The 108,470-nt window shown below is 36.3% G+C and overlaps 2 protein-coding genes across 2 annotated transcripts in view; one reads left to right on the forward strand and one right to left on the reverse strand.

Moving 5' to 3' along the window:
* Positions 1-6,371: 6,371 nt before the first annotated feature.
* On the forward strand, positions 6,372-65,879 carry SMC5 (structural maintenance of chromosomes 5; the record flags this gene model as incomplete). The annotated part of the gene is made up of 25 exons (XM_084238764.1): positions 6,372-6,580; positions 11,847-11,988; positions 19,438-19,490; positions 24,638-24,800; positions 26,550-26,684; positions 29,160-29,300; positions 30,906-31,067; positions 32,156-32,227; positions 36,454-36,709; positions 39,023-39,177; positions 42,477-42,590; positions 47,143-47,237; positions 48,659-48,791; positions 49,559-49,732; positions 49,833-50,002; positions 52,891-53,014; positions 53,358-53,480; positions 58,172-58,297; positions 60,891-60,935; positions 61,369-61,464; positions 61,921-62,025; positions 62,219-62,338; positions 63,908-64,087; positions 64,167-64,262; positions 65,736-65,879. 25 exons carry the CDS (start codon positions 6,372-6,374, stop codon positions 65,877-65,879), a joined length of 3,333 nt encoding a protein of 1,110 aa, XP_084094890.1.
* Positions 65,880-103,290: 37,411 nt separating this feature from the next.
* KLF9 (KLF transcription factor 9) overlaps positions 103,291-108,470 on the reverse strand; it is a gene marked incomplete at both ends in the record, with an annotated part of 22,035 nt that continues 16,855 nt past the window's right edge. The window contains one exon of the mRNA XM_084236386.1: positions 103,291-103,520. Coding sequence (XP_084092512.1) covers positions 103,291-103,520 — 230 coding nt within the window. The remainder of the gene's footprint in view (positions 103,521-108,470) is intronic.

Genomic DNA, 108,470 nt, shown 5'->3' on the forward strand with positions numbered 1-108,470 from the left:
TCCATGATTTCTTAGTCATCTTTACAAAGTACAGTCATGAACCACTTAAGGACAGCTTATATAAAGTTCCTATCAGAGCTTAGTTGTCTAGTAGGATATACCATCTAGGTTTGTGTAATTACATTATGACATTGGCACAACGATACAATCTCTTAACATTTCTCAGGATGTATCTCCAGCATTAAGTGATGCATGGCTGTCAAGTCCCCTTCTAAGCAATGAGTATTTTTCATTATTTCCTGTCATTTGTTTAAAAATTATTCTTCTTTTAATTTGCAAGACAAGATCATGTGCATTACCCTATTTTCTATGTTTGTAACTTACAGAGAGCAGGCTCCATTTGGTGAAGAGGAACAAGTGGGGACCTGGTAAGGGAGCATCTTCCAGGAATCAGGAATCAGGTTGTACTGCAATAGCTTTCCTCCCCACCCCTACACTTGACCCCTCCAACAGGGGTTGTTTAAAAATTTTAATCAGATCATGTCCCTTTCCTGCTTACAATCACCCAATGGCTTTGTAACAGGGTTTTACTCAAAAGATTGGGCAGTACATTGGACCATGTGGCTAAATCAAAGATGGCGACTGAGGCCACTTGGCGTGCTCTTGTAAAATTCAGAGGTTCTTGTTGCTAGGACTTTGGGACTTTTTCTGGTAATCTCTACTGTCTCATTAGCATTTCTAAAGGCAATAATGGTTCTTCAGTGGTATGTTGCTTTGTCTTTGGCTACTTCCTGCTCTTTGCCTGATGCATTTTGCCAGCCAATTGTGGAGCAGTGGTGTTTAAATTAGCAAATGTATGCCTGGGTGTTAAGTGCAAAGTACTCTTAAGCAGTAACTGGTAATTGCTGGTAGCATTCATGGATTCTTGGAGATAACTTAAATTTTTGCAAAGTCTGGATCAGAAAAATTAACAATATTTTGTCTGAGTCTGAAAGGATTTGCTGCTGTGAATTTTGTCTACACAATTTGTTTTGGGCATGTTTGCCATTTTGAATCCTGGATTTGTTCAATTGCTGGTGTAAGACAAAATTCTAAGTTTCTGCTTCCTACTGAGGAAGGTCTGTTATGAAAAGCACTCTTTAGGGTGCATCATGTAACTATACCAGGTTTTCATACCTGTGTTGTTGTTGTCCCTCCCTAGTGTGGGGGAGGTGTAATTTGTGCTTAGATATTTAATCTGCTCTTTCAGCTTCTGTCCCAGAGTGGCTAACAGAAGTAAGGAAATGACTCCTTTTAATTAAAAGTTAATTACTGATAATTTGATTTTGCTTTTTCAGGTTCTATTCCAGGAAACCCAAGGATTGCCTGCTTGGTGGCTAACAAGAGATGACTCCTTTTGCTTAAAAGTTTACTTTTGCTCTTTCAGCTGCTGTAAGAGAATACCCCAGGATTGACTTCTAACAAAAAGTCTTCAACACTGAAAACCCTAAGGTGATAAACAAGGTCATGTAACTCTTGTGGTTAATAAAACTTTTCCTTCCTATTTCCAAAGTCTTAGGTTTATAGGATGACAACTGAAAATTTTTCTGCCAGCAACACTCCACATTTTTTTTTTTTGGACTTTGACATTTTTTTTTCTGAGCCTATGGAGTAAAACTGCAGTTACATAACATATTCTACGTGGCATAACTAAAAAAAAACTGTCTTTGTCTATATGTTGTAGTCTGTATGTCCTTGTGTCTGTCTTGGCCTAGAGAGGTTGAAAAATTGGTATACATGGTGCCCATAGACGTTGGGGAGGAGAAAAAAAAAAGTCTCCAGTTATAAAAAAAACTAAAAGTTATGGTTTAATTGTCAACATTGTACTACTAAACTAAGCCAGTGCCTTCATAGAGATTAAATATTGTTGTTTCTATTACTTTTCTGATATTTATGGCAAAACTTCCCAAAAATCTAAATTCAAGTACAAATTTGGTAGCCTGTCATTTAACTGATGCAAGGAAATTTTGTGGAACCTCAGTAGAGCTCCTGAGACACTCCACAAAGTTTCTCCCTTTCCTCCTGGGAAAGGCATTAAATAAATTTGTTCTATTTGACTTTTACCTAATAAAGTAAAACTGGAAGGGAAGCATTGTCACTTGGGAAAATGGTAAAACTTTGGTATGTACAAAATGTTAACAGTAGTTTTCTAAAATGTGTATAAAAAAAAAAACCTCTCAGTATCTGGTATGTATGTAAATTGTCAATGGTGATTGTCACCTTGTAATATTGTATAATTCAATTGTTTCACATCTACAAAAATTGTTTCTAAAAATATAGGGAAAAAAGGTCTCAACAAATTCCTATTGATGGAACTGTTGAGAGTAAAAAACTTTCCTACAAAGAACTAAATAGACCTAAAAATACACCTAACATTTACTAAGGTTTCTTTGACATAATACTAAAAATTTTTTTATGCATTCTGTCCTGAATCCGTGTAGTTTTTGTTTTGTTTTGTTTTGTTTTGAGTAACCAGGATCTGCAAAAAGGTTGCAATTTTTTTTCCAGCAAAGCTAACTTGTCACATTTTCTCTCCCCTTAATACCAACACAGCATACAAATAGTGGTAGTAATTTTGCTACTTATCTTAAAGTCTGTTTTTACATAACTTACATAGGGATTTTGTCTGTTTTAACAAAAAAATTAAACGTAAGTTTAATTGTGTGGCTTTGTGTGGAGTTCTTCCAAAAAGTTGAAAAAAAACTAAACCAAAAAAAAAAAAAACACCTGTTTGCCTTGTTTGTAGGGTTCCAGAGACCTCCAAAGAAGGTGAGGAAACTTGCCTCCATTGGCAGGACTGAACAACCTGGCCAACGAAAATGCCCTGGTACCCTCAAGAAGAGAAAAGCCCAGGTGGAGTCTAATAAGACCAACTTTATACCTAAAGCCTACATCGACTGAATGCCACTGGTTCGCTCTGATCCTGTGTGGAGTATTTCAACAAAGCCGACTAAAAATTACTATTAGTTATTTTCTGCCCTGTAATTTTATGCAAAAATAAAAAAATGGTTTAAAAATAAATTTAATTTACAAATTTTTACTATGCTGTTAAAGTTTGAAATCAAGGTTAAAAAAATTCGTTTTTACATAAATTAAACCATTTTAACATATTTTCCCTGTAATTTTAATATATTTGCTATCTTGTTTTAGCCAATGCTCCAATTTTTTTTCTTTTGGCTTAAATAATGGACTATTTTTAAGTAATAAAACTCATACTGGACATTCATGGACAATGCTGCTGACTAATTGTTGCTTCTCTTACACACATTGTAACCCTAAAAAAAGACTGTCTCCTAAAATTACACCATAAAATCTGTGCCACCATAGATATGGTGGAATAAAAATTAAAAGGGGGGATTGTAACAGGGTGGTCCCCAGGAAAGGGGGAGGTTCCCTGCCCCACCCAAGGGAGGGTGGAGCTGAGCAGGAAGAAGAGAAGCTGAAGAAGAGACTGAGGAAGGAAGGAGCAGGATGGAGCCAGAAGGAGACCTGGAGGAGGCGCATGGAGCCTAGAGACACGTAAAGAAACTGCGCTTGTCTTTTGGTCGTGGACTGGGTGACACAGATGTGGGTAAGACCCGTGGGGAGGTGACAATGGCAGCTTTTATCTTGATGTTGATTTTGCTCTTTTCCTTCCGGGCTTGTCCAGTTGTTTGTGACCCTTTTCTGTGGGTCCCCACTGGAAGATGCTTTAGACTCATGGCAGGCTTTGGGGCCTTGTTCTGGGCCAATCCCATTTGGATGGACTTTTACCCACGAGGGGACGGGTAACTCTGGATGCTTCATTTAGAAACTAGACTCTTTGCCTTACCTGTATTGTTTCCTAGTTTTATTAAAGTTCCTTCCCATCAAAGTCTCCTATGTTTTGTGTTGATGCGGCGGATGGCAAAACCCATTTAGAATAGGCAGGTTTGCGGGGTTTGGGCTGCCCCTCTCCCTGTCCTATAACAGCTTCCCATTGCTTTTAAAATTCAGCTCTGCTGCCCTGGTGTGAAAATAAAGGAAAATCTCATTCAAAATGGAGTGGGAGGGTCAAAAGGGGGAGCTCACAGACCCAGCAGGAAGAAGGGAGGGTTTTCCCTTCCCTAGCAACTAAGCACTAACCAATGTTTGCAGCCAATGGGAAACTGCCACAACTTTGAGCTCTTGCTCTCCAATAAGCTTTTGTTCAAAATAACCCTCCCCAATTTCATCCGAATCCTAATAAAAGCTGACCTTTCCTTGTCTGTTGGAGTCTCCTATAGCTTGCTAGTCCTTCTAATTCCGGAAAAACCAATTTTGTTGCTAAAATAACTGCCTGTTTTATTTTTGAGGTGGACAATCATTCCACTGCAGCCACACTAGCCTTCTCATTGTTCCTCAGAGATGTCACTTGTTCCCACCACACAGCATTTGTCCTTGTGTCCGCAATTCTTTTTTCATTTATGCACCTGACTTCTTGTCCTCCAGGGTTTACCTCAATCCCTGCCTCAGCCAGGCCTTCTTACTCCTCCCCCCATCACATTCATTGTTTTATTTTCTTTATAACATCTATCACAGCCTGAAGTGATCCTGATCATTTGTTGATTCATTTGTTCTTTTGCATCTCCTACACTAGAATTTTAATTCCGAGACATGCAAACTTGACTGGCTCCTTTATTGTCCTAGTCCCAACCTCTTGCAGACTAGACAGTATTAGTTGGGTGAATGAAGATCTCCACGCACTTTATCTTTAATGCAGGGTTAACTAGATGAATGTGGGCAGATTGACTCAGATGCCAGCACATCCGAGCTCAGGGATTTCTAGATGCCTCGGTAGGAGGAAGTCTTTATAAAGAATTGGGGAACTAGGGCATGGTGAGTCAATGAGGACAGTCTACACCCCGTAATCTTCCCACAAGTTGGTGAGCTTGTTATAGGGCAACCCCAATATAAAATGGGTTGCCTGACTGGTGGGTCGTCCTCACCCACGCGCTTAAAAGGACTTATTAATATTTAACTGCAGGCACACACAAAAGGTTAATAAAAGGTTTATTTACAAGGGAAAGGGGAATCATTTCCCCCTAACTGTTAGGGGGAAAAGGATGTCCTAAAGCTATTTCCATACAGGCTTTGTGGACTCCACCCCCACCCCAGGCCAAAGCCAAAGACACTGGGAGCTCCAAATCCCATCCCCACCAAAGGGAAGGTAGCTGGGAACTGAGGGTGGGGTTAAGCAGCCAGGTTGATATAAAAGGCAGACACGTGGGCTTTGGGGGAATCCCCCAATTTGTCTCTCCACCAGCTCGCAGCGTCTGGCCAGCTCTGAGAGTGACTTTGGGTTTCCAGGTCGTCGGATCGGGTAGGACGCATTAAAGACTTTATTTCCCTATTTTCTCCGTGAGTTGTACATTTTCCTTATTTCCTTTTCCCTTGTAAATAAACCTTTTATTAAACTTTTGTGTGTGCCTGTAGTGGAGTATTCGTAAGTCCCTTTTAAGCGCGCGGGTGAGGATCCACAGCCAGGAACCCGTTCAATATCGGGGCTGCTCTATAACATAACAAGCTCAGGAGAGAGACCCAGCGTTGCTTTAAGAAACAAGCAAATGGTGCAAGGGATTAAGCACCACACTGTGAAGCGTTATCCACAGCCTCTGCAGCATGCATTAGATCCCCAGTGGCCAGGGAGTAACCCACATGCGCAGCAGACCTCTCCTGCTTCGCCCGCTGCTCCCCTCAGCAGTGTCTTCGGTCAGTCTGCCTGCTCTTCCCCATTCTGTCTCTGGTGGATCCTCTCACCCACCCACCCCCATCTCTGGCCTGTACCCCAGCTCTTGCATGCATGAAAAAATATTAAAAAAAAAAAAAAAAAAAGGAAGAAAGAAACAAGCGAAGAGCCAATGGCAACTTTTGTTCTATTTCTGACACCGGGACCTGAAAGCCAGCGACCGGCGCGTCCCGGTGCAATCGGGCGTGAAGCCCGGCGACGCCCACAGGCCTCCCGGCCGCCCGCCCCGCCGGCCCAGTGCCCCAGGCGCCACCACAACTGCCTCCACCTGCTAGAGATCCGCTAACTCGCGCGCCAAAATGGCTTTCAAATACTAAATACAACTGACATCTTTTTACGGTGCGAAAAACCAAAACACAACTGAAAAAAAACGCAGAAACGGCCGGAGAAACAGGCCCCGTCGCCAGGCCCGGCGCTCTCGGCCCTCAGGCCGCCTAGGCCGCGGGCGACGCGTCGCGGACGGTGGGAGCGAGGGAGGGGCGGGGCCGGGCCGGCCGCTGACGTCGCCAGGCGGGCACTGCGCAGGCGCCGGGCGGGTCGCGGGTGGTGTCGCGTGTGCGGCAGTTCGCGCGGGAGCCGGGCGCCGGGGCGCCGGGCGGCGAGTCGGTGGGCACGGAAGCCGTTGCGGGCCGGAGAGGAGGCCAGGATGGCGGCTCCGAGCAGGAAGACGACGGCCCCAACCCCCCTGGCTTCCAAGAGAGCCCTCCCTAGAGACCCGTCGTCAGAGGTTCCGAGCAAGAGGAAGAGTTCGGCCCCTCCGGCCCCGCCGGCCCCGGCGGCCCCGCTGGCGCCGCTGCAGTCGGCCGGGCCTTTCGTGGAAGGCTCCATCGTCCGCATCGCCATGGAGAACTTCCTGTGAGTGGCCCCGAGGCGGCCGCGCCCCCGCGGGCCTGGACGCGGGCTGTGTGCGTGGGGGGTGGGCGGCCGGGTGTGTTCCCAGCTTGGGGTTCTGACCGTGAGTTCGTCCCGGCGTTCCCGTGAGGATTTCCACTCTTAGGCCGTGGAGGTGGACGTGTGTGTGAGTGTGAGGTGGGCTTGTTCCTTCCGTCCAGGTTACCCGGAGGGGTCGTGTGGCTGGCTTTCGGCCCCGAGCCTCTGCGCACTGGGAGTGGGGGTATAGAGGGAGGACAGGGTGTGTAATTAACAAAACTGTGGGCCCCGGGGACTCTGGAGCAACAGTTTAGTTAGAGTAGCACTGATGCTATGGCAGGTCCGTCAGGCAGTTGCCAGGTGGACAAAGATGGTGGAGGTTCGAGTGTACAGGAAAATTAAGGTCAGCTGTCAGTTTGGGGCTTCCCAGCAGACACTAGGCCTCTCCAAATCCAACTTTCTCCCCCGGTTTCTTTTTTCTTTCTTCGGACAACTGATAATCACCGTAATTATTTCCGAATTTAGTAAATGTGTGTTACCACAAATATTGCGTACCTGTCTAGCACCGTAATCATGGAATCAAAGTCTTTTTAAAGCTGACAGGTAGTGGCTGAGTGGCAACAATTGCAGGGACAATAGGAACATGTTTTAAAGCACTTATCATGTGCCAGGTACAGAAAGAGCTCTGTTTACATAGTGCTCTCATTCTTTCCTCATAATAATTCTTTGCATTTTCTCCATCGATGAGATAAACTCAGGCTTATGCAACTTGTAAATTAGCTGAATTGCTTTTTGAATCCAGATCAGGTAAAAGAAATATAATCAGATGAAATAGGGAGCATAGTAATGTATTTATCCAGATACCATGGGGCACAAAGGATGGGATGATGTGGTTAATTTCATCCAAAACTGTGAAAAAGGATTTTGTATAGGAGGTTATGAAACTCTTAAAAGAGGTGGATAGCAGTGTAGACAGAAAGAACTGCCTGAAACAGTTTACTGTATTTACGGAGAGTCAGTATTTCTTGAACATGTGTGTGAATATGTGAATAGGTTATATTGAAGAGGTAGATATTATCGAGCCTCTGTTTACTATGCTAAGGAATTCAGACTTCATCCAAGTTTGAACAACCTTGCGTTTTAAGTAGGGAATGACATGTAATTTATATTATGCTGGAAGCTGTGTGAAGAATGTCTTAGAAAGGGTGCAAGATTGGGAGGCAAGAAGATGTTTACCTTATGAAGGCAAGAGATGATCAGGTTTCAGCGGAGTAGCAATGGGGAGGTTGGAGCTAAAAGCAAAGAGATTTGACATGTTCTAGCTACAGATTAGTTGTCAAGAGTGAGAGTCAGGGAGTGCAGCACTTTTCTCTTCTTTGTCTTGACTGTTTGGTCAGATATGGTGCTATTCAGAAAAAGGAGCAATTTGGTCAGAATAATATTAAGTGCCTTTGGATCCTGTTACTTGAAGTTTCTTGTGGAGCATTTAAAAGAAATATTTAACAGGTAATATTTATAAGGGTCTGGAGCTTATAAGAAAATGTGAACAGGTGAGAGATTTGGAGATGGTTGTGTATCAGTGACTGTTTAAGGTTGAGAAACAGTTGAAATTGCCCAGAAAGAATTATAAATAGGAGGAATAAAAGCCCACAGTCCTGGAGGAACAATTAAAGATGCCAACAAGTAAGGGGCATCAGAAGAGAAACACACAGACTGAGGAGGTACTATTCAGGAAGGTAAGGAGAACCCTTGGGAGAGATTACCAAAGCCAAGGAAAAAACATTTCAAAAATATCACCTGCTATATTGAAGTTAAGTAACAGCACTGAATAGATAATAATTTAGCATTTAGCATTTAGGAAATCTTTGACCCTTTGGTGAAACAGTGGAAGCAGAAGACTTTGCAAGTCACATAAGAAAGCAAAGCATAGAAGTGAAGAGGAAAGGAAAAGATAGCCGGAAAGTGCAGAGCTAGGTGAGGTCCTATTTATTTTTATTTTTTTTTTTTTAAAGATTTATTTATTTATTTATTTATTTATTTATTTATTATTTATTTATACAAGTACTGGGTATAGTCAGAAGCGCGGGAGGGTGAGAGAATTCACCAGAGCCAGAGCGGGGAGCAGAGCAGGCAGAAGGACCGAAGTACACTGCTGAGGGGAGCAGCGGGCGGCAGGAGAGGTCTGCGCGCCATGTGGGACCCTCCTCTGGTGGCCAGGGAGCAGCCGGGGATCGAACCAGCGCTGTAGAGGCCGCGGGCAGCTTCTCAACCCAGCGCTCAACCGCTGCGCCACCGGGGAGGCCCCCTATTTATTTTTATAATGACAAGAGTTTGAGGTGTGGGAATGAAATAGGAAGGATAGGCTTAGGGGATCAAAATCACCTTGAAGAAACTAGTCAGGGGAACAATCAAATGGGATTGGGAACAGAGGGAGAGATTTCTGTGCAGAATGATATAATGCAAAGACTTGGAGAAAGAAGGAAGTGCAAGATAATCAAAAAAACTTCATTATAAGTAGAAGTTAGAGGCCTGATTAAAGAATAGGGGAAGAAGGTAGAATTTTTTTTAAAAAAAGATGCTAGAGCTAAATTATGAAGGGTTTTGGTTCTTTTTTTTTTTTTAAGATTTATTTATTTTTATACAAGAATTGGGGTACAGGCCAGAGATCCAGGGGGTGAGAGGACCCACCAGAGACAGAGCGGGGAACAGAACAGGCAGACAGACCGAAGTACACTGCTGAGGGGAGCAGTGGGCGAAACAGGAGAGGTCTGTCCTGCCATGTGGGTTTCTCCCTGGCCGGCCGGGAATCGAACTTGTGCTGCAGTGGCAGCGTATTTCTTCATAGGTTGTGTCTTAATCTCTGCGCTACCAGGGAGGCCCCTCAGTTCTTTTTTTTTTAGCAGGTGACAGGTTTGCATATCTTACCAACATGATTTGGTGATGATTTGCATGATCGGGGTAAGTGGAAAAGGTGAAAATGGTAGAATCAAAGAGGATGCTGAACTAATGTCTACGTTTTTAATTTAGTCAATGGGATAAATGATAACATTCACTAAGAAAAGTAATTTTGAGAAACACAGTGGGCTTACTGTTGAATATTTTAAATTTGAGGAGACCGTCATGGGATAACCAAATAGTTACTGAGCTGATCATTGCATGTCTGAGTTAACTTTGAGCATGTACATGCTGCCAAGGCTATACGTAGTACCTAAATATAGACTAGGAGGGAGAGGGTTCTCTGGTAATTTCTCTTTCGGGGGCGCTTAGAGAAAATGGAATTTCCAATAAACAAATTGTAGGGTTTTTTAATGCAGCAGTTCTGTATTTGGCAGCTCTTCTTGTTAGTAATATCTGTGTGTGTTTGTTTATAGGCCAGAAGTTTTCATACTTTTCCCTGTTTTTTATTGTTTTTCTTAAAATATCAGTTGCTTCACTATTTTGGAGAAATGCATACAGCAGGAAATTCAAGTATAAATTAATAGGGCCTTTCATGTATTGAGATTAAGAGGTTCCAGATCAGGAAATTTTTTGGATGTCTGAAGTTCCCAGACTGATTTCATTTTAACCACTATAAAGGGTTCCTTTCAGACTCAGCTGCTAACAGAACAAAGCACCTGAAAGGATAAAGTAGATAGGTGCTGTGTAGAAATGTGGGCTTGGAAAACTGCTAGAAAATACTTCTCCTTTATTACCTATATTTATTTTTATTGATACCTGGCATTTCAAAATTATCAATTTCTTTAAGAATTAAAGGTGAGGTCTGCTTGGTTCAGTTGTTTATATATTTAACAGGTTAGTGGCAGGCTAAGCATTTATCCTTGGGGAATTGGCAGCTAACTGGAATAGGACCTTCTAGGAATAGGACCTTCTTTTTTTTTTTGTTTTAAATTTTGAATTTTATTTATTTATTTTTAAATAATAAATTTTATTTTTATATTCCCCCATACAATTGCAAACCCCCCATTCTGACCCCAATCCCTCCCCTCCCGGCCCCCACGCCCCAAAAAGTGTCTCTGGTTCATAGTTTTTTGTTGATTTTGATTTTCACTTTCTTATAGTTATTCATTTTCCTGGTCCCTTATTTAAGTTTTCTAGATTCCTGCTATGAGTGAGACCATCCAGTATTTTTCTTTTTCTTTCTGGCTTATTTCGCTGAGCATGATTCCTTCCAGCGCCATCCATGTTGCTGCAAATTGCATGTGTTTATCTTTTTTGAATGCTGAGTAATATTCCATGGTATATATGTACCACATCTTCTTGATCCAGTCATCTATTTTTGGGCATTTGGGCTGTTTCCAAAGCTTAGCTATTGTAAATAGTGCTGCTTTAAACATAGGGGTGCAGGTGTTCTTTGGAATTGATATTTCTGTGTCCTTTGGGTAAATACCTAGGAGTGGAATTGCTGGATCATATGGAAGCTCTATGTTTAGTAGAATAGGACCTTCTTAATGCTTTCAATTCTGGCTATTCAAAGACAAGTTAGAAGACTACCTGAGTCAGATTTTGCTTCATATTTTGCCTTAACTATCCCTTTGGGACAGTCTATTAGTATATTGATAACTAATAGCCTAAGAAGAATTAGATATTACTGTTGCAGGTAGTTAAGTATTCTGGACAGTTAGATTGCTGGTATGAATGTAACAAAAGTACTTGATAGTAATTAATGAATTCTTGTTTTTTCCTACAGAAATAAAATTTATTTAAACATAGACTAACAATAGACCCTGTTGTATATTTTTTCTTAATAATAAAATGAAACTATTGGGTTATATGTGTGTGTACATACAGGTCAGATTTCTAATTAGAATTAAAATAATTTGGATTGTTTCAGCTATTAAAATATGAGACTTTGCTACTAAGAATTTTAATTAGAAATATAAATGTAAAATTGACAATTTTAAGATGAGTCATGGCTTACAGAAAATTTTTTTAATTATTTGTACAGTAGCATTTCTATGTATTGTAATTATTAAGAAAAGAATAAGTAATATGAAACTGCTTAATTCAACGGACTTACATTTGAAAGGGTTATATAAAATCTTATTTTCCCACTGATGTTCTTAGTTAAGATGCATTATCACTTTTTCATTTCTTCCACTGATTACTTCCTCTTGTTTATTAACAACCTATAAATAATATTGCATTTGTAATTTTAAGGAATTTGAGGAAACCTTTAGAAAATGATCATGTAAAGCAGAAAAAATATTCTTTACTTATCTCTGCTTTCTAATTTCTCCCCTTTACAATTCAGAACATACGATATCTGTGAAGTATCTCCTGGACCTCACTTGAATATGATTATTGGAGCTAATGGAACAGGGAAGTCCAGCATTGTGTGTGCCATTTGCCTTGGCTTAGCAGGGAAACCTGCTTTCATGGGACGGGCAGATAAGGTGAGTTAACATAAGTATTGATAGTTTAAAAAAAAGAAATAATCAGAGCTGTGATTTGCTTTTTCCAACATCTATTAGTATATCTCAGTTCTCAGGTATAGCAAATGTTTAGTGCCTGAATATAAAGAATGAACTTGGCAGGTAGAAAAGCTGGGAGAGTCCATTTCGAGAAGTATTTTGACTATAGGGAATTCCTCAGTATGTAACACTTGAAATCTTAGAAATAGTACAAATAGTACAAATGTATTGGTGGGTTTCTGGAAAGGTGAAGTAAATTTACCAAAAGCAAAAACAAAATTGTGTGGATCTAAATAAGGACTTAAGCAAGCTCTGAATTTGCTTCCCCAGTGGCATTTGCTTACATCACACTTGAAACCTGATTTGGAATTTGTTGCACATAATTTGAGGGGTTAGTGACACTCTAAGGTAGGGAAGGCCTAGAAGATAAAATTAGAAACCAAGTATTGTGTATAGTAGAAAAAAACACCACCATAAATTGGGGCGATAGGGTTAATTATCTCATTATTAACTCTGAATACAGAGGAAACAAAAAGAAAATTGTACTTAAGAATTCTTAACCGCAGCCTTAAGACATGTTGGGATCAGAGTTCCTATTATCTGTGTGGCCTAAGTAGCATAAATTTTAATTTTATTAGTGCAAAGTGGACCCAGTTAGTAATATCACCACCTAGCAGTAGCAAATGTAGATCCTCTGATCCTCTAAAAAAGGTCTTCAGTCCAGTTCTCAAAAGAATTCTAACACTTAAATTCCAAAAAAATTATGAATCTATAACTAAAAGTCACAAAACATAAGAGGAAATGAATCACAAGAAGTAAAAGCTAACAAAATGGTAGGCTGTACAATAAAACCAAGAAGGCTTGACGATACAGAATACAAACTAGAAATATTTAATTTGTTTAAAACAATGGAAAGATGCAACTATAACAAAGGAAAAGGTAACAAAGATCAGGTAAATTTGAAAAAAATCAAGTAGAACTTAAATATTATTTGAAGAGAAAAACTTCGTGAACAAGAAAACAACAGCAGACTATTTGCAAAGAATTTTTGAGCTAAAATACTTGAAGATTTTTCATAAAATGCATTGCAGAGATAGGAAAAATATAATACTGGGGTTGAGACATGATAGGTAAAGGAAGATAATACGGTATAGGTCTAATTATCTCCAGGGGAGATAATAGAAAAGGAAGAGATCATTTTCAAAAAAAGGCTGGCTACAAATTTTTCAAAAACATAAAAAACTAGAATCTTGAAATTGACAAGGCTTCATTAAGAAAAATGGAAAGAAGGCATAGACACATTTTAGTAAGTTACAGAAATACAGTGGTACTATAGTCTTAGAATGGGGGCAAGAGGGAACATAAAAATAAAGCCTGAGATCCTCATTAAAAGGACTTTGAAAGCATATGATTTAGGAAAAAGGAAAGTGACCTCAGAAGGAAAATCTGAGATGTAAGAAGAAATGAGGGAGGGAAAAAAAAGAGATAATGTTGAGGGAAATTATATAACGTGGAGGGAAATTATATTCAGGCTATATAAAATAAGTTTAAGTCAAATAAGATAGAACAGTTGTACTGCTGGACAACAGAGAGGACTTGTTCAGTTCAAAAAAAGTCTTTGGATTTGTATTGCTGGGAGGAAATTATAATTAACTTTTAGTTTATTAAGTTAAATATGCATGTTAAAATTTCTAGGGTAAATCACTAAAAATGTCAAAGTATATAACCTTCAAGGAGAAAGATTAAAAAAAAAATGAATGAGGTAGATAGGAAGAGGAAAAACAACCACTGTCCCAAAAAACCTATAAGAAGACTTGAGATGGATGAGGAGAAAAGAAACGAATATAGGCAATTAGATCATGGTAAAAAATGCATGCAATAATTATAAATGGTCTAAATTCTTATTAAATGAGAAAGTGTTAGAGTAAATGAAAAGTTCATTTCTGTTGTTATTCACAGTAAGTATATCTACATTAAAAAGCTAAAGAAAAGTTTTAAGTGAAAGGGGGAAAATGAATTAATTATAAAAAAGGAAAGGCTTAGCTGAATACCAGGCAAAATAGACTTTGAATTAAAAAGTACATTTAGAAATAGTTATTTTCATTAAGTATTGATGAACAAGTCAGGTGAACAAAAAGATAATTCAGTATTCAGCTTGAATTCACATACTCTAGCTCCAAAATATATAATAAACTCAGCAGATCTTTTATAGGGCTTTAACAGATCCATAATCATATTGAGAGGTCTCAATAATAGATAGATCAATTAGATAAAAAATTAGTAAGAATACAGAGGACTTGAAGAGCAGGTAAGCTTAAGCTAATGGGCAGGTTATGAACACGGAACTCAACATTTGTATAGCATACATTCATTTTCAGCACAAATGGATCATTTCTGAAAAACCATATATTGAGGCATAATGCAAGTATCAAAAAAAGGCAGTTGGTACACAGACTATATTCTGACTACAACACTGTTAAGATTGAATAACAATACCAAAAGATTACTAAAATTTTCCCATTTGTTTGAAATGAAAACTATACTTCTGTGTTATAACATAGGTTGAAGAAAAAAGAACAATACATGTTTTAAATTAAGAACAAATTAATAAAATAATAAACAATGATAAAAACAAAACAAAAATTGCCCTTCAAAAAGACTGATGGATTCAGTAACATCTAAGAAGATAAAGGGGTGGAAAATATAAAAGGAATGAAAAAAGCAATAGTTAAGATGTGTTATATTGTGATTACAGACAACCCCAGAACATAACTGGTTTAAATATACAAAAGATCAATCCTTGTTCTTGCTACTTCGTGTAGGCCCTTTGGTACCTAGGCTAATGGAGTCTTCATTTCAATACATGCGTGCCATAATTGCCTCTTCAGGGGGAAGGGGACTGACTCTTAAAATTTCCTTCAAAAACTAGAAACCTGTTTTTATACACACATTTCACTGGACACAGCAAGTCACAAGCCCACAATTTGCATTAGAGATAATGAGCAAGTGCTTTAAGGAGAATCAGTATATTCATGAACTGATCTAATGACTATATCAGGACATTATCAAAATGCAGCGGAGATTTAAAAAATAAGAGAATGTTGTGAACAACTTTATGCCAGCGAAGTTTAAATTTTTAAAAAGTTGTGACAGATTTTTATAACTATGTAAAATCAAAATTTAAATAGAGGGGTCTTCCCGGTGGCGCAGCGTTTGAGCACTGGGTTGCGAAGCTGCCCGCAGCCTCTGCAGCGCCAGTTTGATCCCGCAGCCGGGCAAGGGTCCCACATGGTGCGCAGACCTCTCCTGCCACCCTCTGCTCCCCTCAGCAGTGTATTTCTTTGACATTCTGCCTGTTCTGCTCTCCCCTCTGGCTCTGGTGAATTCTCTCACCCTCCCACGCTTCTGACTGTACCCAGTGCTTGTATAAATAAATAAAAATAAATCTTTAAAAAAAAATTTAAATAGAAAAAAATCAGCTGTTAATTTTCTAAGTACATCAGATGAAGACAATTATGGATTAGTTGTAACAGCAATAATTTCCTAATTGAAAGATTTATTTATTGTATTTATATGTGCATACAAGAATTGGAATGTAGGCCAGAGGTGCGGGGGTTGAGAGGATTCACCAGAGACAGAGTGGGAAGCAGAACAGACAGATCTGAAATACACTGCTAAGGGGAGAGTGGGCAAGACAGGAAAGGTCTGCAGCACCATATGTAGGTTAGCTCCCTGGCCAGGAATCGAACTCAGAACTTCCTGGCTATGGCACTGAGACTTAACAGCTAGGCCACCAACGAGGCCCTAATTTCCTAATTTATACAGAGAGATGACTCTAGGTATCAGAATCAGTCAGGAATAGAATGAGATTACAAGCTAGTCTCACTCATGAGTATAGATGCAAAAATTTCAAGAGAAAAGGAACATTAGCATGCTGAATCTAATAACAAAAAATACATACTATAGCACAATGAAATAAAATTTATGCAAGAGATTGAGTATTAGAAAAAAAATTAACATTACATTTTAAAGAAGAAAATCATCTCAATAAATAGAGAAAAAGCTTTCTGTTAAATTCCACAGTGATTTATCTTTGAAAATTCTTTGCAATTTAGGAATAAAAGATTCTTTTCTTTGCAGTTGAGGTATAATTAGAAGGGAACTTTCTTAATTTCATAAAAGTTAGCTGAAAATATATAGCAAGTTCAGGAATAAATCGAAGTTACTCACTATCACTACTCTTCACCATTGTACTGCCAAGTTCTAAGTAGAACAGTAATGTAAGAAAAGATAGTTGCTGGAAAGAGAGAAAGCTGTCATTTACAGATTATGTGAGTGAGTGTGTAAAATTCACAAAAGCGTCATCAAATAAGTCTTATGCACTAATATGTAAATTTATCAGGATTGTTATACATAAGATTACATAACAAAAATCAATAGCATTTCTAAACACAGACAACAAAAAATGCAGTTAAAAATAGATACATTTACAGCAGCAACAAAAGTCCAGATTATAGCAAAAAATAAAAAAAAAGAAGTGTGGAAATTATAAAATTTTATTTAAAAACATTGACGTTTGTGGGCTTCCCTGGTGGCGCAGGTGGTTGAGCGCAGTGCTGTAAAGATGTCCACAGCTGCTGGAGTGGCGGGTTTGATCCCAGCCAGCTGGCAAGAATCCCACATGGTGAAGCAGCCCTCTCTGGTCTCGCCCGCAGCTCCCCTCAGCAGTGTATTTCGTCAGTCTGCCTGTTATGTTCCCCACTCTGTCTCCGGTGAATCCTCTCACCCTCCTGCGCATCTGGCCTGTACCCCGATTCTTGTATAAAAATAAACAAATCTTAAAAAAATTGAAGTTTGAATAAGTGGATAGTTATAGTATATTAAACGGCCAGAAGACCTAATATTAAAAGTATTATTCACATGGATATATAGAGCTATATATATATATGTATATATATCTATATATATACACATGGGTATATATACATGAATGTATATACATGGATATATAGATCTATATATAGATATATATAGATCTCTATATATCCATTGAATATTCCAATCAAAATCCCAATACTATCTGTAATGAATTATAAGCTGGTTCTAAAATTAGATGGAAGAAGGGCCAGAATAACTAAGCTGTTCATGAAGTGGAAGAAAATGGTGTAAAACTTGCCCTACCAGATATCAAGACTTAATACGAAATTACAGTAAATTATGACATTATAGCATTGACTTAGGAATATACAATAGACCTTGTGATTTGACAGAGTAAGAGCCCAGATCAAAGTTGTGATTCATGGTAGCAGTCACTTGCTTTATAACAGAACTAACTGTAAATCAGTGGAGAACGGATGGATAAATATACTGAGACAGTTAGTTACCTGTATAGGAAGAACATGAAATTGATCCCTATCCTCACTTTAATACAAACCCATTTGGATTGAAGATCTAAATGATTGACCAGAAGGCTAAAGAAGATACTGGTAATAGAAAAGAATATCTTTGTGACTTCATGTTAAAAGAGAAATTTCTTAAAAGTATAGACCAAAAAGGAAAATATTGGTAAGTTCAACTATAATATAATTAAGAAACTTGTTCATCAAAAGATACCATATAAAGAAAAAAAGCTGTAATTGAGAGAAGTTACATATAATAAAAGATTGGTATCCAGGCTATGTGATTAGCAGAACAGTAACAACTCAAAAGAAAAATGAATAGAAGATATCCTCTCATCTCACAAGAGACAACCCAGAGCAGCATGTAAACATGCGCAACCTCATTGTCAGAGAAATGTAAATTAACCCTGGCAAAGTATATCCATTAGACAAAAATTCTGGCAGTACCGTGTGCTTACAAGGACATGAAGCAATGAGGAGCTCTCATGTATTCTTGGTGGGATTATAGATTTGTACAACCTCCTTGGAAAATGATAGGGCATTACTGTAGGTTTACCCAGTCAAAATTCTCCCACCTGCATTAATAAGTTCTTACACATTTATGCTAGATGAAATTATGGAAATATTTTAGTACTAGTTTAAGTTCTAATATGTCAACTTTTATTTTTTTTTTTAATATATACAAGAACCAGGGTACAGGCCACAGGTGCAGGAGGGTGAGAGGATTAACCAGAGACTGAGTGGGCAACACAACAGGCAGACTGACGAAATACACTGCTGAGGGGAGCGACGGGTGAGACAGTAGAGGTCTGCTCACCATGTGGGCATCTCCGCAGCTGGCGGGGATCAAACCAGCACTGCAGAGGCTGCGGACAGTCACAGCACTGTGCTTATCCGCCTGCGCCACCAGGGAGGCCCACTAATATGTCAACTTTTAAATGACAGTGAAAATAAACCTTAGTTTATTGGTTAAATTTCAAAAACAATTTTAAGAAAAAAATGCTATCTTAGAAGATTATATGTAATGAATTCATTTGCAGAATGGTCAAGAACAAAATGTTGACTGTGTATATATAATATATACAAACTTTTATAGTATATATGCACTATATATATATATGGTATACATACACACTTAAACATATGCATATATAGAGAGAGAGAAACTAAAACAAAAATGCTCAGGAAATGAACTTTAAGAGAATGTTTGTTGAGGAATGAGATAGTTGAGATGAGTTACACAGGACTGTTGCTAAATGATAATTTTCAATTATTTAAATAGACAATAGATAGTTGGTTTTTTTCTTCTAATTCCTTAAGCAATATTTTTAGTTTTTATTAATCTGTTTGGTATAAAAACATGTTTTAAAAAAACAAGTTTTAAAAAGAAGGTCTGAAAGTTGAGTTGTTAGCCTATTGTAAAATACTTTAAAACTTGAAATGATTGTTTTTCTAAAATGATTGCAGATATTACAGTATTACCAAGATGATAAAGCAAGTTTCTTAACGAGGCTAAAATTTGTTCATCAAAAGATACCATATAAAGAAAAAAAGCTGTAATTGAGAGAAGTTACATATAATAAAAGATTGGTATCCAGGCTATGTGATTAGCAGAACAGTAACAACTCAAAAGAAAAATGAATAGAAGATATCCTCTCATCTCACAAGAGACAACCCAGAGCAGCATGTAAACATGCGCAACCTCATTGTCAGAGAAATGACACAAACCCTGGAGCCAAATTATCTGGGTTTAGATCTTTACTCTGCCACTTACAGGCTCTGTCATGAGCTTTGTAAGAGGTTAACTGTCTGACACATAGAAAGTTCAATAAATAGTAACTAATACTGTTATTGGTGGGTAGAAACAACAGAAGAGACCAAATCTGGGAAGGGTGCCTTTAGAAAGTGATGAGAATGGACTTATAAGTAGTTTTTGAAAGACTCTAGATCTCACAAATAATTATGACTTTGCTAAAACTGATTATTTACTGGGGCATGTCATCACATAGCTCACTGTCTTTTTATGTCTTAGGTTGGCTTTTTTGTGAAGAGAGGGTGTTCCAAAGGCATGGTTGAAATTGAATTGTAAGTGTCAAAGTGCTGAAATCTCATTTTCCTATGTAATTTTTTAGTTTGTGTTCATGTTTTCTGATGACTTTAGGAAAGAAAAGCATTGTAATATCATGGCATAAATTCTAAAATTTTTTACCCAGACAGGTAAGTTTTTTGATTTTGTTTGTCTGTTTCTAAAATATTTATTTATTCATGCATACAAGAACTGGCACGGTATAGGCCAGAGGTGTGTGGGGGGGGGGAGGGGGGGAGACGATTCATTAGAGACAGAATGGGGAGCAGAACAGGCAGATCTACTGAAATACACTGCTGAGGGGAGCAGCAGGTGAGATAGGGAGAGGTCTTTGCACCATGTGGGTTAGCCCCTCACCGGGGATCTCAGGATCGAACTACTTCTGCAGTGGCTGGCAATAGCTTGATAGCACTGTGTCTTTAACCCCTGTGCTACCAGGGAGGCCCCAATTTTGTTTGTTTTAAGTGTCTTTTAAAACCTCAATTATATGGAAAAATTCTTAAGGAAATGATAAGTTTATGGGAAATAGTGAATGGAGATATACCACTTAAAGACTTTTTAAGTAATTACAGTATTTTTCACAAATTTAAGATGTCTTTTTCCCCCGATTTTGAAAGTACTACTTACTTGTTTTTAAAAATGTAAACAATATAAAAATGAATAGCAATGTAAAAAAATTTAAAAAAGAAATAACTGACAAAAAAAAACCAGTATAGATGTAATGTAAAGTTCAAAATGAAGGCCTTTTTGTCATAATTCTACATCTATAAATTCTACATCTACAAATAACCACTGTTGATAATTTAGTCAATTTCATGTATGACAAATACTTGAAATTTAAGTCAGCGTTTTCCATTTTCTCCCTCATTGGAATTGATAATGCATTATAATATCCCTTTCCCTCAAATCCATATATTCTCAGTTTATTGTTCTTGCTGCCTTTTCTCATCAGTCACAATGTGAAACCTATTGTTTACTTTCAGCCTTTTGTGCATGGATATGTATATTAACTGCATAGTTTTTTAGAGTGTTACATAAGTATGGAGAACTGCAGATGTTAATAAGCATTTTTAACTTTTTTACTCTCAGTCTCCAAGACCTAGTTGTTGTACTCTTAGTTATCCAAAGAGTTAAACTTCTCAAACTTCTCAGTATGTGGTAGCAACTAAGAAGCTATAATAATCTTACCAGTTGCCATTAACCAGAGTTCTGTTACCAGTTTTGGCACAGGGGAGGTTTCTCTTTCCTAAATTCAACATGGTTATTACATTGTGGTCACTTATTCTATAAGGGTCCTCATGACTTTGAGAGTACCAAACACAAAACATGAGAAACTAACCAAATCACCGTTAGTTGTTGCTATTGTTAATGCTGTTAAGTGCATTAATTGGCCATGTACTCATTGAGTGGAATCTTGGGCATGTTTATGCAATCTTCTCTTAAATGTTGGGTATATAGTATTCTGCCCTTGGGGAATTTAATGTTAAGGACAGATAAATTGGTAAAACATATCATGTTAGATGGTAGAAAGTGACACAAAGAAAAATAAAGCAGGAAGGGAAAGATAGGGAGTGCCACTGTGCAGCTGACAGTGTTAAATAGAATGATCAGGAAAGTTCTTACTGGGAGAATAGTATTTGAGCATTACCTGATGGAGGTGAGGGATTGAACTTGGATATATATATCGGGGAATAACATTTCAGATAGAGCTATCTACAAATGCTAAGACACAGTGTGACTGGATTGTATTGGACAGGAAAGAGTAAAAGATAATGGGGAATCAGACCATTGTAAGGACTTCACATTTATTTTTCATAAGATGTGAAGCCTCCCAATTTTGAGCAGAGAAGCAGCATGGTCTAACATAAATTTTAACAAGATCATTTAGGTTGCTATGTGGAAAATAGACTAAGAAAACAAAGAAAAACAAGGCTGTCAGTTAAGTGATTAATGCATTAACCACGAAAGAAGTGAAGATAGCTTAAAATTTGCTCACAAATTTAATATAGGGTGTGGGGGAGAGAGGCATCAAGGAGGACTGCGGGGTATCAGCATACTTAATGAGACCATTTCTCTATTAATTAGAGAAAATTGCTATAGGAATTTAGGTGTAAGATCAAAAGATCATTTTGGAATAGATCATATTTCATTGACTTATAAATACATGATTTATAAATTTCATGACTTACAGAATACAGCTTCCAACTAAACTGTGACAGCTTGAAATGTGGATCCAATTTCAGAAATGTTGATATAAAGACAAATACACTAACAAAACAATTACAAATGCTTTTCAGAATAGCAATAACAAAAACAAATGCTTTTCAGAATCAATAAAACAGTAGCTTTAGATGCCTAGTAGACATTCAGGTAGAATTCTTGAATGGAGAGTTAGATATAAAGCTCTGTTGTAAGGGAGAGATATGGACAAAAGATTGAGGAGAGTTATCAATCAGTATTGGGATGGGTGAAATCACTAAGGGAGAAGATAGAGATGAAGGAAAGAAGTCTGAGAACTAAACCCTGTCACAATGAAAGATTTAGAGATGCACATAAGAAAAACTAGGAAAGGGAGCAGAAGAATTTGGAAATGTATCTCAAGTATGTAGTATCTGGAAAGCAAAACTTTGAATGGTTTGAGGAAAAGGGGTTATATGTCTGATGCTGCTGATAGGTCAAGTAAAATTAGGACAAAATTCTCATTGGTCATTGTAGATCTTAACAAGTTTTGGGGAAAGAGGTGGTACTTTGTTTATTCTTAGTGGCTGTTGAGGAAAGACCTGTCTGAGACTATCTCTGAGCTGAGAACTGTTTGATTAATAAAGGACCCAGTCATTAAAAGAACTGGGAATAAAGTGTCCCAAGGCAGAGGAAATAGTTTGTGCCAGAGATCTAAATAGGAGTAAGTATGTTTCTCAGGAACAGAAGAATGCCAGCGTGACTGGAGTGAAATGAGTTATTTGTTGTAGGGCTTTGGAAATACCACTTACTTGTTTGGGGTGTTCCTTTCTGTTCCTGATTTGGAATGCTCAGTTATGAATAGCAAGTAGTATTTTATAACATAAAGCTGATAGTATGTTATCAGCATCTATCAAATTGACCATATTTTAATTAATAAATTCAGGTAATTTCCTAATGTGCACTCAATTTTGCATTCTTAAGAATAACTGTAGTATAGTCATAACGTCTTTGATGCATTGGTAGATTTGATCTTATATCAGCATTTTGTTTGTGAAAGGATATTTGTTGAATGTATAAATTTATTGGTAAAATCATTTGGGCCTAGGTTTTTGTTTTTTAATTTTTTAACTGTTGATTAGGTTTATTTGATGGTATTGGATTATTTAATTTTTCTATTCATGAATCATTGTAATTTTTACTTCTAAAACAATTTTCCATTTATTTTAATTGGCTAGTATGTCTTATTATGTAAGCTTACCACACATGAATCATTGTGTTATATCATCTAAATTTAAGTGTCTTCAGTAGTTGTATTGCCCTTTCATTTATGTTCTTTGCGTTTCTTGATTTTAAATTGATTTGTCAGTATTAGTCTTTTTTAATAAATTAACATTTGCATTTTTTTTACTACTAATTCTTTAAACTTGATTTTTTAACAATTTTCCTGATTTCTTACACTAATTTTTGTCTTGTGTTTTCCCTAATATAAATAGTTGTGGTAAAAAAATTCCCTGTTAGTCTTGATTTGACTCCATCTCTCAGATTTTGGTATGTAGTATTTTCCTGTTTTTCGATTTTTGAGTCTTCATCTTCTTTAAAGTCCTTAATTAAGTGGCTTCAAATTCTATTGTATTGATTTTCTTATTATATTTTAGTTTTGATTTCCATTTTCATAGTAGTGTGGTGTATGTGTGGGGGGGTGTATATATATAAAATCTTTATGTTACCAATTCTTTAAAATTTGTTGAGGCTTATTTTTATAGTGAGCATTTATAATTGTTCCTTATTTGGTTGAAATAACCTTATTTGGTTGAATTGTTTTAGACAATGTTCTCTATCCATTAGTTTAAGCTTATTAGTTACAGTGCTAAATATATCCTATATTTTTTGCTAATTTCAAACTGTCCCTAGTGCTGGTGCTAGTGATGAGTTTTTCTAGTGTACCCTGACACTGAGGATATAGCACTTCGGGTAAGCTCTATTTTGTCTGCAATCCTTCTCCCCAGAGACCATAAAAATGAATGTGCAGTGTTACCTGGTTGGACAAAATGCCCTCAAGGTAAAAGCCAATTTCAGTATTCCACCTCTGGGTTCTAATTTGTACTGGGATTTTGACCAGAATTCTTTTTTTTTTCATGCTAACTCATAAGTGCACAAGATATTATATATTTTTTCTATTACTTTTAGTCATTTCAGCAAGATGATCAATAAGGATATGTTGTTAGTCATTCTGCTATAAGTGAAAGTTTAGAACTACTATTTTTTAAGTCCTGTTAAAGTATTCTGATGCCTATACACACACATTCATCATTGTCATTTAATCTTTGGATACCAATAATTTATCTTTCTACCACATGCTGCTGATTCCCAATGAAGAAGATGGATGAATAGATGGTAATTGTGTAATAGTACTTCTAAAAGCAAAAAATACATAAATACCCTTTTTTCAGATTCTCTTTTGGTAAATGTTACTATCTAGACGTGATACAGTCCCCCTGGATTTTAGAGTAGAGTACATATGAGGAAACCATGGGCAGATTAGATTTGATTTCTGGAAATGCTTGTTCATGCATTTTCCAAATATAAGGAGTTCCAATGTTTAAGTGTTATATACTTTACTACCAACCCATTTTGAATTATAGTAAACGCATGTGGGTTGGAGAATAGCATAATGATTATAACCCAAACATGCAAATCTTCTGGCAATGCTTGGGAATTGGGAGTAGCATTTGTTTTAGTTTTATTGTTGCAATTTAAATAATTTTGAATGTTAAATAAGTAGTGGTTTCCATGTGATCAATTATGTACTACCACTACTGTCAAGATTTCTTTTGAGGGGTCAAAATGTCAGAAGGAATAAAAAATATGTTGCTGGCAACCCTTGGTACAAGAAAATTTTGGAAATTTATTTCTAAAATAATGTATCAATATTGAATGTAAAGATTTTAAAATTATTTTTCACTAGGTTCCGAACTTCTGGAAATCTTGTAATCACCCGTGAGATTGATGTGGCAAAAAATCAGTCTTTTTGGTTCATCAACAAAAAATCTACAACTCAGAAAATAGTAGAAGAGCAAGTTGCAGCCTTAAATATTCAAGTGGGCAATCTTTGCCAGTTTCTACCTCAGGTATGAGAGAGTTAAATGTAAAGATGGGAAATTTTGTATATAATGTTTTCTTTTTATACTTTGTAAGAATGTAATTGTTAGTGTTTAAACTGAGGATAGCACTCTTAATACTTAATAGTCTCTTAATAAGTATAATCTTATTTATAGTAATTTGAAAGTTTTCAGTCAATAAAAAGGCTTAAGTTATAAACTGAAGAAAATCAAGTATTGTTAAGTAGAGTAAGATAGCTATGTGTTTCCATTTCTAGGTTCTTAAAATTTTGTTAATGAACAACTCTTAAATAGAGTATTTGTACAAAATATTAGATATTTGAAAACTCTTAATTCTATAGGCATGTTTCCTAAAACTTTATTATATTTTAAGTCTGTTAGCAATAAAATAAAACATCCTGATAATGCATGTTAAAGGCTAGTGTTAAATACTTTTTAAATTTATTTTGAATGCTGTCTAGTGACTGGGTTAAGTTCAGTTTTTTTCTTCAGAAACGATGGTGATTTGGCAGCATAACTCCAGATTTTTAAAAATTTACAATTTAAAAGCTTCTTGCATTTATCAGCTGATGTTATACCATCTTCAGAAGTAGATATTTAAAACTGTCTCTTTTTCTTTTTCTTTAAATTTCTAACATTCCAACTGCTATGTGGTGATGATCATACAAACTAAGGGACTATTTTTTCCTTTTATTACCAAACAATTTGTGTATGTAAACATTTCAACCTGGAAATACTAGCATAGAAAGTATTTTAAAGGTTCTCAAGAAGCTAACAGTTTTATACCTTAATTTATATTTTAAAGAATAATCTATAAAAGGATATGGTTTATATTAAGATTTATATCTCAAAATGAAGTTTTTTTCCTTTTAAATTAGTTTCCTCTTGAAATGCAAATGGCCAACAGGCATATGAAAAAATGTTCAACATCACTTGTAATCAGGGAAATGCAAATCAAAACTACAGTGAGATACCATCTTACACCAATGAGAATGGCACATATTAAAAAAACTAGCAACAACAAATGTTGGCGAGATTGTGGAGAAAAAGGAACTCTCCTGCACTGTTGGTGGGAGTGCAAACTGGTCCAACCACTATGGAGAGCTGTGTGGAGATTTCTGGACCCACTAAACATAGAGCTTCCATATGATCCAGCAATTCCACTCCTAGGTATTTACCCAAAGGACACAGAAACATCAATTCCAAAGAGCACCTGCACCCCTATGTTTATAGCATCACTATTTACAATAGCTAAGCTTTGGAAACAACCCAAATGCCCAAAAATAGATGACTGGATCAAGAAGATGTGGTACATATACACCATGGAATATTACTCAGCCTTCAAAAAAGATAAACACATGCAATTTGCAGCAACATGGATGGAGCTGGAAGGGATCATGCTCAGCAAAATAAGCCAGAAAGAAAAAGAAAAATACTGGATGGTCTCACTCATAGCAGGAATCTAGAAAACTTAAATAAGGGACCAGGAAAAAGAACAACTATAAGAAAGAAAATATCAAAATCAACAAACAACTATGAACCAGAGACAGTCTATAGGGGTTAAGGGACGGAGAGGGGAGGCATTGGGATCAAAATAAGGGGGTTGTAATTGTAAGGGCAATATAAAAATAAAATTTAAATAACAAAAAAATACAAATAAATAAATTAGTTTCCTCTTGACAAATTAATAGTTGAGTGACATTTGTATTGAAGATACCAAGTGATAATAGTTGCTGATATTTAAGTTTTATGCTTTAGGATAAAGTTGGAGAATTTGCTAAACTCAGTAAAATTGAACTCCTTGAGGCTACTGAGAAGTCGATTGGTCCTCCAGAAATGCACATGTATCACTGTGAACTCAAAAACTTCAGGGAGAAAGAAAAACAACTAGAGGTAATTAAAAAGACAGCCCATTTTTATTGTCCCATTGCTTTCTATGTGTCATATTGTGAGAGAATGAAGAGTTGTTGTGGTTCATTGAGTGGATTACTATATTTGTGATTTTTTTTCTAAGTAGGATTACTAATAATTAAAATAAGTGACAAAGGCCTTTTATGTCTACCATTTTCAGTTTTCAGAGTTTGTTAACTGTAATCTTGTTGCTTATATGTACCTGTACTTACATCCGATCTTTGGTGCCCAGCCTCCTGGACAGAAATAAAACTGAATTGTTGGATCTGTTTTGGAAGTTCTCCTGAACTGGTGAGCAGGAGTCCTGGTAGCTGTATCTATATAGGAGGGCTTTTAACATCCACTGCATACAGTAGCTTGGCAAAGTGCTATCAGATTTCAATATGAAAAAAGGACTTAGCTACTGAAAATAATGCCAAGAATGGTTAATTGCTTTATCTTTGAACATTGAATAAGATAAATTTCCACCTGCTGTTCTCTATGATATTATTGGATCAGTGTGCTGTAAAAAATAATTAGGATGCAATCACTCAATACTCATAGTTTAATATGTCTATAACAGTTACCCTCAGTAATGTCACACACAACGTTACATTCTACAAATGTCATTCTGCAGTGTTAGATATCAGTTTTTAGTAGAGCACATATGGAAAATAAAATTGGTAAGTTTCTTTCACTGTGATATAGAAATGTTAAATCTTTATAGAAAGAGACCTTTTTTTGTTTTTTGCTTTTTTTAAGATTGATTTATTTATACAAGAACCGGGGTACAGGTCAGATGTACGGGAGGTGGAGAAGATCCACCAAAGACAGAGTGGGGAACATAACAGGCAGACCGACTGAAATAAACTGCTGAGGGGAGTATCGGGCGAAGCAGGAGAGGTCTGCTTGCCATGTGGGTATCTCCATGGCCGTCTGGGATCGAACCAGCACTGCAGAGACTGCGGACAGCTTCACAGCGCTGCGCTCAACCGCCTGCGCCGCCAGGGAAGCCCGAGACCTTTTTTTGAACTAGCTTTTTTTATTAAGAGTAAAGGTTCAATTTGTGGTGTTAAGGATTGCATTCATATTTAATGTAATGCTTGCTTTCTCCCTGGCCATGCCATTTTGAGCATTAATCAGAGTGCCTCTACTCTAAGCAAACTGGTTTACTACAGGTGTCTATACTATTTAAAATTAGCTTATACAGTTAGTGAGGAGGAAGATAAATGAGATGTAGCTTAAGGGTATTATTGGGGAAATGCCCATATTTAACACAGAACGCAAAAGAATTTAAAATAACCGATGGGCAAAAAACCTATGAAACCTCTCTGGTCAAGTATGTTTTAATCATTAACAAAAAAACAAGTAACAAAAAGTGAGATAATCTAAATTTTGACACAACTTTTTATCCAATACATGTTATTAGTTGAATTTATAAGGAGTCAATATTAGTATTATATTTTTTGAGGAAGTTAGTGTTATTTCATTCAGTAGTTATTAAATATCTACCATGCGCCAGTCACTGTAAGGCTTTGGGTAATATTGCAGATACCATGTACCTTTTAATATTGCACTTCTGGTAAATTGGTTCTCATGTTTCTTCAATATTGTGAACTTTGGAGGAGCACAATATATTTAGTTCCAGTGTTGAATTTTAGTTTTTGCTCAATAAGTACGTAGTATATACATTTGTATAAGTGTGAAGTTGTGCCCCTGAAACAAAGTGTCCTTTTATAATATGCCAGTTGAAAAGGTTTTATTTAATGAATCATTTTCCAGTTCCCAGCAACTAAAATAAATACAGAAAAAAAATTTAATGTGTAATCTTGTAAATAAATGCGTCTCTTAAAATGTAACTGTATACTTGATAATTTGTATTTTATTTTAATGTACTATTATTTTTATCATTATACTCATTCAGAGTGAAGGGCAGGACCAGCATTTTATAATTATTTTACCCTGCTTCATATACTCCATCAATTAGTTTACCCTTCCCCCATCATTCTAATCCTTCCCTCTGAAACATCTCCCAGCCTCTGAAAGAAAACAAGCATATGTTCTACTCAGTTCTGAGTACTGTTAATTTGCAGTATAAAGGCCAAATTTTATCTCATTTTAAAGTCCTTAAATCATGGATGTTAATAATAGAGTAATAGTAACACTACTTTTCATTTGTTAGGACTATGACTTTTGTTGAGTTTTTACCTATCCTAAGTGAATTGCCTCTATCCTTAAGGTGAATGAGGAAGGTTTCTTTCTTATTAGGCAAGAGGAATCAGGCTCAGAGATGTATCAAGTCTTCATTGTAGTCACATTACTAACAGATTGTAGAACCTAGACTAGAAGTCAGGTGTGAGTAGTTCTTAAGAATGTAGAATTCTTTATTGTGAAATTTTGCTAGTGTTGCACATTTTTTATTAAGAGATTTGACATGTCTTTTTCTGTTAAACTCATTGTTAAATAATTATTTTATAGACCTCATGCAAAGAGAAAACTGAATATCTAGAGAAAATGATTCAGAGGAATGAAAGATATAAACAAGATGTGGAGAGGTTCTATGAACGTAAGCGGCATTTAGATTTGATTGAGATGCTTGAAGCAAAAAGGCCATGGGTGGTAAGTCTTAATTATTAGAGGCAAAAATAGTAATTCTTTAACAGAAAAGTTATAAAGAAAGCCTTAATTAATCTGCATTGAAATTAGGTGCTTTTTTTTTTTCACTTTTGCTTTACATATCATACATAATAAAACTTACTTCCCTTGTGTTAATATGTACGCATGTGCTGAATTAATACCATGTAGCAAACAATTGATTCTGTGCTGTTAATTCTTCCAGATTTGAGTCCTCAATAGATAGTTTTGTTTTATAAAATGTTAATGATTAATCATATGTTTCCATGTAAAAATTAAATCTTTGCTTTTCCTTGGGTCACTGAGAATTCAATTGGAGTGCATACCATAATATCACTATCAACTACAAATATAAATCAAGGATACTAATTGTAATTTTCTACTCAAATGCTTCATCATAATAAGTTTGCTGAGGCTACTGTATTCAGTAGTGTACTGTACCCAGCATTGTAAGGCATTACTTTATAATGTGTAGAACAAAATAAAATTTTGTAGTGTTTGTTGTAATATTAGAATGAAAATAATTGTTATTAGATTGGAAAAAAACGTGACTGTCTTTGTGGCCTTCTTATCCACCCAACCTCACTCTACCCTATCCCAATATTTTCATTATTCTTAAACATTTTTTCTTTCTTCAGCTCATTTTGATTACATTTTCTAGGACCCATTACTCTGGAACCTACTTTTGAAAAGTCTTCTGATTTCTTTTGAAAAGTCTTCTGATTTCTTTTCTAAAATTTTTGATCTGTCTCTCTTTCTTTTTTGCATAGAAGAACTGGGGTGTAGGCCAGAGGTGTGGGGGTTGAGAGGATTCACCGGAGACAAAGTAGGGAGCAGAACAGACAGATTTACTAAAATGCACTGCTGAGGGGAACAGCAGGCCAGACAGGAGAGGTCTGCTGTGCCATGTGAGTTAGCTCCCTGGCCACGGATGGAAATCAGGCCTTAGGGGTTTAGGGCTGAGACAACCTCTACATCACCAGGGAGGCCCCCAATCTTTTTTATTTTCTTTTTTTTCCTTTTTTTTTTCTTTTTTTGGTATTCTTTCTTTTCTCATCCTGTTCACACTTACTATATAGAGCTCTGCCTATTTTTTAGCAACTAATTTATTCCTGTGACATGACAAGCATATTTACTTGCATGCTTTACTTTGTTTCCCTTTTATCCATTATTCTTGTGTTTACTCATCTTTCCATAACTGATTTTCCTTTGCTTTTTAATATACTTATATCCCTTCTTTATTGAGACACTAGAGAAAAACTTTATTTTAGTAGCTATTCATAAATTTTAGGAACAGGAAAGGGGTTGAATTTGGAGAATCCAGTGTAGTGATAGAGCTCAGTGAGTATCAGTACTCTCAGTAAATAAATGTTTGTATTTACTGTTTCTGAACTAGTGTTTCATAGGCAAAATTTATATTTTGCCAAAGGAATATCAAAACAGCCTTTTAAAAATTTGATTCCCCCCGAGCCTCGATTTTCATTGTGTGTGTGTATATGTGTGTGTGTGTGTGTGTATATTTTATATATATATATATATATGTTAGTTTTACCTAGCATTGTATGAACTTCAATTTTTCTTAATTGCAAGGAGTATGAAAATGTTCGCCAGGAATATGAAGAAGTAAAACTAGCTCGTGACCAAGTGAAGGAAGAGGTCAGAAAACTTAAAGAAGGGCAGATTCCTATGACACGTCGAATTGAAGAAATTGAAAGGCAGCGTCACAATTTGGAAGCTCGAATCAAAGAGAAGGTACATTTCTGGCTCAATTTTGGATTTCCTGTATTTTTTTTTTTTTTTAAGAAAATGCAAAAATATGTAGCGGGTTTTAAAATATGCTTTGTAGATTTGCTTGTAGTTTTGGTTCCTTAAGTTCTTTAGGAATTCTACCACCATTGGGCTTGTTCAGGTTCTAAAGGTCACTGTTAGAAGGTTGCTACTTTATAGAAATTCCAGGATATAAAAAGAAATAAAAAGTGTGCTTGTTTTAATTTCAGGAGGATTCATAGTGGTATTCTCAAAACACTGAAATCCTTTGTGAATTTACTGTATCTGCTTTGTAATTATATACCCTTTTGGGAGGGATGATACATAAAACCTGATTTTTTTAGAATAAATAGTGTAGTGGCATATAGAATATTCCCAATATTTTTTTTTAAGATTTATTTTTTTTATTTATACAATAGCTGGGGTACAGGCCAGAGGTGTGAGAGGGTGAGAGGACTCACCAGAGACAGAGTGGGGAGCAGAACAGGCAGATGGACCGAAAGCACTGCTGAGGAGAGCATCGGGCGAGATAGGAGAGGTCTGCCGGGCCATGTGGGAATCTCCCTGGTCAGCTGGGAATCAAACCCATGCTGCAGAGGCTGTGAACCGCTTCATAGCACTGCACTCAACGCGCTGCGCCACCAGGGAGGCCCATTCCCAGTATTTTAAAAATGTAACTTCATGCCTCTTAACCTCTAGGGAGATTTTGGGGTCAGCGAATATTTTGGGACTAGTTTAAACAGGACCCTACTATCTATAGAATTGTTTTTTTAGGATCAGATGAAATAGCATAAGAAAATAAATGCAAAGAGATAAATATATGTATGTATACATATTGTTATGTCTATTTTGATATCAATTAGAATAGCCTTTTTGTAGATTTGCAGTCACTGTTGGTATTTTGAGAGGTAATTAGGAATTTGGTTTGAAAGAAATCATGGAAAATAATTGTGGGTAAGTATACTTGCGTAACTACTTAATATTTGGGTGGGCATGGCCACATAATTGACTAGCTTAGATTTTTAATTGTCCCTTGAATTTTTAACTTGTTCCCTTTTGGTTTGATCTTACAGGCAACAGATATTAAGGAGACATCTCAAAAATGCAAACAAAAGCAAGATGTTATAGAAAGAAAAGACAAACATGTAAGATTTCATATTGATATTTTCTATTATACTAATTTGCCCTAACTTTTGCAATTAGGTTGGGTATGATCCATATTCTTGTTTGGGAATTGTCTGAGTTCCTGTTAGTTCTCTATTTCTGAATATATGAGGGAGAAAGATTTGGAAAGATAGAAGTTGCACAGAGGATAATCAAGAAAAATTGCTTAAAACTACTGATAAAGCATTATGATTCCCTGGCCAGGGATCGAATTCCTACTGTTGTGGCTGGCAATAGCTTGACAACCTTAAGACTTTAAACCCTGTGCCCCCAGGGAGGTCCCAGCATTATGAAATTTGTAGCTGAGTGGCTATAGTTTTTTAAAGGGAAATGGTAGAATTGGATTTAGTTACAATAATCAAATTTTAAGGGCTTTATTCTGTAGTTTTTATATTAAAAGTAGGGCATTTAAAAGCTGACTACAGATCCTTTTGGTATAAGGTAAGGATTGACGGCAAAATTATTTTAGGATAATTAGTCAAGAAAGTGGCCTCTTTAACTTACAGAGACCCACATGTATCTGGGGTTCTATTTTCCAGGATTTTCAGAATCTTAATTTGAATTACCTGTCTTTGGGGTAGATGGTAGTTGAAGCATTACATTTATCTCCCAGTTACCAACCTTTTCCCTTTTTTTTTTTTTAAGATTTATTAATTTATGCATACAAGAACTGGGGTACATGCCAGAGGTGCAGAGAGTGAACTTTTTTGGTTTTCATTTGATTACAGATTACATGTACTTTTTTTGTTAATGTACTTCTGATGTTTCAGTTTAAGACTATTATTTTCATTTTGAGGTATTGTTAACTTGTTTTAATTTCTACAGCTGTGGAATTTTTAAACTTTCTAAATATGGAGTTCTAATTATATTACTTTATGGAATACAAATGGCTTTTATGACTATTTTAGAACTTGAGATAGTTTTTGGATTAATATTTGGTTTTATAAAAGATTTACAAACTTTCAAAAAGAGTATGTATTCAATCTTTAGGTGTGGAGATACATAAATAACAGAATAAACCTGCTATATTTACTTATTTTTTAAACATATATAATTACTAGTATCTTACATATAAATATTTGTATTTATACTACTATTTATATCACAAATATTTTACTTTTTTTTCAAATTCCCTAATTTATCCATTTTTAGAGTGTTAGCACCTTCTGCTATGAGTTAGATTTGTCTATTTTGTCTTGTATTTATATTGGGTTTTGCATCCTAAATGTTGAATACTTATTGTTTTGTTCTTTCTGCACAATGTTTTATCTGTTATAAATAATATATACTGGGTTTTGTTTTGAAAATTATTTCATTTTGATGTGACAGTTTTCACATTGGTAGAGTTTAATCAGTTCACATTTACCATTACCTTAAGGAGGTAGGAATTTTTATGGATTTTTTTTCTTGCCAAATATCTTCTGTAGACTTGGGGGAAAAATTTATTAAATTATTATACAATTTTTTAAATTTTTTTTAATTTAACATTTATTTTATTAAGTTATTTGAATCTATTTTATTAAGTTATTTATGAAATTATTAAAAATTAATTTTAAATTTATTAAATTACTTTGGGGTGATTTACAACACTGTATGTGTTTTAGGAGTATATGTGTTTCATCCCATATGTTAACCACACTCTACCCATTACATAGCACTCATAATACTCCACTGTAGTCCATTGGTCCCCCTCCCTTTGTTCCTTACCTCCACCCTCTCTTTCTGGCAGCTTCCCTTCTGCAATCACATTACAAGGGTTTGCTTTATTTTGGTTTGGTTTGTACCTTTGCTTTGTTTCTTTATATTTCACATGTGAATGAAATCATTCAGTATTTGTCTTTCTTTTTCTGACTTATTTTATTAGCATAATCCCATCCATTTCCATCATTGTGTCATAATTGGCAAGATTTCATCTTTTTTTAAGGGCCACGTAATATCCCTTTGTGTATATATACCACATCTTATTTATCCTCTTATCCATTGTGAGGCATTTAGCTTGTTTTTATAGCTTGGCTATTGTAAATGATGTTGCACTGAAGTGAGTATAACCCTTTAAATTCATGTTTAAGAAACTTTTTTTTTCAGAATTTTTTTTATGTATATAAGAAACTTCTATACTGTTTTCCTTAGAAGCTCAATTTTTCTGCATTCCCAGCAACAGTGTATGAGGGTTTGAGGGTTTCTTTGTAGGTTTTTTTTTTTTAAATGCCCATTGAACATTGTTAATTTTCAATCGTAGATATGTATCTTAATTTTTTAAAATATGTCTTCTCACTGTGCATGGCTAAAGGAGAGGAAATTTTGACATGGGTTCATTTCATTATCTTGACTTGTGTTAAAGGTAAAGTTTTAGAAAGGAAAAATTGATAAAAACTCAAACTTCCAACAATAGGGAATAGGATAAAATGTAGTATACCCATTTAACAGGATATTCTAGGGGTTTTAAAAATGTATTTTATAAGGACATAGAGATAGTAAGAAATTACTCTCAATGCATATTTAATAATACAATCTAATAAAACATAACTTTTATGATAGGTAAGTAAGCAATAAAATGTAAATGTTTAAGGACTAATAAGACTGGCTATTTTTCGTTAAAAGTTTCTATGGTTTCTATATTTTCTATAATGAGTTTTTTTTAATGATAGTGAGGGGAAGGGAGTAAATGTCAGTTGTAAGAACGCTAATAAGCAAATTATGTTAACCTTTGTTAACTTTACTAATACAAAATTCTTTTTTTATGAAAAATAAATTGGCTATATAAGTGTGTATTTGTTTATGTGTAAGTGTGCATTAAAGAAATTTTTAGTTCTGTTTTAAGTAGACTACATATAGATGTATGGTTTTGATAAAAATTCCACCGGTGGGGCCTCCTTGGTCGCTCAAGGGTTAAGATGCAGTTTATGAAGCAATCCGCAGCCACTGCAGCAGGAGTCGATACCAAGATATTGTATGCATAAATAAATAAATCTTTAAATAAAATTTTTTTTTTTTTTTTTTGGGGCCTCCCTGGTGGCGCAGCGGTTGAGCGCTGGGTTGCGAAGCTGCCCGCGGCCTCTGCGGCGCCGGTTCGATCCCCAGCTGCTCCCCGGCCACAGGAGGAGGGTCCCACATGGCGCGCAGACCTCTCCTGCCGCCCGCTGCTCCCCTCAGCAGTGTGCTTCGCTCCTTCTGCCTGCTCTGCTCCCCGCTCTGGCTCTGGTGGATTCTCTCACCCTCCCGCGCTTCTGACTGTACCCAGTGCTTGTATAAACAAACAAACAAATAAATAAATAAAACATGCCTCTATAAAAAAAAAAAAGTGTTAAAAAAAAATTAAAAAAAAAAAATAAAATAAAAAATAAAATTTTTTTTTTTTGAATTCCACTGGCAACTTAAGTGATCTTGGTTGTTTTTCAATAATTTATCGTGAGTATAAGTCAACAAATCTAAACATAGATTGAAGATTATATTAATTTGAGGTTTTAGTAGCAAATAGTTTATTAAAATAGTTTTGGTTTTCAATTAATAGAGTTATAATCTTCATTTCTACTATTTACTGATAGTATCATTTATGATGTGACTTTTAATTTGGTCTTACAGGTACAGTATGTTTCCTAAATGTATTTAGAAATCTGTGGTTTGGCTTTATAAATATTTTGTTTATTCAGCAAATATTTAATGGGTGTTAACTATATGCTAAAACACTACCTTAGGTACTTGGGATGTTATTACAGAACAAATAAGGCTATAGACAGTCTGGTAGGAGTATTGATCTATAGATCTAATTCTGTCAGGATACCTTTTTTTTTTAATTTATTTTTATTTATTTATGCATACAAGAACTGGAGTGTAGGCCAGAGGTGTAAGGGGTGAGAGGATTCACCAGAGACAGAGCGGGGAGTAGGACAGGCAAATCTACTGAAATACACTGCTGAGAGGAGCAGCAGGTAAGACAGGAGAGGTCTGCTGCACCATGTGGGTCAGCTCCCTGGCCATTGATCTAACTCCTGTCAAACTCACATCACGGTGGCTGGTGATAGCTTGATAGCACAGAGACTTTAACCCCTGCGCCACCAGGGAGGCCCCTGACAAGATATCTTTTAGTGGGGAAAACATTCTGATTTTTAGATTGTTTGCATTTTAATGATAAATTACTAAAAAAAAAGCTTTATAAAGCAAGAGGAAAAAAACAGTTTTAAGTACTAACCTACTTTTGTTTAATTAGATTGAGGAACTTCAGCAGGCATTAACAGTAAAACAAAATGAAGAACATGACCGACAGAAGAGAATAAGTAATACCCGCAAAATGATAGAAGATTTGCAGAATGAACTGAAGACCACAGAAAACTGTGAAAATCTTCAACCCCAGATTGATGCCATTACAAATGATCTGAGACGAGTTCAAGATGAAAAGGCATTATGCGAAGGCGAGATTATTGACAAGCGAAGAGAGAGGGAAACTCTAGAGAAGGAGAAAAAGAGTAAGTTTTACTAATGAAACTTTGAGTGAAAAGATTTTTTATAAAGTGGAAGCATATCTGTCCTTGTGGAAGCTGACTTCAATTGCCTTGGTTACCTTTATAAAACCTTATCATGTGTCGTGGTTTGCTATTGGCTGACTTCTTATGTCAGATTATAGCAGTTGATTTTATTCTCTAAAAATGCTTTACAAAGTCACTGTTGTTTCTCAAATCAAATTTAAACTTCTGGCCTTTATAACCTTCTAGCTTTGCTTCTTGAAACTTTTCCATTTACATCTTTTTGCTAGTATATCCCCTGTGAATATAGGTCTCTGACATTATTCAGACAGAAGAATATAGTCTGTTAGCTTACTATACTCTTATAGTCTGTTAGCTTACTATACATGACAAAGAGTAGTTTTTAAAAAAGAGCCCATTTTCATTTTTTCGAAATACTTGATGTATTTTGTGAAAGAAAAAAAAAAAAACCTACCACAGAACAGTGGCCAACCCCTTTCAATATCCAAACCCATGCTGAAGAGTAACCATATTAAATTATTCTAGCAGTTTTTTCACTAATCTTTTTTTTTTTAATTTTTTTTTTTAAGATTTATGCATACACGAGCTGGGGTGCAGGCCAGAGGTGTGGGGGAAGAGAGGATTCATCAGAGACGGAGTGGGGAGCAGAACTGGTAGATTGACTGAAGTATACTGCTGAGGGGAGCAGTGGGTAAAACAGGAGGGGTCTGCTGTGCCATGTGGGTCACCTCACTGGCCGGGGATTGAATTCGTGCTGCAGTGGCTGCAAGTTGCTTCATAGTGCTGACGCTAAACTCGGGAAGCCCCCTTTTCAACTAATCTTATATATCTTTGTCATATTCTTACTTCATTGTGACTTGATTAGTTTTAGGCATTATCTTGTGATATTTTGTTAGTTTAGACCTAGATTACAGCTCGTATATCTCCCCTCCCTATTGTAGTTCCTTAAATGCATTATTTTAATCATTAACATTTATTAATATTTATCAAAATTATTATACTAATTTTGCAATCATTTAATAATTTTCAGTATTGCTTGAATGCACATTTTGTAAGCTAAAAATGCTAGTATTCCCATCCTTCCTTTTTACTTTCCTCCCTTGCCACTTTCTAGATATTCTAATCTATACTTTGTTTTGTTTTTATGGTTTTTTTAAGGCTGAAAACATTGAGAAGCATAATTAAGTTTTATGTACTCTGTTTACAGGTTAATTCTAAACTAAAAGTACAGGTTAATTCTAAACTAAAAATGTTTGTTATTACAGCAGTGATAGTTGTTCACAGATGAGTCAAGCAGTGCCTTTTGATCTACTTTCCTATCATTGATAGTTTTTTTAAAGGTTTTAGTTTGATTTAAAAAAAAAATACAGGGCTTTCCTGGTGGCACATGGGATTAAGCACAACACTGTGAAGCTATCCTCAGCCTCTGCAGCATGAGTTTGATCCCCGGCCAGCCAGGGAGCTATACCCACATGGCGCAGCAGACCTCGCCTGACTCGCCCGCTGCTCCCCTTAGCACTGTATTTCAGTCAATCTTCCTGTTCTGTTCCCCACTCTGTCTCCACTGATTTACCTCACCATCACTACCCTCGCACCTCTGGCCTGTACCCCAGTTCTTGTATGCATAAATAAATAAATCTTTTTTAAAAAATACATCATATGCTTCAGCATTTTCTTAAATTGAAAGAAAACCTGCCAGACCTTCTCTTGAGTTCTGAAACTTTCCATCTTCCTTATTCCATCTAAACTTGTTAATCTCAAAGTTTCCTGCATAACTGTCGTCTGGGAGTTGTCTCACACTTTTTCTGTATTTTCCCTAATTTCATGTGCTCCTTTTTCTTGCATTACTCTTTTATTTTGTTAGATTATATCTATAGATAACCTCCTGTGTAGAGACATTCGAGAATTAATTTCATTTTCTTTGCACCCTTGAAAAATCCCTTATTTCATTACCCCTTTTCTTGATTTTGTTGTACATACACTTTTTGGCTAAAAATATTGTTTCCCAGAATCTTGAAAGCCTCTTGTAATTGTCTTCTGATAGGAAATCTAGTATTTTCTTATACTTTTGTATGTAATCTACTTATTTTCAGTAGCTTAAAGGTCATCTTTTATATCGGATGTTTGGATATTTGAGAAAATTTTCCTGTGGTGGATCTTTTTTACTATGCTGGATATATGCTGGGTGGTGTTTATAATTTTCAGATGTAAGATATTCTTTCATAATACTAATAAATTATTTCACAAATTAAAGTTTTGGGAAAACAATGCTTTGTTGTTATTTTCCAATTTTAGGTGTGGGTGATCATATTGTACGTTTTGACAATCTTATGAATCAAAAGGAAGATAAGTTGAGACAGAGATACCGTGACACATATGATGCTGTTTTGTGGCTAAGAAATAACAGAGACAAATTTAAGCAAAGAGTCTGTGAGCCCATAATGCTCACGGTAAGAATTTTGTTCATCTTGATGTAGTGTCTGCTAGGTTTATTATTGTATCAATTGTAGTTTTTTGTTTTAAAAATTCATTTTCCTTTTTAAACATTGGTTTTCTGGCATCTGGTATACTGATGAATTCATACATGAACATAAACCTGTGCACTTCTAGAAAGAAGTATGAACTGGCAGGTTATTGATCAAGATCCATTTGTAAAATTAGCTCGGCAATCTGGTTCCTTAGTTTCATAGTAGGCAGTAGATTAAATACTGTTCAAGTAGAAAACTACCATGAATAATATGTTGATATAGGACACCTAATAAAGATAAACAAGAAAATCATCTGCTGCAATAGAGCATTCTGAGATTCTGGGATTGAAACCAGCATTTAACTGATGTCATAAACGTTTGATAGCTCTTCATTGTGATTACGGATCATGAAGAATAGGTTAAGCTGTATTAGGTAAGTTATCTAATAAAGTGTGTGTAGCCATGGAACATTTCCATCTAAAATATTTAAATTTATAAGTTTGGCCATAGAAAGGTATTATAAAGTGAAAAACCACATTCTTTGGTAATCATATAGTAAATATACATACATAATAATAAACTTGCAACTTACCTAAAAATGACTTAAAAATTATTTTTTCTGGATGATTATTACTTTAGAAAAGTATTCCCTATAAATCTTGCAGCATTCTTGAAAGGTTCTATTTTCTGTTACTTGTGTTTATATTATACTTTACTAAAAACATTTTATGTAGTTTTGTCTTTTATATCTTACATTATATTAGCAAAATGAGTATGCATAATATTCAAGTCTCTTCTTGCTCAGGTATGTATTAGGTTATTTTTGCCAGCTCAAGAAGGGTATATCTATTTTGAATGTAGACATTATTGTTTGATTAATCTGGTAACAATTAAAAGAAAATACAGTAAAAAATATTGTGACCTTTAGTATAAGAAGTTATAATGCAAGTATAATCATCAACAGGTTTTATTAAAATGCCAGCCTCAAAATAATATGTTAAAATGTTACTAGGTTTGTCATTCTTTTGTCACTTGATTTCCTAATATTAGCCTATCACCAAGTTAAATTACTAGCTGGCATATATTTACATTTTTAAATTACAGTTGAATATTTGAGTTAAAGAGATACACTCTACTTTCTTATGTTTCCTGAAATAACCCTTCACCTTTCCTATCACCTACTTCCACTCTGTCCCGTCATACAGTTACCTAATCCTTCAAGATATAGTTGAAGTTCTACTACCTCACAGGCAGGTCTTATTAGCAGTCTTTTTTCAGAAATTATTTTTAACAACTCCAATCTAGAATTGGAGAGGTATTGTACTTTTCACAGTAGTGTTTATAATAGCAATATGATGGAGCAAAAGAACAAAGTAGATATTGACTGCTTGTATAAATTCTTCTATGTCCTTATAATAGATTATCTTGCAGCTATTAAAAATGTTGCTGTAACTTATATTAACATTATAGGACATTTATGACATATTAATGAATTATAAAACAGGTTACAGAATAAGTTTTCTTTTGGAAAAGTTTTTTAAAAAATTACGAACTAGAAGACTGCCATCGACCATCAGATCATCTTTGAATGCTATGCCTCCTATGTCTACTAGTCTGTCTTACTACTTTGACTGTGAATTATGTGGCTTTGAAGAACTTTGCCAAATACTTTCATCACTAATCTCATGAGAAGTTTGCTAAGAAACTGATGAAACCAACAAGTGGATCAAATCTTTCTTTAAGATATCAAGAAATAAGACCATGATTGCAGCAAAGTATGCATTATTACCCTTAGAAAAATCTCACTGTTGAAGGTACACAAACTGGTCAGGAAAATGACCCCTACATGTGTGCTTTACTTGAGACTTACTGCCTAAATGATCAGGTGCAAGTCATCAAAGAATTGAGTAACCATGTAACCAACTTATGCAAGATGGGAACCCCATAGTCTCACTGCAGAATATCTCTGATATGCACTCTCTGGAGGAGAGTGATATTGAGAGTCAGTTCCTAAACTCGCTTATACATAACTATTCTTTTTTTAATAAGGTGATTTCTTCACCCTTTCTGTAAGTTGTAACACACTTCCATTTACATTTCATATACTTACTTCCAATAAAGTAATTTGGTGCCAAAAAAAGAATTGTGAAACAATAGACACCAAATGTTTATAGCCTCTCTATCCAGGTAATGGTATTTTGTGTGTGTGTTTTTGTCGTTCATTTGTGTATCTGTTTTCCTATTTTTCTACACTGATTGGTACTCTAATTTAAAATAGAAAGTAGTACTAACATTTGTATGACAAGAACTGTGTTAACTTTTTTACTGTGTTCATTTAAATCCACATTTAGCCCTATGTTTTCCTATACCCATTTTACAGTTGAAGAAACTAAAGCTTTCAGAGATTTCAGTACTTGCTTAATGTCACACATAGGCTTTGAAGTGATCTCTGACTCCTTGCTAGTATGCTGCATTGTTTATATGGAGCACATAAAACATACCTTCTTTTTCATAAAGCTTTAATTTTTTCAAGAAAACTAATTTCCATTTGCTGTTGGCAATCTAGCTTCTCCAAAATTCCATAGATAGCACATTTTATATTACTCTGTTTTGGAGCTTTATTAGTCTCTGCTTTTCAACATACTTATCTGCAGATTGTAAATAACAGATTGTATTCTCCCTGAAACAATTTATTTTCCTGACCTATCTTAGTATCTTTTATAACATTGATCCTCAGTATCTTTAAAACATTGAACCAATGCCTAATTTGTTAATTCTTTTTAATAAATCATTAAATTTATGCTATAATGGTCAACAAGCCTTGGGTTTTTTTTTTAGGGCACTAATTGTTAGCTAATCATTGCAGGTGCTTTCCCATTGGTTTCATAAAATTTTTTTGTATTCTATACTGATCAACTGTTGCCATATACAGTATAAATTTGAAGATCAAGAAAATAAATATAAAATGTTAAAATTTAGGGACAGATGTTTAAGGTCATTCGTAATCTGAGATTGTTTCATATGTTTTCAGTGAGTCAGTTGTATCAGAATTGTCATATATCAGGTGCTATTCAAGTCAGCTTTCATTTTATTATATATTAAATGTTTCTAGTAATAAATTTGACTACATAGATGTCTTAAAATGTTGACCCTTTAATACCAACTTCTTTTTTTGTCTTTTTCATTAAGTTTAATGAAATCAAATGTTATATATAATTATATTCTGGTAATTAATTTTGGTTTTATGACATTTCAACTTACTGTTCCTTTATTTTGTTTAGATTAATATGAAGGATAATAAAAATGCCAAATACATTGAAAATCATATTTCATCAAATGATTTGCGAGCCTTTGTATTTGAAAGTCAAGAAGATATGGAGGTTTTTCTCAAAGAGGCAAGTACTTAACCAGCTTAATACTTTGACTCGTTACTTCTAGTGTTTGAATTGTAAAATTTAAAAAGTGATAACTAATGTTATCAGTAATAACTTGTGTGTATAATCACTCAGATTTACCATCTTCATTCCTCTACGCCTTGAGTGGGAATGAATTTATGAGAGGAAATACAGACCTTTATTCTATCTGTAATATATTTTTGAATTATCACTTGGTATTAATGTGAAGAGTAATTCTGTCACATTGTTTTAAGAGAAAAATATGATGATAGATTTAGACATACTTTTTTTGGAAGTGTATTGCAGTGAACTCATTTTTTCTTTGGAGGAGAAATCAGTATGTTATTGTGTATTAAGATGAATAAAACCTCTTAAAAGAATGAGAATCCTGCATCTGTCTGGAAACACTGAGAATCTAAGGCAGTAAAAAATCAGTGTGGCCTAGTAGTTAAGAGCAAGACTATATACAGTCTGACAGGATTTGAATTCTGGCTTTGCTACTAATTTGGGCAAGTTAGCAAAATGTTTTGTATCTTAAGCTCCTTATTGTAAAATGAAGATCATCTACTACAAACAATTGTTCTTTTCAACTATTTAGATAGTTCTTACTAGTTATTACTATATGTGTTATTATTACATATCTGTAAAATATACATCATATTACATTGTTAGCTATAAGTATGTTACTATCAATAAGATTTCATTTTCTTTTTGCGTGCACTGCTACTTTAAAAGCCTGCTGAAGATTAGGTTTGAATAAGTCAAAGTGTAGACAGGACCTTAGTCAGCTCAGGGGGCCTCTATTTCTCTGGTATACAAGTGTTGGAAGGAATCGTTACCTGCTTTGGGTTTTACCATATTGCCCTCCATCTGGTTTGGGAGTTGGCTGGGAATGTGACTATAAGGTGACTGGACATAAAAGATTGGGCATATAAAATTATAAGATAGACTATAAGAAGTTAAATAATTTGTGTATTTTACAACTATTTAAGCCAACCAGTGAGTTACTGACCAGGCTTCAGAGCTCACTGAAGAAGTAGGTTAGTTGGGGTGAAAGTCTGTGTGACATGGTACAGTCAGGTATGACTGTATGATTCCGATTTTGTAAATGAACAGTTTAGCCTGAACTGCGCACCTTGCTTTGACTAAAAATTCATGCCTCCTCGGGCCTCCCCGGTGGCGCAGCGGTTGAGTGCTGGGTTGCAAAGCTGCCCGCAGCCTCTGCAGCGCAGGTTTGTTCCCCGGCTGCTCCCCAGCCACCGGAGGAGGGTCCCGCATGGCACGCAGATCTCTCCTGCCGCCCGCTGCTCTCCTCAGCAGTGTACTTCAGTCCTTCTGCCTGCTCTGTTCCCTGCTCTGGCTCTGGTGAATTCTCTCACCCTCCTGCGCTTCTGACTGTACCCAGTGCTTGTATAAATAAATAAGTAAATAAATCTTTGAAAAAAAAATTAAAAAAAAAAACTCACACCTCCTCTGGGCTGAGAATTTGAATCCTATATTAATGCTGTAATGTAAGTTCCAAAATTTCATCTTTTTTCCCCTATGCTAGAAACTAGCTTTTCATCTCATCAGTAGGACCAGAAATTTTTGTGTCTATGTTTTAAATTGTGATTTTTATTGTATATAACCATAATTGTATCTACTAGAGTACCATTCCCCATTAGTTAGTAATTTGCAGACCTTAATTTTTGCCATTTCCACATTATACCATCTACTAACATATATACTACCATTTATACTGTTATTTAATATTTTTAAAAGAATGTCACTTTCCATTATTCAAACAATATTCAAAAAGGAAATTAGAAAGCAAACGATTTTCTTGACAGTAAAAACTGTTGTTAAATCCTAGAAACAAACTGTTGCTTACTGAAAGAAGATAACATGATTTTCTCTTTCTTAAGGGGATAATAAGGAGGTAAAGGACATGCTGGCACCATACAGCAACTTTCTCTTTGGTATGATTAGAGATATTGAAAGAGTAAAACTGCATTCTCATTGTGTAAATCAGTTTTATTTAGGGTAACCACTGAAGCAGTAGTCTTTAAAAACTATTATGATTGATATATTCATTCATGGCATTATAGTTTTATTCATAAACCTCCTACTTCTTAATTCTTTTTCCATAGTTCTTAGTCTTAATTCAAACTACAGAAAAGTTCCGAGTCATAAATTTCTGGATACCTTTTACTCAGATTCACTGTTTACATTTTGCCTTATTTGCTTTATGCTCTATTGCAAGCATTTTGCTATAACCCAATATATGTATTTGTAAAAACCACTATGCTATACAAAATTGTTCAGTAAAATCCTACAGAGCCTATGAGGAACATACAGCACAGTTATACATATTAAAATAAGAAATACACAGATAAGATAAATATGGTACTTTATTTTTTGAAAGACTTGAAGCTAGCTGATAGAAGTAGGCATTAGAAGGATTCAGTTTATGAATTGTGTGAGTAAAAGATTGAAAGTTATAACACCAAATGTGGTTGGGTGTGATTCATAAAATGGTGAAAGAGGTAGCTGGCACATGTTTAAGAGGTGTGTATGTATACATGCATACACACATCTGTATTTGCTCACAAATTGTATATATTCCTGGACAGTTCAATTCAGTTAGATGCAGTTTTCGGCATTCATGTTTCCCATAGATGTAATTGCACATAAGCAAATGTGAAATTCACACAATGATTAAATTGATCTGTAATGTATCAATTGCTTGCAATAAATGTCTTCAAAATAAGCATAACAAAATTCACTAGCTTTTTGCAGTTGTATCTTGGAGATACTTTGAGAATATGAAATTATCCTATTCATGAAACTGCCTAGATTTAAGAGCCATTATTGATTCTAGTTACTCCTGTATTTATTTGCATTCTACTATACTATAAGAGCATTTTCTTCTCAATTTGTTTAGTTTATCAGAGATTCATAAACTTTTATTTTTATGAATTATAATACATTACTATCATTTATTTTAATGCTCACATTGTGCATGATTTGACCAAGTGAGACTTTCAAGTTCCCCACTATGTTCTGTTGATTTGTTTTGTATTTTGGTACTGCTTAACTTTTTGCCAGAACAAGATGTTGATTCATTTTGATCTTATTCTGTTTAAGCCTTTAAATCAGCTTTCCCTCAAGAAAACCCTAATTCTTTTAGAAACCAAAATCTGGGTACATCTGCTGCCGATGTATACTCATTTCTTTTGAGTCCACTCATATAAACCTTTATATATTTCTGTATTTATTTAGACTACAAGAGTGCTTAATCATACCATAAGTTCTCACTGATAACTTCCATATACAATTCAACACAGCAGGGTACCTTTTTCTTTTCCATATTTGCATCTTTCCCTAACTGTGAAAAACATAGTCCCCTGAACCGCCCATATCAATATATGTACTCATTTGTTCAAGCCAAAAATGCCATGATAGTAGTTTCAGGATTGCTTATCTGTGCCATGAAAGTCCTCAATTCCATCATGCTTCCATTAATTTCATCATTGTTTTTTCTTCTTTAGTGTATAAGTCTTTTATATCTTTTGTTAAATGTGTTCCTAAATATTTCATGGTTATAAATGGATTGTAAATGGATTTCTAAAATTCACTTTCCAGTTCATTTTTAATACATAGACATTCACTTGATTTATGTTGACTTTATTGTGTAACGCTAGTTCACGTCTTGAATTCTAGTAGTTGATTTGTAGATTACATAGGATTTTCTACATAGAAAATTACAAATAGATCTTTTTACTTGTTCCTTTTCTGTCTTTTACATCTTTATTGTGCACTACATTGCCTAGTACCTCCAGCACAATGTTGAAGAAAAGTGGTAAGATTAGACATCCCTGCTTGTTTCCCATATTAGGGGGAAAACACACAGTATATCACAGTTCAGTCTTATATCTAGTGAACATTTTTCCCAGATGCCCTTTATCAGATTGAGGATGTTTCCTCCTTCTTGTTTTCTGAGAATTTATCATGAGTGGGCATTGAATTTGTCTGTCTTTTCTGTAGAAATGTTCATATGACTTTTGTACTTTGCTCTGTTATTAGATTAGTTGATTTGTGAATATACACCAATCTCAAATTATTGTAGTAAATGTTTTTGTCATGTATATGGCTCATGCATTGCTATATTCTGTCTCCTGCTATTTTGTTAAAGATTCTCCTATATGTGTTCATGATACTGTAGTGTTTTGGTCAAGTTTTGGTATCAGGATTATGTTAATATCATAAAAGGACTTGGAAAGTCTCCATTCCTCCTGTTTTCTCAACTTTTGTTTTTACTACTTACTTAACTGATAGGCTTTATTGGTGGAAATGATAAAAATAAATGGACTCATAAGGAACACATAACAATATAAAAACACTTAACTGAAGTGTTGTTATCCCAGTAAAAAATTTTCTTGTGAGTACCATCAAATATCCAGTCAATGTTTAAATTTCTGACCATCTCATAAATGCCAGCAGCAATGTGTTAACTTTAAAAATCATTTTGACTTGTAGTATATGGTAATTAAAATATTTTCTTTAAATTCAGGTTCGTGATAATAAAAAATTAAGAGTAAATGCTGTTATTGCTCCCAAGCGTTCATATGCAGACAAAGCACCTTCAAGATCTCTGAATGAGCTAAAGTAAGTCTTGAAAAAGTTATTAGAACTAACTTATTGTTTTGAATATTGAGTAATCATTTACGTCTTAAATATATACTAGTTATTTTAATTTTCTCTGTTACATAAATAAGCTTGTTGTAGACTGTATTAATTCCTTTAAGGAACTCTACTGAAGTTTAAAATAAACAATCTAAACCCAAGTGTTCTTGGTGTCTAGACTGTGGTACATAGTACTTGCCCCATTTTCCTCAAGGAATATGTTTCAAGTCTACCAGTAGATGATTGAACTAGTGCCAAATCCTTGTATATTTTTTTCCTCATCTATTTATGTATGCATACATATACACACACACCCCTATGATATCTTGTAATTTATAGATTAGGTATAGTAAGGAGTTAAAATAAAACAATTATAATAATAGACTATAGTAAAAATAATGTGAATATGGTAATATTTTTCTTATTATACCTAATAGTTTTTTTACTGTGGTTGACCACATGTAACTGAAACCTTCTTTTTTTTTTTAAGATTGATTTATTCATTTATACAAGCACTAGGTACAGTCAGAAGCACGCGAGGGTGAGAGAATTCACCAGAGCCAGAGTGGGGAACAGAACAGGCAGACCGACGAAACACACTGCTGAGGGGAGCAGTGGGCACAGCAGGAGAGGTCTGTCACGCCATGTGGGACCCTCGCTGGCGGCCGGGGATTGAACCAGCACTGCAGAGGCTGCAGGCAGCTCCGCAGCCCAGGCTCAACTGCTGCGCCACCAAGGGAGGCCCTGTAATTGAAACGTTCTAAAGCAAACCAGAAAGGGCGGGGTGGGGGGACTATAGTATTAAGAATTATGATTTTGGGCCTCCCTGGTGGCGCAGGTGGTTGAGCGCTGCACTGTGAAGCTGTTTGCAGCCTCTGCATCTTGGTTCGATCCTGGCCGGCCAGGGAGAAACCCACATGGCAAGGCAGACCTCTCCTGTCTCACCTGCTGCTCCCCTCAGCAGTGTGTTTTGTCGGTCTGTCTGTTCTGTTCCCACTCTGCCTCTGGCGAATCCTCTCACCCTCCCATGCATCTGGCCTGTACCCCAGTTCTTGTATAAATATATAAATCTTTTTTGAAAAACAATTTTAAAAAAATCACGATATTGTTGTAAAAAATAGGTCTTTCTTTCTTTACTTAGATATAATAGTAGTGCTTGTTGCCACCATCATACAGACCTGGTACTGTAATGCTGAAATTACACATGGGGCAATTGCTGTCATGTGTTCATTGGCATGATAAAATGTGACTAAGAAAATGGAGTCCATGAATTGATATTACTAAACTCAGACCACCATCATTAAACAATTTATGTTTTATTTTTTTTGTTGGCCACTTGTCAACTATCAGATTTTTTAAAAAAATTATTTTAAGAAAAACTTAATAGGTGCTTTTCCTTCTAGACAGTATGGATTTTTCTCTTATTTGCGAGAGTTATTTGATGCACCCGATCCTGTTATGAGTTTTCTTTGCTGGCAATATCATATTCATGAAGTTCCTGTGGGAACTGAAAGAACCAGAGAGAGAATTGAACGGGTAAGAAAGTACTGAATTAGTAACAAAAACAGAGTTTTATTAAAACTTCTTTTAAAGTCAAGCAAGAATTAATTGTGTCATGTTTTTATTAACCACACAGAAACTATCTTAGTACTTTACACTTTTAATATGACACAAAACAGTAACTACTGACTAATACTTTCTAACAGGAGTGATTTGGAGGTACCTAGAGTAAATAAATACTTAATATCTATAAAGGTAAGCGAATTGAGTTAAAACCTGAAAAGAGGTATCTGGCACTCTTACCTAACTCTGCCTTGCTTGACAAACATTAGTGGTATAATCACTTAAATTCTTGTTTTTTAGATTACCTTTCAGACAAATTATACTTTAGTATGGTAATCTAGGATATAAAACTGTTTTGGTAGGCTCCTCCTCCTCCTAAAGCTTCACTTCAGATTATGTCATATATGAATAACCACCTTTTATAATATTTCATTTTCCTGCTAGTATCAATACATAAACTCTTAATTTCTGTTAATGCTGTTCAGATTTTTCTTATTCTTACAAGTGATCTCTTTGATGCCAAACCATATTTGTTGCTTTCATCACAAGTAGAAACAGTAGAAATATCTTCTAAAATAAGTTTTTCAATAACATCATATATTGCTTATTTTATTTACCAGCTATTTTCGACTGTCAGATACTTTCAGTGATATTTTTGAACTGCATTTTTAAGTCTTAACTTAATCCTTTTGAAAATACAATTATTAGATATGAACTAATACTTATTTTTTACATTGTAGATAATACAAGAAACCCAGTTAAAACAAATTTATACAGCAGAAGAAAAGTATGTGGTGAAAACTTCTTTTTATTCAAACAAAGTTATTTCCAGTAATACATCCTTAAAAGTAGCCCAGTTTCTCACAGTCACTGTGGATCTAGAACAAAGAAGACACTTAGAAGAACAACTAAAGGTTGAGTATTTTATTTGGGTACTAGAAAAAAATTAACTGAATTTATAATACTTTCATTAGAACTTTTAAAAATCTATTAACAATTGTGAATATTCCCTAGGAAATTAATAGAAAATTGCAAGCAGTGGAATCAGCGTTGATTGACTTACGTGAGACAAACAAACATCTAGAACACAAAGACAATGAGCTTAGACAAAAGAAGAAGGAGCTTTTGGAAAGAAAAACCAAGAAAAGACAACTGGAACAAAAAATTAGTTCCAAACTAGGAAGGTATTTTTCAGCCTACAGGGGAATATTCTGTTTTTATAGATTTATCTATTAATAGTTTTCATTTCTAATGCAGTAAATGAGAATGCTTAGAATATTCATTTAAAAATGACAACAGCAAACCCATTATATGTTAAGATATTTATGAAAAACTGTTTTCTAAACAATATATTTAGCAAGAAGAGTGACATTGTTTTGTATTTTTGTAAATCTCTTTAGATGAAATAATTTTTTTCATGCCTACTTTGCTTTTATTCATTTGTGAGATGTTGTTTTGTTTGAAGCCTACAAAGAAAATCTGGCCTCATACAGATATGTACAATTAACCCTTGAATAACACAGGTTTGAACTATGCAGGTTTACTTAACATACAGATTTTCTTGTAAACAGACATAAATTTACAGTATACAGTATTAAACTACTGTAAGTATATTTTCTCTTATGATTTTCTTAATATTTTCTTTTCTCTAATTTTACTGAAAGAATATAGTCTATAACATACATTATATGTGTTAACTAATTGTTTGTTATCAGACTTCGTCAACCACTAATAGGCTATTAGCGGTTAAGATTTGAGAGAATCAAAAGTTGTACACAGATTTTCCATTGTGTGGATTGGTCAGCACCCCCAACTCAAGCACTGTTCAGTGTCAGCTGTAGTTGAAATGGGAGTATTTTCATAGATTTTTAGATAATTGTGTATGTTCTTCTTTGATACTGCATCAACATTTGCTAGGTGATAGTTGGTTAACCTTTAATTGCAGTGTTGGATCTGAAATTACTTCAATAAAGTTGTATACACTTAGGTTAAAATCGATTGCACTTTGAGTGGAACTTGTACCCTTATCCCATTGATGATTTTGTTATATTTGAAAAACACTGGTTCACCAAATTATATAGATCTTTCAAATGTTGACACATTTTATTGTATAATATGGAAACAATCTCATTGATCTCCAATCCTATCAGAAAAGCCTTTAAGGATTGGGAAGTTGCACGCCTACAGTAGTGATCACAAGTTTCCCAAAATTCCAATTTTCACTTCAAAGCTTAAATTTTACCATTGGTAACAAATACTGCCTTATTATGTTCCTTAATAGTCAGGCTCTTGCAGTTTATTCCCTTTTGGAGGGAAAAAATACCCGAATATGAATAGCCAAACTTGTTGCAAATACCCAAGTATGAATAGCCATAGTTAATCTGTCATTCTTGTAAAAATGGTATTCCATGAATAAAGTATCTAGTCCAACTTCCACTCATTCACACAAATGCTTTTCCTTGGCACTACCAGACAGACATCATTCTTTGGTATATAGCAGAAGTATTTTATAAGTATTACTTGCTTCCTGTTTCACCACTCTGAAAAACTAAGATTTGAGATTGAATAAGATTCATAATTTTTACTGTCATCAAAGGTATATTCTTAAGTGAATTGGGCATTTTTTTAATTTTTGAGAACATGGCAGTAAAAAATCTAATTACTGTGAATATACTTTGGTAGTACTGCCTTGATGGTTTACTCAGCATTTGCTGTTGCATCATCAGTGCAAACATAACTGCATTGAAAAAAGCAAGTGATAGCTTATTATAACCATGAAAATAGTTCACAAACCATCAGAAATAGTATCAGGGATTCTCCAGAGACATGTGAACCATACTTTGAGAACCCCTGCTGTAGATGAATATCCAGAATAAGGTACAGAGGAGGTATATAGATCGAAAGATGATCAACTTGGGCTGTTTTGTATCTCCCCAGTTCAGAAAGAGGGGTATAAGGAAGGTGGTTATGCTGATTTTCACAGAATGGGATGGGCACCTGTGGGTTCATCTCACTTGTTTGTTACAAGTGGGCTATTTCTACTGAACTTAAATAGTCACATACTCCATGAAATACTAAACAAATTCTTTTTCTTTTTTCTTTTTTTTTTTAAGATTTATTTATTTATTTATACAAGCACTGGGTACAGTCAGAAGCACGGGAGGGTGAGAGAATTCACCAGAGCCAGAGCGGGGAGCAGAGCAGGCAGAAGGACCGAAGTACACTGCTGAGGGGAGCAGCGGGCAGCAGGAGAGGTCTGCGCGCCATGTGGGACCCTCCTCCGGTGGCCGGGGAGCAGCCGGGGATCGAATCGGCGCTGCAGAGGCTGCAGCAGCTTTGCAACCCAGTGCTCAACCGCTGCGCCACCAGGGAGGCCCACAAATTCTTTTCCAAAAAGAAAACTTGTAGCTTACTATGAGAATGCAGGCTACCATTCTTGGACTAATTATAAGCTTTATTTTATATTTAGATATTTTGTAGAAATTGGAATATATGAAATAGGATAAAAGCTATTAGGGTATGGGATCTTCAGTTATTCCCTTTCCCTTAAGACTGAATTTCAGGTTTTTCATAATCCTGTTATTTCAACCCATTTCTATTCACCTCCGTACGTACCTTCCCCAAAATGTCTTACAGGCATAAATTATTTATAAACAGTATTAATAATAGTAATAACTACTATTGATCAATCAGTTGTTGGCTAGGAACAATTCCTTTATAAAATCTTCACCACAGTCCTATAGGAGAAGTACTATTACTTCCAATTTATAGATGAAGAAACTGAAAGAACAGTAGCACTGTTCTTTAGTTAGAGGGAATTCATGTCTTACTCCTGACTCCAAATACTACACCATTAGCTCTAGAATTCCTAGGCTATGCTGGGCATATAACATATATCAACAACTCTTTTTTGATCCTGAGTAAGTGCTTAAAATGACTGTTTAATTTAGAAACTTGAAGTTCATACATCTGGGTAGCATTGTTTCAGACTCATAAAACAACAGGGGTACTAAGTATTTGGACTCAGTCCTTGTGTATAATTCTGATTTCTATATCATTACACGTTTTATAGTTTAAAGCTGATGGAACAGGATACTTGCAACCTTGAAGAGGAAGAGCGAAAAGCAAGTACCAAAATCAAAGAAATAAACGTTCAAAAGGCAAAGCTTGTTACTGAATTAACAAACCTAATAAAGGTAAGACATCTTAATTGCAGTCATATTTCTAGTAACAGGAAGAAAAGACAAGATAGTAAAAGAAATTATTTTTATCAATGATTTTAACTTGCTCTTGCTTGACATTTGTCATTTGGTGAATAAATTGATTAAAATAACTTAAGCTAAATTATCGTATTCCAGATGACTCACATTTATAGGAATATGTTTATAAAATTCACTTGTAACAATTAGTTAAAAGAACTAATTGAAAGAGGTATCAGACACATTCAGAAAAAAGTATATTTATGGTTCACAGTTTTGTTTTTTTTAAAAAAATTATTTTTCTTAGTTGTAAAATAAACTAATGGATTTTTGTTCTTAGATTTGTACTTCTCTGCATATACAAAAAGTAGATTTAATCCTTCAAAATACGACAGTGATCTCTGAAAAGAACAAGTTAGAATCAGATTATATGGCTGCATCATCACAACTGCGCCTCACAGAGGTAAAAGTTTTCTTTATTTTGGGGTTCAGCCTCAGACCAGTTTGAAAGCATTTCATATATCATCACTTACATTAAACTTTATTGTGTGCTCTTTAATTTACAGATTTAATGCATCATGTTGAAAGAAAGCAGCAACATTTTAAACACTTCTTTAGTGTGCATCTTATTTTGATTTAGGAAGGAGTGGCAATTATCAAAAGAAATCAGAGTATCTGATTTAGTAACTTAAAAACAGGAAGTCTCTCATCTTCTTTTTTTTTTTTTAAGATTTATTTATTTATACAAGAACTGGGGTACAGGCCAGATGTGTGGGAGTGGTGAGAGGATTCACCAGAGACAAGGTGGGGAACAGAATAGGCAGACGGACAGAAGACACTGCTGAGGGGAGCAGCAGGTGAGGCAGGAAAGACCTGCCAAGCCATGTGGTTTTCTCCCCGGCCAGCCAGGAATTGAACTGGCACGCAGAGGCTGCGGACAGCTTCACAGTGCTGCGCTCAACCCGCTGCACCATTGGGGAGGTCCTCTCATCTTCTTTCTTAATCCACATAAATTATATTCAATAGTATTGACAGTCAGCAGCTAGTAGCGTGAGTCCCCAGGCCACCTGCACTTCATACCAACAGGTTAAAAATTCAAGGGTCCCTATTACACCCTCCTCCCCTCAGATTTCAGTTACTAGAATAGCACACAGAACTCAAAGAGATGCTGTTATGTAGTGATTAATTTCATGATAAAGAATGCAAATCACTTTTAGTCAAAAGAAGATACAGGGCAAGGTTTGGGAGAGGTCTGAGCACAGAGTTTCTGTACCTTTTCCTGTGAAACTGGGGTGTATCGCTCTCCTGACATATCAGAGTTCACTAATCACGAAGTTCCACTGCCACTGATTTTATTGCGGTTGCATTGCTTACTCATGATTGAGTTTAACCACATGGCCAAACGATTCAGTCTCTAGCTCTCTTCCCTGGAAGTCAAGAGATTTGGGTGATATTTATATACATATTTAACACAAAGGCAAATGACATTAAACAATGGGAGAACTTGGTACAAACATTAATCATATCATTAAATGTAAACAGGTATGATTCAAATATTTGTTTGAAGTAAATTCTAATACCATGCAGAGAAGTAAGTATCTAAGAGAAAGAGATTTTAAAAATAAAATAGAGATTCAGGAAGATTTAAAATGGGAGCGTGGGGAGCATAAGAGAACTTTTTGGGTGATACAAAATGCTATAAATTGAATTGTGATTACAAAGCTTTCTGCATATTTGCTAGCAATCATTGAATTGTACACTCATTGAGAGTGGATTTTATCATGTACATTATACCTCAAAACAAATAATGGATAGGATTTGTTAAAATCTCAATCCTCTTCACATTAATAATCAGTAAAATTCCTAGCAGGGATTTTTTGAAGTTGACAGACCTAAAATGAAGTGAGCTTAGAGGAACTTTGAAAGATAGCAAGTTGGAGGATTTCCACTACCTGATTTACTGTAAAGCTGCAATAATAAAAGATGTCATTGTATTGATTTAAAATTAGTCAGACATGGATAAGTGTAACAAAATAGAGTCCACAAATAGATTCATACATATATGGTCAATTATGTATTTAGAGAAACTGGGGCAACTTGGTGGAGAAAGAATCTCACAGATGGTATTAGAATAGTCATATGCAGAAAAAATACATACAGTTCTTGCATTTTTTAAATGCCAAAAAAAAAAGAAAAACCAACAGGAATATGTGACAGACAGTATATGGTTCTGAAAACCTAAAATACGTACTTATGACCTTGTGATGGATGTTAAAAAGAACTGACCCTTGATAAATGTTAAAAAGAATATATCTGTTACTTGATTTTTGACCTTGGACAGGTTCCCTAAACACTCCAAGCTTATTTTGATCTCTAGCCATAGACATTAGGCTGCCTACCTAACTTGCAGGACTATATTGATAGTTTAATAATACACGTGAATATGCTCAATGCGCTGCCTGTTTTAAAGCCAGTGTTACCTTCAAAAATATATATCAAGATTAATAATAGTTAATAATAATTGGAAATTATTAATTTGTTTATCCTAGTACTAAATTTAAAAATTCTCTGCTCTCTTCTCTGTCTACTTGATTAGCCCTGTCCCACAAGAAAGAATTTCAGAGGAGATATTTTCACTTAAATGAGCTATGTTATTTTGAAGAAGAAAAAATAATTTAACACATTAATAGGATTATTGCCATTACTTCATTGTTTAGTATTACATTGAAATAGTGCATGTGTCACATTGTGTATTACAAAGTACTTAAGATCACTAATTTCTACATTTTGAACTTGATATTAAAATTTCAAGTTGACGTGAAAAGATTATTTTTTATATTTCTAAAAGATGTATTCTGACTTATGTGTACTAACATTTATAGTTAACATTCGAATATGAAATCAATTAAATTGAAATCTGATTCTTAGTAAAGGAAAATTGAAGGAGAAATGTTTTAATTTACTTCTTCCACTAGAGGGCCTTATTGCTTTTTTGTTTAATGCCAAGGTATTTCTGAATACAAAGTAATCTTTTCTGAGATGTTAGTAAGAAATATTTTGTAAATTCAACCTTTTTTTTCTCCTTAAGTTTTAGATGGATGAAATATATCCATTCTCTATGATTTTTTAAAGAGTAGACTACACTGAAATGTAAATAAAATTTTTTCCCTATTCTCATTTAATTACATTATTTTATATAATTGTGCATTCCCTTTCATTCCCCTCCACACCAAAGTAAAACCTTAGCAAGAATCGTGATTTAGGGAAGGAAAAAATATACACTATTGTGAAGAGGTATGTCACAGATATGTATCTATAGAAAGGACATTGTCTCTGATATTTTTTTAGACATATGCCACCAAATAGAAAGAAATTACTGAATGAGGTTTACCTTCCTATTCCCAGAGCCCAGATAATCAAGGCAAGGATATTTCTTTCCCTTAGTGTTCTAATACTTCATTTTAGTAAGAGTGAGAGAAAGCAGGAACAGAAGACGTTATCACTGCTTAGTTTTTGTCTAGCTGTCTGTCCCTTGATTTACATTTGCCTGAATGTGATGAGCCCTAGAAAGCAGCATAGAGGTAACTGGCAGTCTTTAATATTTTTTTTTCTCAGGGCATAGAGACTGAGAAATTCTTTGAAAGAAGCCATAGTACGTGATTAGTTATATATTGTGTTTTCAGTTCAATCTAGTATATATCTTTTTACTTTTCATAATTGTTGTCTTGGTTTATTTGCTATCAAACTTGTGTGCATAAAAATCACTTGAGGACTCTTAATACAAACATGTCAAGGTCTCAGTTCCAGAGATCTCAGTTGAGTAGAACTGGCATATGGCAAGGGCTTCAAGACTGTTAATGGTCTTCATCCCCTCCACCACACCCCCCCTCCTTTTATAAAGACCAATATTTGTGATTTAATGGAAAGAACAAGCTGGAACTGTTTCCTTGCTCAGGAATCTGCTCACCTGCTAATTCTATGACCTTGAGCACATTTCTTAATCTTTCTGAGCCACCTAAATAAGGAGATACTGTATTTAATATCATAATTAGGATTAGATTAACTAGCGTATTAGTGGCTATAGCAGTGCTTGCCCACAGAGGGCATTTCATGATACCTTCGTTATTACATATGAAATGAGCTAACTGACTTTTCCTCACCTTGCCACTCTGATCTTTTACATCTTTACTTTTCTCTAGTCATGTTAGATATCTTGTTCCCTAAATAAAAAGGTCTGAGGTTTCCATGCCTCTGCATTTGAAATCACCTACCCTGGCAATGCTTGCTGCTGCTTCCTCTTTAGTAACTTCTTACTTGTTCTATAAAATTGTTCAGTTGTCATAGCTTCTAAACCATCTGACCTTCTTGCGTCTCCTGCCCCCACTGCACACATACTCTTTTTACATTTGCTAGTCTATTCCCACTGACAGGCATCATGTTATAATGAAAAGAGCATGAATTCTATAAGCAGGCATGGATGTAATTCCTGACAGGCTTCATCTAAATGTGGAGAATATAATGCACAGAATGGCACAGAATGGCAATATAATGCACAGAATGGCAATAATATTACTGTACAGTATTACTGTAACACATGAGGGAGTACTGTGCAAATATTAACACTCCTTTTATGATAATAATTTTACATGTTTTTGTCATCACTTACCTTTCTATGTTCATTGCATAATACTGACATTCAATAGGTTCTTTGTAATTATTTGTGAAGAAATAATTGATTCTATGGATAAATGATAAATACATGAAAAGCAGTGAAAAACTATCCAACACAATTTCAAAGATCTACCTACATTTGAATGCTGCGGTTTCTGATATGAAGCCTGTATACTGTGCATGTCAAACTTCATGGAAGTGTAGATTTATATAGCTAATATAGCTAAGTTGAGCTATTTGAGAAGAATTAAGTTTCAGAGCTCTTGTAGATTAGAGAAAAGCTATATTACTAATATACTGATATATTTTAAGGTTAAGTTCAAATTTAATCTTTACAATAAAAGCAACCTTGATTTGAGATACGGTTTTCAGATTATTTGCTTATTGTAATCACAGTTCAATTATTTGATATAATGTGGTTTAATAGCCCTCTGGTTTAACAGTAACATATAAATTTTAAAATACTTCTTTTTCTTGTAACAGCAACATTTCATTGAATTGGATGAAAGTAGACAGAGATTACTACAGAAATGCAAAGAACTTATGAAGAGAGCTAGGCAAGTATGTAACCTGGGTGCAGAGCAGACTGTTCCTCAAGAATATCAGACAGTAAGTATAAAAAGTATATAATACTGCAAGTTAACATATTTAACACTTAAACTTATCAAAATGTGTTAAGGACTATAATGGGTCATGAAGAAATGCCCCCAAATTAGAGATATTTTTCTCCCATTTTTAAATCGAGTATGTATATAAAATAATTTTGCTTAGCAGATTTTCTCTCTTTTATCCTCATACTTGAGCACTAGTCTTAACCACTTAGCATTATATTAAACCATGGGTGCAACCTTGCAAAATTATTGATACTATAACTCATTTTTCTAGTTTTTCATGGAAATAAAGTACTAGTAATTATATGGTAGTTGAAATACAAGAAACAATAAATAGATATTTGGAAAAACAGATGCAAATGTTTTCCTCAAAATTAGGGTATTAGGAGTCAATGGAAGTTGAATCTTTAAGGAAAATGTCTGTTGGTAAGAAAAAGAGAACGGAGCCTTTTCTTGCTTCATTACATTTTATGTGCTGACATGTCACTGAGTTAGTAAAATAAGATGTTTCCCTTTAGTCCAAGTTCCACCATTTATTTTATAGTCCTGTGACCCTAAGCATAATCTGATAAGTAGGGATAATAAATAAAACCTTGTATATGCACCTACTCCTTGTTACGTCAAAATGAAATTAGGAAATGAATTTTTTAAGTCTGGGATTTATAAGGCATTTTTTATTTCTTAATTTAAAATGTTGCTCATTTCACTTTATCTTATTCAAAAAGCAAAAAAGTGATAAAATGTTGCTCATTTCAATAGATAATGAAATATGTACCAAAGATATTAACAAAACTGGAAAAAAATTAATATGGATTATAATTTTCAAATCCTCAAAGGTTTTGCTTTATGATGTCATACAACAGAAACCATAGAAAATTATCTCTCTGGGTAGGATATTTAAGGCAAGTCAAAATGTTTCTAAGCATGTACTAGAACTTCTACAAAAATAGTTACCATAAAATGAGTAAATACTATACTTGTATCCTTAAATATATCAGTTTTTCAATATATCAGTATTGAGAAGTCACATGGTTTTGAAACAAAATTAAAAGATATTCATATATTTGTTAAAAATATATTACCTGCTATATGTCAGGCATTGAACGAGACAAATATACTTCCTTCCCTAATGAAATTAGTATTCTAGTTTGGAGGGTAGGATGGACAAAAAGTAAATAGATAATGGCAGACTGTAGCAAAAGGTACTAAGAGTGAAATTAAAACAAGGTAAGAGATAAAGTGACACAGCGATGGGAAGTTGGTCAGAGAAGGCTTCTTTGAAGGGATACTTTTTTTTTTTTTAAAGATTTATTTATTTATGTATTTATACAAGCACTGGGTACAGTTAGAAGCATGGGAGGGTGGGAGAATTCACCAGAGCCAGAGCGGAGCAGAACAGGCAGACTGACAAAGTAAACTGCTGAGGGGGGTAGCGGGCGTGGCAGGAGAGGTCTGTGCACCATGTGGGACTCTCGCCAGCAGCTGGGGATCGAACCGGTGCTGTAGAGGCTGTGGGCAGCTCCGCAGCCCAGCACTCAACCACTGCGCCACCGGGGAGGCCCCGAGGGGATACTATTTTTAGAGGAGTTCTGAATGAAAAAAAGAAATCAGTCAATTGAAAATTTGAGGGAAAAGTATTCCAGGCCGGAGAAAACTGAAACACATAACCTTGCTGATGTGGAAGCATATTTGGCATGTTTCAGAATAGAAAAAATACCAATGAAAAGAAGGCAAAGTCAGGTCATGTAGGGCCTAGACCTTTCATAAAATAAGTTTCAGTTATATTCTTTTTGAGATGGAATCCACTGGGGGATTTTAAACAGAATAATATGACTAACTTCAGTTTATAAAAGAGCTCACTGACTGCTATATGAAGAATTAAGTAAGGATACAAGAATGGAAGCAAGGAGATTATTGCTTTGACCCACAATGGATTTTATAGTAGCATGGGTTAGGGTGGAAGCATTGGACAGAGAGACAAGTTTACTAATTTGAAGTATCTTAATGATGAAGGCAGCAGGACTTGCTCATGTATTTTAAGAAAAAAGTAAGAGAGAACCCCTAAATTTTGACTTTTACTGAAATGGAGAAGAATGAAGGAAAAACAGATATGCTCAAAGTGGTGGGGAAGGTAGGTGAAATGATTTGTTTCATCTTAAAATTAAGATGCCCATTTGAGTCAAGTGATGATACCAAGTGAGTGTTGGGCACATGAATTAAAAGCTCAGTGGACAAGTCATACAAACAAGATATTTATATCAAATATTTAAAGTTCTAAAGGGTTAAAAAAAACTTTTAAAATTATTTATGTGTCAGGGCTTCAAGATTCATTTGTCCCTTGTAGCATATGAACTTTGCAGATTGTGCTAAGCAAAATAATATACTGCTGCCTCCCCTCATAGGAAAGTATCTGTTCTGAGTATCTGTCTCTGTGTAATGAGCTCAGAAAATAGTATTGTGGTCAAAATCTACTGTCAAAGTAATTGGATTTTCAGGATGCTTTTGTAGTTCTTCATAAGAACAGTATAAAGTTCTAACTTCTTGCTCTCTTTCAATGCCCCACATATTCTGGACCCATTCTACCAATTCAGCAAGTACCCACCATTCCAAATGGACACAACTCCTCACCCCCCATGGTATGCAGTGCTCATTCTTTTTTCCAAGCTTCTATCTCCCTTCTGCTTTGCTTTTCCCTAGCCATTTACTTTAAGGCCCAGAAGATGAATTCTAGGCCTCTGAATTCTCTTTAACTATAGCTCCTGTAGCATGAACTGATACTTCTTTCTTTAAATTCCTTAACCTATATATGTACTGCTTATTTTAATACTCAACATCAATACACTGCCTTAAGGGGTTATCCCTTGTAATTAAGTATATACATTCTGTTTTCTTTTAAAAGTGTAAGCTTTTTGAAATAAAAAAAAATCCCTATTTGGTATTCCTTGTGTGTAGCATGCTATTATACACATAGTAGATATTTATTACTCAGATTATTTTTCTTTTAACTCTTTGAATTGAACTGTTTTCATTTTACTATCTATAAAGATGAAATTTTTTTTTCTTCTCTAGGCGTTCCAAGATCTTCCCAACACCTTGGATGAAATTGATGCTTTATTAACTGAAGAAAGATCAAGAGCTTCCTGCTTCACAGGACTGAATCCTACAGTATGCTTCTTTCCCTATTCCCTACTGCATTTACCACCACCTTCCAAATGTGTGTGTGCATGCACGCACACACATGCATGCACACATAGTTCCCTTCAGTACTTGCCACCCACTCTGTACTAGAGCTCTTGGTAATAATAAGCTAGACAGCAGGAACAATGTGCTTTAAATGCCAGATTCTGAATCTATTAGAATTTTAAATAGATTCTTCCTGAGGAACACAGTGTTCTGTGCCTTTTCTTTATAAAAAGAATAGTTGGGCCAACCTGAAATGCTGCAGTTTCTATTTTTTCAAGAATAAAAAAATGGCATTTTCAATATAGGAACATAAATTAATCGCATACAAACAATGCAACACAATTGTCATCTTTAGTTAATGTTTTTAATTGATGCAAGTTTCCTATAATTTTATGCTTTGGTGGATTTACCTTAAAGAAATATTTTTGTCCCTGCCAGGTTGTTGAGGAATACACAAAAAGAGAAGAAGAAATAGAGCAATTAACTGAGGAACTAAAGATAAAGAAAGTTGAACTGGATCAATATAGGGAAAACATTTCACAGGTAACTGTTCAATCTTTTTGTCATATGGTTACCATAAATCATCTAGGAATATACAATAATACAAAATGAAAAGATAAGCTTCTACCAAAAAATGCAGCATATGTTCTCAGGACCATAATAGATGAGTAAATTTATTTTATGCAAAGTTTTATATTAGTATGTAACAACACTTTTTGTGGGTATTTATTTGCAGGTAAAAGAAAGATGGCTTAATCCTTTAAAAGAACTGGTAGAAAAAATTAATGAAAAATTCAGCAATTTTTTTAGTTCTATGCAGTGTGCTGGTGAAGTTGATCTCCATACAGAAAATGAGGTAAAATTGCATTTGAAGTGTTTCCTTGCAAGTAATTTTAATAATATGCTAAAAGTACATGTAAAATATTTGCTCTAAGATTGTATTTGTGAGAATTTTGCTTACTAAAAAATTGCCTAGAGGAAGGAAAAGACCACTCACAGGATTCCATCGAGGTCACTTTTTTGGTAACATTGGAGATTAGTGACTAATATCCTGCTAACTCTTTATATATCAATTTGAGTAATGGTTATTCAGCTGTGATAAGGAAAAGCATTGCTTTATAAATCTACCACTACCCAACTTAGAATCATAAGCAAATTGGGAAGCATAACTAAAATATAGTATGACATCGGTGGTTTTCTTTAGGTCAGAAAATAAGGGGAAAAAAGGAATGTAAGAGTTCTCAATAAAAGTATTTGGAAATTTGCTACTAATTTCTTGAGCTATAAATTCATGCAGTACAATTTTGGGCAAAATAAAATTTTCGTTTAAAAAACATGTAAAGGGGGCCTCCCTGGTGGCGCAAAGGGTTGAGATACAACCTATGAAGCTATCCAAAGCCACTGCAGCATGAGTTCGATCCCCGGCCAGGGAGATACCCATATGGTGCAGCAGACCTCTACTGACTCATCTACTGCTCCCCTCAGCAGTGTATTTCGTCAGTCTGTCTGGTCTGTTCCCCACTCTGTCTCAGGTGAATCCTCTCACCCTCCTGCACATCCGGCCTGTAACCCGGTTCTTGTATAGATAAATAAATCTTTAAAAAATAAATAAAAGATTTAAATTTTTTTTTGAAGATTTATTTACTTTATACAAGAGCTGGGGTACAGGTCAGAGGTGCAAAATTCTAAATTGCTTATGTGGCTTGCCTTATTTCTCTCTAGGTTAGTGCTGTCTTCAACCTTAAAGTTCTACTCATTAGTTAGCCTTTAGTTATTTAGCTGTGTATCTCATTTTTTAAGGTAAATCTGAACCTATTAGAAGTGACATTGATAAGTAAGCCTTAGAGTAGCCTCAGTTTTGGCAAAATGTATAGAACACTGAGTATACTCATTTCAACAAATATTTAGTCAATCGCTACGAGGTCTAGTCTTTTTACTAAGTATTATGTGTGTAATTTTGATTCAGTATAAATATTTTTTCACAGTACTTCTTTTTTTTCCTTCTTAACCAGCTATAGAAGTGGGGAAGACTCTTGGCCCTCAGTAGCTGCCTCTAGTAGAAAATTACATGACACTTCATTGTGTACTCATTCACCTATAGCTTTAAAACCTAGCAGTTTACTAATTACAATAGATAGTGCCCTTCTATGATAGGGCTCTTAATTACTTCTAAAAATCCCTTGGGAAAGCCTATGGTATGAGGTTAAGGGAAAAATAACTCAATCTGAATATTTTCCTGAACTAAATATATCCTTAAAGACCTTAAAAGCTTAGAGATAGCAACTGGTTCTTAAATGTTTATTTTACTTTTAAATTACCACTAAATTTCAAATTTTTTACTCCTTTATTTGATTATTCAGTGCATTTCAAAATAACAGCTTTTGGAGAAAACTTACCTTTCATCAGTGTTTTAACTATTTTGTAGGAAGACTATGATAAATATGGAATTCGAATTAGAGTGAAATTTCGCAGTAGTACTCAGCTGCATGAATTAACTCCTCATCATCAAAGTGGAGGTGAAAGAAGTGTTTCCACCATGCTATACTTGATGGCACTTCAAGAGCTTAATAGATGTCCATTCAGAGTAGTTGATGAAATCAATCAGGTATAGTGGCTATCCTCTTATTTGGGTTTTATTATGTCTTGTAATAGATTGAAATGTAATCATTATTGTTGTTGTTCAGGGGATGGATCCGATCAATGAACGGAGAGTGTTTGAAATGGTTGTAAATACTGCTTGTAAAGAAAACACATCTCAGTACTTCTTTATTACACCAAAGGTAGGTTATAAACAACCTAGAAGCACTTGTATACTCAGAAGTGGCTTAATGATGTAGCACATTTTGACTCAGTATGTAAATAGGACCAGAAAGACTCTGCAAAAAGGAACTGAAAAAATAACAGTAATATTTATGTTACTAAAGGGGACAAGTTCCAGTGACATACTTAATCAGAAACCTCATTATCAAGGGAAGAAACGTAGGAGGCATAGCATTATGTTCTAGAACCGTTTTCTTCCCTACTTTTGGCACTTGTTCCTCCTCTATTGAAGTTCCTCTTTTAGCTCTAAAAGATGACTGCAGAATGCAAACTTTAAAACTCTGGCCCTCCACATTTCCATGGAAAGGCCTGTCTTCACGTTTTCTGTCATTCTTTTGTTCACTAATGCTTTATCCCAGAGGAAATCATAAGTAACCCAACATCTTCTAGTCACACATTTACTTTGATCAAAACAGTATTATCTTTATAGAGAATTTTCCACAAGGTGGAGGTATTGCAGTGGACATTTTCTTTTGTTACATCTTGTGCTGTGAACTGATGTACTTAAAGATATATTTAATATGAGATTTGGTATCCATGAAAAATGTTATTGGAGAGCCCATCTTAAATTCAAATTTTTATTAAATATTATTCTAATTGTGTCTTTTTCCAGTGAATATCCTATAGAATAGCCATATCTGTTACTATAATATTGTTTACAAGCACCTTGGCCTAAAAACCAAACCTCCCTGTTACACACTTTTGAGGCTACCAATCTGTAACAGTACTTGACCATAGAAGTTGCTTGAGAAGTATTTGTGAGCAAATGAAAGTATCTATCCTAGGAAATTTCTGGAGGTCACATGCTTCTCCATACTTAGGAAGTGGTCTGATCCCATTTGGTGGTGAATATAGAGGCCTCCCAAGGCATGCTGATTATTCTTTAGACTTCGAATGTACTAATTCATGTAAGAATCACAGTATGTTGTGAAATTCTTAATTCAAGATACATATCTTAAGAGTTTTGATATTACAAATAAAATATTTGTGCACATGCAAGATTAGAAAAATGTGTTTCTTAATATATAATATATAGCATTATAAAGTAGTACCACATTATTCTTGGGACATCCATTCCAAACCCCTCTGCCTGTCAGTGAATGGCTGAAACCACAGTGTTGACCCCTAATTTTTTTTTATATATATATATGTGCATTCACATACACACAAACAGTGTTTTTCCTTACATACATATCTATGATTATATTTAATTTATAAATTAGGCACAATAAGAGATTAACAATAATAAATAATAAAATAGAGCAAGTACAACAGTATACTCTAGTAAAAGCTATATGAACGTGGTTCCTCAAAATATATTACTGTACATAATATTTTCAGACCACTGTTGACTGTGGGTAACCGAAACCACAAAAAACAAAACACCACCTAAGACTTACTGTATGACAATCTGTCTGTTTTAATATTTACAGCTCCTGCAAAATCTCCCTTATTCTGACAAAATGACAGTATTGTTTGTCTACAATGGTCCTCATATGCTGGAACCGAACAGATGGAATTTAAAGGCTTTCCAAAGGCGGCGGCGCCGAATTACATTCACTCAACCTTCACAATAAAAGTAAAGGGTGTGAGAACTTTGGAAATTATCTGTTAATATATCCTGTTTATAAATATGACTCAACTGAATAAAAGGAGATTCACTAAAGACTAAAAGATCAGTTGTTTTTGGAAACCTACTGTTAAATACAAATAGGTTGTGAATGGAGGCCATGATAACTTCTTTTTATGGAACCAATATCTGTTAGTAAAAATTAAGTTTTCTTCAGTCTTTGTTGAACTTGAGTCTTAGCACTCTGACCCTTAGTCATTGGGTCCCACATTAAAATGTATTTCAAATCAAAGATGTAGTAGAAAGGACTATCAGTTAAGTTTAGCTGACATGGTAACCCTAAGCTTTAACTGCAGAGTAACATAATTACTTTTAGAGTCTAAAGATGACTCTGAATCTTAAGTCATATGTCATAGTTTTCTCCCAATGTTCTTTTTAATTTTTAAAAATTGATATGGAAATGTGTAGTCTAATGTATAGTAATAATTTTATGACAAATCTGTTCATTTCTTTCCTATCTCCACTAGGAAATGGAATTTTATGGGCCTTAACAAGTTTTATGAAACTTGATACTGTAATTGCATTGGTATTTCAAAGCAAAAAAAGTGCTGGGTTCAACTATGTTAACAGGACTTCTTTGACATGCCACATGGTGGCCACTAAATGATGCAAAATGCAACCAAAAGATTGACACAGAATAAAATCAAGTGACAAGGGTTTTCAAAAAATAACCCTATAAAGTGTGTGTGGGTTTTTTTTAATTTAAAGTCAATTGTATTTTACATCTTAAATTTCTAAAAAACATTTTTATAATTATTTTTAGTGAAATTTTTCTTAAGATTTCATATACTGGTTTCTACAATTTATATTTGAAATTTCTCAGTGTTAATGTAAAGAGTGAAGGAAAGCATTGATTTGTTTAAACCATAATGTTTCTATAACAAGCTTTTATGCCCTACCTTCCAGGTTGATCCTACCCCATTATCTTAGAAAATCTTTTATCTGTAGATGAGAAAATCATTTGTTTATCTTTGAGTTATACTAATTAACAGTGCCAAATTCTTTTAAAAAGTAAGTCTTGTAAGAAAATGGAGTCATCCAAGGACATAGCTTTTACACAGTGTATTGGATTAGTGCCAGTAACGACAAAATTATTTTTTTTGACTTGGTAGTCTGCATAATTGAAGAATTGTACTCAGTTTGGGTTTTTGTATATTCTTAAATAGCTACTGAAGTTTATATTCTTATTAGGTCAAAAAATAATGAACCATAAGCTTATGTCCTCACTTGGACAATTTCTCTTTAAAAAGTTATTTTTTTCTTTATACAGATTTTAAAAGAATCTTCTCTTAAACTAGGTCTAATGCATGTAGTACTATGAAAATATTTTAAAATGACATTTTTACTAGTGCAAAAAGGTCATGTAAACATTGAAAAGTTTGGTAACATGTTAGTAAATGGGTATTGTTACCAAATGTTTTTGTTTTCCACCAAAATATCTTTACTAACAAGTGCTTCTTGTAGTTTAACATCTAAGTGCCGTCATTTATTTTTACAAAACAAGTATCTGTGAAAAAGAGGTTTGAAAAATAGGCATATTTGAAAATAAAGCTATCAATTAACACTTCAGTTTGTGCCAGCACTTATTCCATCCCTTGTTTGTAAGCATATATTTCTATACTGAACAAAGTTATTATTTTGTTTTAAATTGAATTTTGAGCTATAAAAGATGAATAATGTTTCATTTTAATATTGATAAAATCATAAGCCTAGTGCATTATAGTCTCAGTCATGTAAAACTTCATATATTTTCTGTGAAAGTTTTAACTACAAATTATCTAAACTTCAAGTAAAGGTCTGATTAATATTTTAAACATTAATGTGATGAGCAAATATTTTTAATGACAAAATCTTCATTTACTTGTCTAAGGAGTCAATTAAAAGGTTTTTAGTAATTGCCTCTAGCTGTTTGCTTATTTTCTTTGGCGTATGAATCTTTAGTATGCAAAAAATGTCATTTTGTCCTGCTGTTGTGTGTATCAGCGTATATGTATAAAAAACTGAGAATTGCTACTTTATGGGCAATAAATACATATTTTCATATTCTTTTGGTGTATGTTATTTTAAATGAGAGCTGTTTTTATACTTTGACCCTTCTTCAGAGTCATTTTGATTTTCAGATTTACTGAAAGTCTATTGAATGTCTACTGTTTACAGAACAGTGTTTGGCAATTTATCCATGTTCAAAGGGATAGAAAATTTAGTCCCTCGTCTGCCTGCAAGGAAATTAGAGTCTAATAAAAGCAGTAAACACATGAAATGAAGTTTAAACCATCTGAAGAAGCCATGTTACAAGGCAAGTATAAATATTGTTAGGTTGAAACCTTAGATTTTCTAACAAAAATTCCCCATAGCCCATGTTGTCTGACTTCTTACATTAAACTGCCATTTAAAAGAATTTTGCTTAATATATTTTTGAGTCAGGCAGACTATCACTTTTTTATAGACAATTCACTTCACTCAGTTTCCTTGGTGAAATGAGGATAAAATGCCTAATTCACAGAGTTGAGAGGAGAGGCTCAAATGGGGCCAGACAGGTATCAGGACACCTAACACCATATATTTTATAAATGTTGTCTTCTCATCTTGTCCCCAGTTTCATTCAGCTCTCATATTTTAACTGTTTTGTACATCAAGGCCTGAGAATGTTTTATTAGTAAAGTTAATGTGCAGATTTTTATTCCGTTTTACTTACAGTCTCAGTTGTTCAAAGGACATAGATACCTATAGGCTTTCAGCAAGCCTTGGAGAGTATAAATAGAATTATTTTCATACATCTTGTTACCATCATGAAATTTGAACATGTTAACCTATATGATTTGCCCTAGAGATATTTATACCATCCATCTCATTACTTTGTAATCACACTATATTTAGGATACTTAATACAGTTTGAACATTTGGGAGATTTGTCCCCTTTGACAATCTGGGATTGATTTTTTTTATTCCCAGTGTAAATATTCATTTATTGCTCCCAAATAAGCTATTGGTGATTGGCTAGAAGATTTAGTTGGTTTGGTTTGGTTTGGTTTTGGTTTTTTGTTGGTTTGTTTTTTTAAGCTAGTTTTGTGTAACCCCACAGAGAAAAAGCAAGGCTACTATGCTTGGCTTCATTCTAAGAATTGCATGTAAGAGAGCGTGGTAAACACCAGAAAGCAGACTAAGAACAACTCCAACTCTGTAAGCCCTGGCTTCATCTGAGACTATATCTGTAACATAGATTAGCTGTTTTTAGGCATGAAGATCTTCTATGGATACTTTATGTTTCTGACCACTCTTTAGTTAGTAAACTTTTTTTCCCCACTTAACTAATTTTTTAATTCTTTTACATTGCTCTTCATTTTTTTGCAGTATTTGATTTGTCCTCTCAGGTGTTTGCAAACTCTTATTTTGCTTCTCAGGAGCATGCTTAACATACATACTTGGCATTCAGGTCTGTTTGTTTCAAGACTAAGATATGGGGATCCTGAGAGTATGGCCAGTTGGTGATTCCTGCCAAATATTCAGTAAGGAGTGGGTTGAAACAAATCACCTTAAGAAAAGATTTGGGGTAAGCCATTCAATTAATGTTATGATGGACTCATAAACTATCAATCGTCATAGAATTTTATTATTATTTTTATTTATTTATACAAGCACTGGGTACAGACAGAAGCGCGGGAGGGTGAGAGAATTCACCGGAGCCAGAGCGGGGAGCAGAGCAGGCAGAAGGACCGAAGCACACTGCTGAGGAGAGCAGTGGGCGGCAGAGGAGAGGTCTGTGCACCATGTGGGACCCTCCTCTGGTGGCCGGGGAGCAGCCGGGGATCGAACCGGCTCAGCACTGCAGAGGCTGCAGGCAGCTTCGCAACCCAGCGCTCAACCACTGTGCTACTGGAGAGGCCCTCGTCATAGAATTTTAAATCTTAATTTGGTCCCAGTGATCTAAGCTATATTAGATATCTATAATGTATATTATATGCAACAGCCCTGTACTATAGACACGATAACAGAAATTTGGAAATATTTAGGCTTTTTTCCCAGCTTTTATTAAATGGCAGAGATGGGCATGAAAAACTGAGTTTATTTTTTCCACAATACCATGGTGCCTTTTCATCAAGATACCTTGTCTTTTGAATTATTGAAGCTGTACATAAACAGTTCCTGGTTATGTAATTAACTTCCTTATGGGTAAGAGATTTCTTCAATATATGTCCCCATGTTAGGGTAAAAGTTAATTCTTTTGTAACAGAACCCCAAAATAACAGTTAAGATAAAAGCTTAGTCTTTCCTTAGCAGAGCATAAGCAGTTGCACTGATACTAACTCCTCTCTTAACTCCTATTTAGTTGTTCTGCCATCCTTAATTCATAACTTTTGCATCCCTTCTCCTGGTCAGAGATGACTAGCAACTTCAGCTTTTGCCATATGTGTATCCAAACAGTCAAAAAGGGAGAAAGGGACAAGGAGACGACATGACCACTCTTCAAGAGCATCGTCTGCAAGAGGCACAAGTTACTTATAAGTCACACAGCCTGCAAGAGAAGCTTGCGGATGTTCCCTTGAGCTATGTGACTGCCTAGTTAAACTCAGACTGCTCTGTTCTTCAAGAAAGGAAGGGTGAGTATAAGGGGGGAGTGGGCACCTCTGCCAGAGACCCAAAGATATCATTGATTACCTGTGGCTTATTGGCCGTGTTTTCTGAGAAAAGATTTGGTAATTTCCCATCATACTCATAAATACCCAGAGTTGGCACAGACTTCAAAATTCCAGCAAATATACCCAATTCTACCCTCATCCAAAGTAGCGTTCCTGAGCCACTTACCGTTTCTTCTTCATAGCATTTCTTACTACTTATTACATATCTTCTTTGTTAAATATGAGTTTTCTGAAGGCAGAACCTAGAAAAATGCTTATGAGTACATAGTAAGTACTAGGTTATTGCAGTATGATTGCCCTTTCTCCCAATACTGGTAGTGGTATGAGCATATTTATTTTGTTGTTCAGTTATTCAATCCTTATTTACATGTACTGTTAGCAAACATAGTTTGAGGAATAAAAACTATGGCCTGAATCTGATTCACTAAAGAAACCAAATCTACCAGTGCAAAAACCTAAGTTTAGCATAGATTATAGTTAACCTTGTTAATAGGATACAATGAAGGTCAATCTTAGATCATTCTGCCATGTACAGACATTTGTTAAGTATGATAAGCATGTAAATTGTAAATATAGTGAAGTTCTAGCTTTGTACCATTTGATGATTTGATTATATGTTGCATGAAAGGTTCACACATACCAGATGTGATAATGTTCCTTTAAGCATTAAATAACAAAAAATCTTTAGACCCACTGTCTAGGGATTCTTATACCCAGTTTATAAAATAAAGGGGAGTATCTGAACATTTTAGCCACTCAGTACATTTCTTGGGCACCTTTAATTTCTCAGTGAGAACTCATTTCTAACATGTTAATTACAAATCATCAATATAGTACAAAAACTATTTCTGACATTTCCCTGTGCTGTCTGGTATCAATAAATAGATAGTAGATTCACTTGTAATAGGTACCTTCTTAGAATGGGTTTTCTGTTTAGAATATGAAAGTGTAAACTACTGCCTAGACCAGCTGCATAATCTAGCATACTATCACTCTGCCAATGCAGGAATATTTTTAAAAATGCTCATCATCACATTGAGGAAATGTAAATCAAATACATAAAGCAATGCCTACTAATACTGTGAAAATGGTATATATATCAAAGACTGGGGAAAACGTGTTGGCTCAAGGGTGTGGAACCCTTGGATAGTATTGGGATAGAAATGGAAAATGTAAATTGTTCTGAAAGAAATAGAAGTACTATATGATCCAGCAATTCCACATATAGGTGGAATTTATCTGAATACTATAGAAACACCAATTTAAAAAGATAATATGCCAGCCTGATGTTCATTGTAGCACTCACTGTTCACAACAGCCAAGACATAGAAGCAACCAAAATGCCCACTGATGTATAACTTGATAAAGAAGTTATAGTATATATATATATATATATAACAGACTATTACTCAGCTATTTTTTAAAAAGATGAAATCTTGCCATTTTGACAACATGAACAGACCTGAGGTGATTACACTAAGTAAAATAAGTCATGAAGAGAAAAACATACCAAATGGTTTCACTCAATGTGGAATATAAAGAAACAAACTAACAAAACATAACTCAAACTGACAAAAAATGATGGTGACCAAAGGAAAAGGGAGTAGAAGAGAAATAGGTCATTTTGATAGTGATAAATGATAATTTTGATGGAGGGTGACTTGTGGTATATACATTTATCGAGATGTGACGCTATACTACAGAAAAATGCAGTATTGTAAACCAATGGTAATTTTTTTTAAAGGGGGCTTTATATACAATAAGATCTCCAGGCTGATCAATGAAAACAGCTGTGTGTGTGTGCTCGCGTGTGCGTGCTTGTGTGTGTGTTACCATTTTGTGTTTAAAAAGGAAAAATATATACACAGATACAAATACATAGCTACAATTTCTATTGAAGGATACAAAAAAACTTTGCCTCTTGGGAAAGGAAACATTACTAAAGATCAGGGCTAGAGGAAGATCTTTTTAACATGCTTTTTTGTGTCTTTTGAAAATAGAAATCTAAATTTGCTTATTTTTAAAATCTTTTTTAAAGAGAAAAAAGCACAGACTTTGGACTCAAAGATAATTTGTTTGTATTATATAACTAGCTATGTGACTTTGGCCAAGTTATTTTCAAATTTTATGTGACCACATTTATAGAACATGAGAAAAACAAATGAGGTCGCTGCTGAAGCCAGTACTCAATCAGTATAAAATTTTGGTATCTGGCCTCCCTAGTGGTACAGGTGGTTGAGCACAGTGCTGTGAAGCTGTCAGCAGCCTCTGCAGTGCTGGTTCAATCCCTGCCGGCTGCGGAGATACCCACATGGCATGGGGTATCTCCTGACAGGTATCTCCTGTCTCGCCTGCTGCGCCCCTCAGCAGTGTGTTTCCGTTAGTCTGCCTGTTCTGTTCCCCGCTCTCTCTCCGGTGAATTCTCTCACGCTCCCACACATCTGGCTTATACCCCAGTTCTTGTATAAAAATAAATAAATCTTCAAAAACAAAAATTAACTTTGGTATCATTCTTGGTCTTCTTTAAAAATCTAATGATTACAAAATAAGCAATTTAATTATAAAATATGTTATTGATCCACATAGGTTTAATAATTTCATTGATGGCCATATAACGTTTTAGTGACAAGTGAAGGTTTGGAATAATGAGTACACAGTAGCTAAATATTTGTTAATTGTTCAATAAGTGCCCTATATTTCCCTGTTTAGGTTCAGGACCATCTCTTCCTTACTGTTAAACACACACCCTTCCTGGCTAATAATCATATTCCAACCTGGAGGGGGTAAGTAATAATAGTGTTAATATTTTAAATACCATGGCTCTTGGGAATTGATATTGAAATAGGTTATCTTGCATATGCAGTCCTCAGTACTATTTATCTAAAACTGGTTACATTATTACTCCTGAGAGTATACCATCTAGTAACTTCCAATTACTGTCAAAGATTGTTACTATGCTTCAACTGTGAGGACAAATGCAAGTCTTTCCCAGAGTATGCAGAAAAATATGAACCATAATTCATTTTCTAGTCATGTTAAATTTACCATTCAGAATTTGATAGCCTAAGTAAAACAGCATTATTTTTCAACAATGCCTTGAACTCTTCAGGCCATATTCATCACATTCCTAGACCAGGCTCTTTCTCTGTTGACCATACCTCTTCCTTCCATATGCTGTTAGGAAAGAGGAAGATAAGCAAGGGCACTAGGGTCTGAGTGAGAATAGCAGTCCTGTTCACACAAGAAATGCCTGTCCTTTGTCAGGCATGACTTAAAGACCAGCCTAAAAAGAGTACAATATGGACACACCCATTGAAGGATAGGTAGTGTATAAATTGGAAGATTCTGTTGGCATTGTGGAGAAAATAAAAAGTCCTCAAAGGAACCAGCCAGGCCACTATCTTAGAGTTTGGAGCCTGAGTCACTGGGTGGCGAACAAGTTCCCCACAAGTGAAACTGGCTAAATTAACCTAGACCATAGGGAGAATTAGGTAAAAGGGAGATGAGCATATGTTAGGCTACCTAATTGTTTAGTCTATGTTACCCACTGAGGATGTAAACCTACTTTAGCTCAATAAAAAACTTCGATAAAAAATCAGACTTTAGAAAAGGCACCAAAAAAAATCTGATGAAAGTTGTGAAGGACTTAACACATTGAAAACTATAAAACATTGCTGAGAAATTAGGTAGCCTTAAATTAATATTATTGTTAGATACTCTGTATCTTTTTCATTTTCATAAATTGTTAGATGAAACTATTTTTGCTTTAATAGTTTGATTAATGAGGTTGAATCTATGTTTCTCAGTGATTGAAGTTTTTCCTTGAATAACCTGTTCATGTTCTATGTGCATTATTTTCTACTTGTAGAATCTGTACTCTTCTCAGAACTCTCCTATTTTCATAGGACTTGTACTAGAGGTAAACTTTAGAGTCATCTGGCATTCTTAAAGCAAGCCTGTTGATATTTTGTTTGTGATTGTATTGATTTATACATTAATTTTTTTAAACTGACATGTTATATTGGATCTTCTCATTGAATATTAAATATATATCTCATGAAACGTAAGCTGTGTCTTTCTTCCTTTAGTTATATTTCCTATATGTCACAGAGATTATGGGTTTCTTCACAAAAATACTGCGTATTATCAGTCTATTTCTAGGTTTTTATAAAATTTGTGTTATTGTTGCTATTGTGAAAGGCAAAATATTAAGATAATTATATATCTCTAACTTTTTTAATCAATAGGGAAGCTTTTGCTTTTCCCTCTCAAATTATTAGTTTACTGACTCATTAAGTGGATAATGTATACTGAAGCATACAATTTAAAAAACAAAAAACTAACTCACATGAATTCATCCCTGGTAGTCTATCCATAAATTTTAATATAAAGTCACATAGCCTAGACTGAAATTATTGAAAGTCTTGAAGACACTAAAACACACTTAAACAAAATGTTAAGTAGGGCCTCCCTGGTGGCGCTAGGGGTTAAGCACCGCACTATGAAGAAATCCTCGTTCTCTGAGTTTGATCCTTCGATCCCTGGCCGGCCAGGGAGCAACCCACATGGTGCAGCAGACCTCTCCTGTCATGCCCGCTGCTCCCCTTAGCAGTGTATTTCAGTCAGTCTGCCTGTTCCCCACTCTGTCTCTAGTGGATCCTCTCACCCCCCGCATCTCTGGCCTGTGCCCCAGCTCTTGTATAAATAAATAAATCTTTAAAAAAAAAAAGTAACATAAAAAACATTACCCATATTTCTGGTTCATTTTCAGGATATTGCTAATACTGCTATAAAATACATAACCTGTTATATGGATGAATGTGGAAACATTTGTTACTTTTATTATAAAACTGGAGTTTTCTATATTTTATGAAATCATAAACCTGAGAGCCAAGAAGTCAAATGAACCTCAAGCACAAGAACCAGGAAGGAAGCTGTCACAAGGTACATCATGCTCAAGTTACTCAAAACAATTAATGAAGAGAAAAACTTAAAAGCAGCCAAAGGGGGAAAAAAAAGTTGTATTACATACAGAGGAACAAAGACAAGGTTAATTGCAATTTCCCCTTTGGCTATAATGCAAGTAAGCAGTAATATTTTACAGTACTTAAAGAAAAGATAAACTCAACCTAGAATTCTACACACAGCAAAAATACCTCTAAAACAAAGGCCAAAATACATTTTTAGATATACAAGAGCCAAGAGAACTCATCACCAATACACAAATACTGAAAGCAGTCCTTCCAACGAAAAGATAAAAATCTAGATCAACAAAAGGAATGAAAAACAATGGAAATAATAGCTACACAGGTAAGTAGATAAGACTTTTTAATTATCTACATCTCTAAAAGATAATTGACCATTTAAATAGTAATAATGTGGTGTGGGGTTTATCATATATATAAACTCCCAATTACAGCAGTTGACTCTAATAAAAGGAACCCAAAACTTGTGCTACAGTGCCACCTTCTGGAAAGCGAAAGGAAGGATCTTCATTACCAACCTGTTGAACAGTTAGAATCAAAGTAAACAAAGTCATATCAAACTATTGGAAGTAATGTATTGGTAAAAGATGATGGTAATTCAGCAGTTTAACACAAAGATAAGAAATTTTGCAACCTAACTGATAAAAGAATTCAAAATAGCTGTTATGAAGAAGTTGAATTACAAGAAAACTCCGAAAGGCAATGCAGTGATCAATGAATAGAAGGAGGACTTGATCAAAAATACTGAAATTTGAAAAAGAATCATTTTCTGTAGGTGAAGAACTCAATAAGTGAGATAAAGGCTGCATTAAAAAGTGTTGAAAATAACATCAAATGGAAGAGAATGTAAGTGAGCTCACAGATAGGAACTTAGAAATGATTCAGGTGGAAGAGAAGAATTAAGAATTAAGTTGTTGTGTTTTTTTTAAATGAAGAAACCCTACAAAAATTCTCAGGCTCCATTTGAACACCAACATAAGATTGATGGATGTACCAGAAGGCACAGAGAGGGAGACGGGAACAGACAACTTATTTAAAGAAATGGTATCTGAGAACTTTGCAAACCAAAAGAAGCAGCTGGATATATAAGCTCATGAAGTAAATACATCTTGCTATCTCAATACAAAAAAGACCTTTTCCAAGATAAATTATATTTGAACAGTCAAAAGTCAGTAATAAAGAATTTAAAAGGCCTCAAAGAGAAAAAAAAAAAAAACATAATCTACAAAGGAATTCCCATTAGGTTATCAGATTTTTCAGCTGAAACTCTACAAGCTGAAACTCTGCAGGTCAAAAAGGAATGAAAAGTGTATTTAAAATACTGATAGGCATTAATTGCCAGCCAAGAATACTCTACCTGGCAAATATATCCTCCAGATATGAAGGAGAAATAAAGACTTTTTCATACAAATAACAGCTGAGGGAATTCACCACCACTAGATTGGCCTTATAAAAGATGTCAAAAGCATGTATTCAAATTGAAATGAAAAGATTAGAAAGTACACAAAACTGATGAAGGTGATAGAAGGAGAAAACTCTTTTAGAATAGTATATTAAACAATTATAGCATAAAAGTTAAAGGGGGAAAAAGCTTTCAAAATAGCTATAATGGGGCTTCCCTCGTGGCTCAAGGGGTAAGACTCAGCACTGTGAAGCTGTCGGCAGCCACTGAGCACAAGTTCAATCCCCAGCCAGGGAGCTGACCCACATGGCGCAACAGACCTCTCCTGTCTTGCCCACTGCTCCCCTCAGCAATGTATTTCAGTCACTCTCCTTGTTCTGCTCCCCACTCTGTCTCTGGTGAGCCTTCTCACCCTCCCACCCCCTTCATCTCTGGCCTACACCCCAGCTCTTATATGCATAAATAAATTTTAAAAATCTTAAAAAAAAAAACTGATGGCAAAGGAAACAAAAGCAAAAGTAAACAAATGGAACTACAGCAAATAGACTTGCACCCAGCAAAAGTAATTTGCATTAAAACAAAAAGGATCTCCTATTGAATGGAGGATATATTTGCATATCATACGTCTACTTTACAAATTATACAAATAATTGAAAATTAAACAATAAAAAAAGAAACCTGATTAAAAAATGATCAGGATTTGAAATGACACTTCTCCAAAATGACATATAGATTGCCAACATAAAGATGACCATCATCTAATATTAGGGAAATGCAAGTCAAAACAACAATGAGATATCAGCTTATTTCTGTGAGAATAGCAATTATCCAAAGACAAGACACAGCAAGTGCTAGAATGTAGAGAAGGGAACCCTTGTACACTGTTGGTGGGAATGTAATTTGGTGCAACCATTATGGAAAGCACTATGGCAATTCTTCAAAAATTTATTAATAGATATGCCATTTCTGAGTATTTATTCAAAAAATACACAAACACTAATTTGAAGAGCTATATCCAACTCTTCTCCCCATGTAATTGTTGCACTATTTTCAGTAACCATGAATTGGAAACAGTATTCAATGACATGAATGGGTAAAGAAAATGTGGGGCATATACAAACAATGGACTACTCAGCTCTAAAGAATTAAAAGATGAAATCCTGCCATTTGCAACAATGTGGATGGATCTTGAGAGTAGCATGTTTAGTGAAATAAGTCAGATGGAGAAGGACAAACCGCATGATTTCACTCTTATGTGGTACATGAACAAAACAAATGAGTAAATAAAACAAAAAGAAACTTCTACAGTATAAGATCAAATTAGTGATTGCCAAAAGGAAAGAGGGGAGGAAAGTAAGTAAGTTGTGTGGTAGGGGTAGAATTAGAGTGGTGAATTTACAGAGGTTATACACGTTGAATTTTAATAATGTGCACTAAAACCAAGATGATATTACAATGCATGTTATTTCAATTAAAAAAAAAACTCCAGGATTGGGCTTCCCCGGTGGCGCAGCGGTTGAGCGCTGGGTTGCGAAGCTGCCTGCAGCCTCTGCAGCACCGATTCGATCCCCGTCTGCTCCCCGGCCACCGGAGGAGGATCCCACATGGCGCGCAGACCTCTCCTGCCGCCTGCTGCTCCCCTCAGCAGTGTACTTTGGTCCTTCTGCCTGCTCTGCTCCCCGCTCTGGCTCTGGTGAATTCTCTCACCCTCCCCCGCTTCTGACTGTACCCAGTGCTTGTATAAATAAATAAATTAATTAAAAAAAAAAAACCTTACTGTGCTTACTTATTTAAAACAAAGCAAAACAAAACAAAAAAACTCCAGGCCCAAAGGGTAGCACTGGTGAATTCTACTGAACATTTATAAATCTTTCACAAACATCCAGAGTATTGAAAAAAAAGGAAGACTTCCCAGTTCATTCTTTTTTTTTTTTTTTAAAGATTTATTTATTTATTTATACAAGCACTGGGTACAGTCAGAAGCGCGGGAGGGTGAGAGAATTCACCAGAGCCAGAGCGGGGAGCAGAGCAGGCAGAAGGACCGAAGTACACTGCTGAGGGGAGCAGCGGGCGGCAGGAGAGGTCTGCGCGCCATGCGGGACCCTCCTCCGGTGGCCGGGGAGCAGCCTGGGATCGAACCAGCGCTGCAGAGGCTGCGGGCAGCTTCGCAACCCAGCGCTCAATCGCTGCGCCACCGGGGAGGCCCCCCCAGCTCATTCTTTAAGTCCAGAATTACTCTGATACCAAGAACAAAATCAGACATTACAAGGAAACTGCAGATCAATATTTCTGTGTCATAAACATAGATAACAAAAATCTAAACAAAAGTTTAGCAAATTGAATCCAAAATATGTAAAGGACCTTTTGACCAAGTGAAATGTATCCCAAGAATTCAAGATTGTTTTGATATGTGGTAATTTAACATTTTAATAAGCTAAAAAGGTATGTATAAGTAAGTAAATAAAATAGAATTATCTCAATAGATGTGGAAAGTCATTTGAGAATATTCAACTTTCAGAAAAGTAGTGATGTTTCCTCAACTTGATAAAGGGCATTTACTTAAAATCCTACAATTGGCATCATTATTGATGGTGAAAAACTGAATGATTTCCCCCTAATATTAGGAACAAAACAGGAATACCCACTCTCAACACTGAAAATTCTAACCAGTGCAATAAGGTGAGAGAAAACAAAACCATCACATTGGGGAAAAAAAGAAATCAAACCATCTTTTTTACCTTTTTAACTGTCCTGTTAAGGAATGACGTGATCAAATACACAGAAAATATGAGATCTGTAAAAACTCTACCAGAACCAATACTAAGTTTTATTAGTTTGCAAGATGCAAGATTAATATATAAGAATTATTTGTGGTTATACATACTACTAATGAAGAATCAAAAATTGAAATTAAAACTGTTATTTATAATCATATGGAAAAACTTACTAAAAAATTCTTAACCAGAGGAAGAAGGTGTCAGGGTGGGAATAGGGAAGAAAAGAGAAGGGGTCCAATGGAACATGGAGATTGCTAGAGCACTGGTGGTGGGCAGGGTGTGAAAGCATACATACTTGTAGAGGATTGAACCTATAACCCCTGGAGCAGAAATAAAGATGTAAACCTACATTACCTCAATAAAAATAATTTGGAAAAAAATCAGATTTTTTAAAAAGCATCAAAAAAGTATAATGCAAGGTGTGAAAGACTTGAACACAATAATACTAGCATAGTTTAGTATTCACAACTAGGGAACAGGATGCAATCACCTTAAATGAGGAGCTAGACCAAATAAGCTTAACAAACATCTATGGAATACTCTGCCCCCAAACTGATGCATATACTGATGTAGAAGAATGAAGTTGGACCATTCTTTCACTCCATGCACAAAAATAAATTTAAGATGCATTAAAGACTTAGATAGAAGACTTGCAGCAATAAAACACACAGAACATTGGTGATAAGTTTCATGACATCAATGATAAAGGTGTTTTTGTAGACTTGACCCCTAAAGCAAGAGAAGTCGAAAGCAAAAGTAAGCAATTCATATTACCTCAAATCAGAAAGATTTACTCAGAGAATAAAAATACATTTAAAAGATTTTCTACTGAGTGGAAGAAAATAGTAACACATTACACAAGGGATTAAAAACTAAGATTACACACACACTCACACATACACAAAACAACTTAATAAAAGCTAAAACAACACAATCAACAAATGGGCATCAGATCTGAACAACCCAAATAATACCAATAGATTCGTGGGGAGAAGCTCATCATTGCTTTTAATAAGGGAGATGCGGGGCAAAACCACAATGAGCTATCATCTTACGCCCATGAGAAAGGCACATATTAAAAAGACTCCCAGCAATAAGTGTTGGAGAGGACCTGGAAAAAGCAAAACCCTAATACACTATTAATGGGAATGTATATTAATGGGAATGGCATATTCATTTTGGAAAATAATCTGGATTTACATTAAAAAACCAAAAATGGTAATACTGCATGACTCAGTAATCCTACTCTTAGTCATCTATCCAGAGAACATGAAACAATCAACTCAAAATATGCTCTACAATATTTACTGCAGCATTATTTATAATAGCTAGGACATGGAAACAACTTACAAGTTTACTGATGAAGGATTAAATCTAGAAGATATGGTATATCCACACTATGTAATACTAGTCAGCCATAAGAAAAGATGAAATGTTGCCATTTATAGCAAAATCGAAGGAGTTTGAGAAAAATGTCTGGTAAAACAAGTCAGGATTACAAAGACAAATACTGGACGTTTACATAGAAGATGATTTGACAAAGGATATACTTACAAAAATTAGTGATCTCTTTTAAATGCAAGTGAGATTTTTGAGGTTAAGAGGGAGGAGGAGGGATAAAGGGTAGGGGAAAAAATTCCTAGCTGGCATTTTTTTTTTTAAAAGATTTATTTATTGATTGATTCATACATACATTCATACAAGCACTGGGGACAGTCAGAAGTGCGGGAGGGTGAGAGAATTCACCAGAGCCAGAGTGGGGAGCAGAGCAGGCAGAGGGACAGAAATACACTGCTGAGGGGAGCAGCGGGCTGCAGGAGAGGTCTGCGCGCCATGTGGGACCCTCCTTCGGTGGCTGGGGAGCAGCCGGGGATCGAACCCGCGGTGCAGAGGCTGCGGGCAGCTTCGCAACCCAGCGCTCAATCGCTGCGCCACCGGGGAGGCCCCTAGCTGGCATTTTTAAAGAAATTAACAAGCTGACTCTAAAATTCCTATGGAAATTCAAGACTGAAAATACTCAAAACAACGTTCAAAAAGAAAAAGTTTGACGGCTAATATTACCAGATTTCAAAAATAATTATAAAGCTAATGTAATCAAGATAGTGTGCTATTGACATAAAGATACCTAGAGATCAGTAGAACAGAACAATCCAGAAATAGATGCACACATATATGAACTAATTTTCAAAAAAATTGCCAAGATAATTTAGTGGCGAGATGGTCACTTTTTCATTGGAATACTTGCATATTCATATGCAAAAAAACTCACTTTGATACATATTTTGCAACACATAAAATAGTAACTCAAAATGGATCATAGACTTAATGTAAATTCCAAAACTATAAAACTGCTAGACGAAAACAGGAAAACATTTGTGACCTTGGATTAGGCAAAGGTTTTCTTAACTATGACACCAAAAGCATAATTCATAAACTAACAAATTGTTAAATTGAAATTCATCAAAATAAAAAACTCATGCAAATATACTGGTATGAGAGTAAAAAATTAAAATGCAAGCCACAGATTGGTAGAAAGTAATTGAGTTTATATCTACTAAAGGACTTATATTCAGAATATGCAAAGAAAGTAATACAATTTTTTAAATGGGCCAACTTTTCGACAGAAAAGTCACCGAAAAGGATAAGTGTATATCAAATCAGCACTTTAAGAATCATTCAACATCATTAGTCATCAGGGAAAATGAAAATTACGACCATAACATAATATCACTATATACCCACTAAAATGGATAAAATTGAGAAGCTATTTGGTAGCTTGATAAAAACTGGAAGAAACAAAAACTCTCATGCAAGGAAGACTTGTGAGAATGCAGAATTGTACAACCATTTGTATATAAATATACTATGCAAATCATCTATTCCTAAGTATTTGCCCATGAGAATTGAGAGCATACATCCATGCAAAGATTTGGATGTTTATAAAAGCTTTCTTTGTAATAACCTCAGATTGGAAACCACCCAAATGCCCATCAATACATAAATGGTTAAGGAAGCTATGGTATAGTGATGCAATGTAGTACTAGATGGGCAAGTCTCAAAATATTTCTTGAACAAAAAAGTCAGACACCTCCCTGCAAAATAGTGTATGCTGTACTTTTGTTTATATAAAATTCTAGGAAATGCAAATTAATTTGTGATTAAATACCGTCAGTGGGTATGTAGCAGAGGTGGTTGGGAAGGAATAGGAGTGAACAATTATAAAGGGGCATGAAAAACTTTTGGAGCTGATGGATATGTTCTTTATTCTCATTGAGATGGTTTTATGGTATATTACATGTCAGAGCTTAAACTGCACTTTAAATCTGTGCAGTTTCTTGTATGTCAGTTGTAACGCCCCCAAGCTGTTAAAATCATTCATATCATAAAATATTAAGAGCTTTGGGGGGGAAATCTGATTATCCTTATTAACAGATGAGGAAAAAGACTGAGAGTAAAGAGACTCTCATTCCAGGGCAAATCAGAGCATGAAGGCTGATTCTTGCAGTTTTGCTTGCTAGTTTGTTTTGTCATTATGGGTCGTTTTGCTTTATCTTCTGTTGACATGGGGCGTTCTTGGGAGCTTTGCTATAGAATAAGCAAAAACCAATATCCAAAAATCCTTTTGGAAAATATGCTCTCCTTTAAAAATTCAAAATGACTCTTTTGTCATCATTATTGAGGGAAGAGAACCATTTCTCAGCTGAGTTTAACCCTTTTCTTGAACTTTATGAAGTCATAGCCAGTCTAGTCTTACAAGTCATTATTCTGAGTATATAAATTAGGGAAGTCGAATGCCCAGTTTAATGAATTGATTATCCTGTGTCTCCTGAGGGAATTAGGCCTGTTTTTTCTTGCCTTTATTGTAATGTGAAAATACAAATCTACTCTGTATAAGACTGGATTCGGTTTACAAAAATTAGCAGGAACAGAGAGCCCAGATAGATTCTGTCTATTAATTCTTAATTGCCACCTGCCTCAGCGGTAGCTTTCAAATGAGGGACAAGTCTTCACTACGGAGCTGTGTGACTGTGGAGGACAAGGTATGTCAGACTTGATGTAAGGAGGCCACAGTGGAGGTGCAGAGAGAGTTGTGTATCCATGAATCTGATGAAAGGCAGCTGACACCATCAGAGGCCAGGACACCAAAGGTTTGTTCTCTTGGATTCTGTGATTCCTTTACATGATTCTAGTACACAATCACTACTTTCACTGTGATCAGTTCATGTTCTCTTTCTGCTTCTCAATGCCAAATGCTGTGGTTCTTCAGAAACTAAGTGTGCAAGAATTTAGAGTGAGAATATTCTAACAACCTGTGAGATACGTGGACTATTATAAATGGTTGAAAAATTGGCCTGGGAATTGGTTGCCATAGGCATAGTAAGTTGTTTCTTGTGTCCGAAGAACACTGCCATTTTCTGAAACTACTTCAGAATAATCATTTGAAGTGGAGAGAAAGTTTTTGGAAAAAGTGATGGTGAAGTGACTGTCATGTGAAGTTATTTGGATTATGCATTCTTTCCACTCATTGTGTACCTTCCACTCTTGATAAACAGTTCAAAACTTATGGCCATAAAAACTGCCTTCATTAGAACATTATTGAAAAACAGTTAAAGAATACCTCATTTCCAATACTACCTTATAGGTGGAGTACTTTTTTATTTTGCCAAAGCAGTTTCCTATCTCTTTTTCTCACGGTTTTAATTACAAAAACTATCTTAACATGTTACACATTTACGTACAATTTTCCCTATCACCCAGCCAACAAATTTTCAAATTGTATGTTCTTTAATACAGTATACTTATGACCATGATTTTTCCCTTTTTTCCCCCCTTTCTTTTATTCTCAAGTGTATTCTACATTCTGGTTCTGTTCTCCTGACTCATATGCATTTATAGGCTTCCACGTTTCTATTCCAAGATCCATTGTTCTTTCTTCTCCCACTTGAAAAATATCCCTTAATGAATAGCAAAGAAAAGCATCTTGGGGGAGGCTTGGGACCATGCAGATGTGTATTTAGATGCCAGCTCCAATACCTACCATGAATTGACAGCCCCTGTTTCCTATTTCAGCCTCTGCAAAGTGTGGAGAGTAATGGTACCTGCCTTGCAGGGTTGCTGTGGGGATTAAATGAGATCATATTGCTCTAAAAGACAGCCACCCTCATTCTCCCTTTTAGCCAAGTAGTCTCAAAATCTTTTTATAGTAATGTTATATTAAAATTAGGATACTTCTGAACTTGGCCGAGTAGATCACATTTAATCATTACAAATCTAATAGCACTGGTATGATCCCCACCTTGCAGAGGAGGTAACTGAGGCTCATAGAAGTTGTCACTATTCACTCGAGGTTACACTGTGAGTAAGTGGCAGCACCGAATTTGAACCCTTGTTCTCTTGCTTCACAGCCTGAGACCTAGTATGCTGGCTGCCTTCTGCTAAATTTCTGTATAGGACCTCCATATCCTTCTTTTGGAAAGAACGTATTTCCTTCTTTTTTGGATGTATTTTCTAACACTGATATTATGTTGATCTTATCATAAATATTGTCAAGCAAAATGAATATGAATAAAAAAATTAATACAGATATTAAAGACTTTTGTCCAGAAATCTTCCCATTTTTAAACTACGAGCTCTGTAACCACTTTCTGACATTGTGGCAACCTTGCCTACAAATCTGTTGACTCCTTAAATCACCTTTGAGATTGCCTAGCAATTTAAATTCTTTCTCTCATCTTTCTCACGTCTTTTTCACACTTGTATCTTTTTCTCTCCAGAGAAGTAATGTCTCTTAACCAATCTTAAAATAGAGGGATGTGGAAATTTCTCTCTCCAATTCCACCATTTTCACATGGAAATGGAAGAATGGAAAATGATTCTGCATTCATCAGGCCTTATGTACGAGTTTGGGTCCACTATTGGTTTAACTTGTAGGCCTCTTCCTCTTGTGTCCCACATCTGGACAAGCTGATGGGAAACTGGAATGGGAGGTTCAAGTCTCTTAAGCCACCATCCACTGCAGCAATCCTCACCCCTAACCTCAATAACAAAACCCTGCATCAGTCTCTTAGTCTTAATCTCTCAGGTTTTTTTTTATTAACGTGGGCCTACCCTGCTCTCCCAGAACAAACCATGATGTGGGGTTAATAACCCTTGGTGTATAGGGTAAGGGGCATCTTTAGTCTTTGTGTCTGAGCCAAATTTAGGGTGAAAGGTCCATCCTATTCCCAAAGTGTCCACACATCCTGCGATGAAGGATGTTCAATGTTCTTATGAGTACTTTCCTCTTCATCGGTGACCTTCTGAGTTTGCTGCCTTGTAATATGTGCAACCCAGATATTGCTTAACCTGTTTTACCTTGTTCTAATGCTGAAACTTCTAAATATCCGTTGAGCTCAGTACATTTCTCAGTTTTTAAATTTTCTTTGTTGTCATTGTTTAGAGCAAAATTTCTTACTAGTCCACCCTTTATTTGCACTTCTTTATGATGACTAAGATTGTAATAGTTCTCCCTTCCTTCTGTGTTTATGCTTTCTATTTTTGATTTTCTCTCAATACAGTTCTATAGTGTACTCTTTACTCAACAGCCATTCATCCTACAGAACAGGTAGAAGTGATGGGAAAGGAGTATTTCAAGTTCCAATTGCAAATTTTCAGCACACAGTGACTCTTTTACTTCAACAAACAATGGCTATATAATTAAATATTACAGGCCTGGCTATGATTGTTAGAATGATACATTTTAAAACCTGTTTTTCAGTTAAAAAGGTAATACATGCATATGGTAGACAAAAGAAAAATATGGAAACTTACCTCTTAAAACATCCTTACCTCCTCCCCAGAAGTACTCATTTTAAAAACTTTATTAGGTCTTTTAAAAATAATAATAAAATAAAACCTTTATTAGGTGTACTTCCAGAAATTTGCAAAGCAAATTCTCTCTCTTTTTCTTTCTCTCTCCCTCCCCCCCACATATGTTCATTACTTATCTGTTTATATATGTATGTATTGATATATATGTATGTATTTGCATGCTACATTAGGATAGTATATTTCTAATATGAGGGTTTATATATATATAAAAGTATAGTTTTAAATATGTTCTACATACTTTTTAAAAAACCAAACAAATATAAGTATGCTATAATAAGACTCAGAGGCCATGTCTACCTTAATGTCTGTGTCCCCAATGCTGAGACAGTATCTGGCATTTAGGAGACACTCAATAAATACCTATGGCATGAAAAATAATACTGCTCACAAAACGTATCTTGGAAAGTGTCCCAAATCACCTCTGTTCTCTCTTTTCAATTGCAATTTTTATTCCATTTTATAGATTTGTCATAATTTGTATATTTATATAGCATTATTATATATGCATGTATATATACACATATATACGAAAATGCATATGTACATAAATAATATATATAAAAACATTTCAGTTGTTTCCGTAAGTTACTAAGAAAGGATCTGGGTAATTCTGCTTACTTATTTATTGCTTTATCACTCTCAAGATAATAGTGTTTTTTGGTCTCTTCAGGAATAAGCCATAAAAGCTGATCATCCTATAGAGATTTGGGGTTTTTCTTTCTTTTTTTAAAAAAGTTTATTTGTTTGTTTGTTTATACAAGCACTGGGTACAGTCAGAAGCATGAGAGGGTGAGAGAATTCACCAGAGCCAGAGTGGGGAATAGAACAGGCAGACTGACGAAATACACTGATGAGGGGAGCAGCGGGCACAGCAGGAGAGGTCTGTGTGCCATGTGGGACCCTCACTGGCGGCCGGAGATCGAACGGGCCGCCGGTGGCACTGTAGAGGCTGTGGGCAGCTTCACAGCCCACTGCTCAACCGCTGCGCCACCAGGGGAGGCCCTGGGATTTTTCTTTTTGAAAAAACCCCTTTAAACCTTCTTAAATGTGAGAGAATGACCCAGTAGAAAATGTAGACAGTATTGACAAACAGGCAGAGTGCCACCCTGTCTGGAAAAAGGTGTTAAGTAACTTAGAGAATGCAAAAGGGCCACATTTTAAAAACTACATCAAGAAATTTCTAAAAACTCTGGAGTGAACAGCCACTATCTGTGCATTAATTGAAGGAAACATTTGTTTGTTTAATGAGTTTGCTCTTGGTCAACTTAGTAGAAGTCAGAAATTTAAAAATTTAAACAATGAAAAAGTACTGCTTAAAGTAGCAAAATAGATACAATTTAAAACAACTATTTCAAATGGAGAGCAACAAAATGCCTGGGGGCAGGAAATCTCCTTATACTGACACAGTCACCTAAACTCCCACCCCGCCTCATTCTGGGAAAAATAGTCCTGAAAAGGATGAGGGTTAATCAAACGTTGCAATGCTGTTTGATTTGTCATAATGTAACCGGTGGCAGAAGCCAAAGACTATTACAGATGGTGCCCCCGGAAGAAGGTGCTGGTGAGGATGGAGCGCCCCAGGGAAAATGCAAACAAAGTATGGGTGGGGGTGGAGACTCTTGATAAGAAGTATAAGGGACTTCAGAAGCAGCCTTCCAGATTTCAGCATTTTCAAATCTCCAGGGATTCCAGGGTCAGTGATTTCTGTCCCCACCACGCTGATCTTCCAGAAGGCTGCTGTGGACCTCTGAAGGATATGGAGAGGCTCCCAGCAGCCAGCCTTGGAGAGGAAAAAGTTCAGAGTCTTTGTAAGTAGCAAACGATTGAAACTGTTCCCAGTTTTGCTGCTGTTAACAGCCTGGGAGGGAAGGACAAGACCAGGAGCCCGGCACCTCGCCAAGCTGCGTGAGTGTGGTCCGTTAATGGGTAGTGCATCTTGAAAGCTCCAGTGAGCATCTCCAGTTGTATCTTCTGTTGTCTTTATGATTTGGAACCTGGCCTATAGTGACTGCCACGTGCTCCAGACCCCAGTGGCAGGAAGATGCCATCTTGGGAACGAGGCTGTAGGGTAAATGGAAGTGATCAGGTTTTTCCGCCCTCCCACGGTTAGCATCAATGATTGACACCTGTGGTCTTGCACGCATGCCTGATGTCGCCACCTGGAGTAGGGCGTGGGCATGCATAAGTGGGCGTACCTAAGGCAAAAGACTGAACATATAAGGGTGAAGACAAAGAGGTGTGGCACCAGCGGTCCATGACCCTGAGTGTAAAGACCAGCAGAGAGACCATTAGAGAAACCAGAGAGCCCAGAAGGAATAAAGATTGGCCGGGGGCTGGGAGGTCTGCCAGCCTTGGGGCCCTCAGGACCCCCTGCCTGCCCTGCACCTGCTTGCCTTGCTACAAATGGTGTAGAAAGATCATTAAGAGCCTGAAAAAGCCACCAGGACTCCTCCTTTTCCGGTTTGCCTGGATCATGAAAACCTGCTCCATGCCTTGCTGGTGCCACAGTGGCCTGTTGTTCGGGAGGGGAGCTCCGCGTCCTCAGTGGCAGGAAGACACCATCTTGGGAGCGTTTGTATTCAGGACTACAGAACACTGGACACTGCTTTGGATGAGGTAAATGACCATTTTTTGCCCCAGCAACTCTTTGTTTTCCCTGGTTTGTTAAATAAATCCCATTATTGTTGTTCTCTGAACCTGAATAGTCTTGCAACTGTGAAGAACAATGTGCGGGTGAAGAACTCAGATGGTGACCGGTAAGCTATTTGGGCAATATCCTTGGCCAGTTTTAGTGCCTCTTTGCTGCCCTATATCAGCAACAAACTAAACATGTAAAAAAAAAAAAAAAAAAGTGAAATCAGATTTGAAAAATCTGCTGCTTTGACCATTTTTTTTTTTTACCATCTTTGTGATGGAAACTTCGCAGCTTTGTGGCAGAACTTACTTGAAAGTTAGAGACGTTAAATTCAAACTTACTTAAACTAAACGGGAAATTGACTTTTACACATACAATTGGAAGTTCAGGTGGAATTTGGATTTAGACAAAGCGCGAGCCCCGCTTCACCTTATCTCCTGGCTGAGTTCTCCTCCCTGTGTGGTGCCATGTGTACAATTCTTTCATGTAGCTGGGAAAGGTGACCTTTTCTACCCCAGATGCTCACAATCTGACTTAGCAAAATGTAGCAAACAAAGCACATCTCTGTCCCAACTTTGGCTGGATCTTTCTGAGTACCTGGGAGAGAGGGGGGGGTGGAAGTCCCCAAAGAATAGGGTGTGGCCAAGCTATAACTCAGTCATGGAATTAAGTACCTGGTGGAAAAGACAAGGGTTAGCAAAGTGCTGTAATTTTTTTTTTTTAAAAAAATTATTTTTATGTATGCATATAAGAACTGGGGTATAAGCTTGAGGTATGGGGGTGAGAGGATTCACCAGAGACAGAGTGAGGAGCAGAACAGGTCAATCTACTGAATTACATTGCTGAGGGTGTTAGGGGGAAAAGGGTGTCCTAAAGCTAATTCCATACAGGCTTTGTAGGCTCCACCTCCCACTCTAGACCAAAGCAAAAGACACTGGGAACTCCAAATCCCATCACCACCAAAGGGGAGCTGGCGGGGAGCCAAAATGGGGGATCCCCTCCAAAACCCATGTGTCTGGCTTTATACCACACCTGGCTGCTTAACCCCACCCTCAGGTCCCAGCCACCTTCCCTTTGGTGGTGATGGGATTTGGAGATCCCAGTGCCTTTTGGCTTTGGTCTGGAGTGGGGGTGGAGTCCACAAAGCCTGTATGGAACTAGTTTTAGGACATCCTTTTCCCCCTAACAAGGGGAGCAGCAGGTAAGACTGGAGAGGTCTGCTGTGCCTTGTGGGTCATCTCCCTGGCCTGGGATCAAACTTGGCTTCAGTGGCTAGTGATAGTGATAAGACTTTAACCCTTGTGCAAGCAGGGAGGCCCCCACAAAGTGCTGCAATTTTATAATGTTGTGTGCTACAGGAGCCCAGAAGAATGGGTAGTCAAATCTTTGCTTTTAACAGGGACTCAGCCGCTCATGATTAATATCAACATTGCATTATCTGAGTAAATGTATAGAATCCTGTGACCATCTTACCTCATTACAGGGAAGTGCAACATTCTGTCATAAAAACCTTTACAGTTTACCCCCACTTGCACTCCCACCCACTATTCCCTCATCTCAAGAAGAAAAGCTTATCCAACTTTTAGTACACTTCACCAGAATAGGTTGAGCTTGCTTTTCAGTTGTGTCGCTGTATAGGTTATCATTAAGATTTCAAATAGTATGGGGGGGGGAGGGGACAAAGGCACTAGGAAAATTAAATGTCAATCTCAAAAGCAAAGTTCAGGGCCTCCCCGGTGGCGCAGCAGTTGAGCGCTGGGTTGCGAGGCTGCCCGCGGCCTCTGCAGTGCCGGTTCGATTCCCGGCTGCTCCCCGGCCACCAGAGGAGGGTCCCACATGGTGCGCAGACCTCTCCTGCCGCCCGCTGCTCCCCTCAGCAGTGTACTTCGGTCCTTCTGCCTGCTCTGCTCCCCGCTCTGGCTCTGGTGAATTCTCTCACCCTCCAGTGCTTCTGACTGTACCCAGTGATTGTATGTATGTATGTATGTATGTATGTATAAATAAATAAATAAATCTTTAAAAAAAAAAAGCAAAGTTCAGGTAGTCTCAGTCTAAAATTCCTTTTGGATTACATATAAAATCTCAGATATTCACATTGGAGGACACTTAGAAAACAAATATTTAAATGTTGAGACATTCCATCAAAGGATTCTGAAGAGGAAAAACTTCAAGTGATAAGCCTTAATAGTAAAAATAAACACATAAAGGTTGACTCATTTAGGTAAGTTCCTTACAGGCTGATTGGCATTTCCATGGGTGGGGATAACAAAAGTTATTTTTTAGGATGTGTGAATTGAAGCAGCACAGAAACATAAAAGATGGTTGTAGGGTTATTTTTTTTTAAATGATTTTGATCTCTAAAGGAAATCAAAGGAATAAATTGTATATCAGAAAGGCACAGAAACAAGTCATTTAAAATGCACTTATCTGTAGCTCCCTAAAAAAAGGAGGATGAGTTAGCTGGTACCTTGGACAAGTACAGACACTATATAATGAAATTGCTGGATGCATTCTAGAAATTAATAAAAGCTTGGAAAAGCTATAAGTAACACTTTCTCTATGGGAGACCCCTGTCTATTTTAGAACTATTTTGGTTTGTCAAATATGTAAATATGCAAAAGAGTAAAGAATCTGGCCTCCGCAGGGGGCTAAAATCTGCCTAAGCAGCTAGGAAAAGACTCCAATAGAAAGGTACTGAAATTGAGACTAACTTGTAGGGCAAATGAGGTAAAAATCAGGTTTTTTTACACCACCTGTCATTAGCCTCTATGGCTGGCACCTGTGGTCTTGTACCCCTCCCAGGACATGGACACCTGGACCCAGAGAGGTGTAAATGCTCACACCTTTGCCTTGAGGAGGGGTAGAGGCAGTGGCAGAGCGCGGTGAGGACCACCCTGAGGGAGACAGGAGGAGAGACACCAGAGAAGGCACAGATTCGAGGGGGTCGGGAGGCTCAGTCGCCTGCCTGCCTCTCACCCTTCTGCCTGCCTCCCACCTTTGTGCCTGTGGGTCTGGCTGCCTGAGAGAGCATTAAAGGCCTGTAAAAGCTATCGAGGGCTCCAGGACTCCCCATCTGCCCAAAATGACAGTGAACCTGCCCTGTGCCTGCTGGCACTGGCCCCTGAAGGGGATTAGTGAGGACTGTTAGACCCTGCTGTTCTCGGGGAAATGGGGAGATTCTGCAAACACCAGAGGGTGGGCGAAGACAAAAGACCGTAAGGTTTTTCTGGGGATTAGCAGAAAGCAAACTACACTAAAATAAGGTAACTGTGGTTGTTTTTAGCTGGTGTCAGAATAAGAACCTGGACAATACAAGCCTCCGGGGGGATGGTATTTCTGCTCGAGAGAAACTGAGAACATAAATTTGGTTTGTAGTGATTATCATCACTCAAAGCATTAAATCCTGCTCTTATGTATACCACATCGCTTAGTGTTCCTTGATTTTACTAATTATTAGTTTTAGAGAAATACTGTAACAGGATGGGGAGAGGGGGTAGACTTGCCCTTCAATTATTTAGGTCCAGTGTAACCAAAAGCTATGCATGGAGAGCTAGCTGGGGTGCAGATATTGTCACCCAAATACCCACAGTGAGAGAGAAAAGTGGAAAATAAATGTCTCAAGAGAATCTAGTAAGGTACTCTTCTGTTCCTGCTCAGGAGAACCGCTTTTGCTGTATAAAACAGTACTTTGTGTGTGAACATCTCACCTGCAGACAAAGCAAAGGGGAAAGAGGCACCACACAGAGAGGCTCACAACTCAGGGGGTCACAGGATCCCCTCAAAGTAGTACCTTCTCAGATGCTTGTGTTTAAATCATTACATAACAAAGGAGGTTGGCAAATGAAGAGTTCTAAAGTATTGTGGTTACATACTCATCAGAGACTGATAAAAACAAGTCTGATTGAAAAATAAGACACACAACTTAAATGCTTAACCCTAAAAGCTAGTTTTGCTCACCAACCTGGTGGCTCCTCACCAACAGAGTATCTAGAAACATGCAGTTTTAACGGTGCCAGGCTTGTGAACCAAACCAACTACACACTTCAGTGGGCTTGAAGGGAGGGAAATGGAAACTTCAAATTTTAGGCCTTCAAAAGACATTTTGCTTAATTTAAAAAAAAAAAAAGAGCAATACCTCATATTTAAAACTTGCCTTCAAAAAATAGTTTTTGGGTTTTTTTTTTTTTGCATAGAATAACTTGGGCGCAGGCCAGCGGTGTGGGGGTGAGAGGATTCACCAGAGACAGTGGGGAGCAGAACAGGCAGAGCAACTGAAATACACTGCTGAGGGGAGCAGCGGGTGAGGCAGGAGAGGTCTACTGCACCATGTGGGTCAGCAATCTGGCCAGGATTAAACTCACATGGTAGCAGTGATAACACTGAGACTTAACCCCTAGGCCACCAGGGAGGCCCCAAAAAATACTTAGATAAGAAATAGCCTAGAGCAGAAGTTGGCCAACATTTTCTGTCAAAGGCCAGATAGTAAATTTTGTAGGCTTTGCAGGCTGTTCAGCCTCTGTCACAAACAGTCTCTTGTTGTGTGAAAGCAGCCACAGACAAGATTTAATGAATGTGTCTGTGTTCCATTAAAACTTATGAGCACAGCAATTTGAACTTCATATCATTTTCATATGTCTGGTATAAAATTGTTTTTGTTTTTCTCAACCATTTAAAGATACAGAAACCATGCTTAGCTTGTGGCTCTACAAAAACAGGCTGAGGGGCAGATGTGAGCAGGGCCAGTAATTTGTTGACACCGGTCCCAATACCCACCCCGCCACTTCAAGCTCTTTGCATAAACAAAGGCTGACATAAGAACACTTTCACCTCTGACAGAAAAATGTGATTGTAATTCTTATTATTAGTAGACGGCCATATTAACTCTTGGAGTGAGAGATGGAAAGAACAAATGTTTATGGAGAATCTCACACTCCAGGTATTATGTTTTAATCTTAAGGGATTAAATCTCATAACAATACTATGGGATATTATACATTGATGAGGAAACAGACTCAGAGAAATGAAATGTCCTACTTAGAGTTTCCCAGCTGAGATTTGAACATGGGTCAGTCTTTTCAGAGAACTTTCGATGTATTGTTTTGACCTGGGAAGAATTCAATTGATAGTGAAGCCAGGAGAAGCAGAAGTTGTACTAAGAGATGAAAATCAAGAAGTAAAGAGATTCTATGCCAGGGTGAGCAGGTGGCTGAACCAGCATGTGGGTAAAAGAACTTGAGAATCCATTGCTCTGCTAGGGAATCAGCCCCAGAGGCCACCCCAGATTAACTCAAACCAATGTCCAGGTGTGACCATACACTGGCCTGCCCATGGTTAAGACAGGCAGTCCAGAATTGAACTACGGGCAAATCTAATTGAATTAAGGCCAGACCACATAGCAAGCAGGTTAACCCTATACAGAAGCTGTGACTTTAATGTTTGAGTTCTAAGAGCTGGCATTTAAACTGACTTCTGGTATTTCCACCTTCCCACCCCTTTTTACAAGTCTAACACACATTCACTTTGTAGCCACTTTAGGAAAACATAAAGAATATAAATTTAAAATTATCCATCAAGATAATCACAGATAACATACTTGTGTGATGTACTTAAAGCCCTTCTAGTCTTTTCCCAACCTGTTTGCAAGTGGGACTGTGCTATTCATAACACTCTGCATCACATATATCAAAAACATGCTTCTAAGTCATTTCCCGTGGTCTGGTTTGCAAAATGTCCCCCCAAAACAAAGCAGCACAATCATAATAAAATAGGTTTGTGCAGATCTGCAGTGCCAGTCCCTCAGGTATTAACAATGCCTATTTGATTAAAGCAAAGATTTGCAAAGAGCTTCAGTAGAGAAAACTCATTCACCTCACCAGAGTATTCCATACTTATGTAATCATGGTACCCTTCTAGAATGTAACATTTGGAAAATTAATGTTTCACAGAATATCCTTGGTGTAAAGCTGTTCTACATCATTTATAATGGATGTATAGTTCGTTGATAAATAAAGGATGCATTAGAACAGAATATTGAGATTTTTTCCAACTTTTTACTACTATAAACTATCATGTACATTTTTGCAATTAAATCTTTGCATACATTCATGATAATTCCTTGGACATGCAATTGCTTTATCAAGTATATGGACATTTTCGTTGTTTTTTGTTTTAGAAATCAGTTTAGTAAATTTTCTTTGGTTTACATGAGAAATGGAGACATTGCAATCTTATATTATAAATGATAATATTTAGATATATAACCCAGCAGGTTTCTACTAGATGCTTTATATTCTGTGACTTCACTAGAAAACATGTGTTGATTTTATAGCATAGCTGAAGCTCACGGCTGGTATCAATTGATACTTTGAAAAATTGTTGGCAGGGTCTACTAAAATGAATACATGCAAACTCTATGAGCTTTTGATTGCTGTGTAACAAATTACCACAAGCTAAATGACTTTAAAAAAAAAAAACATTATTAGCTCACAATTCTGTAGATCAGACGTCAACACAGCTCGATTATCTGTTCACGGTCTTAGAAGGCTGATAATGACATTATTGGAAGGACTGAGTACTCATCTAGAGGCTTTGGGGAGAAATCCACATCCTTGACCACTCAGGTTGTAACAAAATTCATGTCCTTGAAGTTGGAGGACTGAGGTCCTGTTTCCTTGTTGTCAGCTGAGGGCCACCCTCAAGACTTGGAGGTCACGCTTCAGTCCTTGAATGTGGATCCCTGTACCATTAAGCCAGCAACGATACAAATGTTCCTTTATTTCAGATCTCTCAAGCTTCCTTTTCTGCTCTCAACTGAAGAAACACTCTGTTTTTAAAGCGGCTGGTGTGATAAGGTTAGTCCCTCCTGGACCTCTCCCCAGCATAAGATCTACTTGGGGGAGATCTCTATCATTAGGGTAGGGAATCTTGGTGCCATTTTCAGTTATATGCCTCCCTCCTACTCCCATAGCTGAGAAGTTCCAGATCTGCATATGTCCCAACAGATATAAATGCACATGTTCATCAAAATATATGCACAAGAATGCTAATAGAATCACTACTCACATTAGCTCAAATCTAAAGAAATTATTCAACAATAGGCGAAATCATGGCATAGTCTTATAATTGAATTCAGAAACAGCAATGAAGGAACTATAACTAACAAAAATGAATTTTACAAATTGTGAGCAAGCAAGTAACAGTGTTTTATGGTGGTCAGTGGAGGAGCATCTGACCCAGCCCAGAAAGTTGTAGAAAGTTTTCCTGGAGAGGGTACAGTTTCACTGCAAAGAATTAAAGTGAACACTTGTGTTGGGGTGAAGGACATGGCTGCATTTTGAATTGAAAGAATAAAATAAACAGGAGTAACAGATGTAAAAATATAAGCAGGTGAGTATTATGAGTGGATGACCACACAGTAGGATAAAAAGGTATGCCTGGAGAATTTGGCAGGGATCAACTTTGAGAACTGAAAGTCACATTAAGAAGAGTGATCTTGGAGCCTCCCTGGAGGCCCAGGGGTTAAGGTCTCAGTGCTAGCAAGCTATCACCAGTCACTGCTGCATAAGTTCAATCCCTGGCCAGGGAGCTAACCCACATGGCACAGCAGACTTCTCCTGTCTCACCTGCTGCTCCCCTCAGCAGTGTATTTCAGTAGATCCACCTGTTCTGCTCCCCACTCTGTCTCTAGTGAATCCTCTCACTCCCCACACTTCTGGCCTACATCCCAGTTCTTGTATGCATACATAAATCTTTAAAATAGTTTCACATTAAATAGTTAAATCTATTAATATTTGTTACTGATTTCTCCCTTTTGTTATACATTTGAGTTTTCCCGCAATCACATTTATGAATTCTCACGTATATTTTCAAGTGCCTTAACCATTTCATTTCAATCATTAATTCATATAGGATTTTGGTATGTGGTATGACCAACTTAATTTTTCTGTAGGTAATAGTTGACTAGACACAATAGATAATTCATACTTTCTCCCATTGATTTGGAAGGTTGCTCTTATAAAATATATGAATTCTTTTAAATTTTTATGTCTTCAAAGTAAATTGTAATTTACTGGTAAGGCAAGTTCCCCTATATTACATTTCTTTTACAAAACATTCATGACTATTCTTGTAAGTTGAGTTAAGCTAGCTTCCAAAAGTGAATTGAGATGTTTTCCATTATTTTCTGTGTTCCATGTTCTAATAGTTTAAATTCTAGAGGACATATTGTTTTCTTAAAGGTTTAAAAGCTTTTGTCTATAAAAGGATCTTGTGTCAAAATTCTATGACATCTGTCAACATTTTTGTAGTTTTTAGTTTATACTTAGGCTGTGCGATCAAAATTGGTCTTTTCTTAGAAGATTCATTTAATCAAAATGTCCAAAAATTTTTAGGTTATTATATTTACAGTTAATATCTTTTTGTTCATATCATGCATCTACATTTATTCTTTTTGTTGTCTAGTTTTGTCAAAGTGTCTGTTTTATTGGTCTTTCCCTGATTCATCTTTCTTGGGTTCATGTCAGTTCCTCTTTCATGCTTGCCTTATGCTTCTACTAGATATTGTACATGTTCTAGCTTCTTGAGTTGCTTGCTTGGTTATTTTTAATTTGTTCATGGATAATATAAGGCAATGAATTTTTCATTAAGTACAATTTTGGTTACATTTTGGGTAGTTTTTTCTATCTTATTGTCTTAAACTCTGATTATAGTTTGTATTTCCTTTACTGTAAAAATTAAGACAGTATTTTAATTCTAGTATTTATTTATAAATTTATTTTTTTAAAGATCTATTTATGCATACAAGAGCTGGGGTACAGGCCACAGGTGGCGGGGGTGGGGGTGAGAGGATTCAGCAGATACAGAGTGGAGAACAGAACAGGCAGACTGACTGAAATACACTGCTGAGGGGAGCAGTGGGTGAGTCAGGAGAGGTCTGCCGCACTATGTGGGTAGCTCCCTGGCCGGGGATTGAACTCATGCTGCAGTGACTGCAGACAGCTTCATAGGTTGCGTCTTAACTCCTTGTGCAACCAGGGAGGCCCGTATTTATTTTTGAAGATTTTATTTTTGATTTATGCATCCAAGAACTGGGGTACAGGCCAGATGTGGGTAGGGGTGTGAGAGGATTCACCAGAGACAGAGTGGGGTGCAGAACAGGTGCATCTACTGACATATACTGCTAAGAGGAGCAGCAGGCAACACAGAAGGGATCTGCTGCACCATATGTGGGTTAACTCCCTGGCCAGGGATTGAACTTAATCCTATGGTGATAGCACTGAGCCTTAACCCATAGGCCCGCAGGGAGACCCTAATTCTAGTATTTTTAAAATTATCATCCTTTTAGTGACATAACATGTGGAAAGCCAATTTCATGTAACTTTGAGGACTTCATTGAAAGTTCTATTGGAAAAACTAGGATAAATGTTAAATTTACTGAAAAAAAATTTTCCTTTTGTTATGAATTGCTCACTTGCCTGATGATCAGAATGTAGCCTATGATGTGTCACTTATAATTTGTTACACCTCTATTTTTGCACAATTCCAGATATTTGAAAACAATATATGCATTGTTTACAAAAAAATTTTTGAGTAAGACTTGGTTTTCATTAAAGTCTCCTGCTATTTTTTTAAATTTTGTTTTATATATTTTATTGGAATGCTACTAGCATTGTTATATGCTCAGTATAGAATGTGCAGATATAGTAATTCTCTTTTACCCAATTCTTTTTTTCTTAAATTCTGTTCTTTTCTCTATAAGTATTACTCCTGAATTATTTTTATTGCCCTCTGCCATGTTCAATCTAAGTTAAAGTGAACCTCCAGTGAAACGTGCAAGCACACACATGCACACACACACAAAATTATGTTTTTGATCCAAATTGAGAATCAAGCTAAAGTAGTCTTTCTGTATCACCAAATCTCCTGATACTATCTTCCTCATAATGCTTAAAACCATCTGAAATTAAGTGAGTAATTGCTTATTATGTGTTTCCCTACACTGACATATAAGATCCTTGAATGCAGAGGGCTTGACTTTCTTTTTTTTTTTTAAACTTTGTGTCCCCAGTGACATTACCTGGCACTAACAGGTACTCCATAAAGTGAGTCCAATGAAAATGACATTCAGTAAAATTCCTCTGCCTGCTGCAGGCATAGGAAGATGGAGGGTTGGAGTCAGCAGATCCAGTTTTAAATACTGTGCATACTACTTATTCGTTTCTCTTAGCAAGTTAGCGGGCCCTCAATTTCTTCATCTGAGATATGTGAATGACAGTAGTATCTACTTTACAAGCTGCTGCAAGGATTAAATGAGAAAACCTAAACACACTTGGCACTGTGACTAGCATAAATAAGATCATAATAAATAACAACTAGTACATGTCTACATAAATTAAACACACACACACACACTTTGGTGTTCACGTGGGTCAATGGTTCTACTGTTCCAGCCTCAAGACCACCACTTACAGGTTTCTTATTGATATGACTCAAATGCATATCTGAATTGCTAACATTTTCTGACCACTCCTAGTCTATCCCCACATAGTATTGAGCTTTAAAAACCTCTTTTAAGTGAGTTAGCTGAAAATATAAACATTCCCATGCAGCATGATGGAGTGGCTGCAAGCAGCCTCCATTCATCTACTTCCTCAGAGCTCTGTGAATAGTAAATACACACGGGTCTGTATAAATCTCGCACATGTTCTAAGCCATGAGGTAAAACCACCTTTGTGCTTATCATAAAATCCCACATATGAGTACAGGTTAAAGAAATAACTTCCACGATGGCAAAATATAGAAAGAAATAACTTCCACGATGGCAAAATATATAGCCCCCTGTGCAACACATAATGGCTGGGACCATTCCATCTTTTTCATTTATTATTTTTATTTGGACAACATATATACATATGTACAAAATACCTACTGTCAGAATCCTCTTTTATAATTTCATTTGATTTACAAAAACAGGACAGCAAAATAACTTAGGTCACTAATACTGTACAAAAATAAAACTGATTAAACAGTTGTAAAGATCAGTATCTTACAGTGTTACAGATCATTCATCTGTTGTGAAAGAACATCTCAATCTATCCAGAGTGATGAGTACTGTGCTAAATCTACCTGCAAACTGACACCTAATCAGTTTCTGTAATTATAACTACCAAATATAATTCTCAAAAGAAGCATGATGTAGAGCTAGACCTTAAAGCCAGGGCATCATTCCAAGTGGTGAAGGGCTTTCTTCTTCCCTAACCAAGGAGAGGAATTATCTTAACTCTAAAACTATTAAATTTTCCAGAATATGACAACTACTTACAGTATTAGATAAAACAACTTCTCTTTCTTTTTAAACACCTGCAATCATCTTTCAAAATATTCAGTTTGGTTAAAAAAGTAAACAAAAATTACTATCCTGCATTTGGATTTTTATAAGTTAAATCCATGGTCTTTTTAATATAAAAAGTAATTGTTTCATAGTTTTAGTGTTCAACGAACTCTAGTAGTCCTATTTGAACCATATCTTGATATAGTAAATCTAATTAGAATGCTGGTTCCTGTTTTGTGACATTTTAAAACAGGATTTATCACAAAGAATAAAAAGCCTTGAGTTTATACGTTACATTACTATAACATATAAGAGAATATCAAATGTGTGTTCTTCAACAACTTGAAAGGCAAGTAGCAACTTTGGGGGGAAGGAAATTGTGCATTTTCTTTAAAACAAGTTGCTGCATTTACATCCATCTAAGTGCTGGACAAAAGCCACATATAGATTTACTCCTGAAACTACAAAGATTGTCTTTCACTGACTTTGCTTGGTTTTCCTTCATTTCTTTCTGTGAGGGACAGATGAGTTTGTACAAGTTAGTGGGTTGCTAGGCAACCCCAAACTCCTCACTCACTAAAAGGCAGCGTGCAGAGGATCACAAGCAGAACCATTCCATGAGTTCAGTAAGAAATAGGCAGCCTAACCTATTTCATATGGAAGAACAGATGTCCTTAAAACTTATTTTGGACACAGAAATGAAAATTTGGTTTAAAATAAGCGTTTCAAAAGTCTGAAACAGAGGTAGAAAGTGTTCTTTTATTTTTCCTGACATGTTTTCCCGTGAGAAAACACTCTCCTTTTTCTCCCATGGACTGCTCCCAGTCCCTAATGTTAAAAGCAGTTCTCTTTATAGAACCACTAATACAACTACGTTGGTTAAACAAAAAAAAAAAATAAAATAAAATAAAACACACACTGTGCAAGTGATGGCTATTGTATTGGAAGTCGGAGTCAGCTGTGAGCCGTGCCTGCTGCAGGAGCCCACGCTGGTTCTGAACCGGAAATGGGCAGATGTCATGAGATACCCAGTTCGCTGGTCAGTCGCACCCTGCGTTTACAGGACACGTCTTACAGCACATGCATAAACTAGAGTGCACCATAGCTCCCTGTTTTGAGTATCAGATAAAATTGTCAGAAAATGTTATTTCTGAAGAAAAAAATGTAAACATTTCCCCCACGATCACGGCTGACTCCCCTATTTGAGGTTTCTTCTTAACTATGAAAACTCAGTTCGTTTTTCTGACCACATAAAGGCCATAAAATGATGTTTTCAGGTACATGGCATATTATGGATGTAGTGGTTTAGGCCATTGTAGACACCTGGATACAAGATACATAGTGGTGAGGCTTCTGATGTAAAGATACAGTGATGTGTTTTCATTCAAATCTGTTCTAAGCACTTTCTTTCTCCAAAAGGGAGGATTTTGCAGAGTCTTCTCTGAAATCATCGTGGTATTTCCCCTGGGCACTCACTACACATGGGGTATATATTTTTCATTTCACATTTCAGCTCCCTTTTCCTTTTGCATTACTCTTGCACCTGTTAGTGGGAGTTTTTGTAGGAACACGGGACGGAGACCAACAAACCTTTTCCCAAAAAAAATAGGTGTTGCCAGAACTAAAGACTGCTATGCACCCATTCAAATAAAACCCAACAGAGTCAAAGCCCTCTCCCTTCGTAGCGTTATGGTACAATAAGATGACATTAACTAAAAGGCTTGGAAAATTTGGAAAAGTTAATAGAGTTAAAATTCTGTTTGTTCTTTTAATATATATTTTTTAAATACTACCCTCCTCCTTCAGCATCTGTAATATATATTCTGCCCTCACATTTCTGCCACGATTTCTTAGGGAAATGTGTATACTGTAAATAAGCAGATTATAATGTGGTTCCAAACAGAATGTCTGCTACTACCCTTAAAGCATGTATTTAACTTATTCATCCTCTGCATTAGAAAATAAAAGTGCAGCTTATGTTCAAAAAGTACAATTCATACAAAGCAAGGTTTAAAAGTTCTGTACTTAGTGTATGTAGTAACCTTTCAAAGGTTTGTCTTGATTAGTATAAATTCAGACTCTGCTTACCCATTGACTATAAGTAACTTTTTGTTTTCAAGTCTTTAGATGACAGATCATGCTGGAGTAGATGTGCTCTTGCTTGCATAAAGACAGCTGTGCTATGGCATTTTTTATCTCAAAAGTTAACGTTATTCAAGAGAGTGGTTTTGCTAAAGAAACTGAAGCACACTCGTCATTACATTAAAAGGTAAGAAAACAATTCTGAGAGACAGCAAGCAAAAGGGCCCAGAATCACTGTGGGATCCACAGGTCAACTCACCCAGTCAGACATATGTACACCAGTGTTAAATCTTTAAAATTCTACCCCAGTCTTGGTCTTATCCCTCCCCCCGCCCGCCACCCCCCTCCCAAAATAAAGGAGAAAAAAAAAAAGAAAAGCATTTGCCTTCCCTCTAACAGTCAGAGACAGTTCAGAGTTGCCTCTGGAAGGGGACCAAGTGTCGACTTTGATCTTAGGCTACAATGTGCTTTTTAAAAACAATGCAGGGAGAGGAAAATCAGAATTTTGACCGAAGAACAGTGACTTCCTGTGCTGTCAGCTGTGCCTCCTCTGGGGCTTAGTTTCCATGTGTCTGTCTGTGTGCGGGGAGTAACTTTGTCCTTCCGGGGTCCATCCCTCCCTGGCTTCCGTGGGCAGCACCTCACAAAGGGTTGGCCAGCGCCTTTTTCGACCGCTTGATCATACTGGGGTGGAACTCGGTGTGACGCCGGGCGTGCTTTGTGAGGTGGTCGCTCCTCATGAAGCGCTTCTCACACAGCGGACAGCGGAACTGCTTTTCCCCAGTGTGGGTCCGGTAGTGGCGGGTCAGCTCGTCTGAGCGGGAGAACTTTTTAAGGCAGTCTGGCCACGTGCAGGGGAAGGGCCGCTCACCTAAGAGAAGAGAACCAAGACAGGACACCGATTAAAGAACACGTCGCAGCAAGGCTGAAGGCCAGGCATGGCCGAGAATCCCTACAACTCAAAAGATAAAGCCTCCGGGTATTAGGGGCTGAATCATGTGCCTCTCCCCGCCTCCCTCCCCCCTTCATATTTTGGAGCGCCAGCCCCCAGGATAGGACAAAATCTTAAGTGAGGTCCATGAGTGGACCCAAATCCAACTGCTGTCCTGTCCCAATAAGAAGGGGGACTAGGACACAGAAGGAAGACCAGGTGAAAGGAGAACTCAGACCATTTACAAGCCCAAGAGAGAGACCTGGGAAGAAACCAGCCCTGCCAGCACCTTAATGATGGACTGCTAGCCTCCAGAATGTGAGGAAATAAGTTTCTGTCGTTCAAGCCACGCAGTTATGGGGCTTTGTTATGGCAGCTGAAGCAGACTGGGACAATGAAGAAATTGCAAAGGAGAATCACCTTTAAGCCAAGAAGCTTGCTTACTTTGTATCTGATGTTTTCTTCAAAGAGCCTTGGAAATTAGCTTTCCCATGTTGGGTTGCTAGTTGTGAGTTCTCTCAGGAGTTAAAAAAAAAATTAGCTTTTTGTTAAATCCCCTGGCTTCATAGAGATGGAACAGAATTGAGGCATCTCGTCCAACCAGCCCCTCACCTGAGCAGGCATTTCCCCTGGTTTTCCTGGTGTTCTGGACACCCAGCTGGTGTCCGAACAACTCAAGTTGGTGGGGGTGGGGGGCAGGGGTGGAGCACCGACTTGACAAGAAAATCCTTTTGTTCTTGAGTATCTGTGTCACACTCTTACTGATATGAAATCTGTCTCCTTACAGAGGACCCATATTTTAAGCCATATTATCTTTTTTTTTTAAAGAGGCATGTATTTTATTCATTTATTTATTTGTTTTGTTTTGTTTTGTTTATACAAGCACTGGGTACAGTCAGAAGCGCGGGAGGGTGAGAGAATTCACCAGAGCCAGAGCAGGGAGCAGAGCAGGTAGAAGGACCGAAGTACACTGCTGAGGGGAGCAGCGGGCGGCAGGAGAGGTCTGCACGCCATGTGGGACCTTCCTCCGGTGGTGGCCGGGGAGCAGCCAGGGATCGAACTGGCGCCGCAGAGGCCGCGGGCAGCTTTGCAACCCAGCGCTCAACCACTGCGCCACCGGGGAGGCCCTAAGCCATATTATCTTAACACTAAAAATAAGTTTGTTCTCTCTGCCACATATTAACCCTTTATTTTATTTTATTATTTTATTTTGTTTACATTTTATAGAGAGGAAGGACAAGGCCAATAGCAGGAAGGCCTCTGTCAGAACTTTGGTGCTTCTGGAGGAGGGTATTATGTAAAAACTGAGATGTCTACAACCTGGCATTGCATGCAGTAAAGGGATAAGCTGCTTGGCTGCCCACAGAGAAAAGGCTGTGCATTTTCATCCGCTTCTTCATCTGCCACCGAGAGCAGACAGTCTGTCCTGGCCCCGTCATGACCAGTAGCTCACACACCGCAGGAAGGCTGGTAAGTAAGCATCAGTCTATAGGCACCACTTCAGGTGCTTGTAAAAATGCACAATCCAGGGGCTGCTACCAGAAATTACAGTTCCTTAGGCCCTAGTGGGTGATTTTATTGGTCCTCTCATTACATTCAGAGAGGTTGGGGCCTGAGTTTCACAAACTTTGCTGACAACTGAATTATGTGTGGGTTCTTGTTCAGTCTATAGTTTCCTAGGCCACATCCCTGGCAATTTGGATACAGGAGGTTTGGGATGGGGCCTTAGGCATTTGTCTTTTTTCTTTTTCTTTTTTTACATCAACTATATATATAAATATATATAATTTTCTTCTCAAGATCTTGCTTAAGCTCCTTGTTCCCATCTTAAGTCAGAAGGATCATATATATCATGGTCATCATGAAAATTAGAAGTAATTCCCATCCTATAGGGTTGAGGCACCGGAAATACCCCAATACCACAATTATCACCACATGACAATCATTTAAATATCTAAAGACAGCTGTCATGTCTTTCTCTAGTCTTCTCCAGTCTAAATAATCCCAGCTTCTTCCATATTTTCATAAAATAAAAACTTAACATTATAAGACAATCACAGGGCTAAGGCTTCACGTGCATAATCTCACTGAACTCTCACAGGACACTCCACATAACTGGCCCATTTTACAGATGAGACGCTGACAACAGTTTTTAAGTAACCTTCTGGTTACTTTCCTTTGATTCAAGCAATTCTCCATGTGCCACTTAAATAACATGGCTAACCTTTACCCTCCAGATGTTATCAGGCCAGCACTGGGAGCCTCCAGACTCTTGGATGGTACACCTGCATTTAGGAGGGACCCACACTAGGCTATTTAGGATGAGCCTTGCTTGCTCTTCTTTTGAGTGACTGCCTGCCTGCTCCTCACACCTTTCCACACACAGTTCAAAGCAGGTGTTTCACAGAGACTCCCCATTTCTACAGAACTCTTGCCAGCAGTGAGGAGAGATTTATTTTCTCACTCTTGTTCCCACATTCCTGGAACCCAGAGAGAGAGACTCAAAGGCTGGGAGCTGTCCAGCTTGGTTCTTCTTTTCTCCCAGTATCTACTAACCTGTGCCAGAGAAGCAAAAATAGACAATGACAAGACAAAACCTCTATCTTCATTACAGTCTACATGACTACCATTCTATTTGCTGCCCTATACAACTGTCTTGCTCTATGGGAAACCCAACATGGGAAAATGAATGTATGTCAGTGGAATTGCTATATGTATGTCTAGGTATAACTCTTCACTGAGCTCTGGTCTGGAAAGACACAGCAGCAAATAACAGCAAAGTAATGAATGCAGAGTCCTGTCAAGGAGGATGCTTCCTGAGGATGCTCAAAATCTCAGGCAGCCCAAAAAGCAAAGAGCCTCACATGGAAGCCCCTGAAAAACTTAATGACACAGAGTTGAAAATAACACTTTTGCAACTTCTGTTGGATCAAAAACATTTTTACCAAGCTCAGTAAACCTTTGAATAAAAGGTGCAGTGCAGAGTGTGACAACCCAACAAGGATGAAATTCTGGTGATAAGGACAATGTCACATCCAACTTTTGTGCTACCAAACAGTTAGTAAATATCCAAACTCATTCTCTGGCCCCCACCCCTCTGTGTGTGTGTGCATGCGCGTGCGCTGAATCTGTTAATCTGCCAGCTTACTCATGTTGCCAAAGCTGCTTAGATCACTGGAGAAGACTTTGGGGCTTTCCCAGAATTAGATGAGCGAGGCCCTCTTCAACCCTAAGTATCCATGGGAGAAATGTTATTCTAAGCTTGTGATGCTAAAAATATAGATAGATAGATATATCAAGGGTCAGAATTCATAGAGTGATAAATTGTAAAAACCAAACCAGTCCAAAACAAAACAAAATGCCTGCCCTGGTCTCTCCTTATTGGGGCCCTCTCTCCACTACTTTATGATTTGGTGGTAAGGAAGGTGATGGGAAGGAACTGCTCAGTGTTTTCTCAATGCTTGTTTGGACAAAACCTCACCAAAGGTGGTTTCCTTGGAGGAGTGATAATGGGGTTTAGCTTACTCATTGGCACATGTTCCTGTCAAGTGAGTCACAAAAGGAGGATGTTAATTTGTTTGAATAGATCTGTGTCCACAGTGAAGAAAGTGAACCAGAAGACCTGTTGTTTGCTAGGACTGGAAAAGAAATAAGACATTCCATGTTTTCAGAAGATGTCTTTTTAGAAGTACTAGTGGAAAACTGTCATGAGCCTGAATCAGCTGTAGGAATAGAACTATTATGTATTTATGCTTTTGATTTACATAGTATAAAATCATGGTGGAATCATGTATTCACGGTCCAGTCCTGCTGAATACACTTTCAATTTAGTTGATGGCTACTCTCCCTTCACTGCCCCCACCCCAGTTGTCATTATGTGATTGTTCTTGTTGCTTCTAATCCAGATGCTGCCACAGACCCAGGGTCCTTTTCCCCAAGTGTTTCAGAGACAAGAGGGCCACTCTCAGAGTCCAGGACAAATCAGAGGCAACCATAACCTTTGTTAGCTCATATAAAGTACATAATTGAAGCTTACAGTTTCTACGCATTTTTTAAAAATCTATTTGGAAGTGAGTTGCTAGAATAAGAAGTCCCAGGATCTTCTGGGATTCTTTGGAAAAGAATTAGGAGCTTTTGGTTAATGATCTAAATCAGTTTTGGTTTGCAAACTATGGCCAAATCTAACTTGTCATCTGTTTTTGTTAAGTCTAAAAGCTATGAATGATATAAACATCATTCTTGTATTTGTTTTTTAACAAATGGATGAGAAAAATAACATTTTGTGTCAGAAGTAAGGTATATGAAATTCAGCTATCATGTCCATAGAGTCTTTCTGGAACACAGTCCTGCTTACTTATGTATGTATTATCTATGGCTGCTTTTTCATTACAACAGCAGAGATCAGATGGTTCAGAAAGCCTAAAGTATTTTCTGTCTAGTCCTTTATAAAAGTTGATCTCAAGCATAAGATTTGACTTGTTCCCTGGTATTGGTCAGCATTTGGAAACTTAAACATCTTCAGATACTGGACACATAATGAAAATGGGTGCGACGCCGGGTGTGTCAGATCATGGATAGTGGTGGGACCCATGTTTCCCCCACTGGAAAGCATTCACATTCAGTGCTTTCTGAACTATGCCACCAGTAGTGTGTGCACAGGTGCTTCTGGGTTCTGCTGGGGCTGGATGTTTACAGCCCTTTGAAATGACCACCTCTTTAACTGCTGGAAAGTTTGTATACAACCTACTGTGGGACACATTTTAACTAGTTAAGGATAGACACATACTAAGTATCATCTGAAAATGAAACCTATTTGCATCTAAGTAAGAATGGAAAGGGGAAACCACATGTACAGTAGGGACAGATCTGAAGGCTAAATGGGATCAGACA

The sequence above is a fragment of the Talpa europaea genome, assembly GCF_964194135.1.
Source record: "Talpa europaea genome assembly, chromosome: 7".
Taxonomy (NCBI): Eukaryota; Metazoa; Chordata; class Mammalia; order Eulipotyphla; family Talpidae; genus Talpa; species Talpa europaea.